Source organism: Scatophagus argus, chromosome 2, assembly GCF_020382885.2.
Source record: "Scatophagus argus isolate fScaArg1 chromosome 2, fScaArg1.pri, whole genome shotgun sequence".
NCBI classification, from domain to species: Eukaryota; Metazoa; Chordata; class Actinopteri; family Scatophagidae; genus Scatophagus; species Scatophagus argus.
Window position 1 is genome coordinate 7,705,790 of NC_058494.1, and position 144,179 is coordinate 7,849,968.

General features: G+C 40.9%; 6 protein-coding genes across 11 annotated transcripts; 2 read left to right on the plus strand and 4 right to left on the minus strand.

Annotated features, from left to right (window-relative positions):
• Positions 1-22,255: 22,255 nt before the first annotated feature.
• nomo (nodal modulator) lies at positions 22,256-36,102 on the minus strand. The gene is made up of 31 exons (XM_046404867.1): positions 35,897-36,102; positions 35,245-35,334; positions 35,111-35,156; positions 34,827-34,927; positions 34,635-34,741; positions 34,452-34,524; positions 33,137-33,289; positions 32,781-32,918; positions 32,331-32,420; positions 32,137-32,242; positions 31,850-32,000; positions 31,514-31,691; positions 30,818-30,959; positions 30,563-30,694; positions 29,730-29,866; positions 29,534-29,621; positions 29,271-29,334; positions 29,079-29,174; positions 28,759-28,980; positions 28,450-28,532; positions 28,086-28,245; positions 27,492-27,618; positions 26,798-26,911; positions 26,505-26,632; positions 26,233-26,374; positions 25,920-26,003; positions 24,395-24,505; positions 24,182-24,283; positions 23,841-23,960; positions 23,530-23,622; positions 22,256-23,336 (listed from the first exon to the last, which is right to left on the minus strand). Exons 1-31 carry the CDS (start codon positions 36,050-36,052, stop codon positions 23,205-23,207), a joined length of 3,666 nt encoding a protein of 1,221 aa, XP_046260823.1. The 5' UTR covers positions 36,053-36,102; the 3' UTR covers positions 22,256-23,204.
• A 204-nt stretch (positions 36,103-36,306) lies between these two features.
• LOC124067507 (transmembrane channel-like protein 7) lies at positions 36,307-44,202 on the minus strand. Of its 3 annotated transcripts, none has more exons than XM_046404930.1 (16): positions 44,163-44,202; positions 42,004-42,268; positions 41,723-41,871; positions 41,421-41,576; positions 41,248-41,333; positions 41,009-41,154; positions 40,790-40,937; positions 40,385-40,567; positions 40,070-40,215; positions 39,609-39,723; positions 39,327-39,424; positions 38,224-38,407; positions 38,010-38,140; positions 37,625-37,780; positions 37,458-37,536; positions 36,307-37,314 (listed from the first exon to the last, which is right to left on the minus strand). In XM_046404930.1, exons 2-16 carry the CDS (start codon positions 42,060-42,062, stop codon positions 37,108-37,110), a joined length of 2,043 nt encoding a protein of 680 aa, XP_046260886.1. In that variant the 5' UTR covers positions 42,063-42,268; positions 44,163-44,202; the 3' UTR covers positions 36,307-37,107. The 3 variants fall into 3 exon arrangements, with proteins under 3 accessions (XP_046260886.1, XP_046260877.1, XP_046260868.1); XM_046404921.1 differs by lacking the exon at positions 44,163-44,202 and adding an exon at positions 43,816-43,955; XM_046404912.1 differs by lacking the exon at positions 44,163-44,202 and adding an exon at positions 42,996-43,188.
• tmc5 (transmembrane channel like 5) lies at positions 42,675-54,507 on the plus strand. Of its 3 annotated transcripts, none has more exons than XM_046404890.1 (21): positions 42,675-42,804; positions 44,779-44,968; positions 45,244-45,470; positions 45,716-45,787; positions 46,699-46,815; positions 46,960-47,062; positions 47,400-47,481; positions 47,613-47,873; positions 48,581-48,723; positions 48,912-49,056; positions 49,521-49,673; positions 50,037-50,203; positions 50,383-50,458; positions 50,568-50,665; positions 50,760-50,855; positions 50,998-51,073; positions 51,619-51,752; positions 51,944-52,108; positions 53,145-53,223; positions 53,364-53,450; positions 53,549-54,507. In XM_046404890.1, the coding sequence occupies exons 2-21, from the start codon at positions 44,895-44,897 to the stop codon at positions 54,026-54,028; spliced, it is 2,835 nt and encodes a 944-aa protein (XP_046260846.1). In that variant the 5' UTR covers positions 42,675-42,804; positions 44,779-44,894; the 3' UTR covers positions 54,029-54,507. The 3 variants fall into 3 exon arrangements, with proteins under 3 accessions (XP_046260846.1, XP_046260838.1, XP_046260854.1); XM_046404882.1 differs by lacking the exon at positions 42,675-42,804 and adding an exon at positions 43,898-44,032; XM_046404898.1 differs by lacking the exon at positions 42,675-42,804 and adding an exon at positions 44,224-44,265.
• A 656-nt stretch (positions 54,508-55,163) lies between these two features.
• On the minus strand, positions 55,164-61,834 carry LOC124067523 (germ cell-specific gene 1-like protein). The gene is made up of 5 exons (XM_046404942.1): positions 61,295-61,834; positions 58,923-58,970; positions 57,502-57,654; positions 56,859-56,970; positions 55,164-56,238 (listed from the first exon to the last, which is right to left on the minus strand). The coding sequence occupies exons 1-5, from the start codon at positions 61,581-61,583 to the stop codon at positions 55,944-55,946; spliced, it is 897 nt and encodes a 298-aa protein (XP_046260898.1). The 5' UTR covers positions 61,584-61,834; the 3' UTR covers positions 55,164-55,943.
• Positions 61,835-68,346: 6,512 nt separating this feature from the next.
• Positions 68,347-78,858, minus strand: sec23b (SEC23 homolog B, coat complex II component). Of its 2 annotated transcripts, none has more exons than XM_046404956.1 (19): positions 78,684-78,858; positions 76,797-77,024; positions 76,307-76,364; positions 76,071-76,157; positions 75,337-75,573; positions 75,063-75,145; positions 74,791-74,935; positions 73,333-73,491; positions 73,082-73,197; positions 72,851-72,974; positions 72,576-72,656; positions 72,369-72,458; positions 72,012-72,118; positions 71,486-71,639; positions 71,194-71,271; positions 70,857-71,018; positions 70,620-70,706; positions 70,251-70,472; positions 68,347-69,391 (listed from the first exon to the last, which is right to left on the minus strand). In XM_046404956.1, the coding sequence occupies exons 2-19, from the start codon at positions 77,015-77,017 to the stop codon at positions 69,302-69,304; spliced, it is 2,301 nt and encodes a 766-aa protein (XP_046260912.1). In that variant the 5' UTR covers positions 77,018-77,024; positions 78,684-78,858; the 3' UTR covers positions 68,347-69,301. The 2 variants fall into 2 exon arrangements, with proteins under 2 accessions (XP_046260912.1, XP_046260921.1); XM_046404965.1 differs by having other exon boundaries at positions 76,797-77,060.
• Positions 78,859-80,845: 1,987 nt separating this feature from the next.
• ccdc85al (coiled-coil domain containing 85A, like) lies at positions 80,846-106,349 on the plus strand. Its single transcript, XM_046404977.1, has 4 exons — positions 80,846-81,573; positions 82,865-83,963; positions 103,388-103,445; positions 105,259-106,349. Exons 1-4 carry the CDS (start codon positions 81,328-81,330, stop codon positions 105,275-105,277), a joined length of 1,422 nt encoding a protein of 473 aa, XP_046260933.1. The 5' UTR covers positions 80,846-81,327; the 3' UTR covers positions 105,278-106,349.
• Positions 106,350-144,179: the final 37,830 nt, after the last annotated feature.

Here is a 144,179-nt window from a genome sequence, read left to right on the forward strand (position 1 = left end):
TAAAACCCACGGTCATTCATGTGCACGTGTGTATGTTCGAGGGCGTGAAGTGGGCAAATAAAAAGTGTGATTTTATTCCCCTCAGAGCGACTCCTTGTGTTTGTGTTTGAAATTAATCATCAATCACAGATGCTCCTGAAATATGTGACCACACTTTTCTCTTAAACAAATGAAACTCAGATTGTTGTATCAATGAAGACATTGTATATTATTTATTAGTGCTGTGCTATAGCATTTACTCAAGTAAAAGGTTTCTATTCAACTTATGACTGCTTAGACCTCAGGTTTAAGATGTCTTTAAATGCATTGCAAGTCTTTTCTTCATGTTTAACATCCAAATAATAAACATGCAATAATATTAAATGCTAGATTCTTAACGGATACAAATATTTCCTTCCAACCAGGTTTACTTCTTATTCATCCACCCTGTAATGAAAGTCCTTTTCATTTCTAATGTTCCAAGCATTTCTTCTCATTTTGTGGTATTGGACTGAATGTGGAAGAAATGAGACAGGAAATAGAAGCATGAAATGTTTCATAGTACGTGTTAAAAATGTTTGTTTTAGCAATATGGTAGGTGCTTCTCAGTTGGGGTAGAATTGAGCACTAACCTGCAACGATAAGAGGAGACTTAACAAACTTAATTAAACATGTGGTCTACAGTGATGCCTTAAATGTGTGGCTTAATTGTGCAATGTTGTGTGTGTGTAGAAAGTCACTCACCTGTTGTCACCTTTCCAGGGTGTTCAGGTTAAAAGAGTCCCTGAGAAAACTGTCAGGACCACATGCTGCCTGTGGTCCACAGTGTTTGTCCATTGTTCTGCTGTTATGTCTTCTTTGTAGGTGAAATAAACAGGTGGTTGGTCTGCACCTTACCTCTGCCTCAAGCCTCTTGCTTTTAAGTTCATCCGCCATCCTAACACACCCCAATTAAACTTGGACTGAAAACATCAATCACCCTTTTGAAAAGCCATCTCATTTCGAAGACTTTCAGGTATTTAACAGGTATTGAGGTTAGGTACACAGAGCGATACAACCCTATAGAGGAGAGAATGAGTTTTTGGATACATTAAATGTTTAGATGTTTCCACATGATACAAAAGTCTTGCATAATACATTTGGTGGGCGGATTCCAGCAGGGTCCAGTCTGTAGGATTTATAAGCAGGTGAATATATTAAATGACTCCGGTTTCCATTAGGCATGTTGCACCAAATTGTTTATCGACCCATATCTCAGCGCTGACACTGCTGATTAATGATGTTATTAAGGAGGGAGGATCAGTGGGGGGAAAAAGATGACAGGCCATTGTGTGATTGACCATTACCGTGTGTGTGTGTGTGCACATTTGTGCATGTAGTTTTGAACAAGTCCATTCTGCCTCATGTGTCTGTACGCAATTAACACTTTACCGTGCAACTGATCACAAATTTGTGCTCAGTGGTGCATTCATGCATGCAGTGTGTCTACTGATGTCTGTGAATACATTGCCTGTGATGAGTTGTGTGTAAGTGTATGAGGGAGTGAACACACTGTACATGTGTACGCATGTGTGCACTGACACACTTATCAAAGAGTGAAATAACTTGATGGGGAAGTGCTTTGTTGTATTTCCATTGTTGCAGGGTCATTTCTCAGCTACATATTCATGTCATTACTGCAACGAATACCTATTTTGAAAATAAAAAAAATCATCATCCATTCTGTTTTTCATTTCCTGCCAAACCTAGATGCTGTCATTGTGACAAAGGCTCTTTTAAACTGGCTAAGCATTTGGCCAGTGTTTTGAAAAGCATGCTAATAATATTAACCACAAGCCAAGGTTTTCAAAATGAAGAGGTATGATCCAAATTTCAGCTTTAATGCTCTATTCCGCTATTTTCTCAATATTACAGAAGGGGAAGGCTGGATCATGTCTCAGAATCATATGTTAGGAGTCATCAATAGACTAAAACCATCGCTGGCAAAGCACTCTTTGCAGAGCCACCTGCATCACAGAGGAAAGTTTCCTTGTTGTTTCCCTCCTGGTGCTCTAAGCTATCCCCATCACTATGTTTGCTTCTTAAAGTTCAGTGTCAGCCATCACTCCCACTGGATGGAGTCTCGACCATTGGCTGTGTGTCTGCCCAGGCAGAGATACTGTAGGTCTAGGTGACCTTTGTGCTGTGGCAGGCTGCGAGTCATCTGACACCTGTCTCATTCACATCTGCTCCAGGACCCATGGGCCACTGATTTGAGTGTATGCGTGATTGGGTTCACATGGCATGTGTGTAAGTGAGACAGAGTGAGAGAGAAAGACAGAGAGAGAGAGAGGAGCGGCCTTGCCTCACTACACCTACGACGGATCAGTCGGGGGAGGAGAAAAATGAACTAATCAGCCTCTCCAGTGGTGGAATCTCACCCAATTTATTTCCAAGCTAACAGGCGTTGGTTAATGAGCTGAAGCAAAGCATCCTCTCTCTTCCTTCCCTCTCCTCTCCTCCTGTCCTCTGCTGTTCCACTGGTGATTTTGCGGACCAAACCAATTACTTCTGAGCGCATCCATTCATGTGCACATTTTCACATTTGTGTGTCCAATCACACATATTCACATCGGGCTCAAAAAACGTGCAATACACACACTATCATCATGAACAGACAGGCTGTCCACACACCAACGCACAGACACCCAGACACACAGAGAAGAATCCAAAAACGTCTCTGTGCACACACTCTGAGCTCTTTGTTTGGTATGCCAATTACTGAAAAGTTTGTGGATGGGTAAAAGACCTGAAAAATTGTACCAAACATAATATGAATAGGGGTCAATTTTAAAGAGCACACTTTTGGCTTTTTGTTCTGGCCAACAATGCAGCATAGCTAGCTCTCTGTCTACTAGTTACAATGAAAAATAACAAATTTCCTATCTGAATATTATATAGCCTCATTGCAAAACAAGAATTTTCATACAGTTCTAATGAAAATGTTACTGTTTTGGTGGAAACCTCATCAACTATAGTCAAAGTTCTCACGCAGTGTCTCATGACACTGTGTGGCTTTGGCAAAAAACATCATCCCTGCAGCACTGCAAAGTTATGCTCCAAGACACTTGCTGTGTCTGCAGATAGTGGTTGTATATGGTCTGCAACAAACAGTTTAAGAGACTATTTTTAGTGGGCTCTCCAAAAAATTGTGAACCTAACATCTTTCTAAACTAACATCTTATGTCCACCATTTTCAATCCATTAACAAAGAAAAACACAGCAGCTAATGTATCTAACTATAATAACAGGCTCTCCAAATTTAATGACAGAAATGACTTTGTCCATGCTGTCAAAAACAATGCAGAAGAGTTTGCTAGTCAGACCAGCCCATTACAATTTTCATCCTAAAAGAAGAAGTGGACTGTATACATATACCAAACAGCCACAACATTAATACCAGCTGGGGGTATGGTGGTGGTGATGGGGTGTGGGTGTGTGTGTGTGTGTGTGTGTGTGTGTGTGTGTGTGTGTGTGTGTGTGTGTGTGTTTCTCAAAAAAAAAAAAGTTGTGGAAAAAAGATTATGAATCCTTAATCCTTTCCAGTAATTACAGTAATCTGATTCACGTGTTTGTGTTGTCAAATAAATATCCACAGAATATCCAGTACCAAGGGTTTTTTTTTTTTTTTTAACTGCTGTTTCATATATACATGTACTCTGGTTACAATTAATATTCCATTTCTGATTGCTTAGGAATTTATTCACCAGTGTGAAGGAAAGAAAAGCAATTCAAAAAGGTCAAATTGATCACCGCACACTAAGGAACTAGTAACTCACAGGATAGAACCTCACACACAACAGTATATTCATTTTAAACTAATTTTCCTTGTAATCACAATCTCTGTGATGAGAATATTGAAAGTTAATGGTCAGCAGCTTTAAAATGCCACATATAGTGCACTGAACCTGTTCCTCTACAATCAATAACTATAATGCTTAAAGACTCAGTCCACCTATAAGTTGCCAATACTATTGAAAATATCAGTGAAAAAGCATAAGCTAAAAATCATGTAACCGAACAGTTAAGGGCTCAGGTGACCTTTTGAGAAAATTCCTGGAACAGCAGTCCTGACATTAAGGAGGAGATTTGTAAAATCTGTGGCAACGAATAGTGGCCCATTGCAGGCACTTAGCTGACCAAAAGCCACAGAGAAATTAAAGCCCAACTACCATCCTGCAGTCTTCCATATTTCTTTTATGTGGACCCGAGAGACAACCAACTGGGAAAAGCAGCAAAAGATAAAAGACATCAGATAAAAGTAGACAGAGTGACAAGAGAGATGAGAGACAGAAAGAACACTGAGTGTGCAGTGTTCAGACATGTCACCATAAAGCATTTGGTTTCTCTGAAATGCATATACTTTATTTTACACACAGTGGATATGAAAGTAGGCTGTAAAAATGTTGCTTGTCGTGTATGTGTCGGTCCTCTGTTGTGACAGTTTGCAACCATCATACAATTAAAATGAAATGATTGCATTAGCAGTAGTCTGAAGAGCATTCTTGTTTTAAAAAAAGGATGATAGATTCACTGTTCTGCACTGAATATTAATGTACAGATGAAAATTACATAGAGTATTAGATAGGGATGGATTTATATTCAAAGCTCTGAACTGATAAAGGTGCTGGTTTAATGTGTGTAAAATGTACATCTGTGACAGTGTTCATAAGAAAATCATCCTATGACCAAAAGCATATGCAGTGAGCACATGGAGCAAAATTTGTGAGCGCAAAGAAATTGATGTGTCAACTCTGATAAATCAATTCATGATTTCAAAGCCCTTAGAGAGCATTTAGATGAGGTTACATGGACAGTGTATGCTATTTTTAAATGCAGGACTAGTTTCCTGTACCCTTGAAATGTAATGTGGTCAGGTGAAAATAAGCAGGAAATAGTGACAATGATTTTCACTTACACTTCTTTTACATGCCTTTCTTTTACTTCTGTGGCACCAAAACTGAACCTATTAACCATGTGATTAAGCTCTTTAACATGTATTTCCCCATTTCATCTCAGCTCATTAGTGTTAAACTGAGATTGTAAGGGCTGATCAGTTCTTGCCTGCACGCTTGCAGAGTCATGGTAGAAAAAAGGCCAAGAGTTCAACCCTGAAGGCACTGATACCAAACACTTACAAGCGCTGGGCGCCTGCATGTCATGTTTCCTTGACAAAAATATTTTCCTGCACTGCTGTGGAAATCAGGTGCCCCACTGGGTGCAGAGAAACCGAAAGCCAGAGGGAGGGCAGACTGTGCCGGCTCTGGCTGAATAGCTCAATATTCCATCTAAGCTGAGCTTCATGAAGAAATCAATATAGACACAACATATTTAAACACATAGACTATTTGACACTGAACGAGCAAAATTCCAAATGATGCCTCTCGTCCAGTACTACAGTCTAACAGACTCTTCCACCATAACTAGAAAGTAATCAAAATCAAAATGTGCTCACAGATCTTAAGTTCATTGTGACATTGTTTATTTTTGTCTTTGTGTATCTTTTCTACTCTGTCTTTCCCCAAACTCCTTTCAGACAAACACAAAAGAAAAGCTTCTTCTTAAAGGGGAAGAAATGGCAGCAATTAAAAGGGAAGTTGCTTTAACATTCCAAGCGTATCTCTGAGTGCTGCCTGGGTAGTAATTAAGTCTTTCAGAGTGTTGCAACCATTAGACCTCCTACAACCGAATGAGGACACACCCAGCCCAGTGTGACCAGATTAAAAGAAGAGAAATCAGCCCCTTGCTGCTCCCAAATGGCCACCATCGCTTTGGGCAGTCCATCAGTCTGCAGCATATGACCTGAATCACCCTCCATTCAGTATGAAAGTGACATAAACTTCCCAGCTGGTTGCTTAACAGCAACCATATAACTGTGTTTACAGCAAAGCAACCTAAAAAACATGTCTCACAGCTTTTCAGGAAAAGTGAGTACTTTTTGGATTTATTTGTAGGATGATAAATTGTTTATAAAAGCAATCTGACAAAAATAATTTATTTTTAGGTACTATTAACTTTCTTGGCAATCTAGCTGAAGAACAGATGGTGTGAGCCCCCCGTGCAAAAATAATGATAATAATATTAATACTCAGTTTAGAAAAGAGTTTGGAGGTTGGTGTCTTTTTGTTGAGGTACAAGGCAAGAACTGTAGGGAAGTGATTACATAGTGTGCTTATCTGCTCTAAGGTAAGCTGCAGCTGTTGGCTAACTAGTTAGTCAAAAGTAGAAACTCAGCATTTCCCCCAAGGCCAAGAGTAAGCATATCAAGAACTACATTAATATGTGGGCTTACAGGATATGTAAAAAAAATATGTTAAAAGCCATTTTTACAACTAGCACTTCCACTGGGGAACAGTGTGTGAAAGCAGTTCTGGTATGCTATCACAGTTTAGGCGCTGTCCTCACTGGATTTTGAAAGTTTACACTCCTGACCCCAGGCATCCTTACCTAAAACAATGTTACATCTTAGTCTGTCATCTTTTTGAAGGCATTTTCATTTTTCAGAGTGAAACACTCACAGAAACATAAATAGGGTTAGGGCTACCATCTTGTGGTGTTTTGGTGTCTTTGTTTCCTGTTTTCTTCCTTGTCTTTTGTGATTCATCTGGCTGGTTTCTCTGTGGGGTTCACCTTCCTGCTCAGCTCTGTCTCCGGCTTGGACCTGAAATTCTCGAGTCTTTCCTGAGTTTTGCCTTTCTATTCTGTTTCTTCGTTTATCATATTAATAACACCCTGTATATTACAATTATTTCCTTGCCCGGTTGAAGCTATAGCCTCAGTCTTTTAATGATATCATTTATGTAGGCAATAGTAAGTGCAATTAAAATCCCCTTTACGGTATTTTCATACTGTTCAACTGGAAAAATTAAAAAGTCAGAGCTTTTAACCAACTCATAATTAGCTACAGCAGTCGCCATGTCAGCTAAAACAGCTGTCAAAGAATTGAAATTGTAAACTAATGTAAAAACAATAAAAAACATTCATTGTCTGTTTCAGTTTGTTGTTTACAGTACAAGCCACACACTTTATACTGATTACAGTGAACATATCAGACAAACACAGTGTACCACATCAGTCTTGTCCAGTTCTTTCAATTTGTCTTCCACTTTCACACCTCCTGAAGAAATATGACGCAATGCTTCTTGGGGCGAAACAAGGAAAACCCTTTCATTATCTCTGGTGTCCGTGGTGTGGGAGAAATCAATAAAGGTGTCCATGCTGGATTCATCTATATTCTACTGTGTGAACCTAATACCCTCACATGGGGAAAGGAAGATGAGTGGGTGGTTTCAGGGGAAGAGGTGAGGAAGTTTCAGAAACAGGGAGGCACACTGGAGGGGAAAAAGAAGTTAGAGATGGAAAGGTGAAAGAGTTATTTATACCCAAAGTTTTTGGTGCACTCACACAGGTTGGAGTAACTTGGGTTAGACAGACTTTCAGGAAGTTGAACGTTTTCTTGATTGAGATGCAGGTCGGGTACAATGACTGCACAGATATCACTTGTGAACTGTGCTGAGATACAGAGGAAATGAAACCCCTAGTTGCCTCCCAAGTCTAAGAGATATAAATGGGGACAAAAACGTCTGTGATTTTTCTGAGAAAAAAATCAAAGAGGAACATCAGGCTGCTGGAGACGTGCTAGATAGAATAACAGACATTTCAACTGTGGAAGTCATCCTAACGAGACACTTGTTCAACCTCTGTGAAAATCCACACCCACATACGTTCACACACACACACACACACACACACAATATAACAACCACATCACCTGTCAGTGGGAGCCTCATTAAGCTGACAGGCGCTGGCCCTTCAGGGCAGGCCAAGACGTCAGACCCCTCTCCTTCCTGTCATGACATGATGGATCCCTCCACCACTGGCTGCCAAGCTGCCACTCAAGTCCACCGTCCTGTGGGCATCAATCAGGAAACACTTGGTAAGCATCCTGTTGATCTTATTTGTATATATCCGACGTTGCCATTCAGGTCCAAATCTGAGCGCATGTCGAAGGGACAGTGAAGTTTGGCTCAGCAAGTTCTTTCTAGTCTCTCGCTGTCAGCTTGTGAGTGGATGTATTTTTATGTTGTACCAATGGACAGCTTTATAATTTACTATATGCTTTGAGGATGTGGTGGCTACCGACTGAGATGTTGGCTGATGACACAGATATTTGCTGTGAGGACTAAGCAAGATCCACACCTCCTGTAAGTCACTTGGGAGATGTGTCCACAAACACAGGTAAGCTATATAATGTGCATGCCTAAAATTAAAAAAAAACAAAAAAACAATACATACATAAGTTGGAAAACACCGTACAAAGCTGAATAAAGATGAAAATAATTAAGCTGAAAAATAAAGGTCATTTCCTGTTGATTCTAAATATGAAAAAGACAAAGATAAACAAGAATAAACTCACTAAATAAAAAAAACTCACCACTTTTGAGCTACCCTGTCATTGGTTATATTTTTCAGGTTTCATGAGGAGATGCGGATGCGCTGTGAAAGATTCTGCACTGTAACAGCAGCGTGCACTCTCCTCCCCAACACTTATGTCACGAAGAGGATCCCACTCTCCAGGCAACACCACCAACCAGAGCATCATTTTCCTGCTTTCAGAATACATTCTGAGGATTTCCTTCCCAAGCAGCATCTTATGAAGATCCTTTTCATTCTGTTTCCTCTATTTCATTAATCGTGCTCCACTGCTGCATTGACAAATTTGTGAAATCAAATATAGGGCAGATACCATTATGTGACAACTGCTAAGAATTAGCCTAAGGTTATTACATTAGAGGCAGAGTTTATTGGTACATTCAATTATTATTTTTAAACAGATTAAAAAATGGGTAGTTTATGCGGAATACACATGTTTGCAATTAACATTCAGTAAAGTAGCATTACTGCTCCTGTGGTTAGTTGATACAGCTGATTTCCACATAGACCAAACCAGTAAAGGCAAAGGATTCCTCTCCAAAATCAACGACAATGATGTAACTGTATACTGACATATTCGTGGGAGGACAAAGCATTTTCTGAACAAAGGCTGCCCAATTCTGAACAATCATTTATGGCCTCTTTTATGTCTCTTCGTCTCTCCAGTTTCTTCTTGTTTGTTGTCATCTTGGACTTCTGGGCTGCCAGCATTTTCTGGTGCTGGCTATACAGTTCTATTAATTTTTGAAAACACATCTTTTAAAGCTGTTTGGGTGAAAACATTTGACACTGACACAGTACAACATTAGCATTTATTTGAATCCCTGTTCCCTCAGTTTTGGCCTGTGCCACCAGAAATAACTGGCTCAGTGTTCAGTTGGTAGCTAACTTTGTGTGGGGTGTTTGCTGCTGGGTATATGTGTGCAGTTGTGTGCAGAAAAACCAAACCAGTGATCCGAAATAGAGCTGAGGTGAAATGCTCAGCTAGGTGATTCTCTGTGGGTTTGTCATTATGAGCATCCCCTTTCAAACACTGATTGTTGATTTAAAGAAGCTGATTAGTGCAGCTTTTAATGTTGTTAAGACTGTAATGATATATGCAGGAAGTTCAATCTTAACAGTAACCTCAACATAAGTGTTAAGATAGCACTTAAATCCTGAGATTTACACTCGTCACTAATGGCAGTTCTGGCTTTGATGAATTCCCATTTGACTTTTGCTGTCTTAAGATCTTTGAGAAGAACCTATAAACTGTCAGCACTGGTGACTGAGCCTGAATGAATTGTCAGACAGGGAGTGCTTGCACTGAGACGTTCTGCAGGATTGCTGAATGTAGGAGGTAAAACTCTTCAAAAAAAAACTGGTCAAAACACTGATAAGGTAAATCCAGATATGGACAAAAATCTGTTAAGTCTGGTCCAGTCTCAAAGAGCTGCAAATTAAGAGAATCAGGCAAGCTAGATTGGGAGTTTTTTCTCTCTTCAGACAGCTTTCTGAAATATGGATTTATCTGACACATGTTATGACTCAAAAAGCTTTACACTTTGCTTAGGTCACTGCGATGTGTGCATGATAACCTACATCTCACATCTCATTCACCACTTGCCATATCATCAGCTGCTTAATGCACATATCATTTTGCTTCAGTAAAACTTTGTGCTTCTTCTAGAATAAACCCATTAAGTCAGGAAAATGCATGGTTGGATGCATGTTTAGTTCTTGATCTAAGGATCTTGCTAGTTGTGTGCTTAGAAAACCAAGACCTATCGACGAAAGTCATGCGACATTAAGTGTGACTGTGTACTGCGGCTTGGATCAATTTCACTAAATGAACTGGTGAGCTCTTTAGTGAGGATTAATGAATTCGGTTGCTATGTGCTATGTTCTCACATTATTTAGGCTAACCGTGTGGAGAAATATACAGCTCAAATAATCAGCGTCAAGTGACAAGTATCAAAAATATACGAGAAAGGAACATGGTGTTGCCTTGATGGACAAAAAAGACAAGGCTCACATTGCAGTGTTTATGAAGTTTACAAAATAATCACCGACAAGGCATCTAAGATGTAGCTTAATCAACAAAGGCGTGGATGCAGTTTTGCAATCAATTTTCAACTGCATGAATGTTTGATATAATGTTTAAAAAAGGGGGGTAGCTGTGACACGTGGGAAATATCAAGAAATATAAGCCTACCTGTAACATACCAGTACTCATGACTTTTTTTTTCTTGTCTGGTGCTCAAGAGCCAAATTTTTCCCTCAGGAACCAGAAAACAAAACTGAAGAATTCTGCTATGTGGTCAGACTCACAACTCCAAATTAATACTCATGTTGCATCATATTAACGACATAAACTTTGAAAGATAATAGTATGCTATACAATTAGTTGCTGAAATTAAGCAGCAAATTATTTCATGTGACTGACTGGTAAATTATCTCTCCTACACAATCTTCACACTGAAACCATTAAGATGTTATGCAAACGATTTTTAAACTCTCACTAAAATATTACTGAAGCCCAGAAGCTAAGTCTCTGGCTGGACATTTTTATCCAACATCAGTGGACTACCTACCGAGACATATGGGACATAAAATTATGTGATTTATTTAGTCTTTTTCTTCAAACACTTCTCTTGAAGCGCATCCAGACATCTCACAAAGTGGAAGTACAGAGGCACTGTCAGCTTTGGTGATAACAATCTCAGACACCTGACACCTCCATTGCCAGATCCCTCCATCCAACACTCATGTGTGTCCCTTTCTCTGTTTGTATCATCAAAGAGCAGCTGGTGGCATGCACTGCCCCAATGAGTGTGTGTCTGCCCAGCAGAGCCATTTGACAGCAGTCAGCCAGTGTAGCACACGGAGTCCTGGCCAGCTTGTACCAATTTAATGCTGGCTGTTCTCATATGGGAGTCCCAGTGGTGACCCTGTGACCCGGGTGCTACAGTGCAGGGGGCTGTTAATAGCTCCGTAGACATAGGTAATGAGGTTATCAATTAGAGGGAGGCTTGCTCTCATTTGTCCCTGTTATGATGTCGTGTTTTCATAAGGGCTTCTGAGGAAGGTGAGCTAGTTGGCAAATTTGTAATTGTCATTTCATTAAAGGATGCAGAATCTGGTATTCCATTATGGGTTGTTTTGTGGTGAGCAGATGTTTCCAATGCAAAGAAGGCTTCAGGATTTGCACCATAAATTATCCAAACAAAAACACGAGTGATAATGACCCATTATCCTGACAAAGATAAACTGTTTCATAACCTCACAGCCGACCATGAAGTTCATCCATTTCATTTGCATTCAGGTCTCAGCATCACTCACAATCACAGCATACAGAAATGTTTGCATAAGTGTTTGTGCATATACTTTGGTGACCAGCCTATAATAGTGTGACTATGTGTGTGTTGTAGGATGACACTCAGTATTCCTCTCAGCAGCTGGCCAGACACTGTGAGCGTGAGGGTCCCAGGAGGTGAGCAGACAGCAGAACAGCCCAGGCCAGGGATCTCATTCTCTCTCCACATCCAAAACCTCAGAGGCCATGTATTATTCACATAGGAAGACACTGAGCATACCTCAGCATGAGGGATGGCAAGAAGAAAAAGACAAAGGAAGGAACGGTGGCAGCCACAGAGATGTGAGGATGGCAGCAATCAGGGGCCAGGGATGTGTGAGAAAGATAACCTGATGGGAGGACAGGCAGACATTAAGTAACAAGATCAAACGTGAATTGAAGATAGCTTGGAGGTAGAACAAACTCAGAGCCATGCGCTTGTAGCAAACACTTAAGTATTTGATTTCACTGATTAGCACACCTTCACTTCAGTCAGAGGGGAGGAACTAATCAGTGAAATCACCTGCTCTAGTGTTTGGCTCGAACTAAATCCTGTGCAAACATGATTTCAGTGGCGCAGGGGTGGAGACCACTGAGCTTGACTGTAAATGCTTCTATGACTGTGGCAGTTTTTTAGGCATTCTGGGAAATATGTTTATTCACTTTGTTTCTGATAGGTACAATTAGGTCCATAAATATTTGAACAAGATTAAGATTTTGGCTTTTGGCCTATGTACACACACACCACATTGAATCTAAAATGAAATGTTCAAGATGTGAGCGAAGTGAAGACTTTTAGCTTTAATTCAAGGGGTTTGACAAAAGTGTGGTATTAACCATTTAGGAACAAGCCATTTTTATGCACCCACCCCATTTTTGGTGGCTCTTTGCGGTCAATGACTGCCTGAAGTCTGAAACCCATAGACATGTTACCTCCTTTGACATGCATTGCCAGGCCTTTACTGCAGCTGTCTTCAGCTGTTGCTCCAGTTTATTACCAAGCTGTATGTTACAGTTAGGATACAGTATAAAATGGAAGCATAGGGGAAGAGCGTGCCTGGCTGTGTTCAAGGGTTTTAAAAAAAAGTGCATGTGTATATTAACATGTCTCATTAATATAAAACAGCAACATATTCAACAGCTTTCTGGAGTGTACAGTGGTAATCTGCAACCTCAAGCTAATCTCCAGCCATTTCAGCTTCATATTTAGCATACAGAAATGAGAATGACATTCTCATCTACTTCTCAGCAAAAAAATGAAGCTAAAATATTGAACTATTCCGTCGATAAATCAAAATCAATGTTAAGGTATAACACAATAAAAATAATAAATAATAAATAAAACAATTACTGGCCCTTTGTCAAAAGTTCTTATTTTTGTGATGGTGAGCTCCTCCTGCTACAAACCTTCTCTATCACCTCATCTTTCCCACACTGCTTGTTATGTGTTGTTTCCCACAGAGTTTGTCTCATTCGCACATTCTTACATCCCGACTCGTAAATCATCTGATTGCCTGTGTTGCTTGAGCCAAGTGTTTTTTTTTTTGTTTTTTGTTTTTTTTTCAGGCTTAGATAACAACACGGTGTCATTCAGTTTTTGAGACATATTCTGGGGATGCTTCATGTTGATTGATTCGAATTTTCTGTTGCAGATATTTACTTGTTTTCCACTGCCTGCTATTACAAGCAGTTCTATAAGCTTTGACTCCATTCCCACTGGATATACAGTGTCTTGTTTATGTGTTTGTAGGGATTTCAGTACAGCATTATTTAAAATGCAGCATAGGGGTATAAAGATACACCCAACAGTCTGGCTTTGATTGTTTACAATAAACATAATAAGGTCTTCAAATTAATATGGTAATGATTTCTTGATGGTAAAAGCTCCACATAGCACATTTAAATTCTGATGGTGTTCCATCCATGTGTCTTCCCTCTTGCACCAAAGACCGCCCACACCAGCTTACCCATTCCCACTGTGTCATCTCTTCATCCTCAGGCTAAGCAACAGTGGAGGTCAGTGAGAATTTTGCTCTATCTCTCTCCTCACACACACACACACACATACACACATATATACACATCATCATCATCATCATCACCTGCTTCTTTTCCTCTCACTCAGTGCCTCTAACAGCCCATATGCTGCAAACCCACATGTACACAGCTCTCCTAATGGTATGCACCACACACCTATTAAATTAAATTTGTACACAAAACCCTCTTATGCTATCACTTGGCTGACTATTCACCCACTTAATTAATCCAATTAATCAGAAAAGGTATATCAGCCTAATCACAACATGTGTGTCGTATCTGGCAGCATCATCAGTATCCTCCCCTGCTCAGCAAAGTGTGAAGGATGAGACGAAGAGGCAATGAAACTTTAATTCTGGTTTTCCTCCTCTTTTCATCTTGGAATCATGAAATTTTCCAAAGCCTGACACTACAGCTATAGATTCTATCACTCTGTCTGTTCAGACGGTGCTGGCAGATGCATTAATTATTGGCTTTGAGTCCAACAACAATGTGTTGTAACTGTGCCTCGAAGCTAACTCATAAAAACCTCATTAGAATAGTGTTTTTAAATTCACTGGCTGTGTAGAACGTAGACCGTCAAGGCAAGGCACGCATTTCGCTGCACATTTATGGGAATTCATGCGAGATATGCAGCACAGTTGAATGTAATGAATAATTTTGTTCGTTCATAGAGCGACACTTTGATTTAAAACCACACTTTCACACAAAAAAAAACTGTTCATTTGTTCATCAACTGCTCACAGACCACTACACTGTGTTTGAATTAAGTCAGGCCCACACCTGGCCTGGAAGGGCAGCTTTAATTACTGCCTGGACATTAATCAATACTGGTACCACTGCAAGATGATGTTAAATTTTAAATTCAAAGCTCATCCCACTGATGCACTAAGGAAAGGTCTTAGTATATGCAGCCCTTTGGTCGAGGCTTCCTCCAGGGTGTCAGCAGACATGCCCACCTCTTTTGTCCTCATCCACAACCTGACTTTGCTCAAGGACTTCTACAGCTCCAGTCTGATCAACTTCTCCCTGGTATACTCACACCAGACATCCCTCTGTCTCTCTCTGCCCCTTCTGTCTCATTCCTCCTCCCCTTTCGTCAGGCTCCGTTGACCGTACAGATGACAGTATAGACTATAGCACCAGTGTATCGGAACCGAGAGCTGAAGGGAACGATGAGGGAATGGAGAGGAGGACAAAAGGAGATAGACAGAGTAAGAGAGAGAGAGAGAGGGGGAGAGAGAAAGAAGGTCCCTCCCAGAGCTTGTCATCCTTTTTATTGCCATAATGTCTGTGCTTTTATCACCACGCCCGACAACAAAAATCTCGTATAGCCAGCAGCTATGGAGACTTTGCTGAATGGCGAGTAGGTCTGAACTCTCATTTGATCCATAAGGCATATGAGAACTGCATCGAGGCGCCCGTTTGAGACCCCACAAGGGCTGGAAATGGCTGGAGGGAGGAGTGTTCACCTTGTTGACCCTGTGCAGGATGGAGGGAAGAGGAAAGGGCAGCATGTTGCGGGCAGCCAGTGGCGGTGGTCAGGGTCGCACGTGTGTTCAAGGAGACATTTGTGGACAGGCAAAGGGTTATAAGACAGTGTTCTTACCTGGCTCACCTCTCACAACGGCCTGTTGGGAAAGTGGAGGAGTAGATGTGTTTAGATGTATCTGATTAAAAATGGAATGACTGACTCTTTGAACAAGAGAGAAAGTGTGGGAGAGAAACAAAAAACAAGGTGAGAATAAATCTCAAATTTCAAATCCAGTTGGCCTCTCTAAAGATTGACTTTTAACCTATAATGTTGAACATAATGGATTTAAATTGTCATCTAAAAGGAGCGCTATGATATAAATTCAAATTTTGCTTGATTTACATACATATGATCAAAGATGTTTAATGTAGGTGTTTAAATCCGATATGCAAACCCAAAATCTTGCTAAAGACTTGCTAAATTTGTCTAAACAGGAAAGACTGATGCAAACTGATAAGTGATTTTTTTTTAAGTTTCTATGCACAGCAGAATTTATTTATGTGCCCTCTTGAAACAGATTGAAACATTAAAGTTGCTGGCCACAGAACCAAAACAATGATATGACACATGGTATGAAGAGCTGAGGGGATACAAACCTGGGTGATAATTCTTTCTGGGTTCTTTTATGTAAACAGTACTCTTCTTATACAGGTAGTCAAGTGACCCATTTTTTAACATCATCGATACTGCCTTAAGTTTGTGCAGTTAAGTCAAGGTAACTTTTGTATTTGCACTACCTACTCGCTCAACAGAGCAGGGTTATATAAAATTGGATTTGCAGCACAGCTAATGTGATGCTTCATTGTGGGCTCTGACTTTCCATGCCCTCAAAGGTCAGCTCTGTCAAGACCATTTGCGATTAATCAACAGTCCAAACTTGCAAAGTTCACCAAAGTTGAATCCTATGTGTTGGCTCTCTGCAATGTGAAAATTTACATTGCCTTTACGTGCCAACACAGTGATTGTGATGATTTAATTGCATTGGACTTATGCTGAATTGTTGCTGTCAAGGCTGGTGTGACTAAGCCCTAAGAGTACTCCAATTTTCTTATTCTTAGTCACAGTATCTGTGAATGATGTGAGACTTTTAATGCCGTCTGTGCACTCTGATTCTCTTTGATTACAATAATGTGCATGCAGCCACCTCAGCAATCATTGTATGTGGCATACCGAAAGTAGGCATTAGGTTTCATAAAAGGGTGGCATGACACACCCCTTGTTCTGATAGAAACTGGCACTTAGAGTCTGTCTGGGTAGTGTCTCCACACACAGACTTCAGCTCCCACAAAAAGCAGCCAGTAGATAGTATTACACACCACCCTCACCGCTGCCCATCATCACATCGTCCCATATGAATATTCAGTTCCTCACCCTCTCTCTGTCCTTCTCATCAAACGTCTGGTATTAATGTGCTGCAGACGGTGTGCTGTGCCCCGCTCCGCCTCCTCCCTCCTCTGCTCTACAGTGACTTGTGTCCTGGCCAATGCATCATGACTGGTAGGGGTGACTCAGCCCGGGCAACAAGCCACTGGAGTGTGGGGTGACATGAATGGAAAAGGGTTATGTGAGGTGACACTCTGATGCAAACACAGCAGACGTGGGACCAGCAATGATGTTGTGTGGGTTTCGGATGAGACTTTTCAATCATTTGCAATGAAGAAACTCAAAATGAATTCACTGACAGTAACACAGTAATTTGTGTGTAAAAAAAAAAAGGATTTAGCTATTTTATTGTAGGGGTGGGAACTTCTCATGAGACAACAAATAAAATACTTACATTATCCAGTTTAAAAAGCTTCCACTAATCCACATTTTGATGGTGACTTCTTATAAGCTCTCAAGGGTCCCTGAAGTACAATGTGAAAGCTACTTAGAGGTTGTGTAAGGCACACAGATAGCGTTTGAAAGTCTCAGCAATGACAGTGAGTGATACATGTTGTGAAACAGCTGTTTGCAGAAAATCATACTAGAATGTCAGCAAATTGTACCATAATGATCCCTGCATCGAAAATGACTGCAATAGGAAAAAAAATTTTCTCAAGAAATATAAATAAGGCAAGAGAAATGACAAACTGGATATCTGATCAAACTGCTGTCCCTGGCGTGTGTCATTACTGCTTCTTTCACTCCTCAGGTTTCTCCCGACAGAGAGGCTCACACTAATTGACTGCATCTCATCAGGACAAAATACCATCAGACAAGTCCATTCCACTGTCTTAGCTACCGTCAAAAAGCTGTGCACCGAGCAACAAGCTCTCAGACGACAGCACTCATCTTCACAGGGGTGGACAGAGGATAGGGATCCACATAACGCAAGACAGCACAGACACAGTCGCTGTCAGAGGAGGAGTAGCAATGCTGAGGAAAGAGATAAAATAGCTTAATCTTTGGATAAAAAGGACCAAACTGGAACTGAAAAAAACCAACAAATGAGAATAATGAAGAAAAATGCTGGTTAAAAGGAGCAGAAATGTCCCTGTTGTTGCCTCAGTAAGAATGTTAAAGAAATTATTTCAAATAACATTTAATTGTTACGTTATGTCAGCCTTGGATATTCACTGGGCACAGGTTCCATTCAGTGATATTAATCAGTTCTCCTTTCCCCTCTCACCTGCCTCCTGAATTTGGCACAATATACTTGATAAAACACACACATACACACACTAACACATGCACAATTGCTGCAGTTTAGCTCTTTATCCGGAAACTGATCAGAGCAGTGTTATATAGTTTGTGAGTGAATGTGAACATGATCTCAAATTTTACTGTCCAGTATAGCAAAGAATATGGACAGAAATTCCCAGGAATAAACGAACCTTAATATTATACACTTAATATTAAAATAAAATAGACTGCAGAGGTGCAGTGTCACGAGCAGCGTTAGCCATCGTGCTTCCACAAACGTCTCCACAGGGTTCAATTTCTGACTGTCACTGTCTGACTATGTTTGCCCCTTGTAGTCAGAAATATACCTTTTTACAGCAGGTTTAATTACTAGCATTAATTGAGTCTGATTCAAGTGTCCCAGGAAGCCCTGTTGGAAGACCAGCACATTTCCAGGGCCCAGGAAGTGGCACACCATAGAGGAGTGAACTGCAACTATTGCTAATGGTATTAACTCCAGCTATGCTATGACACATAAACATGTCTGCTTGATTCCAAGTTCAGGAACTGTGGAACTATTACTACAGTATTATTTATAGCAACGAGTGAGCTCCAATCCAGCTCGTCTCATGACAACACCCAGCAAGCACTGTGAACATGAGGTCACTAGATTTGTGTCACGCTTCAGTGTAATTTCCTGCAGACATATTCTTGATAAATGATTTGCCTTGCCTATTTAGTCGACAATGGAAGCTGATTAGGAAATTGAGAGGTTTTTTTTTCTTTCATTTTTTTTGTTCAAGTAACAATTTCGGACTGCACAGACTATTTATATGCCAAAAATACCAGATCCTAAGTTTCAGTCACACAAGTCATTTTTGTTCCTTCACACTATAGTGTACTGTAGGTTGTAATGAGTCATTACTGTACTATAAGTCCTTGTAAAGTGTACTAGTTGGCCCACCCTATGTCAGTCATGACTTTCAGGCATATGCCTCAGAATACAAATTCAGTCACGTAACCACCAGTCCTCTTTATCCTGACGCCAGTGGAAAAGCAGAGAAGAGGGTATAAATTGTGGAAAGACGACTAAAGAAGCAGCACATAGCTGTTGAGCCTCTACAGCAGAAGGATGTAGTTTACATATAGGGCACTAGGTCATGGGGCAGAAGAGCCGTGATTGATCTATTGAAAATCAAGGAGTCGGGGTAACCACTGGTGGAGAAGGACGAAGGTCTGATTATGAAGAACCTATGCATACAATCCCTGATGAGAAAATGTATGTCACCCTTGCACAGCTTAATATGGACCAGTAGTTTGTTTACAGTCCATTTCAATCCCTACCTATTATTTATCTGTTAATATCATTACATTCTACCTCTCTGTAACATTCATTCTCTGCACTTTTCCCTGGAGGATTCAAGTTGCCACTTTACATTTGCCCACTGGACTGGAATTGTCCTCCACACTTTGGACAGTTGTGTTGTCCTAAAATCATTTCATAGGCTACTTGCTCATCATAATCTGAGATTTAAGGTTAAAGATTTAGCTCTGCACAGTGAATGTCCAACTCCTGAGTGAAGTAACAATGAACAAAAACGCGTTTTTGGATGAAGGAAGACTTTATTTAAAATAGTTTCAACGAAATTCAAAATATCATGGATCTGTTTCGCTTTCATCAACTATTTTACAAAACATATTTGTAAAGATCAGCTTATGGATAAAGAAAAGAAAAGAATCCAAAATTAAACCCAAACAAAAACATCTCATTCTGAAAACAGATGTGGCAGCAGCTCTGTGGTTTGTCTTTGGGTGTAAGGTAATGAGGTAGTTATTAAAATAGGCCCAATACTTTCATACTTCATGCTCTAAAACAAGTTTGGGTTTTATTAAATACATATCATGTCAACTGTTGGCTGTGCTCCAAGGAGTGCTGTCCTTAGACTACAGCAGATGTCTATGTGAATAAGAGCACAGCGTGTGTTTCTCTGTGTACACAATGTCAGCATAAGACTAGCTAAGAACTACACGTACGTTGATGTATTTCAGGTATTTGGACCAGTGCAGTTTGCTCCTGCGTCTTACGTTCCAAACAGTCCAGCACTCTGAGCAGCTGCCTCACACAGTGGCCATTAAAGACATTAATGGCCATCTCTCTCAGAGATGAGAATAAAACAGACAACGATTTTGTCAGCCAGCTCAGAGTGGAGCTGAGACAAAAAAGGGCCATCAAAAAGCGAGCCAGAACCAAAGTCCATGTCGACACCCTGGACCTGCTGGCCCAGAAAGAGAAACAGCTGAAGAGGAGTGAAGAGCAGAGGAGGAGCAGGTGTGATGCTCTGGAGGTGAGCCTCATCGCTAAGACCGACCAGCTTCAGGTCCGCTGCCTCAGCTCGTCACTTTGCTTCAGAATAATGACTTGTTGGATTCTAACAGCTCGTGTCAGATTGGTTCAGAATAGCTTTTGTATGTGAAGCAAAAAAAACCCAAAATAAAGCATTTTTCTCTTTTCAGAGGCTCGCCATCAAATGAAATGAGCAGGAGGAGAGGAAAATGGAAGAGGAGCAGGACAATGAGAAGAAGAAGAAGGAAGAAAAAAAGAAAATACAGAAAAGATGGGAAACAAACAAAATCAGAAGGTTTTCCTGTTTTATTGCTCAAGAGAATATATCATATTTTGCATCCACATACTTTTGTGCACTGTTGGTCCAAGGCTGTTTTTAGTGTTGAGTCTTCTCTTTTTTAATGCTACAATACACAAACATATTTTACAAAGCAGTGTACTTCCAACACTGGTTTTGGAGAAGAACCTGTCCTGTTTCATCATGATGGTGCTCCCATGCACAAAGCCAGGTCTGTAGAAAAATGTTTTTCTCAGTCTCTTGAGGGGGAACTGGACTTTCTTGTGTACAAAACGTGGCTGGTTTTAGAATGAGATCTTCAATGATGTACAGGCATAATGTTCAGGTGTTCTTACATATTTGTCTGTGTTGGGTGCTCTGGTATTCATCTGATGCTCTCTATATAATTTCATTTTCAAGCACTACTGACCTAACAAATGGACAAAAAGGTTTTGGAAGTCCTCTTCCCTCCCAGCCTCCCTTGCATTTCAACTGCAGTTCATTAAGATCGTTGCTATTTGACACATTTCACATTATCTAGTGAACAGCACATAGAGGCAGTGGGGCTAAACTCCCAAGAGAGAGTGCAGAGGCAATTAGGGTTTCACTCTTACACTTCCCTTTCTCATTATAGCATAAGATTTAGGCTGAAAATTAGCAAAGTATTTATAGACACCAGCGTGTCATGGCTGTACTTGAATGTGTCCTAAATCATTTATACCATATGCTGTTTGTCAGAAGGGATAATGAAATGAGTCAGTCTGATGTTTATTGATTTTATAAGAATTATCTACATTTCTTTAACCATGGGCTAATATAGTATATGAGTTCTCTACTGTGGAGTTCATGTCATCTTTTATGAAAATATTCATGCATAAAGTTACACTGCCCCCTACAGACAAAATCACCAAACAGCCAACAAGTCACTCTCCTTCAAGTCAAACTTTATTCAATATCTCAAAATGACAATTACAGCCTATCACCTCCCTCACCCTCCCTCTCCCACCCTAAACAAACTAATCAACTCCTCCTAAATGTGGACTAATTAGAATATATTTCAACTTAGCAAACAGTCAGTGACCTTCTCGACTTTCTGTGAAAGTCTGCCACAACAGAGAATGAACAGATGAATTAAATACACAAATTATTTGGGTCCATAGCTTTCAGTGCACTGCACAGCTTGGAGACAAGACAATGAGCTTATGATATTGCAGTTCTGCCTTTTTTTCCCCCCAAGGTTTTAAGGTTGTGACAGACTCTTTCTCATTTATTTTCACTTCAGTGGATGCGAGTCTCAAACAGCTTGTCACACATTCATCTGACAGAACATCATCCAAAAAACAAGCACACCTCTGAAAGACACTCCCCAGAATACAAACTTGGTTATCATTCACATCTGATTCGAAATATGTTAATAAATTAATCAACTATTAGTTGTCCCCTCTAGCCCCCCACCCCAGTCCACCTCCCCCCACAAAAAGAACCTCTTCACACAGTTCTGAAAGATCTGAAAGATCTTTTGATCATCCTAACAACCAACACCTTCCTGAACTAATGGAGAGGCTGACATAAAGTCAATCTTGCATCAAACTTAACAGCATATAAATTGCCATCAGAAGTGGAGTGCATTGCAGTAACTCGAGGGTGTTCTGCATTTAAGTAATATGACATTGGTGACAGTGGTACAAAGCATTTATTAGCTTGACAGCGTCTTTGGGCAGCCAATCAATCATAGTTGGCGTTACAGTATGAATCCACTGTTTGTGATGGCATTATAAGGAGGTAACTCTATTTGGGGCTGATTCAATTTCATATCAAGTCTGTGTGGTCAAATAAGGGCCATAAAGTTTTTGAGACTGTGAAATTAAGTGTGCAGTCATTTTTCAACCTTTGAGGACTATACATTATATATAATCTATATATTCACAAACTTTTTCCACACAGGTTACCAAGGGTGACACAGGACCACAAGCATTATCATTTCACAAGCTCAAAATCTTAACGACTCTTACCTGAACGCTCAGAAACTCTGTGTTTTACATTAAAACGAGTAGCTGTGACTAGATCTTATTTAATTCCAGTCACAAAACCCCTTTGTGTATTGTCTGAATTGACCCAAAGTCAGTATGCAAGAGACATGATTAATTCACGGTGCCTGATAGTCCAAACTCACACCAAAAGCATTCAAGTGCTTTCAAAACACACAGAGAAGATCTGAGCTGACCTAGATAAATTACAAAGGTATAAAATGGCTCATATTCTATTACATATAATAACAATTTTTTCAGACAATGAGTGTTTTGTTTAAAAAAAAAAACAAAAAAAAAAACAACCTGTAAAAAATATCAGCTATCAGTCCAGTGAATCTGAATGGCTGTTGGTGGTGGTAATGCGCGTTGAGTGGTTCATATTGGGCTTGGGGCCAAATCACATTTTAGCAAGCTAAATAGTTCACAGGCACACACAATTAGCCACAGCCACTCCAAATGCTAAGAGGTTCACCATGTGAACCGACATCTATTCTTTGAGCAAACCCCCAGTGCTCTGTGAGGCTGTAACCATGGGTGAAAGTGTACTATTCAGTGTACAAAGATGTGGTCTGAGCCGAGCCGTGGCTGTTTCCTCATGTGCGCCTGGCCTTCTGTCTCTTGGCCTGACGTTTGGCTTCATCCAGAGCAGCGCTGTCCCCGCTGGCTTGGGCCATGCTCCTCACTCCCTGGATACGGTTCACCACCTGTAACAGGAGGGGGATTACCTGCAAAACAGGTCCACGAACGGTATTAAACAAATGTCTTTTGGGTTAACAGTTTCTTACTTGACATATGAAACAATTCTTAAAAAAAGATAGTGTGGCAATAGGAGTTAAGACATGAATAAATACTGTTTATAAAAGAGGAAAACTACAGGAAGTAGGATTCCAACTAAATAGATTCAGAGATTTTATATACCTTCTCGTGGTTGTATGCTGCTAACAGGAGCAGCAGAGTGAGGGGCAGAGCTATGTAGGAGCCCTGGGCAACATCCTGGTCAGGCACTTTACGCTGTGGGAAAGCACACATCCTGAGATGAGATCACTCCAACAGATTAAAGCCCAATCAGTACTGTTTTCATACAAAACCGGTCACAATATGCCTCACTCTGAGCCAAGAATCCTGTAGTTCTTAGCATTAGAAAAGACATGAGGGTACACTTGTACTATTCTGCTGTTAAATATCCTTTAATCTTGTTAAATCTTGTGTAAAACATGCAGGTATCTTACAGTGGGGTTGAAGGTGAGTGTGACGTGCTTGTGGTAGCCGCTGGAGGTGAAGGTGACCTGAGGCAGAGTGTAGTCATACTGGGAGCGGGACAACGTGGAGTGCAGCATCAGTACGTAGCTCTGCAGCAGAAAGAGAAAGGTTGCTTCACATCCAATGACAAGTCACAGCAAAGTATAAAGCCCTCAGTAATTCAGTGAAATATACAAGCACGATAACATTAAGGAGACTTATAAGCACTAAATAATGTAGAACAGAAAATCTGACTCCTGCTTTTAGGACTATGAGGTTAAGTTTTCAGCAACATCGTTTTCCTGCTAAGAGCAGAATTAGAAGCAGGCACCTCTCCATCTCTGTCCAAAGGAGGGAAGTGGAAGAAGAGAGACTGTCCCAGAGAGACGCTGTTAATTGGGTTGTCGAGATTGTCACTCTTGTAAAGCTTCACCTGGACAAAGACAGGAAAATGTAGTAAAGATGCAGTAGAACTACAGAAATGTATGTAAGCACAATAAAAAGAACAAAAAAGGCAGGGATAAACATCACAAAGCTGTCCTACTGATAGTGTGGGGAGATGTTCAGGGGATGTCTGGACATTTCCACTGAGGTCAAACTGATTGATTTGTCTGAAGGCGATGATGTTGACCCCGTCAATGTCACTGCTGCCCACCTGAGAGGAAACACAGAGCTTAATGTACAGATATAACTTTGGAAAATGGCAAATGTGAGCAGTGGATAAAGCTTTGTACAAGTCACACGGTGTGATAATAACCGGGAATTAAGTGGAATTAAGGCATTTCCTGCCTTGCCAGAGAGATTAGGGGGCCTGCACTTTTCAAGACAAGCTAAAATTATGAACAGAGAGGTTTAAACTTGCAATGGGATTACCGTTACTTTTGTTCTGCACATCGGAAGGACCCATGTGATAAGGCTGTAGATAAGTCTTAATCACAGGGTTCCCACAGTTATTTCAACAATTTAAGAAGTTTTCCATAACCCCTATCTAGTTTTCAGTGCCAGACCTAAAGGAAGCTTTAGAAAAACACTGTGACATTGAAAATGTGTTACTGTTGTTAAGTGCGTCAGTCAAAGCTCATTCTTGAGCTTGGAAAAATCTATCTCACATCAAGGTCCACTTATCAGCTGTTCGGGAGCTTTTGATCATACCCCATGATATTCAACAGCAGATGTCCCCTGCCAGTGTCAAGAATGAACTTGAATCTCTGCTTTCAATGAAATATGGATAAGAAAAGCTCAGTGTGCTCACAGCTTAAACATCTACAATTCCATGGCAATCAAGCAAAACCCAATAAAAGGGCAGACTGCAAAACATAAAACTGTCTAAATAAAGACACCTAACAATTCAATTTGCTTTGATTGAAAACACACCAAACTCCAGTCTGGCAATGCGGCGAGAGTGCCAACGCAGCAAAACAAAGCTGGGCTGTCTGGTAACACTGCTAAACAAAGCTCAACATTTGCTGCATCACTACTGTCACTTGGCAGGGTTTGCATGTTTACATGAATTGAGTATTTCTGCCGTTTACCTCGTGAGGTAGAAAATGCTGTGTATTTGTATTAGAATCATCTTTGCGGTGTTATGGCCTTCCATAGGTCTTTTAACAAATTTATCTGATACTCTGGATTTCCTAGATCGTGTTTCATGTCCCACCAGCACCTCAAACAACACACCTCCACTAACACAGCCCTCCTCTTGATCTGAATCTCCATTAAGAATGAACGGGGCTTACCAGACCCCTGCAGCCTGCTCCTCATGTCTGCTTGTGGCTTGCACCTTGAGGCTACATGAGCTGCTACTGGCTTTAACAAACCCGACCTGACTGAACTGTTGGCAGATGAACTGGACTTTTGATCCTTTTTTATAACCTGTCCATTGTGAGTCCACTGGTAAGAGTGCATTGCTAAATTTGTGGAGTAACTCTGAATCTTAAACATGCTCTCAGTTAGATGTTAAATGTTAATGTTATGCCCAATCGGTGAATTTAGAGAAGCATGAAACTGACTGCGTTAAAGTCTGACCAGTCTGTGAAGCCTCGTGGACCTTTAACAAGTTTGATCCTTACCTCTATAGCTCTGTGTTGAGGTAAGGCCCTCTCTATGTGGTCGTTCCCTTCAGCTCGCAGCTGAATGAGATATCTGCAACCCGGCTGCAAGAAAACATTACATTTTAGCAGAATTACTTAGAAGGTACAGTAGGAGTGTAGCATTTATTATTTAGATCCAGTCTGTTTGCTGTGTACAATCACTTACAGTGCATTAGCTTAAATGCTGCTTCCACAATGTGTTTTTAAAAAGTCACTACTTTATCTAATGATCTAAGTCAGGACAGTAACCTGTAGAAGGTGATAATTTTAGATTTAAACCTTCTGCACTCACCAGCAGACCCCTGAGTCTGAAGCGACCCTCCTCATCAGTGACAGTGTCCTCGCTGTACAGGCTACACTCTCCTTGTCCCACCGCCTCTACGGCCACATCCCTCTCTGCGTCCCCGCTCAGGGACTGCACCGCTCCATAGCAGCTGAGGACAACAGTCACACAGACACAGCATCAAAAGGTAATTCTAAACTAGAGTGACATGCTCTGGATGCTGGGACAGAATATTTTATTCTGGTATGCTAAACTAAACTGTACAAGGTGCATTTGTATACCTATAAGCAGTCTTAATGCCAGTTATATCGATGCTGAGGTTTTGACCTTCCTCCACTGTGATCATCTGAGATGCCGGCTCGAAGCGGAACTCCTTCATCATGGGTTTGAAGTAGTACTGACCGGGACTCTGAGGACAGAGAAGCAGTGATTATTTTAAATTGAAAGCAGAAAAATACATATATTAGCACAACACAAGCACGCCTACAATCAGCTTCACAGCAGAACGACATCTTACACCACTGGAAGAACGCTGCAACAGATAAAGCAAAGGAACGAATTGCTGGATCCCTACCAGGTTATTGAAGGTGAGCAGGCCAGTGTCCTGGGTCAGCAGGTTGGAGCGAAATTGTCCTCCACTCAGTGACAGGAGGACACCTGACAGAGGGTGACCGTCCTCTGATTTGATCTACAGCACCAAAGGAAAAAAGAGAGAGAGTACAAGCAATGGATCAAACTGTGAAATGGTGTGTACAATCAGGCTGATGCGCAAGTATAGTGTCTCTAATGTTTTATTTCTTCTCACAAAAGGAGGATTAAAAAAAGTGCACAAAACTCTGCATTGAAGCTCTACAAAATGCAATTAATCATAGTCTGAATGGCAAACTAACACTGATCATTTGTGCCAGGATTTCATAGTTGCTGTGGATAATTGCAGACCTTTTTAACAAAGGCAGAACAAAGGCGACGCACTGGCAGCAAACAGCAGAGCAGAAAACTGATTCAACTATTATCAGGGATCATTTCTTTTAATTATATTTTGTGAAAACATACAGTCAAAGTAACAACGAACAACATTTCACCATGTCATTTCATATTCCCTTTAAAGCACATAATCAGTGAAATGGGCAAATGTGAACAAAGGGCTATAATTGTAAAGACATGCTGGATAAAAGTGCCAGTGAAATAGTAATATGTAATAACACCAGTAGATGTAAAAGTGGCTGGGAATTCTAGGAGTGCGTGCAAGTTAGACCGGTCATATGTACCTTGAAGGTGACGCCAGCCAGAGCAAATGCTTTAAAATCTCCCTGGGTTCCCTCCACAGGGCTCAGGACGAAACCCTCTTTACTGGCACTGATGTCGTACTGCCGGTCGCTGTGGAGCGGACCCACGCTGATGGAAAGAGGGGAGCAAAAGATGGTTAGAACTCTAGGACGTATATGGATGTTTATTTGCGATCGGGCACAGTGATATCTTCAGAAGGCTATACTGAATCTGAGAATGACAAGAACAACCAAACTAGCTTTGACAAATGGGGCAAGTCAACACTATGGTTTTCACGCCACAGACAGCACAGATGCAGCACTCCATGAACTCAAATCTCTCAGCCTCTTTTGACAGTGTTTACCCTCAAGTCCTTTTAAACAGACTGCATGAACTGGTTTGTCTCGCACTCAGACTGTGGTTTAATTGTTTTTGCCTGAGCAGCACTAACAGGGATGTGTTTTGTATTTTTTTTTTTTTTTTTTCCCAAATGTGTTTATGGACTGATCGTTTGGTATATTGATGACTTGATCTTGACCCATTTTCCTTTCTGTGTGAAAAAAATCTACAACAAGCAGAGTGCTGGGCTTTCTTACCTGTAGGTTCCCATCTCATTAGTGGCCACAGTAATGAACGGCGTAACTGCTCCTCTTTCAGTGATGGAGATCTCCACACCCTGCAGCTCTGGTGACACCTTGCCCTCCAGGAAGAGACCTGCACGCCCTGCGATGTCCACCAGCCGACCTGGACAGGATTCTGTCGAGAGAGTGTATCTATATCAACTTGCTGGTGCTGCATGCTACAGAATTTAAAAGGACATTGCTGTTCTTCTCTTTCCCTAAGCAACCAGTGAGTCACACTTGGAAGCACTGAGCAAACAGTTCTGTAAAGAACGAAAGCAGCAATAATAAAGACACCGACAGACAGGTTTGTTAGATGACAGTGCATGGAGGCACTTACCTCCAGTGATAGTGGCCTCCACCTCAGGAGGGTAGAACAGCAGTTCCTTGGAGGAGGGTGTCACTGTGATCTTCTCTCCAGCTCTGTACAGTCATACAGGATATATTGACTCAATGCTTCATCACAGCGGTTTGTGGTTAAAGATAACTCTTAGATTTGGGGGCTATTAGTGCATGGTATTATTAGTGGATATCAATCATACATATAGACAGTAAAACCGTTTCAAGTTTCCAATATTCTCGGGGTAAAAATCCTGTTCTTTTTCTTCACACATGATTTTAATTGACTCTACTAAAAGACTCCACCGACCTGGCCCAATAAGAGAACTCATAGTGGAAGGGGCCGGTCAGTTCATCAGCTTTCTCTTGGATGGGAGGGCTATCATCCCGAGCTCCTCCGTCCTCTTCAGCAGCGCGGCGCTCTCGTTCCTGACGGCGCAGTTGAATCTCTTGCAGCTGCTGCTCCTGCCTCTGCTCCTCCAGGCTCCGCAGTGGACCCAGCACCAGAGCCGGCTCGCTCTCGATAGATGATCTGACCGAGGAGACGGAGGAAAAATAATTTTCTCAACAGGTACTGCGGTTAAAAAAAAAAGAAAAAAAAAAAAGCATGACCAGACAAGGTCTCATTACTTGATGGTTACTGTGACATCTAGGAGCTTGTCTGTGGTGATGAGCCCGGTCATGTGATGCCGCACTGCAGTGAGGGTCAGGATGCTGGGGGCTGAGCTGTTTTGGACACCAGTTAACAATGGTCACTTGGCTGAAGGAGGCAGGACATTCCTTTAACCCAGAAATAAATGGACTCAGCATCTCATTACTTACGTGTCGTAGGTGTAGAAGTCCTGCTCAAACTGATGGCAGGAGCGAGGGGTGACTTTGTAAACACCTGGACAAGGCATTGGTAGTTGATTAATCACTTTGCTCCAGTTTTATATTTAGGCAAGTCCAACACAGACCTTTTGGCTCTGAACGCCACACTTCTGCTATGCACAGGGGAACAGTTGGTACACTGATACTTTTTCTTTTCTAGATATGCTAATTCACACTATGTTTAGCTAATGAGAGGTCAAGAAAATGAACTTCACCAGGCTTGGAGAGGCAGAAGCGGTTGACTCCCTTCGAGAGGTTGTACACGCCGACGTTCTCCGGTTTGCTGCCATCTTGGAAGAACTCCTGCACAAGAAGAAACGTGTTCAGTTACAATCAGAATAATAACTGAATAATAAGGTGCCGCCATCTGCTGCAACACACACCAGGCACAGCTTGTAACTGATTACTGACCAAAGTAATGGCATGGGATAGGGAGCAGCGCAGGATGTAGCCAATCTGTCTGAACTCCACCCCCAAGACATCTGACTCCAGAACCTCCACTTCCACGGACTTATGCTTCCAACACCACTCCTCGTGGGAAATACTCACTGACACGTTTAAAGATGGAGAAGAACAAATAATGAGCACATAGAATAAAAGTAACAGATACGTGAATGATGTGAAAAAGTCTTTAATCTCTCACACCAGCCAAGGAGGAAGGTCAAGACTTTTCCCACAGAAGATCTTAGAATTATCTAAACTTTAAATAAATGCTTAATAATGTTAACTTCTCACACCGCTCGGGCATGGCAACACTACAAGTCGGGTAAACATGCCTCAAAGATGCTGCGTGTGCAGATAGCTTGCAGGCACACAAAACAGATTGTGTGTATTGAACAGTGATTGAGATGGATGCAGCACCAGAAGGCAGGGAAACACTGGCTGAATAATGTGTGCGTCCTGAAAGCTGCTACTAAATACCAATTATGATCGACAGCTGGTAATTACTAATTGATTTCCCCACAATCATTAGAGAGTAATTACTGTGATTTCTGAATAGAAATGTAAATAGGATGGAAGACTCAGTTTCGCTTGAGGTCGTCCATTCAAAACTTGCACACTAACTTTGCATTTGTGTTCCTCTTTAAAGTTGATCGACACAGAAGCATCTAGTGACAACCACTAATTTACAATGTGCAGTAGCTCTAATTACCTCCCAAAAAAGAAGAAATATCACAGCCATTATCAAGACTACTGTTATTATTATGATTACTGAATGTGGGGTGCTATCAGTAAGTTCTCACCTTTGTATTTTCCAGGTAAAACATTGTCAAAGGAGAAGCTGAGCGTGTCACTGCTGCCAGACAGAGCCACCGCCCTCCTCTCTCCCTGCCGACTCACAGGCTGCAGGGTTACTGACAGGTCATCACAGGACGCTAAGGGTCACACATCACAGAGGACACAAGGTCAGATGAACAAAGATGCTATGGCGTTATGTACCGAAGCCGCTTTTCAGACAACATATCTGTGCTCTGGAGTATAAATGACAAAAACCTTACCTAAACAGTAGACTTTTCCAGAGACAGAAGCCATGAATTGGGTGAAAAGTAGGTCTGTGAGGGGCCGGTCCACGAGGGAGACCTGCAGGGCTTGAGGCTGCAGAGCCAGGCCTGCTTTCACCTCCGCCTCGGGGAGAGACACCTGGACACATGGAGACACAACAAAAGTCATTTTGCAGAACATTTTTCTGAATGCTGCTATATAAGCACTGAAATCAATTATATCTCAGTCCACACATCTGAAGGCCTACTAGCCTACTATACTAGTAGGTAGACTCTATAGACTCTATTTTTGGACTCTCTATGAATACTCGTGGTTAAGATTAATCGAATAGTTGAGCAAAAGAAAATTAGTTGCCAACTGTTTCAGTCATTTCAAGCAAAAATGTCATTTGCTGGTTTCAGATTCCTCTGTGTGCCTTCTTTCTTATTTATGATAACAAATGAAGAGCCTTTGGGTTTTAAGGTGCCGACTGGACAAAAGAGTCAATCTGAACATGTGATTTTGGGCTCTGGAAAATTGTGATGAGCATTTTTCCCAATTTTTTGACATAGATAATAGACTAAGTGTGGAAACAACCTGCAGATTGCTCACTTGACAAGACTATTATCTTACACACTATGGTTTGAATAGACAAGTGTTAATAATCTGAGAAGAGTTGAAGGGAAGCTTCTTGCCCATTTAATTAGACTTACATGGACACTGTAGTCTCCTGGCTTGGCCTGAAAGCAGAAGGCCCCCTGAGGATCGGAGTCGACGGTCTTGCTGGAAGACTTGTCTTGCTCCTGGTGTGTCAGAGTGACCTTGTAGCGGCCCTGCTGCTTCATGCCCTCGGGCAGCCGGCTGATGGAGATCTGGCCACACACACTAAACCTGCACGGGACGAACGTCAGACCTTAGATCAGTTAGACAGCAACGTGGTCCCACAAAAAGCTGAGAGCACTAAAGCTGATTTTTTCCAAATAATTTCAAAACATATAAAATGTGAAAATGTATGTAGCTCAAGTACTAAATGGACAGGCCAAACGCACCCTGCTGTGACGATGTCAGGGAGCTGAGGCGTGTTGGGGGCAATCTTCACCGTGATTGGCTCAAAGAACATGAGCTCCTTGTGGACACGGATGGTGTAGGTGCCGGCCGTCATGTTCTCAAGCCGGAAAGAACCGTCCTCCTTGCTGATGACTATGACGACAGAACAACAAAGTAAGATTCAGCATGAAAACGCATAAACGCATAGAACCACTGTTTGGATATTGTTCTTTTTCTGTTGCTTTTTAACACAATACAACTAAAGCGTGGAGTCTTCTAATCTGATTACCTTTGATCTGGTTGTTAAGGGACACTGTGGCATCAGGGACGCCCTCCCCTCCGACAGTGTTAAGAACTCGGCCAGTCACAGAGAAGCCCATGACACGGAAGATGGGCTGCACGCAAAGCAACAGCATCATGTCATATTTGCAACATCAGGACAACACATTAAAACTAAAATTGAGAACCAACTGGACTCTTTACCTCTAGTTTCAAACTGTTGTGTTCCACCTTAAAATTCATCCTCGAAGGAGCGACGTCAAAAGTGATCCTTTCCCCCCTGTAGAAAGGCACCTGAAGTGAAGGATTTCAGAAAGGCACAATTAAAGACAGAACTGGACTGCGGGACAGGTAAGAGAATAAATCACAAAAAACCAATACCAAAGGAAATGTGACACTGCAGGGTGGCTTTTACTGTGTATGAGTTGCAGGAAAAGCACTGTATTTATCACAGAGCGAACTGCAAACAGATACACCAGCTGTCTTTCTGGCAAAGTAGCTACTCAAGGACTGTTTAGTGCAGTATTAAACCACAATTGCTGTCACTATGACAGCCACAAACGTTTCCGAAAATCAATCAATCAATTAAAAGGACTACAACTTGAAGTCAGATTAGAAATGGGGGCCTTCTTTTGGTTTTTACAGAAAGCTTACCACAGTGTACTCGCCACTGGCCAGTGAGGGGAAGACGAAGGTCCCATCTTCTCTGGACAGAGCGCTGCACAAGTAGGCCAGGGAGCTGTCCCCAGAATCTGCCCCCTCCACTGGGGATGTGTTACAGCCACTGACGTCCTGAAAACACACCAACAAATGTAGAGCAACATAACTTAGTTTTGAGGTTTTAAATCCATACAAAATATCAGCGTACTCTTGTAATACTGCAGGAATACTGCTAGAATAAGATTCTGACTTCCTTAAAATAAGACAGTATAGATCAGACAAACTCAATTAAATCATGATCTAGTTTAACTCCTAGCTGTTTCTGAAAAGGTAACATAATGTTGGATTACCTCTCTCTTGACTGTGGCTGAGTACAACAGGAAGGTGACCTCTTTCATGGGCTCTCCATCACTGCGGACCTCCCCTGACACATCGTAGCCTCCAACTACCAGATGGTCGGCAGCTGGGGCATTGGCATTGGAGACATGCACTGAGGTGGTACTCTATAGGAAGACGGCAAAGGTCCCCACGTAAGTTACAATGAGGGTCAGAATAATGGCCCTGTCAGGAGCAGTGTGATTACTGCTGGAGGTCATTACTTATAAACCGGCTGACCTGACATGGAACCTTATCAGTTGAGCAAGTAGGTAAATAATTTTCTACACTCAAGTGATCCAGAATTAAAAAGACCTCAGAGATGTCGCATTCTTCACCTTGTTAATGGCACTACTCAGACGGAGAAATGCTACACTGTGGTTTACTCAGTGTGCAGTTCATCCATCCATCCATTTTCTATACCGCTTATCTGTCAGGGTCACGGGGGAGCAGGAGCCTATCCCAGCTGACTACAGGCGAGAGGCGGGGTACACCCTGGACTGGTCGCCAGTCAATCGCAGGGCTGACACACAAAGACTCAGTGTGCAGTCAAACAGGTCTAATCTGACTGCTGCTTGAAATCATTAGTTACAAACCTGCTGATCTGTCCCAGTTCTGCTTCAAATGCCTCAACCCTTTTTAAAAATCAACATTATAGGGTATATCACGGGCCATAATTAATATACTGAGCTAAATGAGTTTTGATGATGTACATTTTTCTTTGTTAACAGTGTCTGTGTGTGATGTAGTGTATACATAGAGTATATCTTGTTCCCAGGTCTCTCCTGCAAATGGGGTGATGATCTAAATGGGATTTTATGAATAACTACCTAACCTAACTATTGGGAGAGGATTTAAGTAATGCATGATAAAATGTCTTGCAAAGTCATTCATTCTTTATCAAGAAGCAGACAGTAGTGCTAAACGTTGAAGCCAGAGCAAAGTAATGAGTCTGTGGGGGGAAAAAAACCCTCACTGATCTGAACTCCGTGTTACATTACAGACAGATATATTTTCAGCAATATGCTCACATCCCAAAAGCTACTTATACTTCATCTGAACTGTCACCTGGCAATTAATTAATAGATTATCACCTCACAGCTCAAAACCATTGATCAAATTTGGACTTTTCACCTCCAGTAAAGGACAAAGCAGGCACAAAGAGAACGCCTAATATGAAATATTTCATAAAAAAAGGCATGATGACATCGCATATGCTCCATTCATGTTTCCACATGTCTGTCTGTGCTATTGATACTGCCTGTTGAAAACTCAAGTGAAGGTACCAACCTGCTCCAGATTCCAGGAGGGATGGGTGGCTGTGATGTCATATTGTCCAGGGAGTACTTTTAAAAAGGTATACCTGTGTTAGGAAACCCCACCCCAAAAAAGAGGGAAAGAATTTAAGATATAGGCTTACTGCAGAAACACAAGTGTCAAACTCTTCCAAACAGCAAGATGTGCACCACTTACTTTCCTCCAGGCAGTGTGACGACACTCTGAAGTTTCTCCTCTGTTCCCACGCGGCTGAGTTTGACTTCTACTCCAGCTGGACCCAGGAGATGGCCTTTACTCAGAACCTGAAAAATTTAGTTTTTCACATAACCATAGACAGTGGGGTGGATAATGTAATTAAATTCTTTTATGCGCATTTTTGGTGCTCACCGTTCCTGTGACTGAAAAACCGGTGAAAACAAAATTGATGTCTTCTTCTTTTGTACAGATGTCACTCACTCCATCCACATGCAGATCAACACTGGTTGGCTCTGTTAAAGGAAAAAAAAAAGAATAATCAGAGACTGAAAGTCATAAAAGCAAGTACTAAGAACCTATGAGACTCTTTTTGCTTTTTGTAACACTTGCACTATTGTGGGCATACATAATAATAATAAAAATGATAATAATAATTAGTATTATTATTATTATATATTTCAGGACACAACTCTTACCAAAGCTCCACCCAAGAGGAGGCTCAATCTTCAAAACAAAGTCCCCCTGTGCAAGAAAAACCAAAAACAGATTATAATCACTGACACTTAGAGAATTAACAAATCACATGTTCCCAAAGGAGTGAGTCTCATACCTTGTCATAAAGCGGAATCATGAAGTAGCCATTGATTGGAGCACAATCCGTTTGATATTTTAAGGAACCTTGTTTGGTATACAGCTTAATCTGTGCATGACAGAACACAGAAAATGATAGTTAAGTATATTCGATTACTAAACTTACATTCTCTTGTTGCTTAAAAAGTTGAATGGCAAAGTGGTTGAGCAATTTGTATCAACTGTCTACAACAGCCCAGTCAATTTGGGATTTAATTAATTTCACCAATTAGCCAATTGGTTAATCCAATGGAGCCATTTGGAGTCATTCGCTGAGAATGATTAAGGATTAGTACTGACGGCTAGCACTAAATGTATCCCGTCAGCAGACAGGTTTCAGGATTAAGAGATAGCAAACATGTCTAACACAAATATATCGATGCTAATGTAACATTTGGGTTTTCAGTCAAGCCTGTTTGCGTACAAAAATAAATTAACGTCAAACTACACTTAATGTTTTCATTTATGTTTGTAAGCAACACAAATACAATTTTAACTTCGAGCAGATTACTGCTGTGGGTATTTCATTCAAACAGTCATTCAACCACTGTCTGCCTAACCTTTCACCTAGCTTACTACGAAAACCCGGCTAGCTGTTAGCTAGCTGCTAGCCGGGACGTTTGCACCCTCACCTCGATCAGAGAGTAATTGATTTCAACGTCGGATTTCACAAATCCCCCGCATGCGACTACTATGTCATCAGAGGATACGGTCAAAAACTGAGAATAGGTGATACAGAATAACACCCAAAGGGCTCCCATATCTGCCCGAATCGTAACTCTCAACATTTTGGCTGACTATCTCATTTGCCGTTGAGCCGAACAACAGCACGCTGCCTCCGGTTCCGTATCAGCTGAGCTGCTGTCAGCGAGCGAGCGAAGACTCGAGAGCAGCGACCTCTGCTGGGTCGGAGGTGGCATAACTTGATGCTAAAAGAAAAGAAAAGAAAAGACTGACATATCTCAATATTTATATTCCATGTAAAGGCAGGCAATCACCGGTCATATAGAAGGCACAATAAGAACAGCATTTTATCTCAAAATCTGACAAATACTTTTTTATAGTACAAACATACCGACCATCCAAAAGTTCGACCACTTATTATATAAATATACCACACTTAAGATTTATGCAAATAACTTAATGCCACTGAATTTCTCTTGTAGAATAAGGAATTTTAGCACTGTTCCAAGATTCAGAAAACCTGTTTTGATATAGAGCATCAGTCATTACACAATTTGTGGGTGCAATTCAATTCAATAAAACATCAACTTGTAAAGTTCAAAATATTTTACAGGATAGAGTGAGTTATTTTTCACAGGTTTGGGTTATTATTTCTATATCATGTGTGTACACAGAACACAGTTACAGTTTATTATTTTGAAATCTATTATTGTTTTTGTATTATTATGTAACCACAGCATACTTAATAATTACAAATGTTAGATATAAAAACACACAAGAAGCACAATGAAAACACTGTTCCTTAAACACAAAAGTTATAAAAGTAAGAAAATGTTCATGTTAATACTTTTAAAGTGCACAAAAATCAGAAAAGTGATTACAGTTTTTCCCAGTCCTTGTCAGAAGGAAAAGATGACAGCAGGGAAACACATCACAAATATGACCAGCAGTGAGTGTTTCGGTTTAAGAATACTTTAAGAACATGTTTTATAATAATCAGATAGTCAACAAAAGAACACTGAGGGACAATACACATTAATGAAAGCAGACCCATAGAAGCTCCCAATTCTAGTGTTTTCACAATTTAAAAAAAAAGTATGTGTTCATTCAACTGCAGTCCATCTGTCCAGTGTTGTATCTGTAATTTCAATCTCTCGCCTTAAACATGTGTGGAGGAGTTGGGAGGCGGGCGTTCCAGGAACACACTTTCATTGAAATTGGTGGAAAAGCTGGTGTGGTAGCTCAAGCTGCTTTGACTGCTTCTGCTGCTGCTTCTGGGCTGGGATTTGGACACTGGGGATTTGATCGCTGAGAGCTTCTGGGCCTGGCACAGCCTTTGGATCAGGAAACGCTTGTCACGGCCCTCCTGAGGAACAAAATGACACATGGATAATGGATGCCAATTTTGGTAGGAACTCAGATGGTGACCAAGCATGGTTAATGTATGATTAGGAAAAGAGAATGAATAGAATAAGAATAAAATACACATTGCTTCTTGAGTAAACCCACCATGGCTAACTGCTCCCTTAGTTGCTTAATAACCCTCTTGTGAGCACCGGCTAGTGCAATAACATAAAACATGGCCAAACTGCAAGGCAGAGACAAAAGACAACTTGTTACCAACAGCTAAAACATCAGTTTTGCCACGATCATCAATGGTTGAACACCAGACATACCATGTAACAACAAAGAAGGAGACAGCGAAGGCCTCTGATGAGAGGGCGTAGATGAGTGTTTGGACCCCATAGGGTAGCTGTGATACTGTAGATGGTAGCACCTCCCAGGAGGTGTTGTAATTAACAAATGGTCCACAGGCCTGAGAACAGCTTATTCTGTGCAACAAGAGATGCATGGATGAGTACATATGCCAAGAGAAGCAGTAGCAATGAGCCCTCATTGCAGAGGAAGGACATGACAAATATCCTGTCTCCATTTGTATTTAACAATAAAACAGACAAACATTGACCTCCAAAGTCAATACAACACTCTGGGTTCTATTAAAACCGCAGAGAAACAGACATGATATCACCCAATAGAGCAAATCAACTGTGCATTACTCACTGTGCTACACTAACAGTGACGGGCAGACAGGCTAGAGCCAGGCCTATCAGCAGCACACCCAGGAAGAAGAAGTTGGAGCTGGACGCTCGGAAAGGACGTGTGGCTGGACGACAGTTGTTCATCAAGGAGACCTATAAACATGCATCAGAACGTCAGAAACCACCACTTCTGACTTAAACGCAGGTAACGAAAAACAAAAATAAGCTCAACTAACCTTTTTAATATAAAAGATAAAGAAGTATTTAATAGTGCAGATGGCAGGCAACAGCGGGCTGTAGAAGGTGCCGATCCAGCAGATTGTCTGACCGTAGACGATCTCAAGGACGTTCTGAGGAATAGCAAACTCCTGCTGGCCCCACCACTTAGCCAGGCCACAGTCACAGTGCCTCACTATCAGCCTGATGAGCACAGGGCAACACAGAGACAGATACAAATCACTGAAGAACAAAGGGTGAGACAGATTTCCACCTAATATTATTACCACAAGAAAATTGATGGGAACACATTATAAACTCACCAGCCACGTCATTAGGTACACTTTTACAATACAGCACAATCCAACAGCTCTAACACGAAGCCTAATATATACTAGTTTTTGCTGACACTGTCAGAAAGGTATTAATTATTCTTTATGTATGTTTCTGAGACAATAGTGTATGATGGCATGGTACTGCAGTACATTTATGATATTGAAAGGTTTACCTAATATTCTTCCCTGCTCATGTATGTAAATACAGTATCCAGTATGAGAAACACCTACATAATGCAGCCCATTTCAACACTACTGCAAACTGCGACCTTGATAAAAGTCATGTACAACCCGGATTCAAAAGAAAAATTCAACTCAAATTGCAATCATCAGCCAGTTTCACAAAGTGCTTGTGAAAGACTGAGCCTTTCATACCAGTCAGGATACTATCATGATACTGGCACCAACAGTTTACCTGTTTACCGGCTGAATGTTCTAAACTTTCCCAGTCTGTTGTTTTTCGCTGTCCCAGCTTGGTTGAAACATGTTGCTGACACCAGACAACTGTTCCTCTCTTTCAGTGTTAATCAAAACTGAAGATAACTGTATTACCCAAGGAAGTGGCTGATGAACATACAGCACTTGAGCAAGGCTTTACAAAAATACTGTAAAATATCTAATTTATCATAGAGAGACCGATAAAAGAGAAAATGTCAGTACCTCCAGAAAAGCATGAAGATGATCGTATTCCGTCCACAATTCTAGACTAACAAATATTTTAAGGATTCTATTGAGACAATGATTTTTCTTTTATGCTGTATGATGAGCTGATGATGATGAGGACTTACTTTCTGGGAAACTCCACAAAGATGGTAACTGCAACAATGATGATGAAGTCAAAGATGGTGAGTTTGTACATCTCCTGGCCCACACGGGTCTCCCAACACTGTCGACAGCAAGTAAGAGTTACACAGATTATAAATGATTACCATTCTCACATCTCAACCTTAATAAATACCATTAAGGACCAGGCTACATGTTGACCTGGTGAAAAGTGAGTTTGATGCTGGCAACTGTGTCATCACAAGCATTCACTGTATATTTCATTCTAATGCAGGAAAATGGCTTACAGAGTAAAGCACATGGTTGTAGCCACAGATGCAGGGCTCCTCTTTACATTTAGTGATCTGAGACCAGAGCGAGAAGAGCAGGACGCCAATACTGGTCAACCGCATGAAGACACATCTGTGAAGAGAAAGAGGAAGGAAGAAGAAGAAGAAGAAGAAGAAAAAAAAAAATAGGTTCACATTTTGAAAGGCAACAACTCATCAATTTAGTGTTGTGGGAACCACAGCTATTTGGCTCAAATGTTCAACAGTAAAACTATACATGCATCCAAAACACCAAGCAATATATCAATATCACCAAACTGTCTTTTTTTTTGGCATTTCAGTGACATTATGTATCAAAGCCTTATGTGTTAATGGCAAATATGTCACTTTTACTGATAATGTTTGTCTCCTGATGTAAGTTAGCATCACCATTAGGAGAAAGGTCGAGCAAGTGGCCAATGAGTGGGAGTCCATCGTACCTCATGAGAGTGAAGCGAATCTCGAAGGCTGGTGAGTAGTCCTCAAAATTGATGATGACAGAGAAGAGGAGGGGCGTGATGAAGTTGGCCATGGTGATAACAATCGAGGGCAGATACTCAATGATGAGATCCACGATGAAATTCTCCTGCAAGCAAGCAAAAAGTGTCCCTGAGAGCTTGTTTAAAGCTTTTGCCTAAATGTAATAAAGCGAACCATTAAAAGTTTGAATGGAGTTTCCAGTTGTGACAAGCAGTTACTGTGACAGAAAAAAAAAGATAACAGATTGTCAAAGGACATCAGCATCAATTCATTACCTTTATATCATTCATCTGCGCTTTCTGGGAGAAGATGGTAGCCACATAAATGCTGTAGAAGCAACCAGCCAGAACGCCAATAACAAAAAGGTTGAGGACAAGGCGGATGAGGTAAATCCGACACTTCTCTCTACGGGTGCGATCTGCTATTTTCTGTTTGATCCTCTCCTCCTCCAAATCTGTCTGGGGATTTGAAAATATGTCATTTTAGAATGAGGGAGGTAAGCATTCAATGGATACACAGCTTAAACATTTACAACAAGCAGCATATATATGAATGAAAAACACATTTTGAAAGACTCTAAAAAACTAAACATTCTGAAGAAAGTCAGAGGGGGAAATTGTATTTTTTAAATTACACACACAGTTAACCATAGCCGCCAAAAACCTGAACTAGCAACTAACCCTGAGTTCATAGAGTAAACTGCTTCTCTTCAGCTTCGACGTGTTCTCGTTGGTGATACAGAAGTCCCACCCTGCAAAAATCTTGTTGCAAAAGCTCTGAAAGCGATCTTCATCCTGAACCAGATTACGTTTGAATCCTGTGGCAGACCTGAAAGAGAAGTTAATTAGAAACTGATGTGTCAAATTAAAGTAATCCCACTGATTTTGCCCCTTCAATACCTTTTTACAATCCAGATGAGACTGAGGAACAGGTAAGCTATGGTGACCAGCACGTAGGCCAGCGGCAAATTGTAAGTGATCTTCGGGAAGTGTATTTTATCCACCTTGTAGTAGCCGTAGAAAAGATAGGTCTGTTCCAGAAAGCCCTGCAGATTTAACACAAAAGGTGAGTGAGAAAACCAAATGCGAATTTTCTTTTTGATTCCAGAGACCATTACATGAGAAGTGAAACCACTTACTCCACCAGACAGCAGATCCGTAATGTGCTCATGAAAGATGACTAGACCACGACGAGCGCTGCTTGGATACTCACTGCACACACTTCCTGGAGCAAAACACAGGGAAGAATAATTTTCATAGTATTTTAAGCTTAATTTATGCTCTAAGTTTAAACACACAAGCGTCCTCTCACCATCATTCTGGCTGTAGGTGATATTCCCTGAGGCATGGTGGGCAACGATGATAGGTAGCATAACGAAGCTGAACATGAGCAGAAAGATGATCAAGTTGAGCATGACCAGGAAGCGCAGGAAGGAGAAGTAAGACAGGATCCCCGTGCCAAACATCCCTATTGAATGTAAAGGAGAAGGAGAAGTTTGGAACACTGATCGGTAAACTTTCTGGGAGAACAAAACTATAGTTACTCATGTTGGCCATCCAGAAGCAAAATCAATAAATGTCTCTGAGGCTGAGAGTACAGTCTCCATCTCTCACCCTCTATCAGATGAATGTCTCCCCTCCAGAGCTTCAGGGAGCTCAGCCATTCTTGGCCATCATCCCTCAGCCTCCTCAGATACCTGCGTGTGCTTTGCCTCAACTGGCTCCAACTGCTGAGGTCTTGAGCCTCCTTCAAGCGCTGTGTACTAACGAGTCAAACACATTGTTTGTTCAGAACCATAACATATCTTTTAAAAGTGGCTGCTGATAAAATATTAATCAGTGGATCTATTTATCTTTTCTTCTGTTTATTTTCTTTATCCTAATGTCTCTCCTACTTGTCTCTGCGTTTCTCTGCCATGGGCTTTGGTAGTTCCCTGATGGGTCTCTGCTCCATCTGACTCTTCTGTTTCTCCTCTTGTCTGCTGACGGTGCTCACGCCCCATTTTCCACTGCCGGAGGAGCCAAGTCTCGTCCTAGAGCTGCCTCTTCGCTTGGTGCCAACCGTCGAAGACTTCCTGCGGTACAGCAGGGACTGGTAGCTGGGGAGCTGGTCCAGCAGTGGATTACTGGTGACTCGTCCACTACGATCAGTGTAGAAGACTTGAAAAGAGAGGAATAAATATGTTTGATGCTGTGAAACTGAAGGTTGCTATTGTTTAAAACACAAAATGAAATCAAAGTCAGAATATGCCTGTTAAGAATATCAGTATCGAAATCAGCCCCCCTCATTTGATATCAACAGATATCTAAGTGTAGTGAATGCTGGGTATATATGGAATGCGAGGATCTACATTTAACCTATGCAGCCATGTGAATCTCAGATCAAATTTATCTTTTTTGAATTTTGCAGACTTTCCAGTATCTTAAGAACTCCGGGGGAAAGGAGTGTGTTTAACGAATTACTGATTTGGTAGGCACCATAACACCCGGCAGTGTAACCGAACTTCACCTTTAAAAAAGTCAAACATCACTAAGAAAAGTTTAACGTGTGAGTTTCAACACCAGCACAACCGAGAGAGAACATTTTTGTCTCCCTCGTTGTGTTTATCCATCATAATACAATGGCTCACCAAAGACCGGACTCAGCAAAGGGAAAAATGCCAGGAGACACTCTGACAAACAACTCCCCAAACGCTGTAAGTTCAAGTCTTCCATAAAACCTTTCTGATCGAATCGACAAGCAGCAGGACAAAGTTGTTGTTAGCGCTTATTTGGTCTAACTTTGAGGTTAGCATTACTAGCTGGTTAGCTAATGCCGAACTAAGTTTAAATTAACCTGACTTATTAGAAAGGACAGCTGCAGATACAAGTATCGCGTTAAGTTTACCTGAGTCGACCTCCATCGTTCCCTTTTCTGATAGAATCAAAATCACTATATATTGGGTTATATACTATTAGCTAACAATTAACCCAGCAGACTTCGTCAACAGGGAGTTGACACTCTGCCGTCAGGAAGAAAACAGTTTTTCCCAAAGGCGACTTCCTGAATGCGGATACCAGAGCAGCACGAACCTGCCCTGACTGTGCTGCCGTGTTGTATCTTTTCCCTTTTCATTCTCTCTTTATTCTTTTGTCATACTTGCCAGTTTTTAAAATATACGTCCAAGTTTTACAAATTCACAACAGTAAATTTTAGTGATTTTAAAACATGCATTTTACTATATAGATTTTAATCGATACTTTGTTTGTATTAATTTCTGAAGTTTTATTTTTAGCCAACCTTCCTATTTCACTTGACTTTTTAAAAACTGGTTTTAAAATATGTAGACAAATTTCATTTATTAAAATTTTGTAGGCCTGCTAATGCTTTTAATCAACTTAGATTGGATTGTTAAAAAATAAAGAAATAGGAAAATTATATAGTTTTTCTGAAATGATTATAGAGTAATCAGCGATCCATCTTTTCTCTTAAATAAAGATGAAAGACTTGCAAAAGACACACAGAAGATGAGCAGTTAAAATGTATGAAGCAGAGTTTTTGGGTGTTAAATGGGTCAAACTCTGGAAGCACCACATCCTACATTTCCCAAAATGCAACTCAGTACCATCTTTTCCATGCCTGCTCCATGTCTTTAACGCATGCTGTCTGTTTATCTTGAGGAGTTTATCTTGAGATAATCCTGATGATACAATCAGAGTTACTTTACCTACGGGTTCAAAGAATACACCGTGCCACAGTTTTTACAGGTGGTGTAGTATCCTCCTCATGACGATTAACCTGACCGTCAGCTGTAGAAGCAGGGAGTAGGCTGAGTGTAAAGTTCTATCTAATTGTCTATCTATCTATCTAGCCTCGCTAGCTCACTAGCTAGCTAGCTAGCTATGGACAACTTCAGTCAATAAGCACCACCAGAACAACAACAGGTACAACACTGACTATCTACCTTAAGCATGCCAATTAAACTTAAGCCCTAGGGATTTAATTAATTGTTGTCACAATGCAAAGTGTCCTCATGGGATTTATATGGCCTGTGCAGAAGCTGTGGACTTTTACCTTTCTGGGGTTAGTCCAGCACACACTTCCTGATAGTCACACAGTCCTTCCTTTTATCTCATTACTTCTATATGTTCCCACGCCATCACAACACATTCACTGGGTAAGCATTGTTTGCAGAATTAGTTTTATTAGGATGTTTCGTTATCTGCACCACAGTAGATCTGTGTTGTACACTGTTTGTTGTCTGACTGTGTGAGGGGTTTTCTTTTAACCTCAGTTGTTGATTTACCCGTAGTTTTCTGTGAATTGTTAGTCATATTTTCCCACTCTGCTGTCGTTCTGTGTGAAAACTACCAGTCTAGGTTTGCATGTGTGGCTGAAACCAAACCTACTGTGTGAATTAATGATAAGCAAATGGGGATGGAACCAGGATATTAAATAACACAAACCTCCCCCTACAATGTAGCTGTCACTCTTCACACGGAAAGGCTCTTGGCCTGTCCATTTGATACCACTTGTTTAAGCTGTGTTGAATTTGACTTAGCTGGAAACTGGAACCTCCTTGTACTCTTTTTTTCTGTACTCGTATAGCTTTAGACACACTATTATGCTCATTTATGTTTATCTTTATCTAAAAGAGCAAGGTTTTTTGTTTTTTTGTTTTTTTTAACAGTGTATTACTGTAACTGGACTGTACAAACAACATAGTGAGCAGCGACTGTCTCCTGGTGAGCTGAAGGATCATTGTTTTTGACAAGACTGAAAGGATCTCAAGATTTGAAGGATCTCATGACAAATTATAGCAACGGAGGTTTCTTCAACCATGCCTACCATGACAGCGAGACTTTGGAAATTGATAGAAGGTTTGTGGTCAAATGTGGTTTTGTCGTCAAATATGCACCGGTGAATCATATAGCTTAAAAATGTTGCTTCTTTTAATTTGATTATCACAGATTGTGTTTGAGTGAGAGTTTTCCATTACAGTATCTATGACACTTTGATTAGAGATAATAACTTCATCATAATCATGACATGAAATTCGAATTAGCTCTCAGGTATTATAAACATAAAAAGTCTTGACGTCAGTGATAAGCAGCATATCTTTGACTTTGCACGTTAATATTTTGTGTGGGTTTAGGTATTCCGGTAGAGCTCACCACAGTAACCCCTATGCCAGTGAAGAGCCAGTCTGGCAGGGTGAGAGGGCAGATGCACATTACTCATCGCATGGTCAGACCAGCAGTGATGCTGTAGAGAGAGGGCCATGGGGGGGCTGGCAGAAGGAGAGCCAGAGGGGGAGAGAGAGCGTCCCCCTGGGCCTCGTCTCAACTCGTCCCAGAAGTCCATCATGGCAGCATGACCTCAGTGAGTGCACCGGGACTGAATGATCATGCTCTATTTATTGAACTGTAGAGCAATTTTAAGTCTGTATATTCATTTTGACATTTATACAAATACAGATTTGATACTGCATTGTATCATCGAAAAAAAGCACCACTGTTTAATGTTGACTGCTTATTGTCATCTGGCTCAACCTTTTTTTATGTGCCTCAGTGTGTTGCTAAGTGACACTTCTGTTGATACTCCTTACTGTTTTTTTCTTTACTCAGATCACAGTACGTTCCAAATCCCCCCCGATTCCCAGTATAATCAACGCATTCAACTTCCTTCTTCAGTGTCAGGTAATGTTTAAACTTACTTCATGCAGATAATAGTTTCTTTTCACATCTGAATCCTTTACAGTTATTGTAAATGTTCCTATGTTATTGTTATACCCAAACAACAAACAAGCTGTTCACCACATCACAGGATAATTGTTAAAAACTGATTACCTATTGACTTTGATAAGAAATCAACTTAGCAAAATCCAGCTGGCTAATCATTAATGGAGGCTTTATACAACAATAAACAGGTAAGATAAGGAAGTCAGCAAAGAAAATAAAACTGAGAGAATGGGATTGTTGGGAAATTAATTGATGTCATGCACTGCTGCACTGTGTTCCACATGTTGTAAATCCTTCTATAACTACTGCATGTCTTTAACTTATATTTTCATCATGAAGAGATGTTTTTTTACATTTTCTTGTCTTGCTAGAAGCATAGCTCAAGGGATCACTATATCTGTCAGTCAACTGGCCCATCACTGTAGTCCAAACTGAAATATCGTAACACTTGTGAAGTGAATGCTTTGGTGAACCCCAGATATTTCCTGTACTACTACCATGAGGGTCACATTTTGTAATTTTGAGTGAAATATCTCAAAAATCGTGGATGGATTGCCACGATATTAGGATCAAACAATCACATAACTTTGGTGATATTGTCACTTTTAAAGCAGCACCATCATCAGATAAAAGTGTCATTTGTCCAGTACTTTGGTTTATGCCAAAATGTTTGTAAAACTAAAGACATTTCCTTCTGCCCATTTTCTTTTCTGTTTAGTGCTAGAAAGCAAAAGGCTGCATGCTAAAACAAGGAGGTGAACAAGGTGTTTATCATTATAGCGTTAAAAATGCTAACCTCGTTGACTGTCCTATGACGATCACAGTTTAACAGCAAAGACACATTCTTCTCTTCTCGTTTGCTCATCCAGGCAACATGACCGTGAGAAGGAGGGGAATCGCAATGAGAAGAATGAGCATGTTTCCTAATGCCAGTCCTGCCCATCTCGCTCTCACGGAGGATGCCATCAGGAACGAAATGGAGAGTGGTAAGAGCCTGTGACAGGTGTTGGATTAATCCTGTGGATATGTGCAATGTGATGTGTGACACCAGATATGCATTCTTGATCATAGCTTGTGTAAATAACATATACATATATCAGTGAGGGCTTGTCTTGTCTTGTGTGTGATAGAGGAACAGAACCTTGTCATGGAACTTGTTGCCCTGTCAATGCGAGACCGAATCCGGGCCATCCGGGACCTTCCAATGAGCTTTGAAGAGAAGAAACACATAAGGTGAGTTTCGACTGACAGGCATGCAAAGGTGACAGGCTTCCTTGTCAGTGAGTTAACCATTACACCCTGCTAACAACCGTAAAATAAGGATTCTGTTTGCAAAGACAAGGTGGTACTGTGGTGTTGCGAAATAGATCACTGAAGGAAGAGTTCCATATATGTGAGAAAACACACATGTACACTCTGCTCTCTAGTTTGAAGGTACAACACACAAGAAACTATTAAAATGAAGGTAAAAAGGTTTGTGTGTCATTGTGATCTTCTAACTCATCAGGAGATTTGGATTTGTAACATATTGTCATCATCACACCAAACCACCTCTAAATTATCTCCACAGGAGCCAAGTACTGGCATTCAAGTCTGCTAAGCAATCCCGGCAGTTCATACGCTTTACTGATTGCTCTGAGAATGTGTCACTGGTAAGTGTTTAACTAATCATAACTCAATATGCTGCAATACTGTGCTGAAGCAAATTATTTTGAGTGTAGCCATCTCATTCATAATTGACTGTTCTGTTCTTGTATAATATGCTTGTCACATGTTCTCTCAGGCTCTCCGCAGGTGTGGCTACAGTATCAGATCAGCCCGGCAGACCCTGGAGCTGTGGCAAGGCATCATGAAGGAGATAGGTGGAAAGTTTGGCACCAGTGTCCTCTCATATTTTATGTTCCTCAAGTGGCTGCTCATGTTCAACATTTTCTCCTTCCTGGTCAACTTTGGCTTTATCACCATCCCGCAGCTTGTTTATGACCCGTCGCCCAACATACCTCTGAATGTGAGCTTCAGAGGACTGGAGATACTGACTGGAGTTGTAAGTGGATGTTCTTATCGCACCATATACCATTAGCATCTTTCCAAGTCGCAGCCATTCCTGATATTCATTTTTTTTACTATTCATTTTAGAATTTAATCCTGCTCTAATCACTAACAATTACTGGATGAAATTACTATGTATAAAGTGAAATGACTAATTCAACAACAAACACACATAGCATCTTTGCAGCTCCCCTTGGATCTACAGAATGTTTTATCTTTGTTCAGGGCATTCTTTTGGTTTTACGGCCTGCAACTTTACTGTTTCGGTTCACCCTCACCATTTTCATGAGCATCATTCCAAAACACATGAACGCTGCGGAGCATTTAGCAGCTAAATAGATATCTGCCTCAGGAATTGGTGGAGACTTAAACAGAGCTGAAAGTACAGTGAATATTGGACTTACATATTAGAATTCAGTTCAGGCCAGAATTCAAACTCCAACTGAATATTAATGTTACTCCCTGTTGACTGGATGATAAGCCAACATGTTTTTAAGGTGACATGGCCAAAGCCATTTGTAAGGTGACATGGCCAAAGCGGCAAAATAATTTAATTATTATAGATTAGTAAAGAGTACTTAAGACAGTCACATACATTATTTAATATTTCATTAAGCCTGAACTCCCTCTGCACTAACTGGATTATGGCAGAATGACTGAGAGTTTTCCAGTGCATAGTGAAGGGGGTTTTGTTTTCTCCAGGGTTACTTCAACTACACTGTCATGTACTACGGTGCGTATAGCAATGGAACCCTAATGGATCTGGCGGAGTACGACATCCAGTTGGCCTATTTCTTCACCATTGCGATCTACATGGTGCTGTGTGGAGCTGCACTTATCTTCAGGTCAGTCCATTTTTCTGTATAATTACGATATAGTGCTAATCGCATCTGTTGTAGATCACACCATTTTGGGTTTATTGCACATTTCCTTGAATTTACACTTCTAGCTTACTTTCAGGTTAACAGTCATTTTAATATAAGATAAAAATGCATGTTTCCTGTTTTTGCAATCCGTCTCTATCCTCGTGCAGCATGGCCAACTCTTTCAAGAAAAACTATGTACTCGCAGACTCAGCTTCAAACAGCGCTTGGCAGCTCCTGTGCACCTGGGATTTTAGTATTACCAACGAGAGAGCAGTGAGACAGCGCAAAAACAATCTACGAGTCCAACTAAAGGTGAAAATTACTGTGTTACAAACCCACAGAGAGGTGTTTTATTAAAGGGTCGTTTCGCCTGTATGTCATGCAATACTGTACATCTGAAAGAAGAAACTCTAAATGACTTGTTTAACGTATACACTAAATATCCAGAGTTTATAGTTTTCAGCTTGTTCACTGTCACCAAGTGCTTGTTCATAGTGAGATGCTGGGTTTCTGTACATTAAGAGGTTTAGAAAGTGTCATGACAACTTTTGTTGTGATTTGATGCTTTATGAATAAATTAAAATGAAGTGAGTGCAATTCTCTAAGCTTTGTAATTGTATAAAGTAAAATAGGCCATGGCTGCATATGATGTTTTCAAAATAAGCTTTCAGCGAATTTCCAAAAAATTACCTTTCAGAGGTTAATTCATGTTTAAAGGCAGAACACACGTCTCATTACTTTCAAATGCCGTGTTTGTCCTGTTACCATCTCTTCAGGAGTCTTTATCAGAGAAGGCCCAGAAGGAGCTGCTAACCCTCTCTGAAAAGCTGAAGCACTATGGGATTCATCTGGGTTCCTGGCTCTTCTCCACTGGTATGGCAGTTGGCTGTGGAGCTAGCATCTATTATCTCTGCCAATATGAACAGAAGGTACACAAGTCCCGATTGAATAATTAGCCTTATTTTTAAATTGGAATAATTGTTTTTGCTGGATATATACAGCTGAGAAAATCTTTCCTTTGTCTTGTAGAGCTAATTCTTGTTGTTCCATTTAAACCAATACAAAACGAAAAATACCTGTGGGTGTACATTTCCTTCATATGCATTTGTAGAAAAATTAATACAATAACATTCTATGGTATTTTAACTTATTTGGTCTTACTGACAGTCATATGTCAAGTCATTTACAGACAGCACAACATTTGATTCATTTCATTGCACACAGTATTCATAAACACGAGCTGATCTCCATCTACTCCATTCTATTTTTTTATATATATTTTTTTTAAATAGCAAACAACAGATGCTGCCAACTGGTCTCCACTCCAAGAGGCAAAGACTCTCCTGGTCCCCTTTGTTGTGTCTCTGATGAACCTGGTTGTCCCACTCTTCTATTCCCTCTTCAAAAAGTTTGAACACTACTCCAGCCAGCGCAGACAGATCTACGCTCTGGTATTCAGGTCAGGTAGCAGAAAGCATATTAGACTTGAATAAAAGACATGAGATCAAAGAATATGAATAAATAAAAAGTTTTGAAATTTGATAAGTTGGAGCCAGCAGGCGATTAGCTTAGCTTCATTTTAGGTAGCAAAAACCACCCAACAGCAACGTTAAATGTTTGTTCTTTTCACATTTACAGAAATGTGTTCCTCAAAATGTCCATTCTGGCTGTCTTGTGTTACTACTGGATGAATGTGGTGGCCGAGAAGTTTTCGGTAAGTGCAACGAGAATTAACCCTATCATTTCCATCGTTAAAGGATTACTGTGATCAGTTGGCTTAGACATCAGTATTAACAGTCATTCATTAACTGTGTTCTCCACAGTGTTGGGAGTCCATGGTGGGACAAGCTTTGTACCGTTTGGTCATTTTTGATTTCTTTTTTCTGTTGCTGGGATCTTTCTTTGGAGAGTTTCTTAGCAAGTGAGTTGCATGCTTAAAGTTTGTTCTTCACAATTACAAAAATGGGGAATGCTAACCTCAGATATAACTCATATTCTTTATTTCTCTGTGACAGTGTGATTGGAACAAGATTATTACCAAGTCTAGGGGTTCCAGAGTTTGACATAGCCAGAAATGTCCTTGAGCTCATCTATGCACAGACTCTAGCCTGGTAAGAATACGTCCTTACAACGCCTATTACAGGATCCAACAATGCACTGGGATTAAAATCAGCACTTTTGTGGTCTCTCCTGGTGCTGGTGCTAATTTGCTACTAATTTACTATTAGCTTGTCCTTTATTTTATCCCCACAGGATTGGAATCTACTTCTCTCCTCTGCTCCCTGCCATCCAAATTCTCAAGTTTTTCATCCTGTTTTATGTAAAGAAGGTAAATGCAGCTTCATAAGGTGTAGAGGCCGTGGTAATTGTAAACCGAACTGTCACGATGACATACTGCCATGGGCAGATGCAATGCCATTGCTGCCTGAGCTGCTCTATATACAGTGTTAGGATCATGTTACTCTGTTTGGGCTCCTGGTTTAATAATTAACCAAAGTCCTTTCATCGCATTGACAACATGCTTTATTTTGTGTAATGGAAAAGACAGGCATGATTTTGGATTTATGGCGTAAACCTTTTGGTTGCGCTACACTAGGCAAGACCAATCAATCACAAAAGAGTGGATGAACTGAATATGACTGGTAACTTGACACAGGCTGGATCTGGAGTTGTTGAATGTTTTATGAACATAATGAATGACCTCTGAAGCAATGCTTTCAAAGTTCTAATGAGATCTTCACATTGGAAAGAAATGGATATGTTTAGCGTGAAGTGAGCTTGTGGTTTTGTAAGCTTTATTTGCAAGAATAATGAATCAAAGTGCTGTTTGTGTTATATGTATTACTTCATGACTGTCTTTCACTCCTCTCTTAGGTCAGCTTGACCCAAAATTGCCAACCTCCACGGCGATCAGGTAGAGCAGCTCAGATGCAAACCATCTTCATCGCCCTTCTCTTCTTCCCTTTCTTTGTGGGGGCTGTGTCCATCGTTGCATACACTGCCTGGAGGTACAAGGGCATGACTTGTTTTGATCATTCTAAACTGTCATATCACATTAAAGTCTGGAGACCAAAAAAATCATTTTAGAACACAGAAACCAACAAAGACCAAACAAACCAAACAAAGCCCCAACAATGTGAGATGTTAACACATGCTGTATTCCTCAGTCTCATTTTGTTCATGTTGTCCTTCTCTGTAGCCTGACCCCTTCAGAGCAGTGTGGTCCTTTTCAGAACCTTAACAATACCTTCAGTGCGGTTGGAGTCTGGATAGATGGGTTGGAGGGCACTCACTGGGCTGTCTGGATCTACCAAAATGTCATCAGAAGTGAAATCTTCTACTTTTTTATCACACTTATCATCATGTAAGTGCTTAGTGCAGGTGCTATGTATGCCTACAGATCAAACACGTGAAAAAAAACTACCCCAATTTACACCAATCAGCCGCAACATTAAAACCACTGACAGGTGAAGTGAATAAAATTAATCATATGTTTACAGTGCAATGTGCTTCGTGGAAACCTTGAGTTCTGTAGATGTTCTTTGATACACACCATCCATCTAAACAATGCAGACCAAAGACAACCCCACACGGCAACAGGTTGTCGTGTCAGCAGCAGCCTCCCATAGCTGGACAATGTGTCCGTTCCACCTGAGTTCGTCTTCTTCCAGTGCATCCCACAGATTCTCAAACATTCCTGAGCTGTTTTTGATATGTGAAAGGGTGTTGCTGCTAACGGGAAGAGCTGTTGCCATGTTGACAAAGCAATCTCATTTCATGGTCGAGATTGAAAGTTCATTCTTGACTTTGAAAACAGGAGTGATCAGATTGATGCAGTAGCTGTGCTGGAGTTTTTGGCCATATCACACAATCTTCATTACAGATTTTAGTGTTTTTTGCATTTGCGGAGCATCAATTGAATGTCTAAATATACAATGCTATGAGGCTCTGCTCAGCCTCAGTGGTGCTTTGAGTTGAATGATAATATATTAATATTCATTATATATTCATGGAGACATTGAGGAGCTATCCTAGCTTAGGATCTTAGCATGCTATCATTAGCTACTTAGCACTAAACACAAAGTACAACTGATTATGATTCACCCTCTGGGGATGATGAATATCTGTAGAAAATGTCATGGCAATCTTTTGGGTAGATATTTCAGTCTGGACCAAAGTGATGGGCTTGTCTTGAATGTGTTGAAATTGAATTATTTTATATATTTGATTTTATAAAATACGTAAACAAAATATCACGGTGTTGCATTGCCTTTAGTGACATTTATTTGGCCAGTAGGCTGGTATTCATATATTTTTTGCATCTTTGTGTCAGTATGCTAATGAAGTCTGTGATATATTTTGTCATTATGTCATGTGTCTTATCATGTTTTTCTCCTCAGAATCGTTATATACATTTTCTGGCAAGTCACTCAGGGCCGCAAGCAGCTTATTGATCAACTGAGACAACAGATTGTTAACGTGAGTGTGTTTTAAAAACTATTCTAAAAATGTGCATTTATATATTTTGCCTTTATGTGGTTCCCATATGGTGTCCCTGTTTATTCCCCATTTGAAATGTGTGTCCTTTTCTCACTTGCTCTTTCTTTTTCTCTCACCAGGAGGGCAAAGACAAATCCTTCTTGTTAGACAAGCTTCAGAACCTCCAGAAATCTAATAAAAACCCCAAACAGAGGAGTCAAAAAAAGGTTTGTTGTGGGAATTCTTTCATGCTAACTTATCAAATATCACCCTGAGATTTGTTATCCACCTCTCCTCATCTTGTGTATTTTCTCCCATCCTTCAGCACACCAGCCAGCATTCAAATGACCATCCCTCAAGCGGTCAGTCCAGCTCAAATGCCATGGTTCAGGCCTTACTTGCTCGGCAGAGGCTTGAAGAGGAGGAAGAAAAAGAGAGAGACAGCACTGATGGAGTGCCTGTTCCTTCTGACATGTCCACATCCAATGCACTGGTTCAGGCCATGTTGGCCCGTCAGAGAGCTGTCGAAGAGGATGAAGGTTTTTACCAGGTGCCTGATAAACACTTGTCTACCTCCAGTGCCCTCACACAGGCCATGCAAGCCAGACAGAGAGCAGAGGAGTACGGAGCCGATGATACAGATGACCTGCCATCATCTGTGTCGAGTGTTATGATGCAAGTCATGCAAGCCAGGCAGACAGCAGACAATCCTCCACAGAACCCGGCCCCTGCAGGCTCCAGCGCTCTCATACAGGCCATGTTGGCTCGGCAGCAGGCCCAGAATGAGTATGATGATGGTTACTGAACTTTATGGTGGGAAAGGGAACAGAACTGAAAAGAATAAGAGAATGGATTTCTGGACTGAAATCACACCTCCAACCTAAAATCTACTGTCACAGTTAGTAGCAGGTACAACACCAGAAATTGGGTGATTTTTTTTTTTTTTTTTTTTTCAAATTACAATACTTTCAGTCCTGCTGTACATGCACAAGAACAAAGTACTAAAACAGCTACTGTAGTAGGGATAGGAGAGAGTGCAGGTCCACCTCTTTGTGTACCTTTTAAATGAATATATTTTATAATGTTTCTATGACAGTCTTTTAAAAGCAGTATAGCATACTGTATATATGCTAGGCCTAATCTTGTGCCATTTATAATGTAAATTGTGTAGCATGAGCATAAATTGTTAATACTGTATACAGTACATTCTCCATGAAATGTGGATGAACACCAGACATAAATAAATAAAAATATAATAAATATGAACAAATAAATTATCTCTGTCCCCTGTCTTATATTACCTTGTAGGAAAATTCTTGTGACACTTAAGTCATCACCAGTACCACTGACTTAAATGTAGTTTTGCAAACATGATCTGTTAAGACAACACTGCCCTCTGCAGGAATTATGAATTCAATGCCACAGATTCTCGACTGTGAATCACTGGATTGCCACTCTCATCCAGTGGTTTTTCACTCATATTAAAGATCTCTTCCAGACATAAAATACTTTTGAATAATAATTTGTGACTCATATGTTTTTTCTGCAAAAATAAATAATTAATTTTATTAAAAATGTTAAAACTATAGTTTCCTTGATTAAAACAAAATCCCAAATCAACGACTATGAAAATATTTTTGGTTTTCAAGCTTTAACCACTGAAGACGAGATCTAGCAAAGTTGTAAACCCAATGATTTTTTTCTTTGAAGTTTGAGAATGTTCTTTTTTCCTTCCCTGCAGTGCTGTATTCAGGCTGCACGTACAAACATCCACCAATGAGAAGGCAGTAGCTTCTTTGTAGCCTGACGCAAACACACACACATACACACACAAAGCCCTGCAAAGTTCTTACATTTACTAATAAAGCTTAATTGCAGTGTCAGGAATAACAACAAAACACATTTTTGAATGAAAAGAGACTGTAGGATCCAACATTAAAGAGATGTTTTCACAGCATTGAGTATTTATTTTCAATCAGTCAAGTCAAAGTAAATCAAACGAAGATTACATACTGTATTAGCAGTGTGTGACACTATACTGGCTGCTGATCATTCCTACAGTGCCATGACAAGAATTCATAGGAACTTTCACGCTACAGAGGTCTGTGTCATACACTCTGGCAGTTTCTCCTGCCATGTTTAACATTGCTTTTGTGAAAAAGTGTTTTGTGTTTGGGCTTCGTGAAACAATAAAAGTAGGTGATTGTGAACATCCAAAAGAATAAAAGATACACAATTTTCCACAACCACAACTCACATTCCACAAGTTATTTACAATTTATATATGTAGGCACATCATCTGCAGGAAGTACTTGTGACTTTATTTCATAATTAATGAAAACCTGTCAAACTGCCACCCTGTCTTTGCATTGATTTACTGACTGACTGTAACATGTTTAATAAGGCTATTTGCATCAGAGAGACCCTCAAACTATTTCTATGGGTATACTCAATAGTTTCTTTAAAATCTACATTTTGGTGGGTTACACGAACAGAGAAAACACCTTCATGAGTGAGATTGTCCATTTTTCCCAGTGTTCAGCTAATTTGAAGCTGTGAGACCTGAAGCTCTAAACTGACTATACTGATGCAAACAACACACCCACAATTAAGGCAGTGTTAAAATGTATTAGATTGAGCTAAAGATGAGGCCTGGCAGCGCTTGTGCCTAGCAAATGGCCACACCGAGAGAAATGCCACCACCTACTGTCTTGTCCCATTCAGCACTGCTCTTCCCCCAAAGATGCTGCAATGTCACTGAGGTCCAAAGAGTCAGCAGGTATGGGTGTTTTCCTGACACTTTTCGGGGTCTGGCTTGAATAAATGTCCACAGATTTGGAGATGGAGTGCACCGAGTGTTCCCGGAAATATCCGAAAGCCTCCCGTGCGTGCTCCTCACGGATGCTTTGCTCGAAGGTCTTACGTTTGTGCCTAAACTCGATGACGGTCTTTGTGTAGGAGTTGAGGGTGGTGACTGATGCACCCATGCAGCAGGTGAACGATGCCCAGGCCATGCTGATTGAGAAGAGAGCCAAAACAGTGAAATTCATTTTGAAATCCAGCACGTGTGGTGACTCTGCTGTACCCATGTAGGGACACAATACAAATTGCATTTTGACATTTTTCCCTCAATATTTTTGTTTTCAGAGATTAGTGTCAATCACTTTAAGTCCTTCTGCTCCCTGCTAGCATGTCAGGCCACATGTGAGATGAGACATTCAAATCACTGTCTCGTGTACTTTTCATGCAGGTTGGTTAATACCCACAAAAGGTCAAGAATTGTTTAGCCTCTGAAAGGAATTTTCAGCATACTGAGCATATTGTAAAGAAGTGAAATATTATCCCCTTATGCAATTCCAATCACGCCTGTATTCAGGCTTCGGACACCAAAGCCTAATCCTGCCATAACATGAGAGCTTTGGGCTTTTTTCATTAGAGACAGTGATGCATGGGGAGAGGTGAGAGTAGAGCTACAGCTGACTATTTGGGCCTGCAACATGCAGGAAGGAAAACCTCATCTGGTCTCCTAAAGGGCTGGTTGACTTATCTTATTAAAATGGAAGTGCTTTATATGATATTGGCAAATAAAATTAAATGGAAATAAGTATGATCTTTAAGCGACTGTGGAGTCATACCAGAAGGACCAGCCGTAGTCCCAGTTGTAGGGCCTCCAGTCGGGTGGGCCGAGGCTGACAGTGACCTGGAAAACCTGCGTGTACATCACATGTGCCACCATGCCAAGAAGACCTGAAAAATATTGTGGTTAGTCGGCTGGCTGCATGAATATAGGATTCAAAAACTAAATGTGTATATAAGATTTTTCAGAAATGGGATGATGAAGCCTTTTCCTGCACACACAAATATGCATGTAGGTAAACAGTGTGAAGTAATGTGTCCCCAACCAAACAGTTTTAGCTTGTTTGTTTAAAAATCTTCTGAGCATCTTTAATGCAATCAGAAATTTCTTCACTTTATGACCTTATGGTTTATTAAACTCCTTTGTCATAAATTTTAAATCTAGTTTTATTTACTCCAGATCACAACAGAAGAAAATGAAGAAAAAGCTTGTGGCTTGTGGCAAAACACAGTTTCAGTGAGAGCCTCCTTTACTCGAGAACTTAGTACATTTTCTACATTCATTCAAAATTCAAAAGCAAAAGACATTAGCTTTGTTATCATGTCCATGTCTTTTATCGAGCTGTGGAAACTGCAGACAAGCATCACAGGCTTTGAAAACAAACACTCGCTTTCAGTGGATAACAAATAAAGTCAAACTACCTGAGAGCACAGTGAAGACAGCAGCGAAGGCATTTAGCTTTAGTCCGTCAATGACGTTACTGGAGTGGACCAGTTCTAAACACATGAGGCTGAAGCCCACCACCAGCAGAACAATGTACAACATCTCAGAAACCAGCGACAGCCACAGCATCCCTGCAAAATTGCCACATTTGATTACAATAACATCAAATTACATTAAATTACTATTTTTTTTAAAAAATTCAGATCTTGTATTTTAAAAAGAAGTTCATAACCTGCAGTTTGTGCACACCCGAGGGTAATAAAGGCTAGCTCTACTATTGTGGGTGAAAACTCGTAGACTCTCTGAAGCCCTGTGAAACATTTATTGCATATTTCAATTGTTTTGTCTTCCTCTGGAAGTGTAAAAAACGTTCATACTGATGAAGCCTTGATTAGCTCTCAGGTCTACATGGTGCAGCTCTAACCAGGTGCAGCACTTTGACATCATGAGCGACACAGGAGCATATTTACCGTGAAATTACATCCCATTAATAGGTGATAATATGAATTTCCAATTATCAGGCCAATAATTTATTAATCCACTATATATTGTACATCCCAAACGTTAACATTTCAAATCACAATGTTATATAACTTAGAGTTTATTAAAATAGTACAGGATGTAGCTGTTTCGTGTCCTCTTACATGTTTTGTACTTGCCTGATACAGAATGGCTGATTATGCAGCTACATGTTAACATGTCCAAGTCTTCAGATGTTGAATTTCAACTGAAGTAAGAGAAGTCTACTTCATATCTTATTCAGCCTTCCAGTGAATCAAGCCAAGCGTAACTGCACCTCAATTACAGTCTTTCTTGCGGTTTGGTCACTTCACAGAGTGACAGGAAGTGAGCATTTCTCAAATGAGAGTCAGCACAGCTGAAAATGCTTGAAGTAGCGATGCCAAATGGGAGTGGCTGCATTTGCAGGCATTAAATGGGTGCCTACAATAATAGTTAAGCGCTTCCTCCAATCCAAGCTTGATTTTATGAAAGTACAGCACAGGGAACAGCGGATAAAACCTAATAATTGTCAGTGTTTGATATCATCCCTTCATCAAAAGCTACAGTTATTTAAATGTGTATATACTTCCTCCAGTTACCGGCTGTGAGGACTGCACTGCACTCTCATCATCTCAATAATCATCTTTGACATTCTGAGAGAAATTTCCCAAAGAGGATCAAATTACTTGGAAAGGAGGACATGTCCTTCTTCTTTGCTCATAGACATGTCTGTGAACGTATAATAAATGTTATGTGGATAACACTGTAAGGGAAAACTTAAGGTTAACTTTAAACTCCTTTAAATCTATAGGAATGGCCTATTGAGTGTCCTCAGTTGGATTGTTGAGGAAATTCTGATCATGGCTGGACCTCCTGATGATGGCCAGTGGACACTTACCCTTCTCTGATGCAGGGGCCAAGTCGATGAAGCTACGGCATCTCTCACCTATAGTACAAAGACAACATATTTTCATGATTTAGCACAGCATTGTGGCAGTGGCATCTGGAGGCAATACTTCATGTTGAATTCACAATGCAGTCATTCAGAAAAAATAAATGCTCTTAGCACTGAACTGACGCAGGCCTCAGTGCAGCCCCAGGCCACTTCCTAATCTATATTTAATTCCCAGTTTCAGACCAGGTGTGTTTTGCTGGATCGGCTCAGACAAGAGCGTGACCTCCTGCACTCTCCACAGCAACGGCAAACACAGTTCATAAGTTCAAAAGTGGATTCACAGAATGTTAAATAAGAGGCAGATGTGTCAGAAATCCAGTTTTTTGAGCTTCTGATTCCGTGTCACCAGCTGGTGTGTGGACAAAGCCTGCTCAACATCTGCTTCTTGTCATACTGAATTACAGGTGCTTTGCATAGAATTACAATGATACAATAGAATAGAGATATTCTGCACAAAAGAGGATGCACTGTAATAATGGTTAAACTTTAAAGACACCGTGAGGTGTGATGACAGTCTGTGTCAATTTAACAAACAGGATATCAGAAATGACCCTTGACATAGCACATTCTTGCAGATGTGATGTTTTTCCTCTGTCATCTGCTGAGCAGAGTGTGTCGCTGGATTTGTTGTAAGTGGAGCACTTTAATCAGGTAGAAGAAGGGTGGCAACAGCTGTTTTGAGGAAAAACTCATCAAGGCCCCTGTTACATAATCCTTATTAACTCAAGCCGTCTCAGCCCCCCCTCCATCGTACGGCCACTTGATGAGATAGACATGTGCGAGCAGTTCCTTCCTGAATAATCTCAATGTGTGGTTCCTTTATAGTCTTGAGCAACATAAAACTATGCATTACTAGCACAGTTAACACAAGCTAGTGTTAAAGTGGCGTTAGGGAAGTTTGGAAGGAAGTGGCCAATAGAACAATTCCTCATTGTGATTCAGTGATCTAAACAGAGAGGACTAATCTGACCTGATCGCACCTTTGACCTGAACTTTCGATGACCATGACCCCCGTTTGGACGTACATATTACCTTTGCAACTCATCGTCCCCTTTAAGCCTGCTGTTATTAAATTACTGCTTACTCCAACGTGTTCCAATTCCTTTTCCATTTCCCCAAGTGAAGAAATGAAGCTGACGCGCACATCATTCCTTTGACTTAAGCTGTGAAGCAATCAAATTCTGTCCCTGTAAAGTGTTGTACAGCCACTCACTTAAAGCCCGGGTCCGAGTACAGTAAAGAGTCCACCTTTTCCGCTTTTTCTTACTTCACATTGGAGCTCCCATATGCTGCTGCTGGCTCTGTGTTTCATGCCAGATAAAATCGGATAAAGCAATTGTACCAGATCTCTGCAATTTGATAAGTAGACTGATATTAATGGAGGGTGATTATCCTCTACTCATGAAATGGAATAGCTCAAAAAGGACGACTAATCTCCATTTGAACTGAGTGGTCCATTACCACAAATGAGTGATTTTAAACGACTGAAAATGATTCCAAGGTGAATATGCATTTATTGTATATTGTGATGTGAACTGTGAATGGTTGAATTAAGTAAACTGTGATGATGACGACAATCATAATCTATTCTATAACAATCAACACAGAACATAGTTGAAAAAATCTGAAATATCAGAGAAAAACAGTTTTAGATTAAATTAGAGCAAATTAAATTAGATTAGAATTAGATATTTACTTTAAAACGTATTTTTCATTATTTCCCTCCCAGAACCATTTCACATTTCAGTGTGTCCATCCAGCACTCACTTAAAGCTTTAACATCTCTGCACCATAAATCAATGCACTTACCACATGAAGTGAAATGCCTCATTGAGCACCAAATAACTGTGCCCCATAGTGAGGTGAAGCTAAGCTAGCTCAGCAGCCACACACACACGCACGCACACGCACACACACACACACACACACACACACACACATAGCTTTGTGACAGTCCATTTTCCAGCTGATCCAAGAAGATTTTAAATACTTCTTAGCTTATGAAGTATGAGAGTTTTCTCAACCCATAAAGAAACACTTAATCTCTCAAATGTTCAAACAATCAAATTCATAATCATCAGATTTGGAGATAAATGTCTTTCACTTGGCTGGAAGTATATTGTTAAACTGCAACCTAATCTGAAAAGTAACAAAAGCAGTAAAGAGTATAATATCTTCCTCTGAGATGTAGTGGAGCAGAAGCAGGCTGTGATGCATAAGACAGAAAATACTTAAGTACTATTAAAAATCACAAATTTAGTAGTACCTAGTCACACTGCACCACTGCAAAACACACACACAACTTCTCCTCTTACTTTCATCGTGAATATTTTCCTCGCATGAGAACCAGATTCCGGTGTGGAACTGTCGGAACAGGAACCTGTCGTCCCCGGTCTCCCAGCTGTACACCACTTTGTTCGGGTCTGTCTCGTTCACTCCGTAGTCTATACACTGGTGCGTCCGCAGCTTGCTGCACTTTGGCTTGGGGACTCTCTGGGTCCCCACGCACCAGTAAGTCGTTATAAACGCGGTTATGGAGAAAAACAGAGCGAAAAAGTTCAAGCTAACCGACAGAAGGGTCCTGCATCTGCCAGTCGTCTTCATTGTCCGTGAGAAAGATGCAGCGGCGGGTGCGAGGTGGAGTGGATGCACGAGCCCCGGCTAATTTCCAAACACACCTGGCGAGGTACGGGTCCCATTTGGAGCTCTGCAGTTGTCAAACATCTCCACCGATGCGCAGATTACCGATAGCATCCCCGCACTGAGAGCAGCTGTGTGCCAAAGTGTCACATTTTCATCATTAGACCTTTTCCCCCCTCTTTCACACGCGCTGCCCCACGAGCACTCAGCCTATAGTATGTCACGTTGTCAAAGGATTTGACGCTCGGTGGCATCAAGTGTGGGATTTTCTTATGATGCGCGCCCCCCCCCCCCCCCCCCGTGTCTCTGTCAGTAGGATGCCTCTCTTCCCTCCATTGCCCACACTTATCAGCCGCAGGCCGAATATCAGCCCGGCAACGTGTAACGTAAAATTAAAAATCAAAAAACAGACAGACATCAAGATTTTTAACAATATCAGGTTTCACTGTGGAATTTCTGAATCTGAAGGAGATTGCTCACGATGATTGTGAGGGCAACTTTTAGTCAGTTTAGAATATATGAAAGTTGGGGGGCCTAAAGGAAATAATGTAAAAGAGAGCAAGGAGCAGAGGATGATTTTAGTCCCTAGCTGGACAAATAAAGCTCAGGCTTAGGCTACTGTTTATAATTTTGAGTTTGGACTACAATTCCTGGTAACCGTGAAGATCTTCACTTTGGAAGCTTCCTTCAGAGACACAAAAGACATTATGAAACTGTTTCTACAAGTTGAGTGGAGAGTGGAGATGGCTGCAACACCTTTTGTACTTCCTTCAGTTTCTTACTGACTGTTATTGGAAAGACAAAATTTTGATACATGAAACCCACATCTGTCAGCTACTTACCCGCACTTAAATGAATAGACAAAGTCACCAATGTTGCAACCGACCCCATAACAGAGGCTAATTAGGAATGTACAGTATCACTGTAGCTCATTCCTTATTGGAGGAATAAACAATGTTGCAACCGTCCCCACTCTCCCCTACTCGAGTGAAATAACTTTTTGTGTAAAATTGATGTAATTTCAATTTTTAAAGCATTATAGCCAAGCATTTCGAACTTGTATTGTATCATTTATTAAAGAACTAGTGAAATTCGTGTTGTATCTTACACATTAAAGTCTGTTTTCACCTATTGGAGAATAACTGTATATTTAAAGGAGTTGTATAAAGCCATGTGTGGCTCCAGAGGGAGCAGTGTGATGTAATTGATGTAATTAAATGCAACATTAGTTATCGCCAAAACATGGTTGTATTAATGCATAATTCTTCTAATACATCCATGAGCTGTTTGACCCCAAGTTTAAGCTGAAAAAATATGTGTGTGTGGAGCCCATTCTTCGTTTGTTTTAGTTTATGTAATATATCTTTAAAACTCCAACACACAACTGCAATTATTAATGAATTCAATTCATTTCAAATATATTTTACTTTTTTTTTTTTAAATTTATTGCACTAAATGTAGCTTAAAGTTCATGTACACCTGGACTGACAATATTTTTTAAGTACAATTTGGCAAAGTAAAAGATCACTTGCAATGAATTAAAACATTTGACACTATTCTAAATTATGCAGAATGTACATAACAAAACCACATCAATCAATAGAATGAATGTTAAATGTTACATTCCTCACAGCAGCTAAGGGTTTTCCATTGTTGTTATTTCTGTTTTCAGAGGTGCTGATTTGCGCTCTCTTGTTTAGAAGGAGGTCAAAGAGGGGATGATGAGCTTCTGCTGCTGCTACTGACCACAAAGTCTGTGGATAGATGAACTCTGCACACTGTGAGAAGCACAGATGGCACCAGAAGCCCCAGTTTGCCCTGAATGTCTTCAAATCTTTTTAACTTTTGTGTCATCTCTATGTTGGAGCACAGAGATGACATGAAAGTTGGCATTTCAAACATGTTTCCCATGAGTACTGTGATTCCTCTGTGTGAGAATGAGCTAAAAATACAAATCATTTGAGCCTGTGTGCAAACAGTGTTTACATCCCCAGAGTGAATGAGTCCAGATAGGCTTGACATCTCTGTTACTTCAGCAGCATGCCGTCATGTACAGCTCCCAAGCTAAGCTGTACTTCAGCATGACTCTGAAAACTGACAAATCAGGCCAAGACTCGCCGCCAAAGAGCTCCAAACACTGAACAAGCTGCTGGTGATACTGTAGTTAATTACCACCTTGGCATGGTCTTGTTTGTAAAGGTGATCAAGGAGTTGATCAATTTGGTGTTGAAATTAAAAACAAGATTAAATCTCTCACTTTGTACAGGCTCATAGGACCAAAAAAAAAAAAGAAATCTTCAAAAAGTGCTCTGTGTCCTTAAATCACCCAGTGGTTCGTGACAACAGCTGACAAAAGTCTTATTGAATATCAGCGGCATATTGGAAGTCAGAATACTTGGCTACAGTCGGTAAACACTGCTTATGACGTCCATGTGCATGGTGATAGGCTGTCTCCTGAGTTTGTGGCAATATCAACAAGTTAATCCCTGCTCTCAAGTTAATGCATTGTAACTGCTTTCCTGCAGTGTGGGGAAATCAAGAATGAAGAGCCTTTATTGTCATTATGCAAGCATAGCGAAATTTTGTGCAGATTCTCAGCTTAAAGGTACACGTATAAATAGCACAAATATTAAACACTTAAGAAAAAATATAAAGATATAAAAAATATAAAACACAAGGCAAAATTGATATGCACTTAGTGCCAGTCTATGGTATGCTGTGAGTATTTGATTGTGTGTGTGTGTGAGAAGGTGTGTGTATGTGGCTAGAGGGGGAAGGGTGCATGAGTTAAGTTCCTGTAGGGGGATGGGGTGTGAGTGTTTCACTGCAGGGGGGCTATTGCTTTTACAGCTCTGGGGAAGAAGCTGTCTCTGAGTTTGTTTGTCCTTGTTTTAATGTTCTTGTACCGCTTTCCTGATGGAAGCCCACAATCCCCTGTGCTGTCCTCACTACTCGGGCTAAGTCCCTCCTGTCCTGTGCTGTGCAACTGCCATACCACACAGTCACATTGAGACACAGGATGCTTTCAATTGTGGCTCTGTAAAAGTTCGCGAGCAGCTGAGAAGACAGTCCAGTCCGTTTCAGCTTTCTGAGAAAGAAGAACCGTTGTTGGGCCTTTTTCACCAGGTCAGAGGTGTCCACTGACCAGGAGAGTTCAGAGGAAATGTGGATGCCCAGGAACTTTATGCTGTCCACCTGCTCCACCGCCTCCCCAAGTATACAGATGGGAGCGTGTTCGGTCTATCTGGACCTCCTGTAATCCACTATAACTTCCTTGGTCTTGCTGATGTTCAGGATGAGGTTGTTCCTGGAACACCACTGTGTCAGGTTCTGGACCTCGTCTCTGTAGTGGGTCTCATCATTGTTAGATATGAGACCCATCACGGTGGTGTCATCCGCAAACTTTATGACCATGTTTGTGGGGTGGTTGGCAGAGCAGTCATGTGTGAAGAGGGTGAATAGGGCAGGGCTGAGCACACAACCTTGTGAAGAAGAAGAAGATGAAGAATCACTTTATTGGCAGCATATATATTTTTACATACACACACTGAATTTGTCTTCTGCATTCGTGTCAGTGTTGAGGATCAGTGGGGCAGATGTAGACTCCCCTGTCCTCACTACCTGCGGCCTGTTGGTGAAGAAATCTCTGATCCAGGAGCAGAGCGAAGTTGACAAACCCAGGTTGTGGAGCTTCAGGGCCAGCATATCCGGGGGAACAGTGTTAAAGGCTGAGCTGAAGTCCACAAATAGCATCCTATTCTCCTTGTAGGCAAACTGCAGGCTGTCCAGGCCAGTGGGGATGGTGTCCTTGATGTATCTTAGGAGGATCCTCTCAAAGCACTTCATGATAACTAGGGTCAGAGCAACAGGTCGGTAGTCGATGAATGAATGTCCACATATCCATCAAAGCCTTTAACAGGAGAATAATCCAGTTCAGCCACATTTTAGGAGAGGCAGTTCCACTATGTACACAACTATACAAGGATAGACTGAATGTGAATTTAACACTTAACAAATGAATCAGAAGATTTGTAAGCATGGGTGACATGTTACTGCTGTTTAGATAAAATGTTGGAATGTTGAACATAAATAATAAATAACCTCTTCTGGTTCCTGTAGACCTCAGAGCTAGATACAGTAGATCATCATCATTTTATTCTGAGGTCACAACCTTCATGGTTCAGGCATTCTGGCACAGTTGCTGATTGGTTCAGGTTTTAGTTGCCAATGGACTGCGACTACAAGCTATACTCTGAATTTTACGATTCTGGATAAAAATATCTTGTCTAAAAATTGTCTTAATATTTGATAGTGACTTTGATTTTGACATTTGGAACACTACCAGAAGAACTTTCTGCCAGAACCAGGCTAATTTAACCTGATAGCTACAGCTGGCGTCAAACTATGTAGCCAGGGTCCTTACTGAAAGTGGACCTGAGTGCACATAATTCTATTATAAAATGTCTTCATTAGCTGCCAGCTTAACTTAGTACTTAGTAAGCAGCCTTATTTCTACTTCTCTACATCTCAGAAGAAAATATTATACTTTTTACTCCACTGCATTTATCTGACAGCTTTATTTTAAAACAATGACAGGGACAATTTTACTGCACCCTACATTTGAATACATTATTTTGCTGGTAACAGTTTCATACTTTTATCTAAGTTTGGCATTAGTAGGTTCCCTTTATTTATATAAAAGATATCAACGCTTCATCCAAATGGTTACCTGCTTGTAAATTAAAGAAGCTATATTCAATTCTTTTATAACACTAAACTGTTAGAGTAGTCACGTGTATTGACAAACCCACAACCAACCAACTTTGGTTCTTTCAGTTCATATTGCTCCTTTTTCCGGCTCGCAACTGTTTTGGTTTACTGTCACTGCTTACATAAATGTCATTTTGGGCCTTTAATTTGTTTTCAGTGAAAAAGCTCTGAAAATCCACTGCATGCTCCAGAAGCAAATATAGCCACTGAAGAAATGTCAAATATATCAACTAAAGAGCCTGGTATTTCCTTCTGGAGTTGCTGAAGGTCAAAACAGAGATCACATAGTTAATATCTGTTGCCTGGCACCACCCCTCCAGTTCACAGATCTTGTTAATTATTCTGGGACCTCTCAGTTCATTTTAGGAATTCCAAGGTATCGACAGGCACAGACCAAAATGCCTCTGGATGCAATTGGCTAGACTTGTCAGAGCAGCAAAACCTGTAGTGGTTTGCTAGTTAACATGACAGCAGAACATGCACAGCTCAAGGCACAGATGAAACGTAGGTTTGTTAGCTCACACCCAATTGTAATTGAGGGAAGCTAGGTAAATTGCTAGCAATAACAGTAACAGAAAGATCAGCATTAATCATGGCCTGCTCTGTTGGCAGTGTTGGCAGTGTTATGATGTTTTAAACTCAACAACTACTAGCAATAGTAACTATTACATTTTGATTAGTCTATTCAATTCAAAGAAATCTGGAACTGTTACCTCGTGCTTTTGGGCCTACCAGTTTTCTAAGGATTAAAATACACATATTTAAAATAAATTCAGAATGTAGCTTTAGTTCCTGCGTATGGAATACGTCATCTGACCACAGTTTTGTGTCCATCATAGTTATATAAACATGCTAGGACATATTCTATATACAAATCTTACATAAGTTATCTGGGACAGAAGCCAGAATGGATTTCTCTGGCTAAACTGATCCGTTAGGATTTGATCGGAGATAATAAGACGACACATTTCCTTACAGCTTTGCCTAAGCCTGGGAATCACATGGACATGAGCATCATGAATGATCACAGAAAAAAAAAAAGTGGACTGAGAGAAATTTTAATGTTCTTTTGTTCACGATGTGCACAGCTCCAGCCTTTGCATGTGTCAAGGTAAGCAAGCATATAGACACACAGATTAAAATGAAGACATGATTATTTTCCCTTTATGAGATTATATCCCGGTACAATATGGCATCAGATCACATGGCTCTGAACTGAAAAATAAATTGACCAAAATGAAGCTTTTGCTATTGTACAGGAGTATCCATGTCAAGAGATTAAGAGTCGTTGCATTGCATTTTTTATTTGGCCTTGAATACCATTGGAGCATATGCGAATTCAGAGTGCAACATTGTGAAGCCTAAGCTCTTGATGGACACAGACTTCATTTGTATTTCAGTGGCAACTTCCGCTTAAAGCTGCTAAGAGTAGAATTTGCCTCTAAACAGATAGCCTCTAAGGATTAGTCTTCATAATCTGCCGTTCACTGATCCTCGAAATCATACTGTCTGGGTGCTCTGAAATCAGCTTACAGTAGTACAGACAGTAGATGGTGTGTGAGTGGTTTTATGATTGGGATTGCGTGTTGTGTGGGCTTTATGTACAGTAGAATCAAATGAGAAAAAGACAATTGTTTAGGTAGAGTGTTGCTTCCAATCTGCACAGAGGATATGTCACCTAATGTTGTAGCAACATGCAGCGCCACGTTCCGTTGCACACACACAGACAGGCACGCGAATGTTCAACTCTGGCATGCTAGATGGTAAGACTAAGGCCTTTCCTTCTGCTGCACATAACCAAACAGATGCCCGGTGTTATGAACTGAGCATCTCTGGTAACCTCTGTGACTTCCATGTGAAAATCCAGAACGGGAGCACAACAAGTACAACAGCCTAAAAATCCTTTGTGAATGGAGCTCACATGCTTGGGCAAAGACAGACAACAGACAGAATCGGCAAACTTCCAACAGACCTTTATAGCATTAAGAATCCACACAGGGTGTAAATCCGACAACTGTCTCTGTTATACACTCTCACAGTATATTAAAGTTTGATTATAAAGACACTTGGGCTGTCATCGGGTGCAAAATACCAGATGTTGAAAGAGACAGGATGAGATGACTGAACTATACAGAGTGCCGTAATGAGTCAAAGTTAAAAATAAATTTAAATGTTCATCATTGAAAACAGACGCAGTCTCAGTTGTGGTGAGGTGCCGACTTCCATTCCTCAGAACATTAATGCTCATCATTCAGAGGCAATTTTCTTGGAAAACACTTGAGGCATAATCCACGTAGGATTTTATCTTTATACGTCATTGTCAAATAAACTGTGATTAACAAGCCGTCAGTGTGAATACGGATTAGCCCCGTGAACATCTCTTAACCAGCATCGAGGTACCATCATAATTTATTCATAAGAAAAGTCGAGGCATGTCGTCTTTAGCTATAGACAAAGCAAACATATAGAAGAGTTATAAACAGTACGTTCAGCCAAGTGTGATGCAGTACATACACTTTTTAGGACAAACAAAAAAAAAATAAATTATTAGTCTAATCATTTTGCGTTCCAGAGATAATATCACATATAAAAGAGAAATAGAGAATTTAATATTGCTTACATGAGGACTTTCTGGTTCTGAAGTACTGAAACCATTTCTCACGAATAACAAGTCAATGAAAATGAGTACAAATGTTATCTTGTTTTCTGAAAAGGAATGTGCAGTTACCCCTTTTATATCAGGGAAATGTCACACATGACCCCATTAAGGGCACAGGAAGATGAAGCACACACATACAACAGACTCTCTGGGTTCGGATCCTTTACAGAAACAGGGGAAATGTTAATGGATCCCTATATGAAAACAGGAATGTCAGATCACTCCTCCTCTCTGAATAGGGGAACGGAGGCACCTATGCAGAGCTGGAAACGGCCAGTTTCTTCAGGTGGTCCATGAAAACCTGCAGGCTGACATCATCAGTGAGGATCGGGGCTCCGGTCTCCTGTGGATGCCCCAAAAGTAAGGGAAGACAAAAACACGGGGTTGAGTGATTTATGGAATGATTTTTACAAGCACATCTGTCACTAAGATTAGCTTATGTAAGACCTTGATCTTTTCATAAGCTCATTTTGAGACTGCCATATACATATTCACAGTGTTTGTATACTGGAGGTTAGCTCTTCCTTGACTTGGGAAACAAGAGATTAATGCTATTTTCAGCTTTCAGTCTCCCCCACTTAGTATCAGAGGTTAACTAATCCAGGACCTGTGCTTGCTGACAGTTTGACTTTAAATCTTCTGAGTTGTCAGCACAAATTGTTTTACAACCAGGATACAGACAGGTCTGGGGTTTTAAAGTATTGATTTGGACATAGGAAGGAAATTCGATATTTCTGAAACTTTCATAAACTGTTTCATATGTATATGCAGTTATGAACCTTCTGTATGAGGTTGTACATAAACGCTGCTTACAGAAGCTGCAAGATGAGGGAGGCTAAGTTTATTGTTACTTACATACATATTACCATACACAGTTATAAACAGTGGAATGTGAATTGAAATCAGATCTCTGCATTTAACGCATCCTTAAAATGCGTGGCCAACCAGTAAGACAAATGAGTGAAAATCCGCATAATTTGATATTTTTATAGATGGATATACTCCAAATGTTAAACATTTACATCTTTAAAAAAGGCCTTTATTATACAGGAGCATTCTGAAAATCCGGAAACAGTGAAAGAATTTATTAATTTAATTTCCACTTAGGCTGGAGAATTTGATCTCTATAATCAATATATTTTCTAGCAAAAAAAAAAAACAACAACAAAAAAAACAAAAAGCTGTAGCGTATAATACAGTACCTGTCCCCAGGCATAGAGGTTGTTGTGGGTCTGTGATGGGTTGACCTTGGAGAGCAAGAAGCGAGCCTGTGAGCCTCCATGCTCTGTGTCAATGTAGCGTGGCATGGGGAAGCGCGTCTGCAGGATCTCCTGGGCGTCATCCAGCGGAGCCTGCAGCAGCTGTTTGAAGTTCTCATACTCTGCCATTTCCTGGTAGCCTGCCTTTCGCCACTGGGCTATGGTCTGGAAATAAAGAGGAAAATGACTGTGGTAAGAATAACTTGTATAACTTGTATAACTAAATGTGTTGCCAACTTCTAATGAGGGTTAAATGAATGCTGTCCTGCTGAAAATCTAAATAAACAGATGAAATCTGAGTTGGTGTCTCACCTCTCCATGGTAAATAACCAGCTGGAAGAAAGTGTCCATCAGCAGGATTCGATCTGGCAGAATACTGCTGCTGTCCAGGAGAACAGGCTGTGAGGGGCAAATACAGCCAGGACACAGTTAGGAATACACATCATAAACATCAGTGCTAACAAATATCAAACACTCAGAAGCTTCTAGGAGAGGCCAGATGCTCCTCTCTAACATTGACAATAAAGGGGTGCAGGGAGTGAGGCTGACCTCTGGTGGCCCATAGAAGGAGTATGAGTAGAGGATGGGCTGGATCATGATCAGGGACTGGGTCAGGTCCTGCCTGACAAAGTGGTGCCTGTAATAGGACGACTCATCCGGGCTGTTGTTGAACACCTGCAGGAAGGGCGACCGCCGCAGGTGGAACATGAACTGCAGGCAGTGGAGAGTCAAAGAAAGTTATTAAAATGAACAATCGTCGTCATACGATCAAAAAGCTGCCAAAGGTTTAGGCAAAGTATACTGTCCTAATGGTATCATTTGAAAATGTGGACAGTGTTTCTTTGTAGATTCTCATTCATGTGTTCTCACTGGAAGGCAGGTTTACCTGTGGGTAGAGGGACAGAGACTCTGACAGTCTGAAGGACGTCGGGTCGTCTTTATTGAACTGGCCAAACTTCTGACACTGAAACCAAGGTAGAAAAACACCATTTAAACACTGAAACTTTCACGGAATATACTTTATATAAGCTGGCACATCATGCACAAGTACTATAATACTTGAACAACCACAAAATGACGTTTCACTGTTTACAGCTTTTCATTCAGCAACAATCTGAACAATGCCAGCTATGCACTGTGCTTTTAGCCAAAAGGGGAGTAGTTGGTGTGTCACTCACCAGACGGATGAGCTGCCTGTCAAGCCAACGCAAGACATCTGGTCCCTCCTCCGACTCGGCTCTGAAGACTCCAAGACGGGCCATGAGCACTGCAGCTGCTTCCTGGTCGAACGATGACTCAATGTGCTGGATTTGGGACTGTGCATCTGCCCAACTTTGACAGGGACAGAAAGAAAGAAAAAGAGAGGATGGGAGGTAGAGAAGCAGGAGAGGTGCAGGTGAACACGGGAGTGGCGTGAATGACGCACACAGGTTCCTGAAGGCGTCACCACAAGCTGCAGGAACGCAAACATCCTTTCTAGTGAGGCTAATATTGACTCTGTAACTTTCTTCACAAAATGCCAGACTCTTTATTATCACTACCTTGAACTTCAATGTCCATAAAGTCAATACTGACTATCAGTCTGTAAAATAACCTATGGTGCTAATGATAATAATAACAATAATAATAATAATATTTCAAGCTGACACTGAGTAACCACAGTTTTAGGTACAGGCCATACTAGCAAGTGAACCAAAGTCTTACTTCCTGGCAATGGTAGAAACCCGTATCCTCCTCTGTGTGTTCGAGTGCTGGTATTGGGTTACAAACTGGATGACCCCTCGGCCACCCTGTGGGACTGGTGCATTATGCTGCACACACAAAAAAACAAGACAATAAGATTACAGCTGTCAATCACTTCTCTCATTGCATGAGCCTTACAAATAGCCTTCTACTACAAGGGAAAAAAAACAAACAAAAAAAAACATTGTTGAACTGAACTAAGCCTTCGTCACAATTATCCACTTGACTGATGTGATTAGTGACTGCACTTTCATCAGGCTACAGTAATCCCATCAGAAATAACAGGCTTTGTTTTTGTTGCTGCTGTTTTTCTTTTACCTGATTCACCACCTCAAAATACATGCCCAAAGTGGTGGATGGGTTGAGACTGCACACCTTCCATTGGCTTGTGCCACCAATGCCCATCTCCTACACAAAACAAAGAAGACATTGTGAGGAATGGCTGTAGATCCCGGCCCTCACATTAAAAATTCAATTGTGAGAAAGAAGGAAGGAAGGAATTTGAACTGTGGGGTAGCGACTCACATTCTCTGAAACACATGGGCCCTTAGAGTTGAGTGAAACACATGGTCCGATGGCGCCACAAACCTTCAGTTCCCTTGATGTCTACACACACACACACACACAAAGACACAGCATAAATTCAACTTGCATGACAGCTAAAGTCAGATTTCGCAAGTGTCCATCTATTCTGTGTGTCAAGAATAATAATCAGGGGAATTTAAACATTTAGTACGTGATTGGCGCTTCCTATTCAAGCAAAAACACTGCAAAAAGTGATGCTCATCGTGACTCCTTACCTTGACTTCCAGGACGCCTCCGAAGGCCATGCGGAAGTCTCCATTGTAGTCTTTACTAAAGACTCGCTGGAAGGTCTGCTTGAACAGGGAGGTATTGAAGGAGTCTCCCATCACAATGTGCCCCCTGTTTATACATTAACAACAAATTGTTTACTAACTCAATTAATCTCAGTTTTTACGTGTTAAGGTTCACACAGCTCTAACAGTTAGACTAACATACTCTCGACGTACCCAGTGAGATTAGATAGGCACTTCATCTCCAGCAGTCCTGTCTGGTCTAGGGCACAGGCGTAAATATCAATACTGTGGCCGTTAACTGCTGAGCGATTAGCCATGGCTTCATAATACTGTGTGACAAAAAAGAGACATGAAATGGCGATTTAATGTACGGTAAGTGAACACACTCTCAGTACATTGTGGACAATTTCATTCAGACATACTCACTCTTACAGATTTTCATCAAGGATCATGTTGTGGCTCACCTTGGTGGCTTTCTTCAAATGACGAGCGTTGTCTTTCTGGATGTCGTGCCAGGAGCGGATGGGGGTTTTCAGCTCATCTCCCACCACCATGCCCGGGCCCTGGGTGGGGGGCCCTCCAATGAACAGCATCACACGAGCCCCTGTGTTGGGGAATGTACCCTGAGGATAAAGAGTGGAGGAATTTAGCATCATTGTACAGTACAGTTGCTCACTAAGTAGTTATAGATACAAATATACAGGACGCACTGATTTATATTTTTAGATACTCTACTCTATGTTGTATTTCAGGACTGCTCACAAACTGTCGCATGTGTGTTGAACATTTATTTCGGCTGTGAATGGGGATAATGAGCATTAATGCATGAGTTACCCAGACTCTTTTAAAGAAGAGAATTAAGACTGCCTTAATAAAAGAATTAAGATCATCTGTGGAAATACAACATCAGTAATCCATAGCAGAACCTTTTGAAAACAAGCAAAAAACCTGAAATGTGATTTGACAGCAGTGAATATGTGCAGCAAACAAACATAACTGAAGCACAGAGAGGCATTTCTAACGATTTTATCAAGTTATTTTAAGTTCATTGTGCTTTCCACATCTTGACAAAAGCAGAAAACCAGGTTAAGTGAATGTATGTATAAAGAGTATAATAAATCTGAAGGATCGCTTTTAAAGATTCAGTGTCAGCACAGGGCAAACCTCACAGCCAACACTTACAACAAAGTCCATAGTCCAGGAGTCCAGGAAAGCCCGAGACACTGAGACATTTGGAAGCAGTCCACAAAGGCACAAAGCCACTAGAGAGAACCTTTAATACAACGTGGCAATTTGATAACCGGCTGTAAGTAAACGGTGATTCATTTCTAACAGACAACTGTACTCATTCACAGAGAGAAAATGAATAAATAAGACTGCTAACAATGGATGATAAGCAGAACGAGGCTTTTTGCAGTTCTGCTCTATATGTAAAAGACACCTTCATCAAGTCAAATGCCTCTTGACAAATCAGTGAATCTGGAATCACTGAAAGAGACAAATTTAGTCTAATAATCAGGCCTCATCCCCTTTGTGTTGAAAGAGAGCACAGCGGGGGAATGATCTGTTGCATCAGTTATATAATCATGCAGATTAGCAGTAAGAGAAGAGAGGATAATGATGATGGGGTAAAAAGACAGAAGGCAAACAAGAAACCAGCCTTTGAACTGACAAGCACATGTATCGTTCCTGCAGCAGATAGTTATCAGGCTGTATGTGCAATTCTAAACAGTTACATGCGGCAGAGTTGTCTCAAAGAGTCTAAAGTGTGTGTGTTTGACAAAAGTATTTTGTTCCCAGGTGTGGTTTGGACTGAATTTGTTTTAATCCACACACAGCACAGCATACTTAAAGTCCATCATTATTTGAATCCCCTTAACATACAATATTATCTGTGTTTCTGCAGTGCGTTTGCATTGTACCTCCAGAAGACCGACAGCGACAGACAGAGCCACACCAGTGGAGCGGAGTGGCCGTTTGCCCTGAGGGACAGGCCACGGATCTCTCTGGAGCTCACCGAGCAGGTCAGTCAAATTCATATCAACTCTGTGCACAGGCTGAAGGAACCTGAATATGAACACAAACGCAACTTAGGCAAGAAAAGCAAGCTGCCGTAGGGTCGCCAACGTTGTGTATTTTTCCAACAGCTACCATTACATGAAGATATGTGAAAAGTTTTAAGGCTCTTTCATACCTGCAAGAGGCTGCAGCATCCTGAGGTGCTGGTGGACGACCTTGTTGTCCTGATGCTGCTGGCTTTGTTAAACCCAGCATCTCCTGAAACAAACAAAACATTAATTTTAATGTCTGCAATTTTATTTTTCACAAACTAGTACATCATCTTGGCTTGAGAAATGTAATTTTTTACCTTTTCAAATATTTATAAATGTCATATTCATATGTTTACTCATTAACCTCTTTATTTGCCTCATGCTGCAATTTCCTTCAAAGCCTTTGCCTCCACCCACCTGGATCTGTTTGGAGGAGAGGTCTTTCGTTCCCCTGAACACGTAACTCTTGGCGATCCCCTCGCAGCTGAGCTCATGAACTTGAACCATGCGTCCGAATGTGATGAGGCCCACCAAAGCATTGGGTGGCAGCAGGCTGAGGGACATTTGCAGGGACTCCTTCAGGGCCTGGAGGTCCTCTTCTTCCAAACATGTGTCCACCACATACAGGAAAATCAGAGGGGTTGGGGGGCCGCGCTGTAGAGAGGTGGGAGGGGAAGGTTATGCTGTGGTAACATCATAAACTTTGTTTCCACACACATTATCACATACACTGAGCAGCTGGAACTGTTTATTTATATTTCTAAAAGAAGAAGAGGCCGAATCAATGTTTGGTTTGTTGTATGTTAAATATATGTCTCTAGAATACTTGATGTCATCAGCAGTTCATATCACTTTTGAAAACCATACGCATTATTTATAAAACTACACTTGATAGCCACAGTAGTAGTCAAACCATTACTGGTAGCCAAGAATGGTTCTACATAATTTCAGCTGCATATATTTATTATATCATACTGCATGACCTAACACATCAAAACACCACATGACTGAAACAAACCTATTTTATTAATGTGGATTAATGTGTCATATGGATCAAATAGAGTTAGATTATCAAGGCATGTCAGAGTTGTGGGATGACAATGAGACACAGCGATTACATTCAAAACTGCAGAGTTGTATGTAATACTTACCTGCACTATGTATTCAATGGTAGAAAATTGTGGCATGAGTTCAGCTGGCTGGTTCACTTCTGATATGCCTGCATAAGAAGGAGGGAACTGCAGAGGGACAGAGAAATAAGGAGAGATCCAGATTAACCGGTATCAATAAAGGATCACAGGTAGTTCACATCAACTCATGCGAGCTAATATTTGTCATGGCAAACATTCATATCAAATTAAATTATTCTGTGAATGTCAGTACTTACCGGATTTCTCTGAAAACAGAAGTTACACGCCCATATTTTTGCTCTGAAGTCAACTTGGCTAGAAAAGAGTGATCAAAATATTTTAGGCTATGCAACTAATTGACTGACTGATATACTGCACATGGTGTATTTGCAGTTCTTATGTACCACACCTAGCACTTATAACACCTCAGCATTTCAAAATGCTGAGCTGTTAAATATATTCAAACACAGCATACAATTCAAATGGTGTCCACCACCTTTCATCCCCATATGCTTTCACTTACTACAGCGAAGAAATGTAAAGAACATAGTTGGCATCAGCATTCCCATATAAAAAATAACCTTAAATTATACCATAATACAAAATAACATCTGAATACTAAATGTACTAAAATCCTTTCTGGTTATTAATTATTAAATACAGCTAAGCAAAAAGACAAAACAAAACTAACAAAGCAAAGGGTACACACGTGGAAGCAAGGGGACTGCTTTTTTCCATTTAACTCACCATAGTGGGTTGAGCACTGCCTTGCAGTTGGCCCGACTGCACAGGACTGGTTCATACTGGACAGGTGGCAGGTCGGGCCTCTCCTTGAGTGGTGTGAACAGGCAAGAGACTGGGACCACTAGCCTGGTGGCTTCGAGACGGCTGGAGGGCCAGAGGTTCCAGCTGAATCTCACCCCATCCCTGTCCTCGTTCTGTTGGATGAACTCCTGGTAGGTCGCCATCACAGAGCTTCAGCAGAGAAAGAGGCCAACAGCCCAAAGTGAGCTTGTGTAAATCCAACAGAAGAACTGGATAAGGTGAAACTGGCAGTCAAAACTTGTTAGTGCTTTCCACTAGCTGCAGTTAACTGCTCTTTATACAGATGCTGCTCTTTCTCTCTCATGCTAAAATAAGACAGATTTTCGAAAGCATGACGCACAAATGTGTCGTCAAGAAACCTGACTAGCGTGTTTTGACGAGTAAGAGTACAGTGCAGTGGAATCCCAGAGGTATTTTTAGGCTTCACTTTTGTAGGTGTGTCACTGAAACATCAATGACACCTTTGGTAAAACAACACCATGGGACCTGTTGTAGCAGTCGTATCCTTTCCCTGAACTCTATATTCCTTCCCAATACCATGGGATTTCAGCAGGCTCACAAAGTGCATTTGAAAAGATGGCAAAAGCAAAAGCTAGAATTTTTGTTGTCAGCTAGGCATAAGAAGTGAGAGCGTACAATGAAATCTATGCACCTGAAAGTCAGATAAGGCTGCAAGGTTTCATTAGCGATGTATTTATCTGTTATTTCCTCAATGAATTTAGGAAACAACTGTTTGGTCTACAAAGTATCCATCACAATTTCCCAGAGCCCGATAAGACATGTTCAGATTACCTATTTGGTTTGAAAGACAGTCTAAGAGCACCAAAATGTTGAATTTAACAAACAGAAGTTTTAATGCTTCATTTGTGCTTGACAAATTACTTAAATAACCAATTCATTATCAAAACAGTTGTGATCTAAGTAAAAATATCTGTCATCCTATCAATTCGTTAACTAATGATTTCAGGTCTAATACACTGAACTGTTGCAAACTGTGGATTTGTTTAAATAAAATATACTTATTTTATATTATTATGGTTGTTGTTGTTGCCTGGTCTGAGACATCATGCAATTAATTTCTCCGCAGTTAAAATAGCACTGTCGAAAAACTCACACTATATATGCTATTATTTTCATCTAGCGCTGTATTTTAATAATCAATTGATCGTTCAAGTACATTTTCAAAAATGTCAAGCATTCGCCAATGTGTCTTATGTCATAGTAAGTTGAATCACATTTAGGAGATTAATCGATATTGAAAACAACTGTAGGCTGCCCTGTATCTCGAATGCGACCTTTGCCTGGTCAAATGGAGGGGGATGTGGAGGTTATGTTGTTAAGGGTATCTGCTGTTCATTAAAAAAAAACCTTTCCCCCTTACGCTTTCTGTGAGAAAGTACGGAGAGAATTACAATTTTAATCATAGATATGAATCGCTATTTTAGGCGATTCAACATTGACTACCTTCCTAAAATATAGGCTACAGGCCACGTAGTAAAGGTTAGTATCTGTACATTTCTACTTACAAACCATTCAAATCTGACAGTTGTCGGGGTATCTACTCCCGCGACGAGGAACACAATATAGCGTATAGCAACGACGGTTGTACGAACCTAGTGAATTTAGCAGTGTTAATGGTAATTATCATTACAAAACGTCTCTACGTTTATGCGGCACTTAGACCTCTACAAGCTAACGCTACGTACTATAGCTGGTCAGGTTAGCTAACGAAATGTAGCATTAACGATAACTCACTTCCTGTCACTTCGTGAATGAACGAAGAAACGGAAAATGAAGTCGAATGCGTACCTTTTGTATCAGGATGACCTCGGTTCTAGAAAAAAGTTAAAAACTCCGTTGTGTTCGAAGCAAATTACAGCATTTGTAGATAAAGGCTGACGGATGTAGCCTACAAGACAGAAACACGACGGTGGGGGATCAGTCCCTATTCAGCCGGCTTCTGTACTTTACTAGACTGACGTGTTACTCCAAGTTAAGACGTCTCCTATTGGCCCTTCGCTCCTTGACGTCACTAGAGCGTGCTTACGTACATATGGGGAAGAGAATGACTATGGGAAATGCAGTTTAGTGCATTGGCCTATGGAACCGACGGTATTTGTGGAGTTGTATCAGTTATTATCCTGTAATGACTGTTTTGTACAGTGTGATAATGTATACGATTGCTATGATTATACCGCTGTGGCAGTTTTTTTTCGCTTTCTCTTGTCTCACCTTTGACCAGTTGTGGAAAATGAAGTTTGCTTATTTCTCAGTGCTGCATTGTGCTTCTTCCCCACTGTAATTTAGAAGGAAATATTGTTCCCCTACTTTTTTCTTATATTTCATTTATTTTGTTTTACTAGAATATAATCTAACTTTAATGCAGTTGTACAGTAATTAATGTAATAATGCTATAATTACAAGACCAAAGATGAAGACTGTGCAAAGGCAGCCCTGAGATAGTCAGGCACTTAGGATCAGGGTGCATGATGCTAGCTGGAAAAACGTACACTGAAAGACACATCCACTTGGCTGGGATAGTGTAAAGGAACCTCTGTACTGAATGCAGACTGAAAGTCCCCAAATGGGGGATACCACCAAAAGTGGTTGAGAATGGCACAACAAAGATTTTGTGGGACTTTCCAGACACTGGTCAAGAAGGAACAGAAGTGACTGATGAAACAAGCCTGAGCAATGACAGCATCAGTGCCAGTGCTAATAGAAACACTAGGGGATTTGACCCCCAAACTTGGGGACTTGCTCCACCTGATTCTAGGAACAACATCTGTCCAAAGAAGTGCTGCCCTAGGTGCTTAAATACAGTGCAAAACTTTGGAGAACCAAAGCTTGAGGAAAACCACTTAAAAAACAGTACCTCTTTGTATATAGATAATAGTTTGTATTTGTTTTGACCTATCTTTGTTCAGCTTTAAAGTCTTTGTTTTTCACTGTATGTTGAAGCAAACAGCTTAAAGCAAGGTAGAATGATTTTGACCGTAAAATGTTGGACTACTCCTCACCAGCCTTGACACTCAGTGCTGACTACTGTGCATGGTAATAACATCCCTTTTGAAATGAGTAAAGTATGATGACTCACATATCTACAAGGCTCAGTGTTTCATTAAGTTTCGTATCCAAGGTCACTATTGCTCCCCATTAGCAGCTGTCTGTAATGCTGAAGTGAATGTGGCCAGCTGCTGCTAGTAATCATACTGCGTTTGAGGCCAGGCATAAATACTGGGATGTTTGGCATGTAGTACACCATGTAGACAAAAGTATCCCACACAGAGCCCTGACCTCAACCACATCCAACACCTTTGGGATGAACTGGAACTGGAGATTGTGAGCCAGGCCTTTTAGTCCAACATCAGTGTTTGACCTCTCAAAGGCCTTTCCAGAAGAGTGGAAGCTGTTATACCTGCAAAGCTGTCTGTGCATTTAGAATGCCGATGTCAATGAAGTCCCTGTTGGTGTAATGGTCAGGTGGCCCAATACTTTTGTCTATATGCTGTATGTCTGTGTTGATATAGACACAATAGTCTACAATATATCTGTGGAGGTATACTGTATATGTGACTGTAATTTCAGTGAATAATAGTAAGCCTGTGCATGAATGCATCTATAATCCATTATTTATGTCTCTGAAATTGGCCACTCCGCATGTGCTTTATATTTTATACATACTACGATATTTTGATGTCAATACAATTATATTTTAGGCGTACTTTAAGATCTGAATAATTTTCCCACCACTGACTGTATTTTACAGTTTATGGATCTTTTGCTAAATGCCCATTCGAACTCATTTCAACAATGCGTCAGTGTGGCAGAGCAAGCACACCAGAACCTGAGGGAAACCAACGCCATATACTCAGCTTGTTAAGAGTGTCTTTGAACATTAAGTGGCGCTGTAACCAAGCGTTATTCCTAGTGAAGCGCAAACCCCTGGAGGCAGACAGCTAGAGAGAGGAAGAGGGAGGGGGAGAGAGAAAGAAGGAGAGGGAAAGAGAGAGAGGTGGGGAGTGCTTTCTGCTTTGCACAGCGGACTCTTTTCCTTCTCTCTCACACAGAGTGCTGAACCCACAAGCGGCAGGTGTGTGCACCGACCGAGGCTTTCCTCACTTTGACCACGTCTGGGACCAAATCTGGATACAAAACCGAGCCGATAAGTCACACTGATTCGGCTGCCTACGGCTACATCTCTGGTTGTGAGGATGTTGCAGTGATAAGACAGCAGAGCATCTCCTTATCGCACTCAGCCGGCATCGTCAGCTGTTGCTCTAGCAGAGAGTGGAAGAGTCAGGAGCAACAGAAAAGGCCAAACTATGGGACTGACTTTCTACCGGTAACCGTTTTCCACCTTTTAGCCGACCGGGGAGCGGATGCGAGCAGAGGTTGCCAACGAGCCTCTGACTATTTTCTGCGCTTTGTCGGTGCTGGAGGAGCTGTGCCAATGGAGAAAGCGACTCCGCCGCCCCAGCCCCAGCTTCAGCTGTCGATAGCGAAGACTGAAAGTCCAGCAGAGGACATATCCGGCCTGACTGATGAGGAACTGCTCAAGTGGACCAAGGAGGATCTGGTGCGGCGGCTGAGGAGGTCCGAGGCCGACAAGATGAGCGTGATTCTGGACCACGGGAATCTCATCCGAGAGGTCAATCGCAGCCTCCAGCTGCATTTGAACGAGATCAGGGGGCTGAAGGTGAGGGGGCGCGCATCAGTGAGGGATGAGATCATAGGTTTGGAGCGCACCTGAGAGCGCGCATAGCAGGAGGGATGTTCCGCTGCTTAGAAAGCGCCTGGTTTGAGAATAGATGGTATCATTGAAGTTCATTGTGCCAGTGTGTAGGCCTGTATGACATTCTGGTCTGGACGGGCGTAGATCCTGTGTGTACATGCTCAAATAGTTTACATATAGCCTAACTGGGGAGGTGGGAAACTCTTGGTTTAAAAATGAGGAATTTAACAAGGAAAGGGACACTTGTGACCACAATCAAAGAGAAAATGTATCCATACAACTTTGCTTTTAAAAACACAGCAAGTAAAAGTACAGTACAGGTCTGGTAGAAGTATGAAACTCATCCTACTCAAACTGAAGAGTAGGACATGTTTCTCTGTAAATCTACTGCTTTGTTCATATGCCAGTTCTCAAATCTGGCGTCCAGATCTCTCCCTATCTTAGCTGCACACACCTTACCCTCTTGGAAAATGCTGCTCATAAATCTACATTATGTGCAGTACCACTGGCCTTTAGAACAGTGTGGCTTTTGGTTTTAAAGCAATATGCAAGCAACCTTTAGCTACTTCATTCATTTTTGGCACTGTTAATAAGAGAAATATGACACAATGTCCACGATATTTACAGTTAAAGCAGCGAGCCAGCCTGAGGTAGCCTCAGATGAAGCACATGGGGATCATTTGCCTTTCTTGGAGACCTCGTCACCTCTCCACCCTTGCAAGCTACCTAATTACACAGGAAAGAGCCGGAGGGTAAGAAAAGGGAGAGAGAGGATAAGGGAAAAAAAGAAGGAGCTTTGGGGGATATGAGGTAGGGATGTTTAAGTAAACGTTGCTGGGTGTAAAATGTTTGGGGTGTGTTATTTCACTACCCTAACCCAGTCTTATTTGTGTCTGTGTGTGGCCTCTCCATCTCCTACAGAGCATTCTAATCTTTGCACTTCACACTGAACAGTACACATTGAGCCAGTGCTTTTAAGAGAAAGGCAGAGAGGATTAGGATTTCATCTCATTATGATTGCATACACCGTCTGACTGATATCTAAAAGAGCAGTGAAAGGAATTGAAAGTGGACAGTGACTGCAGTGGTTTGCTTGGGAGTTAAATGAATAGAAGGCAAATTGTTTTGTTTTGTACTAAATCAAAAGCACATTTGTGTTCTTTCTGCTGTGATCAGCATTGTCTTGTTTTATGACGCTTTCTAATACATAGGCCTCTGTTCAACTCTCTTATGTTTTTCTTTCTCTTCCTTTCAGGATATTAATCAGAAACTGCAAGAGGACAACCGTGAGCTGAGGGACTTGTGCTGCTTCCTGGATGATGACCGCCAGAAAGGCAAGCGTGTATCCAGGGAGTGGCAGCGCTTGGGACGTTACAGTGCCAGCATCATGCGTAAAGAGGTGACCCTCTACCTTCAGAAACTCAAGGAGCTGGAGCTTCGACAGGAGGAGGTAATCCGAGAGAACATGGAGCTGAAGGAGCTCTGCCTGCTACTGGACGAGGAAAAGGGGGTGGTAGGTGGAGGAGGTGGCAGTGGCGGAAGTGGAGGGGGAGGGGGTGTAGGCATGGGAGGGTGCCGTAATTCCATAGACAGCCAGAATAGTTTTCTGCTGGTACCTGGGCATGGGCTCCTGATGAGGGACGTGGGGGACGGGAGTAGCACCTCCAGCGCAGGGAGCGCAGACAGCTCCGATCACCCTCACCATAAGCAGCCTCACCTGACCCCAGGGGTGGGTGGAGTTGGTATTGGTGGGGAAAAGGGAAGCCCTGAGCTTGTGCACAAACCTAGGTGTAGCAGCATCAGTGGGATAGGAGGTGGAAGTGGAGGAGACAGGGATGTGTCTAGCCCCGAGCATCCTGCTGGGCGCCACCGGAGTACAAGCCTGGAGTACCCATACACCCTGCCCCAGCTCTGCCGGCCCCGATGCGGCTCCATATCTGTGCCTGACCACAGCCGAGTCATGAGGGGCCTCAGCCCGGAAAAATACGGGAGGAACGTAGGCATACGCAGTCCAGAGCAGCAACCCAAACACCACAGCTCTGATATTGTGTTGGGTCAGAGGCAGCACTTCCTGGGTCAGGGAGACAGTGGGGAGCTCTATCACAGGCACCACAGAAGCAGCATTAGCAGTACTGGCTGTGGGAGCCCTGAGCCCCGGCTGGTGCATTTAGGGACCACTGAGCACCTTGAAAAGGGCTGCGTGGTACAGGGGGGCAGCCCCGAAACTCATAGGCACCAGTACAGTGTGAGTCCCGACCATGTGAAGTTCGGCAGCCCTGTGAGAGAGGGGCAGAGGAGGCCGACTGGAGACGAGCTGTCGCCACATCATCGGAGCATCTACAATGGAATGAATGGTAAGCATGTGCATGGTATGACTTTGTGTAGGTGCATGTGATCATCTTGTTTGTTGATCTTCCAGAAATACTGAGATTATCCCACTTTGACATTCACACAATCTATTAAATGCAGTGGGTGATACTGGGCATTATTTTTTGAAATGCAATGATATGAAAATTCACATACACTCTCTTAGACTTACTCATAGACTTACATTCGTGTCCTGGAGTCTTACCATAACATTGACCTTCTTAGACCTTAATTTAATGATTTACATTACGCTGACTAATGTTTTTTCTCCAAAAGAAATGTGAGTGTAATGTGACACACCCAGAGACACAGAGACTTGAGCACAAAAGCCTATCAAAGTTTTGCTAAGTTATTGTTTTCTCTCTGTATACAAAGGTTGTGGTTGTGTAGAAACAGTTCTTATTCTCTGTAAGAAAAGGAATTGCTGTGTGATATGTAATTGGAATGCACTTATTTGATTGAGAAAATAGAGATACTCTTCCTCATTTTGACTGTTGCAAAATTTACAGCATTATTGATTTTTTTGGCATCTCGAGAGGAATGTGGGTTGGCCCAGTGCAAGAGAAAGAAAATAAAAGGTTCAGAAATATTTATTTTACATATCCTCTCTCCAAGTTGAACAGATTCATCCCAAGTGAACTATGATCAGATTTCAGTGTGTGGTGCAGACCAGCGTCGCAACTGTTGGCACACAAAAAAGGGACACATATGCACCTCTTAGGCAATGAATTACCCCCAAATCTTTGCTGCAGTGATGCCCATCTCAGTGAGATCAGTGGGAGTAAAGGATGTCAGAGAGAAGGTGGAATATCAAAGTATCAACTTGGCTGCTGTTTAAATACCCCACAGTGACTGATAATGATTTTTGGAGTCTGGGGGGAAAAAGTGCTGAGTGGCACAGAGCTGGCAGAAGCTAAAGGACAAATTCCTCAAGGTGAAATATCTGCCTGACTTTGCAATATGAGGCTGAGATTACAAGAGACACAAACAGTGTAAACAGATGGGTATAAATCCAGTCCTAACAGGAAGGATTTCAAATACCTCCCATTAACAAATGTGAGATTATGTGCTACTAAATGGTGAGTCATTCATAGCCATCGATCATTTGGATTGCTGCTGTTGTGACAATGACAAATCAAAGAGGGAGATTTACTGGTTGGAGTGTGTTCTCTTTGTGAACATTATGTGTTCTTAAAGCAGTACTCCATAGATTCTGCACACAAAGATCAGTTTACTTTACTTTTACAGTTGTATAATGGTGTCTATGGCAGCAGCTTTGTCAAGTCTAAAAAAATAACCCTGATAACATAACTGTGATGTCATCTGCGTTATCTCAGTTTTGGTTTGGAGAAATATGTTGACAAGAAGCCTTTGTTTACAAACAGGAGTTGTGGATTCAGGGTGAAAATGGGTATTTGTTAGTCAGGGATGGCCTAAAACAAAGACAGTAGTGAGGAGTGTTGTGGGAAATATAGTATTTGGGTGTTGACCCATACTGGAGATTAAAAGTCTGGATATCTCAACCTCTGCTACTTCGATTGTGGCCATTCACTGTTGTCTTTTTTGATACCTCTCAACGTGATGAAATGAAAACACTAAATCACTGAAGCACCCGTTTAAGAATTATAATATAGCCTCAGGAATACCAGTTTACTAGTAAACATGCTGTCTCGCCATTTTGCAATCTACGGATTGGATCGGATTATTATAAAGACTTGCACAACTTTTGGATCATCATTCTGTTTCTCTTTTAGCTCTCTGTGCACTCTGTAGCTCCACAAGAGATTTCACTCTTGATGTAATGTGAGAGCCATATGATGTCTACAAAAGGCGACACCACATTAATGCCTCACAAATCCTTAATTGTAACGCACGCGGCGCTCACTGGCCCTTGAGTCTGGTGGTTTGCCGGCTGTGGCATAATCGTAGTGAACTTAGCTCAGAGTGAAATGCAGGCACAGCTTTTAAACAGGTTCATGAAGACTTCATTAAGCCTGTGCATGAGAGATATTTGAGTGTGTGCATGTCACCAGAGAGTCATAGTGGTATGTATCATGTCTAGCTGTCTGTCAGGATGGCTGTATCTCTGTCATGAACATGTCCCTGCAGGGCCACATGCCTCCACTGACCTGACAAGGACACTAACTTCAACTGTCACAACAGAGTATGTACAGTTACATCGAGACACGCAATCAGCACCTGCAGGACAATTAAGATTTTATTTTTGAAGTGCATACGCAAAATTAATTACTCCAAAATTTTGTCAACAAATTTGAATACACAATCAGAAACACAAAGAAAAGAAAGGGAATGAACAGATTTGTGTGATAGAACAAGCAAAGAGAGCAGCTTTGTGGCCGTGTCATCCACTGACCCATCCTTACTGTCATGTCCTTTTTTGGACCAAGAGGGAATTTAATTCCTGTGACGATGTAGTACGCTCCACTCACTTGGATTATCCTCTAAGTCCTTTGCACAGTATTATTTCATTTTTTATGTACTTGTGTGTGTGTGTGTGTGTGTGTGTGAGATTTGGGAGGATGTGGCACAGTGTCCTGTCCAGGATCACTGTAGCATTTTAGGTTTTTATTCGGACAAATGAATGTCTCATGTTCATGTGCCACTCAACAGAACTAAACCACGGGCCTTTGAAATTCCTGACTAAATCCAAAATGAAAGTAAAACAACACTCTGACCTCTGCAGCTTTTTAATGCAATCTGCTTTTGCATCTTTTGGGAAGCTTATCACACATATTCTGAATTTAAAGCCAGGAAAAAGGCATAATCCCCAAAATGACTGGAAGCACTATTAGTTTGCTTTGTTAAATGACAGAGATGTTTAGTTTTCTGCTAGGCTACAGATGTTTGCCCTTTCTTCTCAACAATACATGATCCAAAAAGTAACTGGTGATAAGTGGTATAATTAAAACAGCATTTAGAGTATTTAGGGAGTACTGAGATCCTAAGTGGAGCTACAATAACTGTGTCATTTTGGAATTTTACAAGTTGCTGAATAATATATTTCCCATATAAAATGATGGGGTTGTGAAGCCTGTAATGACCCAGTATGTGACACTGGGCAAAACAGATAAACAATGAAAACTTCATTTGTGACCCAGATGAAATACACCTTTCTTTCCATGTGATACATTCCCTGTTAGTGAAAGATAATCATCCATGAATACTGTAGTCTCCTGACCCAGACTGGAGGGGAGACTGTTCACTAAGCCTAGGATCTCTGCGCTGCACAAGGTCTTTTTTAAAAAGGAGAGAGCCTTAATCATGTTTTCTGCTTTAGCAATCACAAGTTCTGCATATTAGGGTAAGCTGCTCAGATGATTGGGAGAAAAAAAGGACTGCATGGGGTGAAAAAAGACATTACACTGTGTTTAAGAATGCCACCCACTCACACATGCACACATAAATTATGCTGAATAAAACTCTGTCTCTGTCTGGGTCGTTTCAAAATGAAAATCATGTTAAAAAACCTAAAAATCCAATTGATGGCTACAGACATGATGTAATGCTAAAGACCAAGGTTAAAAGTCATCATCCTCACCAGATGAAAAATAATAAGTACAGGGTTAGCAAAAAATAGCAAAAACTCCTGTGAATGATGAGGCTCAATCAGCATATGCTTGAAAATTCCTCTTACTACCACTCAAGGGCAGGCACTGGGTGGGGCGCCCACCTCTGATAAGTTTTTCAATTCAATTCAATTCAATTCAGTTTATTTATATAGCGCCAATTCACAACAAAAGTTATCTCATGACACTTTCCAATTAGAGCAGGTCTAGACCAAACTCTTTAATTAAATTGTAAAATAGAGAGAGCCCAACATTCCCCCTTGAGCAAGCACTTGGCGACAGTGGCGAGGAAAAACTGCCTTTTAGAAGGCAGAAACCTCGGAGCAGACCCCGGCTCAAGATGGGCGGCCATCTGCCTTGACCGGTTGGGTTGAGAGAGAGAGAGAGAGAGAGAGAGAGAGAGCAGGAGAGCGACAGAGAGAGCAAGGGAGAGAGGCAGAGGGGGTGGGGCGTGAGAGAAGGAGCACACAAGCAGAGATGCATAGCAGCAGTAATAATACCAGAAGTATCGAAATGTAGATAATGATAATGACAATGAAGTATACAGAAGGTATTATGGTGATTTTGATAACAATGGTAGTGACAATAATGGTAGTAGCTGTACTGAGTCTTAACAGATTTAAATCAGATTATGACTAAACAGTAGTAATTGCAGTAGGTTTTGAGCAGGACGACAGCAGGACCGCAGCAGGAGGTCCAGTCATGATCGCTAGGAATCTGCGGGACAAGAAAGCACAGGGACTCCAGGGAAGAAGTTGAGTTAGTAATATGCATTAATGGGACATGAATGTGTGCAGAAGGAGAGGGAGAGGAAGAAAGAGCTCAGTGCGTCATGGGAGGGCCCCCGGCAGTCTAAGCCTATAGCAGCATAACTAGGGGCCGGCCTAGGCCAGCCCTAACTATAAGCTTTATCAAAGAGGAAAGTTTTTAGTCTACTCTTAAATATAGAGAGGGTGTCCGCCTCCCGGACCGAAACCGGAAGATGGTTCCATAGCAGAGGAGCTTGATAACTAAAGGCTCTGGTTCCCAGTCTACTTTTGAGGACTCTAGGAACCACAAGTAGCCCTGCATTTTGGGAACGCAAAGTTCTGGTGGGATAATAGGGTACTATTAACTCTTTAAGATAGGATGGTGCCTGACCGTTCAGGGCTTTATAAGTGAGGAGGAGAATTTTAAAATCTATCCTGAATTTTACAGGTAGCCAATGTAGAGAAGCCAGAACAGGAGAAATATGGTCTCTCATGCTGGTTCTTGTCAGTAGTCGTGCTGCAGCGTTCTGGATTAGCTGGAGAGTTTTTATGGATTTACTGGGGCAGCCTGATAGAAGGGAGTTACAGTAATCCAGTCTAGATGTAATGAATGCATGGACTAATTTTTCTGCATCTTTCTGACTCAGGATGTGCCTAATCTTTGCGATATTTCGGAGGTGAAAGAATGCAGTCTTTGAAATATTTGCAATGTGCGAGTTAAAGGACATGTCCTGGTCAAAGATAACTCCTAGATTTCTTACAGTGGAGCTTGAGGCCACGGCTAAGCCATCTATCAATGCAATATCACTGCATAAGTTATTTCTAAGGTGTTCGGGGCCCAGAACAATAACTTCGGTTTTGTCTGAATTGAGAAGTAGGAAGTTGCTGGTCATCCAGGTTTTTATGTCTTTAAGACATGCCTGAAGCTTGACTAGCTGATTTGTTTCATCTGGTTTCATTGATAAGTACAATTGCGTGTCATCCGCATAACAATGAAAATGTATGGAGTGTTTCCTAATAATATCACCAATGGGGAGCATATACAGGCTGAATAATATTGGCCCAAGGACAGAACCTTGGGGAACTCCATGACTAACTTTTGAGAGTGTGGACGATGTATCATGAACATGAACAAATTGAAATCGCTCTGATAAATAAGACTGAAACCAGCTTAATGCAGTTCCTTTGATGCCAATTAGGTGTTCCAATCTGTGCAGTAATATAGAGTGGTCAATGGTGTCAAATGCAGCACTAAGGTCTAACAGTACAAGGACAGAGATAAATCCCTTGTCTGATGCCAGGAGGAGGTCATTTGTGACTTTGACCAATGCTGTTTCTGTGCTATGATGAGCTCTAAAGCCAGATTGAAAAGTTTCAAATAAGTTATTATTTTGAAGAAAGTCATATAACTGATTGGCGACTGTTCTTTCAAGGATCTTGGAAAGAAATGGAAGGTTAGATATTGGTCTATAGTTGCTTAAAACCTCTGGATCAAGTGTGTGTTTTTTAAGGAGAGGTTTGACTACAGCTATTTTAAAGGACTGGGGTACATGGCCTGTTATCAGGGACAGATTGATCATGTCTAATAGACAGGTGCTAAGTAAGGGTAAAGCTTCTTTGAGAAGTTTGGTAGGGATGGGGTCTAAGAGGCATGTTGTTGGCTTGGATGAATATATGAGTGAGTATAGCTGATGGGGATCGATAGGTGAAAAGCAGTCAAGATGAATATCTGTTTCTACTGTTGGTTCTAAGACACTAATGTTTGATGTTACATCAGGATCAGCTGAGGTCAGTAGGTGCTGAATTTTGTCTCTAATGTTTAAGATCTTGTCGTTAAAAAAGGTTATGAAGTCATCGCTGCTAAGGGTCACAGGGATACAAGGCTCGATAGCACTGTGGCTCTCTGTCAGCCTGGCTACAGTGCTGAAGAGAAACCTGGGATTATGCTTGTTATCCTCAATTAATTTGGAGTAATAGGCTGCTCTGGCAGTTCGTAGGGCCTTCCTATATGATCTAAGACTGTCTTGCCAGATTGAGCGAGATTCAATAAGTTTGGAGGAACGCCATTTCCTCTCAAGTTTTTGCACATTTTGTTTTAATTTGCGAACCTCTGTATTATACCAGGGTGCAAGTTTCTTTTGCTTTATGAGTTTCTTTTTTAGCGGAGCAACAGAGTCTAGAGTTGTCCTTAGTAAACTTGCAGCACTGTTCACGAAATGGTCGATTTCAGAGGGATTATTATATTGTTCACTCATATGGGGACATGATACTGAAGTTAATGACAATAGAACTGTTTCTTTAAATTTAGCCACAGCACTATCAGACAGGTATCTAGTGTAGGAGTTTTTTCTTGGTGGTATGAAGTCAAATAGTATAAATTCAAAAGTTATTAAACAATGGTCAGACAGAAGAGGATTTTGTTCAGAGACAGTTAAATGTTCTACATCTATACCATATGTCAAAACAAGGTCAAGAGTGTGATTGAAGCAATGAGTGGGTTCATGTACACACTGACAGAAGCCAATTGAATCTAAGAGAGAGATAAATGCTGCGCGAAGGCTATCATTACTATCGTCCACGTGGATGTTGAAATCACCCATAATAATAACTTTATTAGTTTTAAGGACCAGACTCGATAGGAACTCTGGAAATTCCAGTAAAAATTCAGAGTATGGGCCAGGAGCGCGGTACACTACAACAATAAAAATTGGTTGTATTGTTTTCCAGGTAGGGTGTGAGAGAGTAAGAATAAGGCTTTCAAATGAATGGTAGTTGACTTTGGGCTTTGGACTAAATGATAGATTTGGGTCAAAAATGGCGGCAACTCCACCTCCTCGGCCGGTGTCTCGAGGAATGTGAGTATTAATATGACTTTGGGGAGTGGATTCATTTAAACTGGCATATTCTTCTGGCCGAAGCCAGGTTTCGGTTAAGCAAAATAAATCTATATTATTGTCCAATATTAACTCATTCACTAGTACAGCTTTAGATGAGAGAGATCTAATATTTAACAGTCCACATTTAATTCTCCTATCAGTTGTAGCTGTGGAGGTGTTGGTGTTGATCTTTATTAGATTTTTATGTATAACTCCTCTTTTTGAATTTGGTTCAATTAATTTAAGTGGGTCTTAAATAACGATTTTGTGATATAAAGAAGTCCCAAATGGCTGTCGACATTGGCCTTGCAAGGTTCAGATGGATTTAAAACAATAGATGGCGTATTGAGCCATTTTCAACCCTCAAATTGTCAAATTTTATACATTTGGGGGGAATTGTCAGTATTAGCATTGGCATCGATATGTTTCACCAGAGCACAACCATATACTTTAGTTTACAAAAACACATTTAAATAAGCAGTACTTCTTTCTTTCCTTCCATTCCTTACACGTTTGCTCTTGTGTCATTGGTTTTGGCCTGCCATGGCTAGTTACAGTTGCTGAGCTATGATTGGACAGTCAGTGTTTAAGGGAGGGATTTACGCTCATTTAAACAAATGTATTTTTTCTTTAACAGAAACTGAACCTTTGAAAAAATGTCTAGTGAACTTTTGCATTTTCATGTCCAACTCTGCTTGGTGCCTGTTGATTTAATGAGAACTGACAAATGCTAGCAGCGTGATTCTATGCTCTTGAATGTAAAATATCTGATCGAATTAGCAAAGATCATCCCACTGTCTCATTGCTTCTATTAATCTTCATAATTGTAACATCAGTTCAGACCATCAAGCGCCTCTGGCTGTTGTTTAGAAGTGCTGCTGCCTGTCAGTGCAACAGGAAATCATCACTGAAGCTTTGGCCATGGATAATGTTTTCCCTCTCCAGTGTCACAGAGAAAGCCAGGCTATCTCTCTCTCCCTCTTCCTCTTCTCTCTGTTGCTCTCCTTCCATCCTAATTGACTGCCAGTGTGAACAACCAGCTGTCAGACAGAGAGAAAACTCTGATTACAAAGCCCTTTTTTTGGAGGAGGCCGGAGGATGTGCTGTTTGCCAGGCTGAGCTGAGCAAAGAGGGTTGAGGAAGTATTTGAGTGGATTACGTTTTGTTTTCTTCCTCTTCTCTCTCTCTCTTTCTGTCGTTTTCTCTGCAACACATTCCTCTGACTCCACTCTGTCCTCCTCTTCCTCACTTTTCTGCCAAGGCGATGGATGGAAAGCATCCCCTTGACGAATTGTGAAGTCTCACAGTCTAAGCGGCACGAAAAAACTCAAATGTTTGTCACAGCTGCTTGGCATGAAAAGATTTGGGGGAGCATTAGGCTGCTGTAACTCAAGTGGATTAGTATTATTACCAGAAAGCCTCATCTGTACCGCTGCCATCCTAGATTTACCTTTTATTACTAGTTTACTAGTTTTCATTACTTTGGTGTTGTGGATCCTGTGCTTCATTTGCCCTATATAAGGGTAGTATTTTTATTTCAAAACTGAATTTGCGTTCCCTGCTAGATGTGTTTAATCATCTAACAGGAGGGGGATTAGAGCTGGTTCAAAACTCCAGAGATAGTTCGAGTTAAGGCCATTAGAGATGTGCGATTCTCAAGGTGGATGTCTTTATCATAACCCTGCAAAGGGAGAAATATCACTTTTAAATGCTATCTTGGCATTTGAATTTGTAATCACACCTGAGACCAATTATCCCAAACACCCTTGCCTATAGGCCATCACAGCAGCCATTAAGCAAGGACTGCATGATTAGGCATTTTGTTTATCTACCTCTGGTGCATATGATTGTCATTTTTAATCAAGCCACCGTCAGCTTTGTCTGTTTAAAGCTTGTGTCTCCTGGATGGAGCAAAGAGCTGTCTTTTGCCTCTTTGCCTTGGGATACTCAAAAAAAAAAAAAATGCCGCTATGTTTTTTGGCCTATACCTGTAATTCCTGCCAAATACTCATGACGACTGTTATGTCAGTGGGAAATGGAGTGTGAAATGTCTCCAACAAGACAACTAAATATATTTTTGGAAAGCTAAATTATGAATTAGGAAAGGGCAAAGAGAATGATTATGAACTGCACGCGCAGCCAACATTTGCATTATGATGTGAAATATTTGATGTATGTACTCTGATGTATGTACAAAACAGGTGAAAAGAGATTGAAATGGATCATTCAGTTTTTATTCACAAACATGTCGAGTAGTTAGCCATTGTAGGAGGCTTCCAAACATTTCCACCGACCAGCAGCTCCTAAGTAGCTGTATGAGTTATGAAGGAGGCTGCCTGGCGTGTTCTAGTGTCGCTCCAGCTCAAACCCCAGAGGTATGTGACAAATGTTCCACAGTAGCCCCAGTCATCCAGTAGACACGCAAACCCAGCGGAATGGGGAACAGTCTTTGTCCTCTTACGCTCTGCCAATGGGGAGAGGACCACTGAGCTGAGAGGAAATTAGCTTGCTAGGCCAGGTAATTAACTGGAAGTTGAGTGACTGCCATGTATGAGGGCAGCACCGGGCCTGGGGGAACCTCTGTCAGTCCCAAAGTCACCAGCAGTAACCACATTTAGCTATGTTACATTTACTTCAGCTGTAGCTGTGTGTCATGCTGAGAGCTGGCAGTCTGAGAGCGATCAGGTGGCCAGGTGGGAGTGAGGAGGAAGGAGGCGAGTTGAGCTGGACGGATGTAGCCGAGTGCATCATGTAAAGGGAGCAGGCTTTCACTGAGCTATACTGTATGTTTGGCAGATCTAAGAAATGAATATCTTCAGGTTCATTGAACCAATCAAAGCAAGTCTAAGTAAGTCTTTGGCAATCGTAGCCACAGTGGAGTGGTAGCACAGTTTGAGAATAATAAGAGTAAAATGGACTGAATGCACGTTTTATCGTATCAAGAAAAGTGCAATAGTAGTTACAATCCCTTATGCACAAAGAAACTCTGAATGAAATACTAAATGAAGTAATTTTGCGAGATATAGGAAGTTCTTCTCAATGTGTTTAAAATTTATTTCCCCCAATGTGGTGCTCGAAAAGAAGGAAAACAATAAACTAGTACAACCCCAATAGCAATCAGGGCTCCGCTTCCTCTGGGTTTTCAATTGTCAGCTATATCATGCATTCATGTCCGAAAAGGGATCAAAGTTTGCTAACATCGGTCATCAGAAGGCCGTGGTCATACCAGACCAGGTGAAATTGTGTACTCTGACAGAAAGTCTTCTTCTTCTCTCTTCTTTAAAAGCTTGAATCGTCTTTGCTTTAATGCTTGGTGAGCTGTATCTGTGTTGCCTCTCCATTGTGCATTTGAATCACTGATCAAGCAGCAGTGATGAGCTGCTCTGCGGTTGCCATCACTGTGGTAGTTTTTAGAGCCGCACCATCTGTTAAAACAGGGATAGAAAGTGTGACAACACATCAGTACCATAACATGTCAAAAGCACTGCAGCTGACAACATTATCATCCCTGGCTTACACAACACCCAGGATGCAGTTATCCATTTCCTGGAGCATAAATTTATCTCCTGCCCATATCGTGCATTACATGCATTTGATATAATGTTTTTCCTAATGAGAGTGACAGCAAGGCATGTGTGCGGCTCCCATTACCGCGAGTGGATGGGCTGATCCTACCAATGTGAAATGATTGGCACCGCAGTCATTATATTTATATCATTATGTCTTACTGGTTCTCTTTCGGAGATGTCTTTTGGTCTGTAAGATTTCCTCTCAGAGATATTGGAATCAATTTCACCACCCCCCACTGTTCCAGACGGGCTGGCTCATTTCCTGTACAGTTACAGCAAAAGATACATTTAATTACTTCTTTCATCTGGCTTTGTGGGTGTTTTGGCTGCAGGTGAAACACGAAATTAAAAGAATTCTTGGGTTGCTTGGAATTTTTTGATCTGGAATGCTACTTATTTTGTTTGTTTGTTTTTTCAAACGTGGACTGATGAATTTTCAGGCTGTTTAGCCTTGATTTTAAAAATACAATCTTCTACTGATATCTCTTCATATCTTACTTTTAATAGTATGTTGGAGTCTCTTTATCATTAGCACTGAGTGCCAAAATTCTTACTTTCACTTATTTAATGTGAGAAGAGTATTTTAAAAGCAGAAGAATGCAAACTGAAGTCCACACTGAGATGTGACCTGAAGACTCTGTACACCAGTGTTAATGTCAGCTCGTGCTTCAGGCTTTATGTGACGAAATGTTGCCTTAATTCTACATTTCATTGTGTTGTTCTGCGGCGTTTGTATCTGACGCCACGCATTGCATTATTTCTGTCTGAACACAAAGGGCTTATTAACATGACACAGCTACAAAACGATTAGTTGATTTCATCAGAAAAGGGAGAGAAAGTGTAAACAAGCTTCTGCCTCAGGACTTGGGTCATCAGCTTGCGAGACATGAGAAGATAGTAGTCATTAAATACAGATCCTTGCCTCTAGATGAAGCAGCAAAAGAATCTGGGCTGCGTGAAATCTAAAATCATTCACAACTGGTGAAATTACCAATACTGTGTCTTATCTCCACCCAGCTGAGCCACACACATGCACACACACACACACAGAGCACAATCTTCTACACACTACTGTATGCCCAGCCTGTTACATTATTCACCAGCACTGAGGATTGATGGGTGGTGACATGTTAAAGTAGGACAACAGCAGTTTATCTTGCAAATGTCTGCTTAAATATTTCATTTTACCTTTGAGGGCCAAAGCAGAATGCATACCACACCGGTGTGACTGCCAGCACAGGTGGAGGGATAACGTCGGCTTGAACACGAAGGACAAAAGTAACAAAAGAAGAGTTCAAGGCTGGTGTTGTGACTGTTTGCTTCGGCAAATGTTTTTTTTTTGAGAATACCCCCCCAGCTCTGTTGATCTCTCTTTCCCTGGTTTGTGTCTGGTAATATACAAAATGTGATGCCTGTACACCACACATGAGTTTAATGGATGTTCCACATGGATGATTATGCTTTGCCTTTTATATAAATGAGTGTACTACTGTCTGTGTCCCTGAGATCACAAGGGCCAAATACACACACACACACACACACACACACACCAAACCACATGCACATCCCTTGTAGGCTTGATCAGCCTACAGGGCACCAATTATCCAGCTCTACTTCAGTGAACTTCATGCTCTCTTCTCTCTGTGGTCTACTTCAGCCTCACAGTGAGTCAAACTGCAAAAAACACAGCTTCAAGTTATTTGCCGTTTTCTACCTGCTGCTTCTTCATTACTGTTCTTATGCAGTAGTGAGAAGACTTGCCATTAATTATAGCAACACGGCTGCTTTTGCCCTCTTATTAGAGGAAAATAAATATTGTCAAAGCAACCCTCAAAAGGATTCCTCTGAAGATAGACCTATTTTATCAGCCTAAAATGCAAAAAAGAAAGAGATACATCACATGTACATCTGAAAAAATACATTTTCTCTTGAAAGCAGCTAGTGATTTAGGGAAATACTTTTAAAAACACCAAATGAGCAAAAAGGAAACACACTACACTATCCATGCTGTAATGTTCATGAGTCCAGGATGCTCTTATGAGGAATAATTCCACATTTTGAAAACAATTTTTAATCTCATCACATTGCTAGAGTTAGATAAAAAACACATTCATTAATCCACATAAGTTATAAAGTTAGAGTGGAGCTCTTGTAGCGAGGCAAATATAGAAAAATAGATTTTGAAAATATTTTGATCTAGGACGCACAGAGATGCAGTGGTTACACCGTTGCCTCACAGGTTTGAATCCCAGTCTGGGCTCTTCTGTGTGGAGTTTGCATGTTCTCCCTGTGCCTGTGTGGTTTTTCTCCGGGTACTCCAGCTTCCTCCCACAATCCCAAAAACATGCACATTAGGTTAATTTGCTACCTACATTAACCCCAGGTGTGAGTGTGTGTGGTTGTCTGTCTTTGTGTGTCGGCCCTGTGATTGACTGGCGATCAGTCCAGGGTGTACTCCGCCTCTCGCCCGTAGTCCACTGGGTTAGGCTCCAGCCCTGCCTGAGGGATAAGCCGTATAGAAAATGGATGGATGGATGGAGGGACAAAAAAAGCCTGATAATCACTGGCTTAACTTAACATAAACCATCCACAAAAGACTCGAATTGTCTTTTTTATATTTTTGTTAATGTGCATATTAAATAAACAAAGTATGGTGCGTTTATTAATGAGATTTATTAGTTTTAGTTGGCAAGTTTGTGAACAAACCCAGGTCCAATGTTTCCTGCTGCTTTCAGTATTTCTTCTCATCTAATTTTTCCCCTGAGTATATCTCTCAAGCTGTTGAATCATTCCTTTGAATGGTGGGTCCATTATCATTGTTTGTGAGGTAGTTTTATTTATAACTGTAGTTTCCAAGTAATGTTTCTTCTGTATTCATGTATATAACATTCATATATTGCTCCAAGATTGCATGTTATAGCGTCAAAATTCTTTTTTCCCAGGCGCCTCTTTCTCCCACATGACCTGACAAAGGTTTCTGATGGTGACGTTGCTACATATAAACCCCCTAGCTTGCCTTTGCCTTTGTGACTTTGTAAGCTGCAGGTCTGAGTCTGTTTGAACATGGCTGGGGGCATGGTTAAACTACACACACCCACACGGGGACCATCACACATAGTGGACAGGATAAAGTGCGCACCTCGGCTGAATTCACACACAATCCAGCAACACTGAAGCTTCCCACAGGATTGTTCTTGTTCTTCAGAGCATAACCACTAAATCAATCAGAAAATAATCTTTATTTCTCTGTTAGACTGCTTTGTTTGCAGTAATGCAGCTCCCTGTCTCCATCTGCTACATCAGACTACCACTGCTGCTGTTTGCCCTTGGTTGAGCCGGAGAGTAACTTTGAATAGTGTTTTAACAAACAGCAAATATAAAACAAACATGAAATATAAAATTTCAAGATTAGCTGGAAAGCTTGATTATCTTGGCTTTTTAAAAAATGCAAAGAAGTTTACCCTTAGTGTAATTTTATTGATTTGAATAATAAAGACAAGCCTCGAAGGTCACTTCATCACTGACTGACAGTTAATGAATTCATGACCGACAACCAGTGTGGTCAATCAGCATGCCAGTGCGACAGTCAGTGACCAACAAGATGAAAGAACTCTTGAAGTAGCACTGACTTGAAGACTGGACCGTTCTGTGAGATGCTGTTAGCCACTGACCAAACAATGACTTGACTTGATTGTAAATGTCCTGCGTTTTGTTTCCACTTGCATGTTCGGCCACTCATAATCTCTGTATTATGCATACAGAGCTTCAAAGATGCACAAAGCAGCACTTAGTGACACGCTTCACATGTTCTACATGTATTACAGAAACATTGTCACCGTAATTCGTATGTGATTTTGTTCTTCTGATGTGAACACACAACATCTAATGCATGTCTGTCCTTCCTGGGAGAGAGCCCCGTCCCCTGTCTTCCATTTTTTCCGTCTTAAAAGGGTTTTTGAGGGGAGTTCTTTCCTGCTCAGATCGAGGGTCTGTCATATGCTGTACAGTTTACAAAGACCCCTGAGGCAAATTACGATTTGCGATTTTGAGCAATATAAATAAAATTTGACTTGACTGCAGCTGCCTGAGGAACGTCAAGAGAAGCAGCTCTCCTGCCAGGCAGCCTCACTCACTGAATGTCTGTCTGTCCGTCTCTCTGATTGTCTGACTGACTGCTAGCTAAACGGAAGGTCACTGATCTACCATGCAGCTCCACAGGCTTTCCTGCCCAGCCAGCCTGAATAATTTATATGGCAGATTTTTAGGAGATCTGAGGGAATGGCCATGTGAAATTACCTTGCATTGATCCAGCTGAGAGAAGGAGAAGGGGGGTGTGTCTGACAGATCAAAGAGGATTGAGAGATGAGCAGTCCTGAGGAGAGCAGCTTCACGTGTTTACTGGCTTGATTCGGACATCAATAACAACTCGATTTCTGGTGAATTATATGGCAACTAGACTCATTCAGAATTATTTTCCACAACAGCTTCAATTTTATGGTTAAGAACCCTACCGCCTTAAAACATTTTTCAAATTTTACCAATTTTCATTAAATGAAGGAAATTAGATTTTGCTAACAGCACCTTCTTAAATTTCTTCTATGAACTGCAACATTATGAGTTATATACAGTTAATAACTGGTGTCTGGCTGCAGAGTTTTCCCATGTGAAACAGTGATTTATTCAGTGTGAGAGCAGCTGTTCCCCAGCCAATCTCACAGATCTCTTTGTGGGCAAATTTAGAGCCCTTTCCTCAAGCTCTGGTGCACAGAAGTGGAATTTAAGAGAGCTTAGGCCTAAAATTATTCTGAAGTAATCACATTATCTATATACTCTTGCTCTGACCCATGCAGAACCCGCTTCCCTCTACACATCTTTCACATCCTGTTAAATTAAATTTTGGTTTTAACGCCCATAACTAAATCAACAAACACCATCCAAGTACGTTGTATATTTTCTCACTTTATAACTCTCCTTGAAGAGGTCAGGGACGATGGCTTGTTTTCAGAAACAGTTTCACTAGACATTGATTAAGTTCACTTTAACAGGATTCTCAGGATTTTGGCACATGCCTGCAGGACTGCTTCATCACAAGACAGCAGTTTGTAATCCTGTGACCTGTGTGTGTGTGTGTGTGTGACTGCCGACCTTGAGACAGCAAATCCATTTAAGCTAATTGTCCTTGTGCTTGAGCGGGTGAGGTCTGATCCCTAAGACCCAGAACTGAGTTAGCTTGGTGCGTTGAACAAGAAACTGTTTTGTCTCCTCTCAGGCTACAACTAGTGATTATTTTCACTGTACATTCATCTGACGATGTTTTTCACAGCCAGTTGTTTAATTTCTTTACTCTATGAAAAGTCAAAAAAATATGAAATGTGATCATCACAATTAGAGCCCATAGTGAGATCTTCAGCTTGCTTCTTTTGTCCAACAAACATTCCAAAACTCGAAAATCATTTGCTATCATTAATTATCAAATCTGAATTTTGAATGTACTGTAAGCTAACTGTAACAGTTAACAGCTAACAGTTGTATTTACTATGATGCACAGCGAGGCCACACTGACAACAATGCAATGGCACAAAAAGCATGCACAAGCATGTTTCAGATTGACCTGTATGTCCCAGACAAGGTAATAAAGTCAGAAACAGAGAGCTAATTTGCTAATTTTCATACAGCAGGGTGATGACAAGGCCTTGCTGACAAGTGTTTATTATGAAAAACATTTTAGAACACATCTGAAATAAATCATATTGTATAATGGGTCTAATATTAATGTTTTATTAAATAACATAAATTCATGTTTCAGAACTCTGGGATCAATCCGAAAACTACAAGGATGTTACATTCATATCAATCAATAAGCACATGTTCTGACTTGACTCTTGTAGATCTCTGTGTGTTACTGTTGGAAGGCTCTTGATGGACCGCTGCAACCTTCAGGATGAGGGTTGGATGACAGATAGAGATGGCCCACAGCATCAACAGGCTATTTTTCCAGTAGCTTTACAATGCAGTGCTACAAACAACAGTGAAAAAATCTCAAAACCATCTTGGAGGTCTTGGACTAGTGCAGCAAAGGGCAAAAAAGCAGGAAAGCTCAATCTGCTGAAACATGTCCATAATAACATTTTGAAAATAAATACACATAAAACACAGTCAAATGCTAAGTCAGTTAGATTGTAGATTGTAGACTTGTACAGGCTACCTCAGCTGGTCACATGCCCCTGACCTTGAAAATTGTAGTGGACTGTTGAACAGTCCTTGGTGCTAAGCTAGCATGGGCCTCATGAAAATGCCAGCGCTACAACTACACATCACCGCTATAGCGATACCATTGCAACTTTCCTGCAAAATTTGTAGAAATTGTTGCTCTTTAAGACGGCATGAAGAAAACACACATCCACATCAAATCTGCTCAGTCTTAATATATACTTGCTCTCTACAACAGTAAATGAAAGAATCAAGCATGTTTACAAATTAATCTGGACATTCCAGAAAAGTCCAGATTAACTGAAAGAGTTCAGAAACTGAACCAAGCATGTTTCTTTTTTTTTCCCTGAAATATTCACCTGGAACCCATATGGAACCAATCACATTGTGCCCAATAATAATTTTGTACTATTATGACCAGATCAAATTCAGAGCTGATTTGGAACGATTGTCTCATTGATTGTCTGATTTGAAGTGCTGGTTTTATTTTTCACGCCAATCCCAAACCACAATTGGAAACTGCTGGGATGTCATTGATAGATCATTCTGTGTTTGTATCGATCTGTAAGAGCATGTTTGACTTAACGTGCTTTCAAATGCACCATATAAACAGCTACTGGCTACACTTCCTGTAGACTTTGTGTGTCTTTGTTTGTGTTCATGTGTTAGGAGGAAGTAAGATGTGATCAGGTATTTAGCTCTCTGTAACTGGTCTATGAGCTCTGCTTCAGCCGTGAAATCTATTCCATTCCACACACCCTGACTTCCAAATGAAAATACCCTCCAGTCAACCGCTGCATTCCCCAACTCTTAAAAGGAGTTTTCATATCTGCGCAGTCTTGCCTCATCCCCCCTCCCCCCATGAAGATAAACAGAGTGAGGGAATGGGCAGGGAACTTAGTGAAGGTGGCCATTGAAATCTTTCGCAGAACTCTTCGGTCACAAGAGCATTATGAATCTTTAATGAGAGATGTTAGTGCGCCAAGGAGAGGAAATGTGCTGAAAACATGATTATGGGCTCATGGGGAGGAAATTGTGGTGGAGAGAGAAAGAGAGAGAGCAAGAGATACCAAGCAGGGGAGCAAGGATAAAAGAATTGTTTTGAAGGGCAAAGGAGGTAAAGAATAATAATAATGAAAAAAAGCTTGGACAGCTTAAGGCAAAGACATTTCTCTACTTCTTAACCGAATGAAGTTCTGACCAGTTGTGCTCACAAAGCCAGAGGGTATGAAGGCAAATATTGTGCATTCTTTGCTTTAAAACAGCTTTAGATTAACACCATTTTGTTCGACAGAAACGATTTTCCTGCCAAGCAGAAATAAAGCAACACTTTGGTCAAGGATGTCAAGATAGAGTCAAGAGGCTGTCTCATGCTTCAGGACAGTAATTTTTACTGCGATAGTATGTCTTACACTTGTCAGCATTAGAGAGCATGACTGAACATTTAGTGGACAAAGCAGTTTATTCTGCCACTCTTAAAGCAAAATAAATCCTTGTTTCAGTGTTTCACTGTTTGCCAGCCTTTGCCTCCTGCCATTGTTCCATGCTATTTTCTAGGCTGAACTGACACTCTGAGATTAAGATTTTGATCAATCAGTCTCCCTTTAGTTGTGCATGAGTGTGTACATGATTCACATTTAGCCATCCTGTGAAGGTTGTTGCCACTCTGCTCGTTGTAACTTATGCCATTGCAGCAGAGATTGTCACGCCATGCTTTCATTTTATATGAGAAAAAGATAAAAGATGGTCCAATGAGATCTAAAATACCAAAAGTTAGATGAGACCACTGTTACGCTCTCACAGCTGGGAATTAAGTATCCATCTAGGGTCTGCAGGCAGTTAACCTAGCTTAGCACAGAGACTGGAGCAAAGCAACGTTTAATCTGTTCACAAAACGTGTCAAAAAGTGTTACTCATTCTTGGTGAACAGCAGTGACTTGTTAAGATATTGTCGTCTTTGATGTGGCGTGACAGGACAGGTGCACAGAAAGACATATCTATGTAAAATAAGTGAAAATTGTAGAGTACCAGACTGGCTGTTTCCCCTGCTTCCGGTCTTTTTGCTAAGCTAAGATAATCGCCTCCTGCCTGTAGCTTCCTGCTTCATACAGACATGATACTTTTATTGATTTTCTCCTCTAACTTTGCAAAAAATCAATAAGTACATTTTCCAAAATGGAAAATTATTCTGTTGGCAGTTTGTGATAACCAAGACGTGTTCCACCGTTTGCATACATTTCCACTGTTGACAAGAACTGGTGGTGTCCATTGCCATGCTTTATTAATAGGTCATTTTTACTTGTTTTGGCAGTCAGACAGATGTCAGCTCTAAATCATCAGATTAATGAGGCACTCTTATAAAAACAACACATTTAAAAGTCATCTCTTCCCCTGTCTCTTTCCGTCTCTCTTTATTACAGCTTTGATATCAGCTGGCTGCTGCACCAACAACTGTAGAAATGTCAAGCTATGGGACAGGTAAGAGCCTCTCTCCAGCTTGTTTCTTTTTCATAAGCCCCTTTTCTGTTAATTAGAGTCTAGAGAACAGTCATTGAAGGTCATTGTGTATTCACAAGGGCCCATAATCCTGTAATTAGCTCCCATTATTCTATTTTACCATACAGTGGGCTTCGTTTAGCTGGAGTCTTGAAACCTGTTTACATTTAACAGCTGGCTCTGAGGGTATTTGCGTCAGCAGTGTACGATATTCAAAATATTTTAATGTTTTCACTCTCCCTCCCTTGCTAATCGTTAGGTGATCAGCACAATATCGCTGACTTATATTCTGCTGTGATCCTCTGTCATTGCCCAGGTCCTAGAATTAGTCCAGTGTACCGGCTCCAGATGAGTAATGTGTTTGCATGCTTGGTCTGGCCCAGGCGTAATCACAGTGGGTTTACAGTGGGACTACAGAGTTAGAGGTGACCGAACCCTGTTCCCATGTGTGTCCTACATCTTCAATTAGGCCCCAGTGGGAGGGCAAGATGGCTGTGTTAATATTTAATGACTGCAAGACAAGACATATCCCCCCTGAAGGATAGTTGTACCACCCCTAGCTAGATCCCACACACAATCACATATAATCAAAGGCATAATTCACATACTTTATCATGGTCGTTCTCCCATATATGGTGTCTTTTCCTATCTGTGGATGAGCATGTTGTCGTCTTTTTCTTTGACACCAGTCTTTTCACCTCAGCATTCTTTCTAAGAAAGTGCACTTTCTGTCAGAAGATGAATTGCAAGCTCAGAGAAAGGCAACAAGGATGTGGTAACAACACAGGCTGGAGTCAGTTCCCCTGGCTCTCTGCTGTAGTGGTGACAGAAGCAGAAGGAAACAAAAGGATCTGTCACTGATAAGGAACATGAGAGCTTGCACTGACGAACATCTTACTCAAACCTTTTGTCTTTTTCATTTGCTTATACGGGATATCTATCTATCTATCTATCTATCTATCTATCTATCTATCTATCTATCTATCTATCTATCTATCTATCTATCTCTCTATCTCTCTATCTATCTACTTTATTACAACTTAATCAATGCTTTGTTAATGCGTATTGATTCCATTAAAGTACAAGAATATGTTCTGGGTTGTCAGGCCATGAAAAATCCCAGTGAATCTGGACCAAAATCCATTTATTAACAACTTTATTGCAAGAGCCCTAACAAAATGGAACTTTCAAGGTTAAATTGAGTATTTGTGTTGGTATAACAGGCAGCTGCTTCAGTTTCAGGGTTTCAGTATTGTTTATGCTGGCTCACTCTCACACTTTTACGGCTTACTGAGGTACTTGAACCGAAAAGAGATGTTGTTCATTCACCTGTGCTGTTCCTAATTTGACAAGTCAAAACGACTTGTCTGCAGAGAAACAGAGAATTACGTTGGAATTTTACCTGTTTGTATTGCCAATAGTCCAGTATTCATCACCATGAAAATGAATACTTTTTGAGAAAGCATTACCATGGAGAATGTCCTTACTTTGCAAAGAGTTATTCAACAAAAATAACTGTGGTCTGGACCTGTTAAAATAAAGGTGTACTCCTGAATACATTTACCTTAATCAAGCAGAAAGAAATGGGTATATTCCAGGGTCTACTATTTAAATCTTCCTCTCACTGCCTTTTTTCCCAAATGCTAATGCCAATACTAGGTAAGCAGGAACAACAAAGAGTGGTTCTGTCCAAAATATTAGGAACTAGACTAAAATGTTTTTAGTTTTCATTGACTCTTTTTCTTCTTCCTCTTCTTCTTCTTCTTCTTCTTCTTCTTCTTCTATTCCTCTGCAGCTTTGATGCCTCCTCTTGACCCCAACTTGACCAATTAGGCTCTTCAAATGGAGGGAGGATTGCAGTGGCAAAGCCCTCCTGCATCTCTGGCCTTGATAGACACGAGAGCCTCTGGACACCACCTTCCACTATTCCGGATGGTGCGTCGTCTACGGCCTCATCCGTGCGACTGTGTCCACAGCCCTGAAACAGCCTGCCTCCATGTTTTCATTTCTACGTATCGAGAGTTTAAGAAAGGGGGGGTGGGGGGAGTTTTAGGGGGAAAGCTTTTAGTACGGTTGGTAAAACTTGTGAAGACAGCTCAGCTAAATGGATTAGAGTGGCTATCTCTCTAACAGTGACACGGCTACCTCCCAGAGAGCACCCAGACGGAGGGAGGGATGCTTCGGATTGGTGAGAGAAGATAAGGGGAGAGGACTCTGCACTGTCTGTGCCACAACCCCTGTGTTTACAAATGCAGATCATTGGTGGAGAAGCACATAAAGTAAACTTTCTACACCCTGCTGTTCTTAGTTATTTTCCTGCACTCGCCCCTCTTTCTCCTGTCTTCCTCCTTGTTCTTCCATTTATCTCCCTCCTCTCCTACATCTCCTGATATCCATCATCTTCAATGTGTATAATGAGACTGGTGTAATCTAATGTTCTGTCTCTCAGTCTTCAAATCCATCCAGTCTCTTGATAGCCATTGTCTTCAATTTTTTCAACCATTTCAACTGAATTTAAAAACAAAACAAAAAACATATTTGTCAAAGATGTTCTAGCAAAAGGAAAAAAAAAATTCTCTTCCTGTGTCTTAAACCAAGATGGTCATTACTAGCTGCTGACAGATGTTCTAGTTCTATAAGATGCAATGTTCAGGTGTAATTTTTCTTTTTTGTATTATCTTCTTTGCTCCCTTAAAGCGCCTATATTCAAGCTGGGGATAAGGTATACGTTTCTCCATGTTGTTTTTTTTACGAGGAAGTTAAAAGTAGATTATTGGATTAGTTTTCTATATATCTATAAATATAAATATAATATGATTATTATTTTTGACTTACTGGTATTAGAACTATTATATGAAGATGCATATGATATATATCAAATAATAAACAGACTTCTTTATGTAAAAATGTATCACTTGTCCAGGTTTTATGTGAGTGTGTTGAAATGATCCGGAGGTGAGTATATGCCGACCTTTGACCCTGTTGTCAAAGGTCATGTTGGACATGCTGTGAAGCTCATTATGAGGTAAGGAATAAAATCCATAACTCACAATAGCAGCAGAAAAATGGTAAGAGTATAAGTTGTTTCTGCTTTGCTTGAATATAGGTGGTAAAGGATAAAGAAATTATAAGGTAAAGAAATCAAGCACAAGCAAAAAACACATCCTGATCATCACATGTTAAACATGACACGATCACATTTCGCCTTGTCTCATCCTGCCTGACTGGATACAATAGGTCAAATAGTCAAACTGGGAAGAATTTCCCGTTAAGTCATTGGAACTGAAACAGCCAGTTGTCCTTCCTCTGCACCCGTCACCTTCCCTCACATCCTGATCAACAGGCTCGATCCCATTGTGCTCTTACATCTGCTGCATTACTGAGAGTTTCCGACACAATTGCTGAAGATCTGGATGGATGTGACGTGGAGCGGGATTTCAGATGAGCACAGAAAATTGTTGGGCGATGAATGCGTTGATAACCAGTGGCAAATAGGGTGGAGGAGGGTGCAGCTGACAGCAGCAGAGAGAGGGGGGCAGTTTTGAGTGTGACAGCAATGTGAGGACTGTCTCACAGAGGTTGTGGCAAAATATTATAGGTTAAACTGAAAGAGTGAAACACCCACAGTCAGCTGAGTGAGTTGGAAGCAGGAAAAGAGAGGGGGAGAAAGAGAAAGGGAAAGAATGTAAATGACGAGTGAGCGTAAAAATGGTCTGACTCTCTGACTGAAGTTCCACTGAGTATCATTTGTTCTGACCCTATATGTATATCTTCAAAAAAATATAGCTTCATTTCAGGAAAGAGTAAATAATTTTCTGAAACAGCTGGACATTGTAGCTTTTTTAGCAAGCAATATTCAGACTGATAAAACAGGGCATTTCATGGGAATTATTTTTAGCTGGTTACTGCACGTGTGTTGGAATTTTCAGAACCAGGACAAAATATGCAGGTTCAACTTAAAACGGCCTGCTGTTCCCATGCTTAATAATAACGAAGGAACATAATACTGTATTGAGTCTGGCTACACAGGATTATTTCATTATAGTTTTGGTGCTTTTGTGGAATTCATTGACAGTAGGAATATTACAGAATATCACCAAACTTCTCACTAAATATTAGCACTGAGATCAGGCATCTAGTTGTTATGGGTAGGGTGAGGTGTGAGTAGTCAGTGGAAGGTCATGATAAATACCAATGTTTATCAGCTCATCCAGTGGGTTGAAGTATTACCATTACATTCATAGTACAAGTGAAAGCAAGCTGACGCTGATCTGGTTTGATCTGATTGCTCAGAGTGATTAGGGTTTACTTATTTGCTGCAGAAAATCTCTTTAATGAGCATCTTGTGCTGTGCTGGTATTTAAAGCAGATATCTTGGCACTGCTTACATATTGTCCTCCTATGGGGGCCCTGCTGTGGCATCTGGGGGATCTGGTGGCAAATGAAGTGATCATCTCATCTGTAATGCTGTAAAATAACTCCTGTTAGAGTGCAGAGAAAAAAAATATTATTTTTAGTGTAATGAAGGAATCAGTGTATTGATTGTAGTGTGTATAATTGTTAATATATATTTCTGTATAAATATAATAATAGAAATATCCCACACAATATAAATATCCCCATGTATGGTTCAACCATTTATTCTAATGGCTGTGCATACATGATATATTGTCAGGAATTGTTTTCCATGTATACTTACATGCTATCTCCTCATTGCTATAATCCATGTGTGTGTGTGTGTGTGTGTGTGTGTGTGTGTGTGTGAGAGAGAGAGAGAGAGAGAGAGAGCGAGAGACTGTGTGTGCACATCTACAGACAAGTTCACTCTGTACACGTGAGCAATCATGAAGGGGTATGAAGGTAAATGCTTGTCAGCATGTGTGTGTTTACATGCTGTTCAATATGCAGAGTCATGTGGGTGGTGCATGCTTTTCAGCCAGCCAGACAGCAGCAGGTTGTTTAAGATACACACTTCCTTGCCTGCTTATTCAGGAAGACAAAGAAAGTGTGTGTTTATATTGATTTGTGTGCATCTGGGCACATTTTGCTATTTTGTGATATTTGTGTACAATACTGTAAGCATGTATGAGTGTGTGGTTGGAGAGGGTGGGGGGTGGGGGGTGTTGAGAGCATGCAGCGCCGCTGATCTGCTCTACTGCATTGCAGCATGTCCAGCGCATCCTGAGGTCGCTGTCGTCCTCTGCCAGGGCACTCTTCCAAGGTCACGGTGGGTCAATCCTCCCCATCTGCATACCCGGCTGAAGCAAGGGTAAATCTATAAACACCACACCAAATCTGTCGACTGTTAGAGCGACAAGACACCAGTAAGAACCAGAGCTGGCGGTAACCTCAAACTGTATGGTCTCAATAATCTATCAGCATGGAGCTCATACATGTAATCCAGTCACATGACCGGTCGATCAACCGGGAAAACCTATCAACACAAGACGAACTATGGCAGCACACATATGTACATGCAAAAGGGTACAGCTCACGTCAGATATGATGGCACTTTGACTTGGGTGCTGTTAGTCTGCAGGAATTTACTGTCAGTCTGTAGAAGATGAGAATTTTTATGGGAGCCATCAACACACGTGCAGCCAAGGATTTATGACCAAAAATGTCTTATTATAAATGTATCATGGCATCATATGTTACTGACTGAAATAACATATCAAAAATGGGAATAAATACTGTTTGCTGCAAAGTAAACAAACACACACACACACACGCCACAAGAATGTGTAAATGCATGTGCGTACAGACACGCCCCTAGGTGGATTGACTTTTTACAGGTTTAAAAGGTCAAATCTAACAAATCAATACAAACCTCTGCCATGGGTACAGGTAATTGTACAGTCTGAGCACAGAAGTCCTGAAGGTTCACAGACTTAACATTTTTGAGAAGGAAAGCTCCAAATAGCAAAATCATATCAAAAAATCAAAATCAGTAGTGGTGCCAGTATGAAAATCAAGTGACCTGGTCTTCTCTGACAAGAGATCTCAGCTGAATTAGGGCTCAGTCATGTCTGGTTGTATTGCTGATGAGTGTTTATCAGACACAAGAGTAAAGCCTCCAGGTGATGCAGTGCCACTCAAACTGTCCAATTTCAAAAAGAATCACCAAAATGCCATCTGAAAAAGGTCAAAATAAATCCATAATTTCATTACAGAGGAGCTGAACACTACATTAAATGATAATTATAGCTTGGGTCTTATGTTTGTAGTTTTGTCCATCATTTCAGTCATGATAACACTGTACTCTCCGAAGTAATTACTGAGAGCTGGTTAACACGGCAACAACACGACAATGAAGTCCAGTCATAACAAAATGAGCACTCAGCCAGCCAGGCATAATTTTAGCCAGATTATCTTATACACTTCATTCATTTGGAGACAAAGCCAAAAGTTAAATGTATATAAATATGCCCTTGTTGAAAACTGTGGACAAAACTATGGAAAGCACAGCTGGTCAAAGCTGAACCTGCAGACAACTTACAAAGTTAATTGTAAGTTTGGGAGCAGGGCTACATATGTTTCTGTCACTGTACTTACTTATTATTTACAAACAGCATTTTACATGAAAATACACCTCGTGTTAAATTTTGTGGCAATAATTTATACGCCGCAGAACTTTTCCAAGCCACGAAGAAACACCTCAGTCTTTTTTTTAAATAAGAATATCAAATGAAAAAGTGAAATGAGTTGCTTGTGGTGATGTCGTGATGATTCATCTGTCAGACAGGTTTGGCTAACCTGGAGATCATATAACATCTGTACAATTTACTGCTCATGTTTCTTGCTTGCTTCTTTTCATAATGTTGTCATGTTCAGAGATCTCAACAATTAACTTGGGGAGTGCAGTGCTGTTGCCGGAGATATAAATGATGCCCAAAACTATAACAAGCTGACCTAAGTTGCAATAAATGTACAAAAATTGGAAGAAACTTGAAATGAAAAGGGCAATCCTGACTCTGTCGGCCTAAACAAGTAAAGATAAGAAGATAGATAGTTTACTGTATGTCACCAGATGAATAATCACAGAAATCCATTTATCATTTTATCACACATCATTCTCATGCAAAAACATAAAAAATTAGATACACACAAACACATCTATTTGACGCTTCTTCAGTTTTGCAATCACTGAGGAATGTGAGAGTTTGGGCATAAATCACCCAAAAAGCACCTTGGGAAATGCAGTTTGTGACAGCAGACCGACCTGCTTTGTGACTAGGTCTCTTGCTCGATGTGGCTTCGGGGAGCTGTTTGACAAGGAGTGGCTTGTTGTACAAACACTCATCTGGCAGGATGTTCAGGGTTTTATTACATTCTCACAACAGAAGGATTTCATTGGGGCTATCAATGATTTAGTTTCTAGATACAATGGAAACAAACAAATGTGATCTACTGTAACACAGCAAAGTCTCAGATTTCCCTTATATGAAAGAATATTGCTTATTTATGTAAATGGGAGGCATTCCAGTGAGCCTCCTGGTGTAAAATGTAAAACGTGTCAGTCAGGCCAGTACACGAACAGCAAGGAAAAATGTAGTCACTGAGGTTATTCTCCTTGCACTATGACTGTTGGTTCTTTGTGTGAGGAGTATCTTTAAAAGCTACACTGATATGACTCATGCATGAGATCTTGACATGCATTTTATTGTTTTGCACATCTCTGACTCACAAAACTACATTTTTTTCTCAGCACAATTTTATGTTTTTTTTTATGTTTTTTTAAAGTGAGAAATATCTTCACAATGCTGCACTTCCATATGAGGTGGGGAAACAATGTGCTTCATTTGCATTCATGATCATGAAAACATAGCTTCTCTGTCATCACAGTCAAGCCCTTTGTTGTAACTGTAGCATCAGCACAGTCTTGAGGTAAACGATGCGTGTTTAACTTCTCACCCCATGTAGGTCACCATTATAAGCAGGGAAATCACGTCGATGCTACATGTATCTTAAACTCGTTAGATAATGACCCTTCTCCAGTACAATAGGAGTTAATTACATCCTCTAATGACTTTGCATACTAAGGCTAATGGCCAACAGAGATAACAGATCTCTCATTACCACTCTTCCCATATCTTGACCGGAATGGAGGACTTATTAAACAAACTGTGCACACTTCACTGTGTGAGTCCTGCAAGAAAGGGACATTAATGTAGCCTGTTGTGCAGTGCTGGTGCCATTAAAACACATATTTGACCACCAGTGAGATGAACGTGCTTTGAGTGGCCAGTACTGCAATCACGTGGTAAGACAGCCAAGCAAGTCTCATGGAAAGTCAGAAAATGATTCTAATTCATATTTGAAGTAATAATCTTTAAAAATATCATATAAATGAAACGAAAGAGTGCTTCAGCTTTGGAGAAAGCATCACATTTTTCAAAGTAGGAAGAACTGTAACAACACATATTTCTGGTTATATTATAGCACTTTGTACAAGGAAAAATCTGTGTACCATATAAATTAAGTATAACCAGAGTCATGACCACTTACAGCATTCACATTCATCATGTTGCTGTGTGCAGTTTAGATATAATGCAATGACTGCATGATTACTGGGACTAAATGTGTTCCATTCTTGTGAATGTGGTATCTCAGGAACACCTTCAGGGAATTTCTTCAAATGTAGCACAATACCCAGTTGGACCCAAGGATGAACTGATTAGATTTTTGTGTTCCAAGGTCAAAAGTCACTGTGACCTCATTTTTAGTCATAACTTAAAAATTCATGCACTGATTCTGACAAAATTTAACCATAATTCAGGAACAGAGGGGGAGATTGTGACTAAATTTTGACAGATGATAATTATTGGGTTCGAAAAAGTTTTAGTAAATTTTTAGTGCATGTTTGGTTTTTTTATCACACATTTTATATTTGATCTTTGCAATTTACCTGCAGTATTCTATTCCACCATGCAAAGCATTCTGCAGTTGTAGTGCTGAAAAATATCCGCATTTCTACAGCTGCAGTTAAAAGTTCTGCTCCCAGTTGCTGCAGGAAAAATAACTAATACAACTATACTGTCTGATGTTCAATAACACTGTCCAACCAATAAAGCATAGTGATGCAATGAGGCAGTACACTAACTCATGTTATGGGCTTTGGTGACTTGATCATGCTGACTGATGGACAGATGAGTTGACTGATGGATGTGCAAAGACTCCGTGTCAGAAAGCATTCATTCTATCTGCAGTCGCAATCTGTATGTAATTAGCATCTGATTTACTAAACGCAGCAGCTAATTATGCAATCAGCCACTGGCACTGCCTGCTTTCTGCAAGTGGAGGAGAGCCTGAAAGGTGCAGTTTAGTGGTGGAAATGATGTGAATACTGCTTCTTTTTTCAATTCTCCAAGGCACGTTTTTTTGTGATGTGCTCATACTGTCTGCCATCAGTGAGATTTTGTTGGAGAAGAAAAGTTAATTAAATTTTGTCTTTCAAAGCAATGTACCTGCAAAATATGTACCTGCAAAATCTGTACCTGCTTTTTGGAGATGGAGAAGTTCTTTCCTCACAAACTGAGTGAACCTTTATAGATTTCCTTGAAGCATGCCGGACAATGTGTATAAAAATTAATTCTCTTAATTTACAATTAGTATTGTCTTATCTTTTTAAATCCTATTTTATTTCAGCAAATCTTATATTATATTTATATATATTTTCTCATGTTTATCTTGGGGCAGTGTTTCTGCTGTCGTTTTTTCTGCCTCCTGAGTGGGTGAGCAGAGTCAGGTGAAGTGAGATGTTAGCATTACCACGGTGCTGATAGGCTGTGACAGCCGTGGAGCAGGGCAGAGGTAGAAGCTAAGCTCAGAGAGACTCAGGACTGACTCATTGAGACGGGTGAGAACAAGAGACCAGACCCTTACGCCCACATGATACTGCCTCAACTCCGTGACCTCCAGTACACCTTTCAACTGCTGCATCTTTTGACTTTATTTTGTTTTGTTTCTGTCAAGTGTTAACTTAATTAATCCAAAGAGATACTGTATGTCTCTGTGTGACAGCGGATCAGAGAACAATTACTCTGGGCAAAATATACAGCACTGCCAGAGATGGATTATCTTACTGTTGCTAATGATAGCTGGGTGCGAGCAAACTGCCTCATGTAATATGTTAATATTTGTCCAAGAAGCTAACCAGGACAGATCAGGCAGAGGCAGCCTCAGCTGGACTCAACTACTGAAGGAAGTGGATCTGAATTCACTGCATTGCTGGGAGGCACAGGCTACTATGAATGCACGACAGCTGGTACAACGTCAAACTTGTATTCTCTGATGAAGGTTTGATCGATTGCTTTGCTGTTTAATAGCTTGTCGATATTGCTTCTCTCAGATATTAGCAAAAACACATCACCTTAGCGAATGTGAATTTCTGACATTGGACATTATGACTCTCAATCTATCTCTGTCAAAGATAAAGTTAATGGAAGAAGCCTCTACGAAAGTAATGACGCCAGAAATAAGCCATCCAACCCTGCAACACACACACACACACACATACACAGAATGCAAGTTAGATATCTAGGGCTTTCCACACACATCTAACTGATGACCCTCTTCTCTTTTACTATCTTTTGGAAAAAATTGAACAACGGTTTGCTTAAACTGGTTTAAATGATCACTAAGCATTTGGAAATAAGGAATTCAGCATATGATTGGTAAGTAACACAATAAGATGGCAGAACACAGCTTGCTAAGATTTCCATGGTGTGTGTGAGGTGAGCAAAATTTAATCTCCTGCAGAAAGGGAATCTATGGACAAAATGCTAAAACCAATGGGGTTCCATTTTAGCGCCTCTTCTCACAACGATCAGGCACAAGGGTTCACTCATGTACATGCACACACACACACACACACACACACACACACACATGCACGCATGCACGCACGCACACAAATACATACACACGGCAGATGAACTTGAGAAATAGAGGGCCATCTAAGATCATTTCACTCTATTAGTTTAGCTACGGGCCTTGAAATAAAGGATGAGATGACTCCTTGGGGATATTTTTGATGACTTTGTCCCCTTCTGTTCTTTACCACACTGACATTCCAAGTCTCCGTTTTTTTGGTGGTTTTATTATCACTTTAAAAATAGCAGAGCCCCAACAACCATCTGCAAAAGCAGCATGCTGTCTGACAAAGCAAGGAAAGAGCAAATATGGTGAGTGAGAAAGAGTTAGACAGCCGTGCATTTGATAGATAACATTTTAAATGAATAAATATGTCAATGAAATAAGAAATACTTAAATTACAGTTTAATTTCTGTGAAATGTTTTCACAGAACTATGATGAACTATCAAAGCTGAGTTACTTCACAATGAATCAGAAGGTTTTATGAAAGTTCCCATTCAGGAATCATCTCATGCTGGTTGTATGAAATGATAAAAGTTGGGTTAAAACCTGCATTGATATGACTGTGCGTTCCCCACCCAGCATACACACACAAACACACACAAACACTATAATCTGTTAATCTGCATGCACGTCAATATGCCATTAGTGCTGTTTGAAATGAGAGGGAATAGGTATCGTTCCTATGAGACTGTCAGCTGTAAAGGCTTTAGGCAGATTTGTTCAGGCTTATCCCTCCTGTTGATGGAGAGAGTCTGAGACAGAGAAGGAAGGAGATTTGAAGTGAATTAAAAGTGGACATGAAGGAGAGACTCAGAGAGACTGAATGTGGATGAGATAAATTTGGTGGGACCTTGTGAGGCAAACATTGCAACACATCGCATGGAAAAAGGAGAAAAAGCATTTGTTTTCCCCGTACTGCAGTTGAACAGAGTCCTTACTGTCCATACTGTCCCTAACTGCTTTGCTGCAACGTGATCTCATGGGATGTGATATAAAGAGCAAACCACTTTTAAGGACATTTCATGTGTAAGGTCTACGAATTTTAAGTTGTTTGGGTGTCTGCATTAAGCTTGTTGCATGTCATCTAGTGCTGTCTGCATTTTTTGAACATGCAGGACAAGGCAAAATCAAATGAACGTTTTCAAGTCCAGTTACCTGAAAACAGCTTAAATATTGTAATTCAAATGGAGAATATCTTTTTTATCTTAAGAAAAAAAACCCAATTAATTATTCTAAAATCTTCTCATGTCTCATCTTATTACGCGCCTTTCAATGACATCCATTTAGAAATATTACTTCATTAGCCAGAGCTAAATTTCAAACTTCAATTGTTTTTTCTGTGGTAAATAGTTAGGGTGTAAGTGCATTTACTCCAAGATGTCCTGTAATAAGAAAAAAAATGGATGAAGTAAGAAAGCAGTTAATGGTTTTCTTCTTTTGTATTCTGTTTTAGTCAGCTCTGTTTTATTCTAGTCCAGTCTAGTCAAGTCTGTTAATGTGAGGCTCTTCTGAAGAGACGGCGCTGGAAGGAAAACATGTAAACTGAATGTAAAACAGCGCGGATGGTGTGAAACAGTGGATGACGTGTGAGGAGCTTTGGGACAAGAATCAGAGAGCCAGAGACAGGCTGGAACAGCCGTCCTGCTGCCCAGCAGGCCTGGGCCTCATTAGATTCAGCTGCAGTTTGGTTCTCTGTGTGTGTGTGTGTGTGTGTGTGTGTGTGCATGTGTGACAGAGAGAGAAAGAGAGAGGGAGAGTGTGAGTGTTTGCTTGCGCTAGCTGGGAGGCCCAGTGGGTAGGAGCAGATGCTCCATCCTCACACACAAACTCCCCCAGTAGAGTGTGTTATCGCTGTCTGAGTAAGGCTTTTTGCTTGCTTTGTCTCTTCCTCTCTTTCCCCTTAACTTGCCCTTTCAACCTCTTATATACTGTATATATACAGTCGGTCATGTCATACCCATGGTGCAACTCCTGTTCTAACTGTAGACTCTCCTGTCATTCTTCCTTTGTGCAGCACTGAGCTTCCTTCCCTCTGTTGAACAGTGGTGGTTGTAGTGCAGATAAATGTTATGAAAATGTGCCAATATGTCTTCTCTAATGCCTTTCTTCATCCTACTGCCCTAATGTCTGACTCCAGTATAATGATTTTAAGCTGAATACAAGTGTTCATTTAGTGTTGTCTTCACCAAGATCACCTCTCCCCAGTTATTTTGCATCACATACTTTTGTTACATTTATTCGCACTTCACATTCTTTGAAAATGTAAATTTCATGCTGTGTCATGCTGTACAACTCTCATCTGTATTTGGATTTGGATTCTCACAGCAGAGGGTTATGCGCTGACCCGCACTAATTTGGTCATGCTTCCAAGCAGAGCCAAACTGTCATGACCCCTGCCCTTAAACAAGCTGCACTGAAATCACAGTGACCTGATTGGCTCCACATGTGTGTTCATGCCGTTGACAAGGGACAAGGTGCTATTTTTAAAAGTTCAGCATTCAGTCACTGAAAAAACTGCTGTGTATCACTGGAATTGTTTTGACATTTCACTGCTATTGCTTTATTCTTCCCTTCAGGAGCTTCAGTTTTCCTGATCTGGTCTCTTATGCTGTGATTTCAGTGTTACACAAATGCAGACATATCACAGTCTGCAGGGGCATCAAAGTAATGCAATGGCAAACTAGAAGGCGTAGCAAAGCTAGTGGCATGGCTCTTGGGATTGCAATGTCAATCATTTGGTTCAACACTATGGTACAAACTGAAATATTTCAACAACTGTGGAGTTAATTTGCCATAAAAATTTGCAGACATTCAGATGATGTATTTTAAGGTCATTTTCACCTGCTTTTACTTATCCTGTGAAATATCTCAATATCTACTGGATAAATCAGCACAATATGTTGTACAGATATCCATGGTTACCAGATGTCCTGCCAGCTTTGATGACATTTCATTTAATGCTTCTGTGAGTTTGACATTTTTTGTTTTTATTTTTTATTCAAGTATCTCAACAACTACTGGATTTTGCTAAACACATTCATCACAACCACAGAGTACATAATGTATTTTGGACAAATCTAAAACTTGATCACATCAAGGCAACACCAATCCCCATGCCACTCCTGTCATATGAAAACTTGACTGGTGTAAGCCTGCATCATGGTGCTCTGATCACAGTTGCTCACAGTATGGCACCAAGCTGTTAGGCAGCTGTCTTGAAAACCCCAATGCCCCAAGTGAGACACGCATGAAAATAAAGTTTGTTGAGCAACATGGTTTCAAGGGATTCCTTCTTGGTAGAAACTTCTGTCTATTCCTGTGGGCGTCAGTTGATTGACATTAAACACAGTGTGACATGGTGTGATGACTAATAACACTCAATGCATTATGAAGCAACAATAAAACACTGCAGCTTTGACTTAATGTAACCAAAGCAAGACTACAAAGCTGGTGAAAGGTGATCATCATACATTTTTCAAATAAGGTATTACCAGTGTTTGGACACAGGAAAACAAGCACAGATGGTAATGAATAAGAATTCTAAATGATCAGCCCAACTTAAGTGGTTGTTCTATCTTATAAAGGTGCAATGTTTAAGTTGACCACCAATGAAATAAAGGAAAGCTTATCAACAGAATGCCACCAATTACTATTCACTATACTCTTTGCTGTGTCTGTCTTTGGTTCTAGCTTCTTTTAGCTCGGTTGCTCATTTAGCTGTGTAGCCAGTGGCCCTTTTCTGGTGAGAGGGGACCAGGGGAGTGTGAACACAGCTGGACACCCAACTGGATGGGTGGGGTGGGGGTTGGGGTGTGAACACAGCCTTCAAGATCAGTGGAAGACACTTTGATGACAAGGGATGCAGTACAGGGGTCATTTACATCACCTCAGACCAGGACTCTGAGTCCAGGGTTGACATGCCAATGGGGACAGGGTGAAGAAGAGTGAGAGTCATCTGTCAATGTAGGGTCATGATATTTTCACATCTTACTTGGTGAATTGGGGATTTATTTTTCCTGGGATTTATTTTAAAATGAGTTAGACACAAGAAAAAAGAGAAAAAAGTCTATTAAATACCTCTTATTCCAAGAACAGTTGTATTTTTCTGTTTAATAAGGAAAACAAGAATATTCCCTTTCTAAACTAAAAAAGATGAAAGAGCTTGTGAAAAGTTGCAAGTTCTCTACTCAGTAAGACAGGATGGCTTAACTTCAGAAGAGACTTCTGCAGCACAATACATTGAGGTATTTCAGGTAATACTGTTATTTCTTCACTTTCTGATGACATTGTTAGTTTGTTTCTTGAATATTTCAAACTAATACTGAGACACTCTTGAACATTGCACATTTCAAAGACATTATAGTGTTGTGCGACTTAGTAGGAGCAATTTGGTTATTGGCAAAGAGTCAATGATTATGGGAAATAATCATTAAAGCAAAATCAGTGTATGCTTAATACACATAAATATCGGGGCACCACCCTGTTACCAGGGACCAATAGCCAAATTAATTAATGGGAAAACAGTCTCTTAAAATTGTGAAGGATGAATCCGAGCACTGGCTGTCATGAATTCAGCTGTTATTACAAGTACATACACAATAACCACAGACAACGACAGGTTAAACTATAACAGGATTTATTAAACAGCAACAACCATCCATAGATAAGCATCACTTTGTAATAAACACTATTATAATCTAAGTTTTATCAACACCCATTAACTATTAACTAAGATAACACAGGTACAGTAGCAAGAGTATATCTATATACAGGTGTGCATATATACAGGTGTGTGTGTGTGTGTGTATGTATGGGTGTGTGTGAGAGAGAGATGATGACACAGTATGGAGGCTAACAAGCTAGCCAGGTAGCGGCTAACAAGCTAGTGGCTAAAAACAAACAAAATGGCGGTTAGCAAGCTAGCCAGAGGGTGGCTAACAAGCTGCAGGCTAAAAACAAACAAAATGGCGGTTAGCAAGATAGCAGCTAACAAGATAGCAGCTAACAACAAGCTAGTGGCTGACTACAATTAAGATGGCGGATGGCCACATGAGGGGAGGAGCTACAACCAGAATGGCGAGTGGGGAAACTACAACCAAAATGGTGGAGAACCACATGAGGAGGGGTCAGCACACCAGGATGAACAACCACATAAAGGATGACTCAGCAAACAAAACTAGTCACACGCATGTGATGACTCAGCAAAACTCCAAATGACTACCGAAGAATACGCCGGCCGTATTATTCAGAGCCAAGATGGTGTTAACCAACGTGATGTTGCTTATGTGGTCACAGAAGAGAACGATGGGCGGAAGCCTTTGAGCGCCACGTACCCCTTGGTTACGGTTCGTGATCGCGTGCTCGGACTTTCGCCTCACCGTTCAGAAAGAAGAGTGTGAGGAAAGATAGAAATGAAAATACAACAAACACAACCCAATAAAAGAATCCACTCTAATTCTTTAGAAACTCGCGTGTCACCACACAATAGCGGAGTCAGTAAACCGGAGCTTATCTGCTCAGCTATTGGTCCTTTAACTGGTGACGCGCGGTCTCGCTGAAACGGCGGAAATGACCGACCGGAAAACAAAATCAATGAATGCAGCACTTAAAAGTTACAGAAATCATGTGTGAACAACCCTACGTTACACTATCTCTGCCCAGACATAAGCCTCTTACGTTGCGTTGCTCCGATCATTCGGAGTTTGAAAGAATGATCCGCTTAAACGTTCGCAGCGTCGTCCTCGGCGGGATGCTGGCGGTCCGTTATTCTGATGATGCGGAGTGTTGATCTCTCGGCGGCAGCGGAGAAAATCACCGGTGAAGAAGTTAACAAACTTTGTTTCGTCCTTAACAAAGTCGGCGCGCGGCTCGTTAACGTGCGATCAGCTGATTGTTCAGCGATCCACGTCGAATGAAGAAAAAAAAGGAAAAGTTACAGAAAAAATACAGCAGTCTGTTTCTCGGCCTGCGAGTTGCAGAACTGTGACCCGGGATCTAAAATGATGTTAATCAAAACGTTTGATTGTTGCTCCCTTTTGGCGGTTTGGACATTTGGAGAGCCTGGAGAAGCTCTCACTGTCACAGCACGCACGGGGAAAAAGCGCATGCTGATGGTCGCAGTGACCTTTTATTACCTGAGTGACGTCACCTCGGACCCCCGTGGAGATGGCTGGCACGCAGCCAATGTCCGTGCCGGTTCTGAGTTTAAACTCAGGAATTTATGACTAGTTGCACATCATGAGGGGGGTCTCTAACAGTTAGTCACTCTAACTCAGGCTTTATGAGTTACATGTAGGCCGCTCTATTGTTCTCCAGAGCGCATGGCCAGAGATCCCAACAATAGTCAGCAAGGAGTGTTTTGGTTGTTGCTCAAATCAAATATGGTACACCTGAGCTTTGTCTTAGAGGGATACCTTATCTGTATTTACATATTAATATGAGCATTTGAAACCTTGATCATGCGTTCAGTCATAGCTTTAATGGTATAAAGGAGGCACACACATGCATACATGTGCATGCTTAACTACATACAGTTCATATGCTCCGCCCCAGCTCCCCCTTTACATCCGCTATCTCGTCCTTGTCTGCACTAGTCTCCTTGCCTCCTCTTGGCTTCATAAAAAGCTTTATTATTTTGCCTGAGCAGCAGTGTCAATAATCCAGGCTAAATGGCTTTTTCCAGGACCCATTTGGCTAAAGACCCTACCACCCCAATGGGCGATAGTGGCAGGAGGAGAAGTGGGGAGGAGATTCATGATGGAGTTACTCAGCTTGGTCAGAAATGTAAACTAGGGTGGGGTAAATGGAGACAGCAACAAGAGGAGGGCCACTGAACCTTGACACCAGTAAATATCAGACAGAGGCTGTTTACTGACCTGTCAGAGAGCAGTATTAATCCCCCCTTGTGTCCAGTCTAAAAAGATAAACAGCAGAAGAGAACGATCACATGGTGTCCCTTCCCTTCACCTGGAAATAAAGAGCCGAGCTTTAACTCACATGGATGACAATTTTATTTTCAATGAGAACTGTTTTATTGGGACATCTGTCACTATCATTAGCAGCTTCCTACTGAGCATGTATCAAATGAAGATGACCATATAGTCAGAACCAATTTAAATTAACAGCATCTGGAACCCACAATGTGACCTTCAATGGGTCAAATGCCAAGGTCACATCATGCTATCATGGCAGCTCACTGATGTACTTCAGACAAGTATAAAGCAGAGCATTTAAAGGCTTTAAACACAGGCTTCCACAGACTCAGGAACTCATTTGTCCCCCTGTCCATTCGACTCTACAACACATCTCTAGGTGTTCAGGGGTCATGATCCCAGCGACAGTCTGTGCCTGAGTCACATCTGGCATAAAATCTTAGGACATTTATTCCATTATGCATCTTATCTTATGTGTTTTGCACAATTAACCTGCACTTTCTAACTCATGTTATGGGTAGTAATCTGTTTACATCTGTTTACACTGTAGTTTTTAGTCTCTTGTTTTAATACACACAGTCAGTCTGGTTGACCTGCTTTCTTTGCACTTTACTATACTTGATGCAGCATATTTTATTTTATTTAGTATATCTTTAGTCTATTTATGATCTATCTATCTATCTATCTATCTATCTATCTCTATCTAAACCTTGAAATATATGCAGCATGAATCAGCTTTGAAAGGTCAGAACAAGCACTTCCGGAATCTGTGTCTTGCAAGAGTGGCGAGTTGACAGGAGATGAAAGCAAAAGAGATGCAACAAAGGTCTCTGTCAGGATTAGACTGTTTTACAGTAATACAAGTTCAACACCATATCTGTGCTTTAAGTAAGCAAGCTTAATGTAAAGAGTGTAAGCAGGGGTAAAGGGCTCTGAAAGTAAAAAAAACAAAAACAAAACAAAAAACATACCAACCAGCACCTCTAAGTTTGACTAATTACCCTATTGTATCTTGGAAATAAATTGAATAAATGTATACTGCTTACTGACTCTGTGGCTTGCAAAGCTATACTAGAAACCTCTTGAATCCTACGTAACCGATATGGAACCTACATATCTTACATGCCTTCTTATTTAAGTCGTGAAATGCCAGCAAATATGGGCCTATTTCTAAAATTTGTTAAGGAATTCTTTTAAAATTAATGTCTGCAATAATTAAATACTAATAGTTAAATATTTCATTTTGGCCTCTCTACTTAAAATTAATCCAATACATATTCCTCTGCATGCTGATTTTTCAAAGGACACTGGACTCCCTTCCCTCTTTTTTCTGGCAGTGAAATGTGCCACACTGTGAAACAAGACCTGAACTGCAGTTTGGTATATTTATGTAGAAAATATAGCACAGTAAAGTAATTACTAACAAAGCCTTCAATCCCATATGAATGAAATGCTTGAATATACAGTCTTAAGAATAAGAATATACAGAATGCATCTTCTACAGGATGGTGCCTGCCTGTTTCTGCTCACAAAACCAAGTCTGGAGGTTCTGCAAAAAACAGGCCAAGCTGCTCTTAAAATGACCACAGGGTGAGAGATTTATCACACCACCTGCACACTAGTAAAAAGAGATCATTTGCTCCCCTTCCTCCATACATAAACTGCTGTCTCATTCCGGGGGGCATAACATTTATCATGGCATACTTTCTGCCTCTTCAACTCTTATACCCAGACATGGTGTTGTGCAGTAACAAGAAAAGTTGTCACTCAGTTTTATGCATTGGTGCAGATGTCCTCTCTGACAGTAGTCACAGTGATAGCTAATTGTATACTGCCAGTTACAGTCAGATTCAGATTTACATAAATCCATACAGTTCAGGCATGTGTCGACTTGTGGGAAATAGCATAGGTGAGATAAATCAGGAAAAAAGGAAGAGCTTTGGTTTGGAGGCTCCAAAACACCAAATGGATCAAGCAATTGTTCTGTCTCTGAAACAAATAGCAGCAGACGGGCTGTCATAAAAGAACACAGAGTGTATCACAATACAAATCCTGCAGGTTCAGGAAACCAGCTGTCCGTTCGTATTTGTACATATGACCCGTTTATTGTCTATGACACGAGGTTGGACTTTTGTAAATGAGGCCCTCACCGCGATGTTTCGCAGTAATGCTGATATTCAGCAAAGCTTGGGCTGAAGTGTGTCACCCCTGGTTTAACTCACACGGTATGCTGGAGGACATTGCTCAAGGATGTAACAATCCTTGGATGGCTGCAACACAGAAAAAAGCGAGCTGTCCAGCTGCTGATAGCCCTTTATGTTTAAGCACTTGTTGGTTTGTTGTTGGGCACGCACATGCACACACATGCACACACATGCACACACACCTATACAAGCAAACACTTGCACACACACACACAAACACACACACACACACACACACACATACACACAAAAACACACACATATTGCTAAGCCCAATCAACAGGACCCCTGAGGAGCAAGAAGGGGAGAATCAAATTCAGTCAGGCTATTGATTTGAGGATGTGGGTGAATATGGAGGTGAAGTGTAAGTGTGTGTGTGTGTGTGTGTGTGTGTGTGTGTGTGTGTATGGGGCAGAGAGACAGTGAATGTGTATGTTTTTTTAATAGTATACACAGCAAAGGGGAGACTCTGATATGCATTCTGAGAATCAAAGGAAAATGTTTTCCAGCTATATTGATGAATCTCATCCCATAAGGTCTAAAACATGTCTCTCTGACCTCACCTTTAAGTCGGTGACAGTCAGCAGAGAGCATGGCCTACAGCTGATGTGTCCTGTCAGTCTTGCTACTCAATGCAACTGAGAATGGCTGTAAGTCAAGGGTTCACGAGTTGGGTGTGAAACTCTGTCCAACTCTGTCTGACTGAAGAATGAAATGTTTTGTCACAGTGTTTGGGCATCATCTTGAAACAAGCAAGACATACAGTATTCCAACAGACATCTTTTTTTAATTATGTCATATTATCTCATATTATAAAAAAAACAACCTGCCTTATCTTACGTAAAGGAAAAAAAGGGAAATCATTTTACTTAGCGTCAGATGTCCTAAGAAAACATTTGATTTTAGGCAGCATCATGTGGTTATGACAACCATATCTTCAAGATTATAAATATAACTACAGATCCTTTTTTATTAAAAGCTACAATGACAGACTTTAAAAACAAACATCTGATAAATCTTCAGTGTACATCATGATGCGTCTGTTGTTGTTAAATCCACAGTCAGATCTGGGGACTGAAAACTTTTAATCGCTTATTACTTGCTATCATCTTCTGCCTGTGTAATGTAACAGCTTTAAGACCAACTGAGAGAGAGAGAATGAAAGGAATTGTGTAGCACTCCCTCTCCCCACTCCATGACTTTGCACTTTTCTCCTTATTAGTGGAGGCGGACCTGCCAGCGTCCTGTCGGGGACGGCAGCAGCAGCAGCGGTCCAAAACTGTGGCCAGAATCTCTAATGAGAGTTCTAGAGTGATAATTGATGGCAATTTTGAATTTGCTAATCATTATATGGGCCTTGAACACTTTGGTTTAATGAGAATTAAAGATTCAAAAGCAAAGCATTTTATATCAATCAGGCAAAGAGCCCATGGGAGGCAAGAGGGGAGCAGAAAAGAGGGAGAGAAACCACACAGGAGGGTGCAGTATATGGGTCTGAAATCAGCAGGCAGGGAGGAGAAGATCAGCCACAGTTAATACTGTTTATGTTTATGTGCTGTGTCTGCTTTTAATACTATATTATTCTGGCAAATAATATGCTTTTAAAATAGAATCGTATCTCTCCATTACACAGTAATGACTTTATGCCAATAACCCTTTTTTTCTGTATCTATAGATAAACAAATGACAAATTTCTTCTCTTATATGTCAGTGCACTGTATGTATACTGTATGATATCAGAATGGCCATGTCTACTATATTCATGTTACAACTCTAAACAACAATATATTAAATCAGAATATCTCTTATTTTTGTTGGAAATTTGATTGTTGTTTGTTGCTGTTTGTTGACTGAACTGCGCTACAAGAGGGTTGTCTCCCTTTTCATCAACCCTCCTGTATGAGAGAGGACAATGTCCTGCTGCCATCCCTCAGGCGTACTAGGAATGTCAACTGAAACAGTCACTGTGGGGAGTCAAAGATGGAGGATAGATGGTGTGGAGGAAGCACTGGGGGGTGAGAGGAGGAGGAAGAAGATGAGAAAGGGAGGATGCCACAACAATCAGCACCCTGCAGACAGAAGCATGCAGCCCAGTGCTGTTGGGTGGGGGTGGGGTGGGGCTTGACATCAGAGAAGCAGCAGGAACAGCTCACCGACTCTTGCCAAACGGAAACATGGTGGCTGCACCTACAGGTGCTGGCCTCTTGTGCAATTAGACACACACACAGACACATAAGTGAACATAAACTTACTCACCAAAACTTTATCTCACATAAGCGACACAAATACAAAAAGCTTACAGCACACAAAGCAAATATCATTTGGTTACTTATATTGTGGCCCAAGTAATTTGGATTTGTCAGAGCTTGTTTATGAAAAACAGCTGCCTAGACCTGAGCTGAAAGACTCTTAAATGGTTTCTAGAGCTGAGAAAAGCTGTACAGTTTAGTGGTTTGCCACTGAACAACTCTTGCATTGTTACACACTTTAATATGCAGACAAGTAACTTTCATCCATCCATTTTCTATACCGCTTATCCGTCAGGGTTGCAGCCTATCCTAGCTGACTACACCCTGGTACATCCTGGACTGGTCACCAGTCAATCGCAGGGTCGACACACAACCACACACTCTCACATCTACGTTGCCTAGGGACCTGGCGGTAATGTAGAGTAGCCAATTAACCTAATGTGCATGTTTTTGGGATTGTGGGAGGAAGCTGGAGTACGCGGAGAAGACCCACACAGACACAGGGAGAACTCCACACAGAAGGTCCCAGACCGGGATTCGAACTTGGAACCCTCTTGCTATGAGAGGGTTCCAGGTTCATCAGTGCTAACCACTGCACCACCGTGCCGCCCACAAGCAACTTGAATAGATATGTTTTTTTTCCACAGAGAGAGCATCCTCTAAATTGAAAACACATAGAATGTAATTGTGAGTCCTATAGCAGAAAAAATTAAAGATATGTAGTTGGAAGTCTCACAGGTGAACTTTTGGTTTCTGTGATGTTCTGTACAACCTTTGTTTTGGTGGATAAGCCGACTCTTTTGTACCACTGAAGAGAATTTCCAACCAAGTTCCTGTGCTAAAAGAAGCCTAAATTACTCTTGTGGCCTGCCTGAGCCCACTTCGATAGATAATTCCCTTTACGTAATCATCTTAACATGATTAATAGACTGTGAGAGCTGTCTAAGAGGTGACTTTTGTTAACCTTTTATGGGTATTTCCCTCTAGAGAAGCTATAAGAGGCTTGGCTATTGTCTGTTCCAACATCAGGGCCGACACCACGCTGCCAGAGTTGATATAGTTATATGACGTCTTGCCTCTCACAAAGGGAGTTGGAAATGAAGTCCATAAACTCAAACATATTTCCCAGTAAGCACATGAAGAGAGCAGACATAGTTTATTGTCCTCAAGAGGAAGTTTTTGCCACAGACCGGTTCAGGGAAAACGCACACACATAAAAGCGTATTCCAAAGACATAACACAATCTCTACCTACTAAAAGAACATTTCACAAAATACAAGCGCGGATGATGCAGACACATCAGGATTGGAAACAGAAAAATATGCACAGAAACAGTACCGAATATTTCCATACACATGAAATATATCCTGAATCAATACAGACACAGGTATATAAGTAGGCACATACAAAAGGTTACAGAGCGGGCTGTGACAGCAGCTGGTATCCAGTGACAGTGCAGGTCTGGATAGGAACTGCTGCAGAGGCTATTTGACACCTCCTCTATGGAGATTCAGATGTGATGCCCTGGCAGCATACTGAAACACTAGCTCAGGCTGCCTGGACTACACGACTTATAACATCATACCATTTGTTCTGAATGTTTTATCTTAAAGCTACATTGGCATTTTTATTTCCATCTACAGTTAAATTCACTCTTTATTTCTCCCTGTAAGCATTGGTGCAAATGATATACAACATATGAAATTGGACAATGTTTACAGCTATCTATACATCTAGACATATAGATGTCTATACATAGACATCTATATATCTATATCTGTATAAGAGGCAGCACCTCTTTGGAGAGAGAAGGATCTTCTTCAAAATCTGTATTTATCTGTATATCTGCATTGTCTGTTGCCCTTCTGTTTGTGTTGTTATATAGTATTTTTTCTTTTGGTTGAATAAAAATCATGAAAAAGCCCAACTCAAGAGATGCATATGCAGCAGTCCTCTCCAAGGCCTGTAAACATACTTTGATGTGTAAGACTGGTAGAGTGTATTTTCTTTATTTTACTGTACTGTAAGCACCTTAAAGTAAATTTCATTCCTGTTCATTGTTGTCATGGTAGCAGCAGAAAAATTTTCAAAATAAGTAAAACCAAAACAATGCGCATGGCTATACATATCTGAGGTATGAGAAAAAATATATAGCTGATTGTACGATTTTTTGTGGAATTACTTCTCTTTAAAAACTACACCTTCAGTTTTAACTGTAACATAACTTTCTGATTTTAGTCCATCTCACAGCTTTACACCACAAATATCTTCACTGGATGTTGGATGTGGTGTCAGATTTAATGCAAAAAGACATTGTTTAGAAGCACTTGCTGTCCTTGTGGAGATAATAGGAATCTGCTCTACAGATATCACACCATGTCAAACACAAAAGGATTTTGATGCCTCTTTCTTCACATCAGCAGGAAGGTCAGCAGACAAGGTTAAACATTTTGTTTACATATTGTAGTGACCTCACATACTGAGCTGGTCTTCTGAAAACTGGAGAAGATTGCTGCACTGACAGCAAACATCAATAACAGCAAAGCCTATTGCCTGCATGTGTGTGTGCGTGTGTGTATGTTATTGTGTGATGATGACAGGCTTACTTGGTGGAATATTAGAAGCCTTTCACAAGACAAGCAAACAGCAAACACAAACTTGCTGTTGTCATGAGCTCACAACATGTGCGTGATCGCCAATGCACTCAAAGATAATCTGGAAGCAAGCTTCCACTTTGTCAATATGGTGCTGATATTCATATCCCTCTCCACCCAACACACACACACAAACACATACACAAGACAGGACACACTGAAAGTGCGGCCACCCACATGTCGAACGACCTGATGGAGCCCTGCTAATCCGACTGGTCATTCTTTGGGGTCAGGGCTGACACACATCTGCAGCATTCTGACAGTGATTTCCCTCATGTGTCATCGTGCAGCTGCCACCTCACTGAGCTCCCACCCCTCCTCCACGCACGCAAACACCAGACAGTTAGGCTGACAAGTCACCAGGCAGACAGTCTGACATTGCTCAGCCCACTTCTACACCTGCTCCTACAGTTTTTCTGTCTGTCTGCTTGACTTCCTCACATGTTTGGATAGCTGCCTTGCCCACTATTCAACCCCTAATGCTAGCTTACCAATTATAGCAGCAATCTGTTGGGCTCAACCTTGCTCTAGCTGGCTTAACAACTTGCTGAATGTCTAACTCCCCCTACCTGCCTAACCAACTCCCCACCTAGTTCAAAGGATAAGTGTCTAACTCTGCACCTGCTAAGCCTTCTCCCCTGCATGGGGACATGGGGAATGCACAACACTAAAACCTTTTATTAAGTATATTCAGACAGGCTCCTGCAGAGGCAGCTACTGAGAGCCACCACTGGGCCTTTGGGATCAGGGGATTACTAGTGGTAATGGGAGACACAAAGCCACTGACACAGAGATCGTCTCTGTATTTGTCTCGTGATAGTAAATCATATCTAATGCATTTTAGAGGACAATGTAGCCATTGCAGCAAAGAATCACATCTTTCAACAGTAGTTTTCTTGCCGTATTGGCACTATGGTTCAATAGATGGTAATGTTGGTCTGTTGATCCACAACTTTGCTCTATATCAAAATATTCTCACAACTATTTTCCTGTGCTGAAATAGGGAAACATTGTAAGGTCAGTTTCCATTAAACTCAGGAAACAAGCATCCAAGTACTGTAAATTGTAAGGTGCTTAAAAGAATACAGCAAGGCTTAATGCAAACTTTACACCCTGCCTCAGCAATAAGATCAGCCCTCAGGTAGTTAGTCACTATCCAGGATGAGAAATCAATGGCAGACTGCAGTTTGGTTTCACTTGGCTAAGAGGAGACATTTAGGTCCGCTTCGACAATTGTTCACTGCTAAAGCGTGGACACTGACACAGCTCACAGTCTGTTAATGGTGCTGCTTAAAATAGGAGGTAATTTGTCTTATGTTTTGGAATTTTTCCAGCTTATTAGAGGCAGAAGCTTACCATTGACAGAAAATATATGGATGTTTATTTGCTTTTGCTTGCTGTTGTTTAGCAGTGTCATTTCTGTGCTGTACGTCAGTGTGACGCCTCCAGTTGACCTGAGTCTCCACTGTGCCTTCACCTTGCTTTTCTCCTCCACTCATCACTACGTATGTACACCCACGGGACAATATGGATGGCCAGTAGGCAGTGGCAGTAAACACACACACGCATGCACACACACAGACCCCCAAACACAGAAGGTGAACAAATATTTTTCTCACCACAGGGAATTCTATTTGGTTTTATGAAAGCAAAATGAAACCACACACGCAGGTGATGAGATAATATTGCCATGACTGGGGGGAGCTGTGTGTTTAATAACTTAGTGAGGAAAAGTGTTTCCATAGGTGGGTGGAAACAACTTTCTCAGAGTAAACCGTGGGTGGAGATACACAGATGGAAGGAGAGGAGAGGCAGACAGACCCGGCCCTGATGTCACAGTAGATCCTAAGTAACGTAAGCATGAATTTCCACACATGAGTGCAGGAGCATCATCATAAACATCTTTCTCAGAAAAAATAAAAAAGTTGCCACAAGCTGTACTTGAAATTAAACTTGTGCATACACTCACTCTCTTTTCCCTGGTCATACTAGTCATCAGATGCCTCGTGCTAAATACACCGTGCAGGACGTAAGAGTGTGAGTCTAGCCATCATCTTGAGGATCATTTGGACAGTGTCACGGCATGTGACCCACTGTGTCCCACTGGATCAAAGCGAGGAAGCAGGATATGACAAGTGACACAGAGGATGCTTCAGAAGTCTCACTCGCCATGACTCATCCTAACTGCCCCTGAGGTTAGCATGGCTGTCACTCAAACTGTGTTCCAATCAATGCAACTTCAGCAGACATAGTTGATTATCACTTTAATGAGAGAACCCCAATTGATTTCCATCAGTTTATCACAGGCCTGGATACCCCTGGGACCCTGTTTAATTTTCTTGGTATCCATTTACCCCTAAAGCTGGGTCATAACATGCCATTTATTGGTGAATCATTGTTAGAGTCAATGAATTGGGCTGACATGATTACCTCTGGTGACGTTTGTGTTGCTAGGCAATAGTGGATATAATATCATATCATTTTACATTAGAAAGCAAATGCAAAATTAAGACTTCTCATCTGTGCTTAGTGCCTTCAGCCGTCTCCATCACTCTGCAACACGTCTGCCTGTAATCAGAAATTACCCTCATATATACACAAACATGCCTACTTTTATGAAATTTAGTATTCATCTGATCATTACCACAACCTCAAACACTCAGACACAGTGGGACAGTGAAGCAGTCTTTAGTTAGTAAAAGAAGTTGCCTGAGCAGCAGCTGGAGCTGAATGATATGATAAACCACTGATGTGGGCTGGAACAATAATGTGATTCCTTTTCCAGTAATGAGCAGTATAAAGATTATGATATGAAATTCAGTAATTCCATTACAACTCTCTACCAATTACTGTAACACACACTCTGAGAATTTGGACAATCGGCTCGTTTACTGTCTTACCTTGAGTTTAATGAGAAGGTTGATAATCCGATGGAAGTGCATATTGAAAATGGGAAAGAAATGAGTTGCAGTCATGAAGAATGCACCCTCTGGCAACTCCAGATTTATAGCATTTCAAGCATGTGTATTGTTTGTCAGAAAAGCTTGTAAGACAGCCCACTTTTCTAATGTCATATTAGTGGGCGCTGCATTCGACAGTATCTGTAACCTTCTGAAAATCACAAGACTACTGATGAACAGAACCGCTGTAACAAGTAGTTACTTTGAGGTGGAATAATTAGTTCTTTTTAGTATTGTGTAATTGATTACATTTCCAAGTTTATTGCCCAGCACAGTTCCCTGGTACTCTAAGGTACTCTAATTCTTCCTGTCATCACTTCATTTGTCTCCACCTCACCTCCACACAGCTGATGACAGTCTAAGGAATAGCCTACAGATCATTTTCTCTTGTCATCCAGGGGACTCCAATTGAACCCCAGCCCCAAACCTGACTGTGTTGGGATGTGTGTATGTGTGTGTGTGTGTTTAACAAGGCATCTATGTACAGTGAACATGTTCTGTTTGCGTAAGTATGCACTAAAGTGAGTGAGTATATATGTGGATCCCTGTGTTTCCACTTACCTTATCTCTGTGTGGACTTCCTGCAGTATGTCCACACCTACAGTCCAGACAGCCAGTGAGTTAAAGGGCTCGCAGACAGACCTCTGAGTGCTCTCTTCCTCCTCCTCTGTGTCCATCAGAGTCATGATGGAGAGCTGTGAATTGTCTCCTTCTCTCAGATTTATTGAAATGATGTACACCTACTGTCTGCTTCTGGCACAAGTTTCAGACTGCATTTTAAAATAAGAGCACTTTGCTGCTTGAGAGCTGAAGAGAATTTATTGGGGAAATATCACAGAGTCCAAAGTTTGAACACTGCACAATACACAAGAAATGACATGCACATATACATTCATATATAATACCGCTTTTAGAAAATTATGGTAAAGCTTGATAATTACAATCCCGTTTTAAGGATTTCTCACCCACATTAAACACTCATGAGGCCCACTTCTCTCTGATGAGAATGATGCTTGACCTTATAATGCAGAAATTTACATATAACCTTAAGCTCTGCAGCTGCACTTATCATAGGTGGTTTATGCTGGTAGAGCTGCTGACTGGGTGATGAGGACGACTGCAGCACCAAGGACGGCACAGGGCTGAGGAAGTCAATTTGAGGAGGTTCTACCAGGTAGGAACAAGAGTAAGACCTTAATTTTTTATCCTTTGGTTCACCCTGCAGTCTAATTAGCAACAAACTGCAAAATATAATGGAATGGCAAACACTGAAAGGTCTATTCAGGTGAACAGTGCAATGAATAATAATTTAATAACATCGATTTTAAAAAGCAACAGATTACGATTGGCTGGTGTTATGTTTTTCTTTTGTCTCTCTCTGTTTTCCTTGTCCCCTCCCGTTTGTGTTGTGTCTTTGAGAATGTGTGGTCTTACCTGATCCATCCAGTCTGGAGCATGGATGGGCAGAGTTGCTACTCCTTCATATCATCCACTTACTTGCACAAATGTTAGTCATTTCCTCCAATCAGTCTTCCTGCCTTTTGCTTTATAAGGCTGGCTCTCCTGCTTCAGCATTGCCAGATTATACTGTCAGATCTTGTGGTATTCATGTCAGGCCAACTCTGCAGTTTAACTCTCTGCTTGAGTCAAATTCTTGTTTTTTTTGTGCTCAGGTTCATTCACCTGCCTCTGCATGCCCAACTCACTTCCTGCTCTAGAGTTTGTGTCCTGCTACCTTCCTGTGGATTCTTCAGTTGGAGTTTTTGGCGACTTACCCTTGTTTCAGACCACACCAACTCACCTGCCGTCTGGGCTCGTCGCTGGGTGAGCTTTCTGTATAGACTAATTCCCTTGGATGGCTTTGTACATAGTTTCAGTGATTCTTGTTGTAAAGATATTTTGAACTGATGCTCTTCTAGTCTGCATCTGCTTTTTGAGGTCCAGTTTTGTACTTAAACTTGATAAATAGTGGTGCAACATTAGTTAAAAAGTGACAACTCCAGAATCTATTAAAGAATGACTTGTGGACTACCATCAAAATATTAATGACTGTTACAAAAAAGAACTATCAATGACACAACAAAAGGCAAATTCTTACTTCGTTCCGTTTCAGATTTTGTGTTTAGTCATCTCTCCTCTTTTGCCTATTTTTTTCTTTTTGGTTCATTTTCAATAAAATGTGGGTAGAAATTCAAGCCAAACCTCAGTTTCTCAGCCTTGATTGCCTTAATTCTCAACAGCTAGCAGCTAGTCTCTGTAAACAAAATAAATTGTTGGTGCAATTGCTCATTGCGCCAATAATAAATGAATTAAGGGCATGGTTAGATCATGGAGCTGGCGCAGTAATGTTTAAAAGGAAAAAAACAATGAGTACTGTAGGAAACAAGAGACAAATCCCTGAGTTACACAATGTTTTGTTGACTCATCCATTCACCCCCACCTGGTTCTGGACTTTGCGGCTTTTCAAATGCTGATGTGAAGAAATGCTTCACTTGGTGCAAATGGTTTAGAATATCATCCATGTGCTTTCCAACTTGAAGTGGCTCCATGTTAGCTTCTGTTCCTATTCAAAAGAGAGTGTGATTAACTGTTAAGGTCTCTGCTTCAAACATGTCTGCACGCGGACTTTATCAAGGCCTACATCAAGTATGGTTGTTTTTGTGTTGCTTTTCAGTGTATTGTATTTCAAGTCCTGTACTTTCCCTGTTGTTGGTCTTCCGTTTTTCCCTCTTTTTCTCTGTGGGGGAATAAAAGGTGAATACAGGAGTGGTTATTATATCGTAATTACTCCCACTCCTCCTCTCTGTCTCTAAGGATTTTCATAGTAACTTGGTTCTATCTGTATCTAGCTGTATCTCACTCCTGCTCCTCTCTGCTTCTCTTTGTAGTTGCTGACAAGGATGTTGTCTTCTTGGTGACAACTAGAGGAGGATGACCCTGTCTGCAACATCCATCCAGCCAGTCCCAACCAATCACAGAGCAGGTTGTGTTGGGGGGCACATTTAGATAGCCTGTCTGCTGCAATCAGGGTCCCGACACTGGACTCCAGCAACCTTGACTTCCCCCATTCTCCAACACCTGCTAAGGATGCTCCCATCACCTCCTATTGCCTGCTGTAGCCTGCTAAAGAGCAACTGAGGAAAGAGGGATGATGTTTTGCTTTTTTTTTTTTTTTATCAATCTGCAAAACAATACTGTCCGTATCATTGCTCAAGGCTGAGATTCAGGGATAATAATCAGAACTCAGTTTGAATGTATGAGGTGGATGATATGTTTTTCATGACAGCTATTTTAGTTCATAATGAGAGATGAGGAGAGGGAACTCTTTTATTACATGTGCAATGGTTCAAACAGCTCAACGATTTTTCAGTGTAAACAAGCAAAATGTTACATCAACACTCACTTTCATGGGTGAAAAGAAGTAATGAAGGCTGCATTGCATGGCTATGAGGTCAGAGTGGATAAACTAGTCTAGAAAAGTTTTTGTAGATTTCTATTCCTTGCAACCAGATATGGAGTAAAAATTAAAATGGAAAATGCTTTGTGTACAGTATTTAAGGGAAATAAAATTCCCAAGGTTAGCAATGACCTTCTGTAAATCTTTAGTATATGGGCAGCCTGATGCTGCTTACCATTACCTCCAAAGCTCGCTAATCAATGCGCCATGTCTTGTTTGTTTAATTTGTGGAAAAAACAAAGTGTTGGTTATATGGGCACCTAAGCTAAACTAAGCATCTTCTGGCAATAGCTTTATAATTACCATTCAGGCATGAGAGTGGACTCAGTCTCCCCCAACTCTCAATAGGGAGGTGAAAGAGTGTATGTCTCAAAATGGTGAACTATTCCCTTAAATCTACTGTAACTGTGCCTGGCTTGACTTTAACATACTCATATGGTGTATAGTATGTACAGTATGGTCATACTGCAGTGGGATGCAACCTAAAAAAATTGCTATAGTCGTTATTTTGGGAGCTAATTTAAAAAATAAATTCTATAATGACCTGTTTTAGAAATATCCAGTGACCTAAATCTGTCGAAATATTACTGGTCACATTTAGATTAAGGATATGTGGACATTTCATTTTCTGTGGAAGTAATTTAACAAATATACAAAGCTCTCTGTCATTAGGGCGCCAGTCGCCACAGTGTTTTCCTCCTCTTCCAGTGGTATGGCTGGTTAGACTGAATCAGTCCTCTGACCTTTGTGTCGGAGACACACTGTCCTTATCTTTCTTCTCCTCATCTTCAGCCCACAGCCAGCTCTCATTACAGCACAACACACTCACCACTGGGCTTTCCTCAGACAGAGAGGTCACACTTAATGAGAGCATGTTTCAGTAAGCATTTTGCAGCTAAACACTAATGTGCACTCATTAGTCTTCAGATGTAGGATGTTAAAATGATGCTTAGATGCTTTGACAGTATATCTTTTTCTTTAGCAGTGTAGCAATATTTATTTAATAAATGTGGAAAATCTGTTTTCTGAGTGTTTGCCACAACATCTTCAAAGACTGTTTTTCCCAGAGAAAGTATGCCAGCTTTACAGGTGACTGACTGCACAATATGGGAGCTGTGCATCTCACTTTGCTTCAGTCACTAATGATTTTTTTTCCTTTCACATCTTTTTTGCAATGTGCTTGGTTGGTTTGTGGTGTGAATTAGATGAGTCTCAGTCTTGGAAAGGTTGAAGCTGCTGAAGTCTATTGAAAAGGTTAACAACGAGAAGAAATGCACCCGTAATAATTTTTGACTGCACAAGTTGATTCTTTTTTCCAGCATCATATTTGGTCACTGTGGAAGAAACGGCTAGAAAAAGCCATTTTCTGTCCACCCACTGAGCTCAGCTTGGACTATATTGATTTTTGCTCTGGTGGGTGAGAGTGAACTCCCACAAAATGAATGACCAGTAGAAAAGAATATGGTGTTTTGAGGTAGAACAGTGATTAAGGTCAAGAGGGATTGGCGCCAACACTGAGGTGGTGGTGCAGCTCAACGAAAGCACACTGACCAGTTAAATTAGAAATTAATCCACAACACTCCTCCCAAAATAACATTCCCACCCTGTTAGAAAAAGCTGTGTCAGCACTGAGCTGTGACAATTTAACACAATTGTGCTTAATTCTTATACATTATGTTTGCAGTTGTATATCAGCACAAGTAGAAATGGACTCAAATGAAAGCATCTTGTTGCTATATTAGCATTGAAATGAGTCCTAGAAGAGCACTGAACATCCCAAGCAGTAGAATAACATCAGCAGTAAACAGGAAACGCCACAGAGTGACATGCCACGCTGGAACATACTGATTTCATATACATGCAAGGAAAAGCATGTTCTTTGGAGCACAACATAAGGCCATACATTCACGTATTTTAATGCATACATATCTGATTTTATAGCTATGCTGTTACAGATGGTGAAATAAGCTATGATGAAAGAGAGGACAGGTCTCAGATAAAATCCTATTTTCTAGTGAAGTTGGAAGATGGGTTCTCCAATTGTTAATCTCCTTGTTTTGTCTTTGTCTCAGTAAATGTTAACATTTCTCTTTTTTTCTTTGCTTTGCCACCTTTCCATTCCTATTTATCTCTATTCGCTCTCTTCTTTCAGCCCAGCCATCCAGTCTAACACATACATAGGAAACATTGTGCATTCTTCAGAGCTGCAACACACCGATCTGTCCTGACATACACACAAACACAGCCTCACTCTGACATGGGTGAGGAGATGTTGTACCCTCCACTCTACCAGCCAACCACCCTGCTCAAATGCAAATCTGAATGTCAGCTTTCTTTTTCCTCAAAGGCACCGTCAGCTCGGTGAACGAGTGGGATCTTAAAATCAGGTAACTGCTTTGGGCAGATTGTTGTATTTATTTACTCTATTTTAGTCAGTTTAAGCTACTGGAAGGTGCACACCAAGGAGGGACAAATACACACAAACACATGCAACATGGATCACATATCAATACCTAATGGGTTTTGCTACAATGTCTCTCTATTAGACTGTCTAAGCATTTAAAAAAAGCAGTAAAGACACACCTCACTCTCCCTTGGTCCTTTAGTGGTAACTGCTAGCAGATTCCTTGGTGATTTCTGTGGTTGGATTAGATTTGTGAACATCTATGTATCTTATTGCGATGTTTAGTGACCTTATGTTTTCTTAACATTTGAAGAGTGATTTGTTTTTAGAAGTATTATATTATTATTATATATATTATTAGAACTGTCATGCTCCCTTTTGTGCCAAGGTATATTTTTTGCATGTTAGCTTTTAATTTGTTTGTTGGTTTAAAATCATATCAATATATTAATACATAGTTTTGCATTTATTAAGTTTATATACATGCTGTGTAACATGCACACAAATCCTTTAGATTATATTTGACCATTATATACTATTTGACCAGCTGCTGTGATAATATGTTGTGTATAATGAATAAGTGACATTGGCCTTTGGATTGTGTAATCAATTGTGTGATCACTCTCAGTAATCTAATAATTGGCCATATTGTCATCACAGCTAATACACACTCCCACATATTTGTTGTCAGATCCATGTAGAACTAAAGTATAACTGGGAACAAGATAGCAGTGTGTGGGTATTTTTCATCACTTTGGATTTAAGAGGAGAAGGACTTGCCAACAATGTATTCAACAGTGAATTCTAGTAGAATAGACAACAGTTAAGAAACTAGAAGAGTGCACTTTGTAGAGTGCAAATCCATGCCTGGTGTGTCTGGGGGCATGTGGGTGGGGAACAGGCAGTACAGGGCAGGCTCTGTATGCATGAGAGTAGCAGAATGAAGGGGAGACAATATGCACACTCCAAAACACCACCAATGTAAAACGCCAGTTTGGCCAGCAAAAATAATCTGCTAACATTAACGTCACTGCCATGCATGTTGTCCCTACCAGAAACAAGATATCAGACCAAAGCAGCTGTCGATTGTTGTGTCAGCAGTCAATGACTAAAGCAGAGAAGTCAGTTAAATAGGTTTTGTGAATAATAACATCCGCGAAAGGTCCTCCAACATATGGTCATAAAAGTACACAGAAAATAAAAGGCTGGTGGGTGCAGCGGCTGCAGCTGGAGGGATATATACAATACATATAATCCAGATATATACAGTACAATCCAGATGATCTGCAATATGATTCCAAAGTCTCTTCTTAAAAAATAATCTGCAATGAGCAAGAACAAATCAGTTGGTCTCTAAAGTCAATTATGTTTGTTGATATGTCCTTTTACTAATGACATTTTTCTCTCTATTTTATCACACTTATTACTTTTAGACACCAAAGCTTTATTAGATTTAGCCACTGAGTATAGCTGCTGCTGCTCAATTATTACTCAAACTGACTTGATTTTTTTTTATGTTTGCTCGTTTGAATTGCAGTATTCATAAAATAAACAAATCTATCCTGTGAATTATATTAAAGAAAATGAATTAATGCCATTTTGAAGAATGTGTTCAACAAAATACACAGAAACAATGTCCTCTCTCTCTCTCTCTCTCTCTCTCTCATACACACTCCTCAAATACCATTAATATCTCTGTAGCAGCACCAAAAGGCCAGCACGATTATGCACAATTTGCTTCCATCTCACTAATAAACTGCATTAATCCAATTTTCTCACATACAAGCATGCTTCCCGTGTCATATCAAACCATATATCACCTGATCAATTCATCTCCCCTGGCACTGCAGCAGACAGGTGATGAAGTTTGGGTTCACTCATAATCATATTATTGCTGCACTTCCCTGCTCTGGACCAAGGCCAAAACACATATTACACAAATAAAACAAGAGACGGAGAGACTGGGGAGGAGTGAGGTGTCTGCCCCAGCCTCTGGCTCTCTCCTTGCATCTGTCACTGAATGCCACTGGCCAGGATGAAAGATAGTCCTTGACATTTATGTACAAATCCAGTGGGAGCTAAATGAACATCATGGGCTCAAAATATTTGAAAAGGCTTTGGAGTCAGCTTGTGGAAAAATTTAATTTAAGTAGAAATACTATGAAACTTTCAAACAGGAAGCCACTTGTCAGCACAGAAATAAAGGAAATCCTACAGTCAGTGAGAGAATATACAGATAAGTTCATATATATTTTTATATCCTCTGATAAACAGGAATGACATGCGCTGGCAATAGCAAGTCAGTCAACATACAGTGTCTGTGTAGTTCACTTTTTAAGGGGGCTTAATTACTGTTTTGTTTGACTTCATTTCACTGCATTTTAAGCTTTTCAAGGGTCATTTTACCCTAATTAGTCCCAATACACATCTGCTGTGAAGAAACAGTGCATCGTATGACGTTTGAATGCTCAGGAAAGGACAAATTCAGGTGACCTTTGTCAGATGAACTTCATCACAATACCAATAGTCCAATACTAATAGTCATAAAATGCACCATTGTGACATTTGTTGTCATGGTAGGCATAAAAACACATGATAAATGTTGTGCACCAGTCACAGTTTGATTAAGTTTAGGCACCAAAATTATGTGATTAGGTTTAGGAAAAATTTTGGTTAAAATAAGTAAATGAGTTAAGTATGTCAAAACAAGTCAATGCTGACTTTTGCATTCACACAGGAAATGAACAGCGGTCTCCTCTATGAAAGCCCAGCAGCTGATCCACCCATTCTCTATATTTCATCACCTGACATTTTTTGTCTCTCTAAAAGCTGTGTGAAATATGACAAACACAACATAAGTCGGTAGACACTGAATGGCATGAAACAACACATGAAGACTCTTATCTTAACTTAAAACAGCATTTGCAGACACCAAACTGGATGAGAACAGAGTTGCCAACTACCTTCAACAGAATGTAGCTAAAACTTGTCGTTAGATGTAACTACCTTATCCTAATATAACAATTTACATACCTAGAAGACAGAATAATTTTACTGAAAAATTTCTCAGCCTTTCTTTTTTTTTTAATTATCCAATGTAACTCAGATGGATACAGGCCTAAAATAGTTCTCAGTGTAAAACACACAACATTGGCTTTTGCTTTATTTGTTAAATCCCTGAGAAGGATGAATGAATATACTGTTGCAGAGCAGAAAATTTACATTGTGTTGTATAATATACTGAGGTTATCTAACTTGCATCACAGAATGAACATAAACATATCAGCTGTGCAAGCTGATAATTATAGCAGTGCTGAATGACTGATGTGGATGGAGTAGAGGGAACCTGACCTTGTGTATCATTTACTGTCAGCAAAGAAAAGATAAGGGAAGAGGAAGAAAAGATGCCAATCCTCAGTATCAGCACCCGAAATAGGGAAGTGGAGGGCCACACCCAGGGCCGGGCTGATGACGTGTACACTTAAATGGAGACAGATACAGAAATCCATACAGTCTAAAGCAAAAACAGAGAAAAAACAAACACATGACAAGGAACCACAAGGAAAGACTGAGAGAAATAAAGGTGTGGGGCAAGCCAGCACTCACTGTGGGTATGAATTAACGATGTGGCTCAGATGTCATCTGCTAAGGTTAGTGTTGCATTGCTAGCATTGGCAGTCTGCTGGAGTGATCACAGCTCAATCAGTCCCAATTCCAGCCGAGTGTCACTGCCAGGGACCAGCAATTCGTTATGGCACTCCTAATGGATATCTGGGCTGCATGGCGACCATAAATTACCATTACTCTTCCCTTTCCTCTCCCCTCATCCCTCTCATTCTGTCTTTCCCCTCCTCTGTTCATCTTTTGTATTTCTCACCCTCAGTTTTATCTTATGAGTTTTTTTTTTTTTCATTTGCTCTCCCGGGCCCTGATTTTCTCTCCAGCCTCTTTTCAGATCGTGCAGAACAACAGTGGATTCATAGATCACCAAAGGAAAAAAAAGGAAGGCGAAGCATTCAGATGGAAAGTCATTGTCTCTGTGTATCTCCCAGGGGGCTTTGCCATGCAGTCAATGTGTTATAACCAGCCTCTAAGTACTGAAGAGCAAGGATTTGAGAGACTGCTCCTGAAAGCAGATATACTGTATGTACAGGTAAAGCACATGGGCTCTTCACGCTGGGGAGAACTGTATTGTCCTGTGTTGCTTATCAGAGAGGAATAAAGCTACATCCTCTTTACTGGTTCACTGCCAAAATTTCATTGTGTTTGTGTATGCCAGTGTGACCATGAAGCTTGCAGTAGGACTGCCTTTTAACTGTATAAACACCAATGGAAAGGAAATCTCATTAAATGACACAGACTAATGTTAAATGAAACATGTACACTAATGCACACACACACACACACACACAAGCTGTACACTGCAGGCATCTTGAGCCCTGAGGTCAGTTCTGCTCTGTTACATGTGGGTCCTTAACCCAGCAGAGTGTGAATCATAGTCCAGCAGTCAGGTCAGTTAACCCTCTGTGAGTCTCCCCTGTACATCCGTTCAGACAGACAGACAGACACTGTGCTTCAGCTTTGCTCTAAATATAGCTGCTTTATGTCCAGGGGGAGTTCAGGGCAAATAAAAGGTGGCATTGCTTTTCTTAGCTAAAATTATGGACAGTAAAGCATGAGTTATGCCTACAGTAGACTGAAAAACAAATTCTTACTCTTAGAGATATCAAGTTTATTTGATGTTCCTAATTTTCAGTTCAACTATTAAATTTTTGAGCAGGATACACCAATAAGGCTGCAAATGTTTCACTTTCAGTTGTATTTTTAAAATGCAGCCTAATGATTCTAAATTTTACCTTTCAGGTAAAACAGCACAAGTGAAAGGTTGATCTGGTCAGTGTTGAGTAGACTTCACTGAGTCTATTCCTTGACTTGGAAATGCGTCTGCAGTAAAATATGTGTGAATTAAAAAGCAGCAAAGTTACACACAGACTTCATTGGTCTAAAAGCAAATGTAAAACTCATCAATGATTTCGATGTGTGGACTCAACTGCACCATCCCATATGCCATCCAGGGGTCCTGCTGAATCAGAATGTCAGTCAGGGTGATGGAGGCAGTCACATTTACATGCAGCAAGGCCGGCATCCATGCACAGCACTGAGTCACAATTACATGCCCCTGTAGAGGTATTGTTCATTCTGTCTAGTTGGAAAACATCTCTCCAGGGATGTGACCTTAGCTGCTGACAAAGACTCTGACCTTTGCATCATATTGCCTGTTAACACATCACATACTGCTCCACTGTTCAGAGTCACAGCAAGACAAAGACAAAGACTCTACCGCAGCTATTCAGGTAAAGTAATGTTTAATCCACAAGGATAACAGGTACTCCAGCCCTGTCTCCATCTCTAAATCTCTCTCTGTACCTCTAGGTGTCCCCTTTTTCACGTCTTGCCTTGGTGTCATGTGACCTCTTACCTGCCAACGCAGCTTTTCCCATCAGCTTGTTAGCACACTAATACATAAAGCCAACTCACACTATGAGGATAAGTTGCCTGTTGACTAATTTTAGAATGGAGACAAATTTTGAAAATTAGTTGACATTTGACGTACAGACTGACACCTGATTAATCACATACAAGATTAATAAAACACACAGTGTCCAGCTTCACCACACAGTGTAGGTTTTGCAGGGAGGGGAAGACATATTTTGATGATGTAGTACAGTAGCATGGGATCATGGGAGCTGTCCATGAAAATCTGTCTGATGTGCCAAGAAGGTCACAGACAAGGTAATGTTTTGAAGTTTTATTCATATTACATTAGTCTCATTCAAGGACTTCCTTCCTCATTCTCTAACTCTCTCTCTGAAGCTGAAACACTCCTTTGCCTTAAAAGAAGTTATGTATTTCTTTGTACAATGTTGATAATGTAAATACACAACTCAACAAAATACGTACCAAATGTGTTGTTGTTGTGAGACATTTTAATGTGGAAATGTTACATTTTAAATCTGTAAGACGGCAGTATCTAAAGTTGTTTATGCTGTTTTAACAAATAACAAATATGGAAGCAGAAGCAGAAAATGGGGCCTGTGCAGAACAGATTGCGAACTGTTTATTACCATTGACTGTAAGAGAAAGAGAAGAAAGAAATATCTTAGATACACAACTGTCAGAAGTTAAGAGTTACAGGCTTCTCTTTGAAATGTATAGAATCAGAGTGCAGAGTCACCTCATCTCAAGCCCTCCACCCACACTGGACACACACCAGTTTGCCTACAGAGCTAGCAGGTCTACAGAGGATGCCATTGCCACGACTCTCCACACAGCTCTGACCCACCTAAAGCTGCAGGGGAGCTACGCAAGGCTGCTCTTTGTAGATTTTAGCTCTGCTTTTAATACCATCCTTCCCCACAGACTGGTGACCAAACTGACCAAATTGGGACTATCACAATTCATCTGCCTCTGAATTAAAGACTTGCTGTTGGACTGCTTCCAGAGGGTTAGTGCAGGTCCCCACATCAGCCCCCTACTCTATACCCTCAACAGCCATGACTGCACCCCGCTAACCAACATCTTTGTCAAGTTTGCTGATGACAGTGAACAGTGGTGGGGCTCATGTCTGTGGGAGATGAGTCTACTTACTGGGATGAGGTGGAGTGGCTGTCCACATGGTGCATGGACATTAACCTGGTCCTCAACACCACCAAGACCAAGGAGCTGATTATGGACTTCTGCAGGAAAAGAAACAGACTTTCAGTCCACATACATCAGCTGGGGCTGTGTGGGGAGGCTTTCTGACTTCCCATATCTGGGATCTAGACAGAGAAGGACCTGACCTGGAAAGCTAACACTACAGCTCTGGTTAAGATTGTACAGCAGAGACTCTACTTCCTCAGAAGCCACAGCTGCACTAAATGCTCCTAGAACTGCTTTTGAACAGATGCAATGATACCTGCCTATGTGCAATGTTG

What these genes read in the sequence shown, in the direction of transcription:
- nomo (XM_046404867.1), bottom strand. Translation starts at nt 36,052, where the DNA reads ATGTTGAGAGTTACGATTCGGGCAGATATGGGAGCCCTTTGGGTGTTA. An exon ending in CAGCCACAGTCAAGAGAGAG is followed by an intron (nt 32,919 to 33,136) that starts GTAATCCAACAT and finishes GTGTGTTTTCAG; the next exon opens with GACGTCAGTGGCTGTAACAC. An exon ending in CAGGAGACTACAGTGTCCAT is followed by an intron (nt 30,960 to 31,513) that starts GTAAGTCTAATT and finishes CCATGTGTCCAG; the next exon opens with GTGTCTCTCCCCGAGGCGGA.
- LOC124067507 (XM_046404912.1), bottom strand. An exon ending in TTATCTTTTATATTAAAAAG is followed by an intron (nt 38,141 to 38,223) that starts GTTAGTTGAGCT and finishes GCATGTTTATAG; the next exon opens with GTCTCCTTGATGAACAACTG. An exon ending in GTCACTGTTAGTGTAGCACA is followed by an intron (nt 37,781 to 38,009) that starts GTGAGTAATGCA and finishes CTTGTTGCACAG; the next exon opens with AATAAGCTGTTCTCAGGCCT.
- tmc5 (XM_046404890.1), top strand. Translation starts at nt 44,895, where the DNA reads ATGACAAATTATAGCAACGGAGGTTTCTTCAACCATGCCTACCATGAC. An exon ending in GAAGAGAAGAAACACATAAG is followed by an intron (nt 47,063 to 47,399) that starts GTGAGTTTCGAC and finishes TTATCTCCACAG; the next exon opens with GAGCCAAGTACTGGCATTCA. An exon ending in GGAGCTGCACTTATCTTCAG is followed by an intron (nt 48,724 to 48,911) that starts GTCAGTCCATTT and finishes ATCCTCGTGCAG; the next exon opens with CATGGCCAACTCTTTCAAGA.
- LOC124067523 (XM_046404942.1), bottom strand. Translation starts at nt 61,583, where the DNA reads ATGAAGACGACTGGCAGATGCAGGACCCTTCTGTCGGTTAGCTTGAAC. An exon ending in GGAAAATATTCACGATGAAA is followed by an intron (nt 58,971 to 61,294) that starts GTAAGAGGAGAA and finishes TTTGTACTATAG; the next exon opens with GTGAGAGATGCCGTAGCTTC. An exon ending in GGCCCCTGCATCAGAGAAGG is followed by an intron (nt 57,655 to 58,922) that starts GTAAGTGTCCAC and finishes GCAATTTTGCAG; the next exon opens with GGATGCTGTGGCTGTCGCTG.
- sec23b (XM_046404956.1), bottom strand. Translation starts at nt 77,017, where the DNA reads ATGGCGACCTACCAGGAGTTCATCCAACAGAACGAGGACAGGGATGGG. An exon ending in TCGCTGTCGGTCTTCTGGAG is followed by an intron (nt 73,492 to 74,790) that starts GTACAATGCAAA and finishes CTTTATCCTCAG; the next exon opens with GGTACATTCCCCAACACAGG. An exon ending in ATTTGAAGAAAGCCACCAAG is followed by an intron (nt 73,198 to 73,332) that starts GTGAGCCACAAC and finishes TTTGTCACACAG; the next exon opens with TATTATGAAGCCATGGCTAA.
- ccdc85al (XM_046404977.1), top strand. Translation starts at nt 81,328, where the DNA reads ATGGAGAAAGCGACTCCGCCGCCCCAGCCCCAGCTTCAGCTGTCGATA. An exon ending in ACGAGATCAGGGGGCTGAAG is followed by an intron (nt 81,574 to 82,864) that starts GTGAGGGGGCGC and finishes TCTTCCTTTCAG; the next exon opens with GATATTAATCAGAAACTGCA. An exon ending in CATCTACAATGGAATGAATG is followed by an intron (nt 83,964 to 103,387) that starts GTAAGCATGTGC and finishes TCTTTATTACAG; the next exon opens with CTTTGATATCAGCTGGCTGC.